This window comes from Melospiza melodia, chromosome 3 (genome assembly GCF_035770615.1).
Source record: "Melospiza melodia melodia isolate bMelMel2 chromosome 3, bMelMel2.pri, whole genome shotgun sequence".
In the NCBI taxonomy this organism is placed as follows: Eukaryota; Metazoa; Chordata; class Aves; order Passeriformes; family Passerellidae; genus Melospiza; species Melospiza melodia.
Window position 1 is genome coordinate 133,719,814 of NC_086196.1, and position 119,981 is coordinate 133,839,794.

The 119,981-nt window shown below is 41.9% G+C and overlaps 3 protein-coding genes and 1 long non-coding RNA gene across 9 annotated transcripts; 3 read left to right on the forward strand and 1 right to left on the reverse strand.

Annotated features, from left to right (window-relative positions):
- The first annotated feature begins 4,058 nt into the window (after positions 1 to 4,058).
- Positions 4,059 to 89,590, forward strand: RCAN2 (regulator of calcineurin 2). Of its 2 annotated transcripts, XM_063153115.1 has the most exons (5): positions 4,059 to 4,137; positions 11,775 to 12,001; positions 72,575 to 72,748; positions 75,350 to 75,521; positions 83,218 to 89,590. In XM_063153115.1, exons 2-5 carry the CDS (start codon positions 11,777 to 11,779, stop codon positions 83,376 to 83,378), a joined length of 732 nt encoding a protein of 243 aa, XP_063009185.1. In that variant the 5' UTR covers positions 4,059 to 4,137; positions 11,775 to 11,776; the 3' UTR covers positions 83,379 to 89,590. The 2 variants fall into 2 exon arrangements, with proteins under 2 accessions (XP_063009185.1, XP_063009186.1); XM_063153116.1 differs by lacking the exons at positions 4,059 to 4,137; positions 11,775 to 12,001 and adding an exon at positions 46,192 to 46,499.
- Positions 4,979 to 7,321, forward strand: LOC134416854 (uncharacterized). Its single transcript, XR_010027430.1, has 2 exons — positions 4,979 to 5,751; positions 7,067 to 7,321. It is a non-coding gene; the product is annotated as an uncharacterized LOC134416854 (long non-coding RNA).
- A 1,966-nt stretch (positions 89,591 to 91,556) lies between the features above and the next one.
- On the forward strand, positions 91,557 to 102,437 carry ENPP5 (ectonucleotide pyrophosphatase/phosphodiesterase family member 5). The gene is made up of 4 exons (XM_063153117.1): positions 91,557 to 91,636; positions 93,479 to 94,348; positions 97,415 to 97,591; positions 98,913 to 102,437. Exons 2-4 carry the CDS (start codon positions 93,484 to 93,486, stop codon positions 99,281 to 99,283), a joined length of 1,413 nt encoding a protein of 470 aa, XP_063009187.1. The 5' UTR covers positions 91,557 to 91,636; positions 93,479 to 93,483; the 3' UTR covers positions 99,284 to 102,437.
- A 2,658-nt stretch (positions 102,438 to 105,095) lies between these two features.
- Positions 105,096 to 113,101, reverse strand: ENPP4 (ectonucleotide pyrophosphatase/phosphodiesterase 4). Of its 5 annotated transcripts, none has more exons than XM_063153118.1 (4): positions 112,982 to 113,101; positions 110,455 to 111,319; positions 109,339 to 109,509; positions 105,096 to 106,946 (listed from the first exon to the last, which is right to left on the reverse strand). In XM_063153118.1, exons 2-4 carry the CDS (start codon positions 111,275 to 111,277, stop codon positions 106,582 to 106,584), a joined length of 1,359 nt encoding a protein of 452 aa, XP_063009188.1. In that variant the 5' UTR covers positions 111,278 to 111,319; positions 112,982 to 113,101; the 3' UTR covers positions 105,096 to 106,581. The 5 variants fall into 5 exon arrangements, with proteins under 5 accessions (XP_063009188.1, XP_063009189.1, XP_063009192.1 ...); XM_063153119.1 differs by having other exon boundaries at positions 112,961 to 113,085; XM_063153122.1 differs by lacking the exon at positions 112,982 to 113,101 and adding an exon at positions 112,832 to 112,943.
- Positions 113,102 to 119,981: the final 6,880 nt, after the last annotated feature.

The window sequence follows — 119,981 nt, forward strand, 5'->3', positions numbered from 1 at the left end:
AAAGGGAAACTGAATGTTGAAAATCAGTAGTTTCCCCCTTAGATGATGAGGAGACCCCCAGAGTCACAGGACTCTTTAGCCCAGATGCTCAGAGTTATTCCAAGTCCCTTGGCCAGACAGCTCTTGTCTATTCCAGACCCAGCAAAATTCAACAGTCATTTTAGCAGAATCAAAGTTTCAAAATAGTGTTTTCTTGTAAAATTAGACAGGCTAGAGAGGATGGTGATAAAGTCTCCCAGTGAAAACAGAGAAAACCACATAAAATTTAAAAAGGGAGAGCTGAAGGAAAATCCAATTAAAGGCTAGAAAGTAATCACAGAATAGTTTGGAAGGAACCTATAAGATCATCTTGTTCCAACCCCTGCCATGGGCAGGGACACCTTCCACTAGACCAGGTTACTCCAGTCTGGCCTTGAACACTTCCAGGGATGGAGAATCCACAGCTTCTCTGAGCAGCCTGTGCCAAGGCTTCTACAGCTTCACAGGGAAGAATTTCTTCCTAATGTCTAATCTAAACCTGCCCTCTTCCTTCATCTCAAGTCAATCCACCTTGTCCTCTGATGATGGTGAGAAGGTATAAACATTAAATTTACTGCCTCTGAAACAAAGGAACACTTGAACAGGGGTAAGACTTGAAATAGTTTTCACACAGTGAAGAACTATCCTGTCACAGCACATTGTGGAAAGCAAAACTATAAATGGGCTCAAAAAGAGTCAAAAACTCCCAGAGAACAGGACCACTGGCAGGTACTATGTGGAGTAACTTGTATTCAACCATGAATTCCAGAAATCCCTACCTCCCTAGCTGCTGGAATATTAGAAGGTAAACAGGAGAACATAGAGCCTATTTTTACACTGATTTACTAAGCATCCAGTCTTGGCTGCTGGAGACAAAAGACAAAGCTAGATGGATCCAACTGTGTTTTTAATGTTCTAAAAAAGTAACAGAAACAATCGAGATTATAATGCTGACAGAGTCAACATTAATTTTACTTGCTTTATCCCTTCTAATCTCCAGACTCAGCCATTTGCAAGAAATCATAATCCATATCTGGCCAAAGAATTTGGGATTATCCCAGTAAGCAGAAATGTAAAAGATGAAGCAATAACTTCTTGAGCATCTACAGATTTTCAGGCATTACTTATTTGTTTCTTCTAAAAAAGGGAAATTTGTCACCAGAACATCTGCAAGGGCTGCAGGCCTTGGCCAGGGTTTGTATTCTGGTGATCAGAAATCAAGGTAACGCTGTCAGGGGGCAAAACCTTTTGGTTCCAGTGCTTCAGTAATGTTGCAACTCTCAGTGTCTGCTTCAGCACACTTGAGAGGCCACTTCTGCTTACAGATTAAATCTGGAGATGGGAAGCAGGTGCAGGCTGAAGATAATGAGCAGCTCAGGGTTTGGAGGAGACGGGCTAAGCCTGTGCTCTGGGATATCAGTAACAAACTCCCACTCAGTTCTGTGGGATGAGCTCACAGCTCTGCTTGTGGATCCTGCAAGCAGCAGCTGTTTTATCACCTCCTTTGGTATCCTTTCCAGAATTACAGCTTCCTCCAGGTTTTGGCACCCTGCAACTGCTTGGGCTGTGGGAAGATGGCCACAGCCTTCAAGGGGCACAGGGTGCATGGCCTGAAGGGTGGGACTCCACAAAGGACCTTCTCTCAATTGCTCTTGTCCTATTATTTTTGCAACAGCATTTTTCCATGTCTAAATAATATATTGTTGTGTGACCTTTCCTAACAGAAATCTTTAATGCTTATAACACGGGATACTAAAATCCTGCAACTGCTGCCATTCTTACAATTATCTGCTTTGAAGGACATTTCACTGCAATCAGGGGAATTTAAGGTTTTTCCCCCTTCATCTTAGCAATAGTGCCAGGATGCATATAAACCCAAAGGGCTCACCTTGGCTTTCCTGATTTTTCCTGAGCATGGGTTGGTTAACTTGCTTTCAAAACTGCAGAGATTCCTATTTTACCACAAGGAAAACATATGCTAGGGCAGCTTCATCACAATGGAAACATCCTTCCCAATATGAAAATTAATAAAAATTGAGACACAAGGTACAGTTAAGAGGATGGAGATAAGAAGACACAAGGAAATTGTATAACATAAAATGCAGGACAGAAAAAGCCCAGTGGATGCTCTTCCTACTCAGAATATTAAAATAACACATCATGCAAAGGGAACACACATAAATAGAGACAAGGAAAATATCCTATCAGGTTTAATTCCCAAAACAAAAACCAACAAGCAGATAATTTGATTCAAAACCTGATTAGTTTATATAGTGACATCTGTGGTTCCACAGCTTACTGTTCTGCATAATGCCTAAAGCAGTAAGATCATGGTCAGGGATCAATATTTTAGACACAAGGACAAATCAATGAAAATAATAATTACTATTATAAGTTACCTATTATACATTTAAAAATAAAAGTAGAACTGAAGCAGAAACTCTGAAAGGTATCAAGGCATAAATCAATCTTTAGTTAAGGGACCAGGAAGAAACTCCTCTGTTGCAAATACAGCAATCTCCAGTGCATTGCTCTTTGCTGTCTCTAGAGATGAGGTGGGATACACTATTGATTTCATTCTTCACACTATTTATTTTCTGCTATTATTGGAAAGTGCTGCTATAAATGGCACACATCTATTTATATATCTTTTAACTAATGGAGAATTATTCCTAACATAGATTTTTATAGGGTATTTAATAATTACATGGGAGTCTTCTCGTTCTTCATTACATTCTATAGATTTTCAAAGCCATCTTTACAAAAACCTATTTACGTTTCTGTAGCACCCTATTGATTAAATCCCTTTGTATTACATTCCAAAGAAAAGAGACCACAGAAAATCACTGCTAGGCTCAGATGTGCAGCTGGAAGAGAGAAAATAGCCCTTCTTTTAATAAAACATGCCTTGGGGGCATCTGAGGGCTTTCTCTTCTTTTTAAAATCATGACCAGCATCAGCCTTTTTCTATTGCAAACGTGACTTTCTTTTAGAGCCCTACAGATGCTTCTTCTGGTCTGGCATCATCTGTAGTGGGGAGATACCCCTGATTCACCTGTGAGCCTGAAGATCTGGCTGTGTCTCAGATGGAGCTCACTCCAAAGGACAGTTCGAGGGGAACCCAGTCTTGGGAGCTTCATCCTCCAAAGTAATTAAGACTCCTGCAACATCACCACAGGAGGGCCTGAGGAGCTGTCACTAAAACCATGGCGAGGTGCCCTGGCACTGTGAGGATGTCCATCCACCCCACCTCTCCCCTACCTTATCCCATCATCCCTTCTCGCTCCTGTTCTATCCCATCCCACCTCTCTCCTACCCATCTCTCCTCACTTCCATTCCATTTCATTCCTTTCCACCCCTTCCCATTCCACCCCACACCATCTCCTCCCTACCTTACCTTACCTTACTCCACCCATCCCACCCCTCGTCACTCCCATTCCAATCTATCCTTTATGTCCCTACCCCATCCCATCTCATCCCATCTCTCCCCTACCCTAAGCCATCCCATCCCATTCCACCCCACCTGACTTCACCCAATCCCACCTCACCCTCAGGGTGGGGGCACGGACACCTTGAGGGAGAGCAGCTTTGCCAGGAGAACACAACAAACACGGTCCGGTTTCTACCGCTCCGTGTGCTCGGGTGTCAGGAGCTCGCGCCCTGGCTCACCTGTGTCCCCTCACTGCCCTGTGTCCCTCTCACCTGTCGTGTGTCCCTCCCGCCTGTCCCCACACACCTGCCACTTGTCCTCGGTCATCCCTTGTCCCCACACATCCCTGCCCGGCTCGCCTGGCCCTGCTCATCTGTCCCCGTACATCCCCGTGCCCTCTCCTCTGTCTCCCGTCCCCTCACGGGCCCCGCCGGTCACCGATTCCCGGAGGGTCGCCGTGGGAGCTGGGGGCGTGGCCAGGGGTGTGGGAGGCGGGACCAGAGCACTCCTCGCGTTCTCATTGGCGGCGCCTCCTGCCTGTTTAGGCGGGGGCGTTGCTGATTGGGCCGCCCCGTCCTCCACCTTGGCGGGCGCGGCGCGGGCGGGCGCGGGGCGCTCTGAGGGAGCGTTGGGTGCGGAGTGAGGCGGACTCCGGGCGGGCAGGGAAGGGAAGGGCGAGCGAGCCGCAGGTAAGGGCACGGCCGCCTCCCCAGGGGCTCCTTCCCCGCCGGGGCCGCAGCGCTGTCCGGCAGACCTGGGTTACGCAACCGCCCCGCGGTCCTGCCCCGGCGCCGCGCTGCCCTCGGGGTTCCTTCCACCCGCGGCTCTCGGGGGATGCGCGGCGAGGCGGCGGCCGCCCCTCGGGAGGGATTGGGGCCGGGGCCGGTGTCTCCCGCGGTGGGGTGCGGAGGAGCTTGCGAGGAGGGATGGGGAAGTGGGAAGGGGTTTGCGGCCGTGCTGGGAGCAGGTTGGGGTCGCAGCGATGCAGACCCGGACCGGGCGCTTGGGCAGCTCCGGGCAGGGCAGCGCCGGGAGCCCTGAGAGAGAGAGGCTTTTCTCGGGATGCTTTAAACTTGGCTGCTGTAGCCGACGGGGAATGAAGGGGCTTTGAAGTGAAGGAAGGTTGGTTTAGGTTAGATATTAGGAATAAGTTCTTTACTGTGGGGCCGGTGAGTCACTGGCAGAGGTTGCCCAGAGAAGATGTGAATATCCCATCCCTGAACTGCCCAAGGCCAGCCTGCATGGGGCTTGGAGCAGCCTGGGATAGTGGAAGGTGTTCTTGCCCATGGCAGGAGGTTGGAACAAGATGGTTTTTAACATCCCTTCCAACCCAAACCATTCTGTGATTCCGTGATCCCAAGCCAATATCGTTTAATGCTTATGTAATAGATAGCTCTCCAAACTTGCTGGTTTGGGTTTTTTCCCCGTCACCTCTCCTATATTCTTTTGTACCTCTTTAAAATATTCTGTTCCTTTATTTCTTGAGTTTGGAGTTTAATGAAGGTTCCTAAAAACAAATGTATGATAAGCTTATACAGCTGAAAGAAATCATATTAAATGAGAATTGTAGTTTAATCAGGGGTTATACTTTACACCAGCCTCTGTCTTTAGCTTTCAAGTTTTGCCCTTGGAAATGGTTTGGTCTTTTAGCTAGTTAGAGTATGTGTAACTAGCTAAAAGACCTGTCCCTGATGAAAAGGAAAACTGCTATTCTATGAAAATACATGATTAGTGTAAAGAAACTGCTGCATTCATCTTGGCAGTGAAGCTAAATTATATGGTTGCCCATCATGCTTGTACAGATGGAAGTCTGAATACTGTGAGAATGTCAAACATTACAGAAAACTGCTAACACATCTCAGTAAATAAGGACAGAAGAAGAAGATTTTTGTGTAGATGATCATCTCTGTTAACTGTCTTTGGTACCTTTCACAGCAGGATCTCTCCTATCCTCCTTAAACTTCTGAGAAGTTGTCGGGTGTGTGATTCAGTTTGTCTGTCCCCTTCCAAGTATTGTAGCTCGTGTTCAGATTCAGTAGCTTGGTTTGTCTTTGTTTGTGTTGAAAACGTCGTCATTGCATTGGAGTAATTAATTAAATAATTTATAAATTACTTGACTGTGCTAGCAGGAAATCCTTTTAGAGGAGGAAACTTTGAAATGTTATTCCAAGTTATCGTTGTGTGTTTTCTAGGAGTGAAACCCTGTGCTGGCTCCTGCCGCAGGTAGCTCTGGGTGAGATTCCTGCACAGTTGTGAATTTCAGGTTCCAGGCTGAACGAGTGTTCCAGTGACCCCCGTGTGAGGTGACAGCTCTGGCTGAAGGCCGGTGACGCTCTAATGCTGTGTGCCCCTTATGAAACGGGCTTGCTTTAAATAGATTAGCATAGAGGCCAAGTGAAGGTGATCAGGAGGCTTGTTCTGGTTTCTTTGTGTTTGGGGAGGGTTTTCTTGGTGTTTTTTTTTTTTTTTTTTTTTTTTTTGTTTTGGTTCTTTGCATACCTTAATGTTGCCATGGTTACTGTAGTGCCCAACTGATTGAAGCTCAGCTTCTTGACTTTAAGAACAGCACAGGGAATCTTCACACCTGGCACTGGCTGCTCCAAGGTATCCCCTTCCTTTTGTGCAGTGGCACTGGAATTTTGGCTTGGTTGGGTTCACCAGTGCCTCCTGCATTGTTTTCTCCCATGCTGGAGATGCAGATGCTCAGCAAGGCAATGCCAGAGTCCCTCTGTGCTCTCAGGACACATCCCTGGTGTGGGAGGCACAGCTGAACCTTCAGTGTGATGTGCATGTCTTGGACTGCTTGAGCTGACCAGTCCTGCTTTAGAGGAATAAAACTGAATAGTCCCTTTGGATGTTAAAAGCTTCCAAAAATAGTTCCCAAGTCTCAGCTAAATTTAATGCGGCTAGAATGTCAATGGAAAGGATTAGAACATTTGGGATTTGCACCAGTTAGCATTTAGAAAAAAAAATAGAATAAAATCCTCTTCCTCATATCTGCCACTTTTGTGAGAGGAGAAGTAGAGATTGGCACTATTTTTGTGTGTGCTAACCAATCTGGAGCTCAAATGTTAATGGACTTCCCTGTACTGATAATTTTGATTCTTGTGAGGGAATTTGCCCAGGTGGGAGATCAGGGTGAAGGCTGTGGGAGGGGGTCACTGTAGTCCTTGCTGCTTTTGAGGCTGCAAAGGTTCATTAATCCTGTCATGTGAGGTCCAGTTCTGCTCTTTCTAATTAAGTAAAAAGCCTCTATTTAAGTCCATAGGAGCTTTCCACAGTGAAGAATTAGCACCATTAAAAGTAATGCTCATCTCCAGTGTTCATTGTGCAGAGTGGAATGAAATTCCAGTAAGTTACTCTGTGACCTTCCCTGATACATTTGTGCTTTCTGACAGAGCCTTTTGTGTGGGGCCAGTTGGATGCAGCAGGAGATGCAGCCCTAGGCTGACACCACTGAAATTGGTGGCTCTGCTACTGTAAAGTCAGTGGATATTTTAAGTAAAAAATTATTCTTGCAGTAAGATCTTATTCACTGGGTTTGATTTCCTCCCTCCTGCCTCTCCCCTGCCTTTGAATTATGGTAAAAATTGCTTTTTTGGGGCTTTTTTTTTTCAGTAGGAGCCAAGATGGAATCCCTACACTTCTCCTGGACCCCTTCTACAAAAACAACTGCAACTTCTCTTTCTTTGTTTTTATCTCCTGCAGATTATGGTTTCCAGGTTTGCACTCAGAGCTCAATAATACTTCTAGTTTATAGTGATTATATTTAAAGCTTCTATTTGTAATGTTTTGTTTGCTTTATTCTATTTTTAGTCATGTTGTTTGTCATGGCAAGCAGTGTTTAATAAAAAAAGTTAAGTTTCCTAGTGATTTCAAGAGATATGTGCCTGTTTCTTGATGTCCCTCAGGGATTCTTTTTAAAAACTCTAAAGACAGGGAAATGTTCACCAAGGAAATGCCTTATTAGTTTCCATAAAAACAGTGGATAAATCTGTAAATGCTCAGTGATATAGAAGACATTGGTCCATTCAGACACTTCATGTCCTCAAATTATCTTAATTCAATACAATTTCTGCTGAATTTTTGGCTCTGCAGAGGTCTGACTTCATGAGAAGATGTACATCTTTACCCTTTCATTTTTATACTAAATAAGTGTAATTTTTCAAACAGAAACTTCAGTGAGCTGCTGCTGTTTTCCAGTGAGTATAATTTTCTGCTGGCCTCTGTTAATTTCAATTAGAGGTGTACTGTGTCTAAAAATAGTGAGGTAACAGAATGAACACAGAGCCCCCGCTTGGAATCTCTGCAGAGATTTTGGTCACAGCCTCTCCAGTGCTGAGCACTGACATGACCTGTGCCAGTGGGAAGGTGTTTCTGTTTGGAGCCATCCCAAATTAGAAACTTTGCACACCTGGACCACAGGGGGAGAAATTTAAAGTAACCCACATCAGAGTGAGGTGATGGGTAGGGGCTGGGAGGGAAGTGGCTGCTGTGGTTCTCCAAGGGTTAAAAGTGCAGCACTCTTGAGCTCCTCATTCTGTGGGGTGTATTAAAGTTGGGGGTCCAAACCTTACACCAAATTCAGAAATAACATTCAGGTGGGCTTTAAATAAAGGGAATAAATGGATGTGGCAAGTGCTCAGCTGTAGCTGGAGGTTCCATGAAGTTGTTTGGCTCAGGTTTGAATCTGCCTCAGACTTTTCAGAGGAACAATCCTGACAGAGTTTGCTGTCATGATCCCAGGTAAGATTTTGGATAATTTAGCATCAATATTGGTTCTGGATAGAGCCTATATTAATGTATATATTTATTTTTTTTAATGGCATTGCCCCTTTTTTGAAACTCTGTGTGGCAACTTCTGGTATCTCAAGTATTTGTAAAATCTGATTTGGGAGGGGAGAAACAAATGCATAACTTGATTTGAATTCATTGCATTTTAAAAGGAAGGTAAGTACAGTTTACTCTTATTTGGGGTTTTTCTTTTTTTTTTTTTTTTTTTTTTTTTAATATAAAAAGGATCCTAAGGGGATGAAATTAACTCATCTTGTCAGAAGCTGTGGAAAGGAGCTTTAACATAAATGGGAATGTGATCCAGTGATTGTATTATTGTAACATAAAAGATTACTTTTAATTGGGCTTATTTGATATGGAAATCCAGTTCATGGATGGTACATGACTTAGACTTAATTGTTTTAAGAGATTTGAAATATAAATTCTTTTGTTCTAAATTAGTTAAATAATTGGAAAGAGAATTTTTTTTGTCAGAGGACTGCCTGAAGTGGCTAAATAATTTCAAAGAAACCGCAAAACCACTACCAACAATATGATAGCTGAGCCTTCAGGTTTGACAGACATAATAAAGGATATGAAGTTATGATTTTTTACATACATATATATATATATATATATGTAAATGTTTGTATGTGTAACACTACTCATAATATGGAAAAATGTAAGATTTCCATCTTATGCCTGGGGATAACTTCTGATTGAAGTCTGCTAACAAATGTTGATTCAAGTGTGTTTGTCCCCTCTGATTATCACTGAGCTCAGGCTCATGGGCAGTTTATTTCTCTTGGGGAACATGTATGTATTTTCTTGGTGAGGTTTCTGTTTTAACTGTGGTGCTGTGCTTTCCATGGTGCAGTGCATGGCAAAGGAGAACCTGTGAAACAACAGTTACCCCATACAGGTGTTCCTAACCATCCATCATAAATTGGGCAGAGGATTTAGGAATCAGGTATAAGTTAATTTGCTAGTGGAGGGAACACTAATCTGAACTCTGGGTGTATCTTAAGAGTAGAAGATGCCTCTGCAGGCACAGAGACCTGCAGGTCTGGGATAGGAGCTGGCCACAAGCCTGTGAGACAGTGACTTTCTTCAAAAGGCTTGGCCAATACCCAAGTCCCACTGGGCAAAAATGTCTCAATAATTGGCTGGAAAAAAAAAAAGAATCAAGTTTTTCCTATCCAAGAGCTCTAGCAGAGCAAGAATACTGCCACAGGATTTAAATATTTATTAATTTCTCATCCTGGCTGCTGCAGCATATGATCATTTTGTTGTTGGTTAAAAACCTGAGCTTCATGGTTATAACTTAAAATCCTGTTCTGTTTTGTTGTCTTTGTGGTTTTGCTGAATTCCTAACTTAAAAGCTTTCCTATGTAGTACTTATAATATGGCTCTCCCAGGAGAGAAAAATAAACAACTGTTTAGTGAGGAAGCCTGCAGACTTCTGACTTGTTTCTTAATTGAGATTCTTTGCTTCTCTGCACAATTAGCCTTGTTATGCCTTGGGAAAGGAGGTATGAAACTTGTTAACTTTAACATTATAATCCAGATTTCTACAACTTTAGCATGTCCAGTGTGTAACTCTCAGATGGTCAGTGTCTTCCCTGGCTGCAAATTTTTTTGTCTGTTGTGAATGAAATTCTTCCCACAGCCTGGCACCAGTCTGCTCTGCCATGTAAATTGTGTTTTGTAACACTGGGCTTGAGGTTCATTTCCATAAACCTAACGACACAAGCTAGACACAATGACAAACATGCTTAGAGATGATTGTTCTTGGAGGAGATGATTTATTAAAGCTTTTTACTAGAGAAATTACTGCATTCTGATGTGAAGTTTCTGGCTGCTATGAGGATTTCTTTCCAGTATTTCCCTGGATGTGTTTACCATGAAATGTGCAGTAACACAAAGCTTAAGTGAGTTGGTGCAAATACCAGAGGCAGTGTTGCTGTGAGGGTGAGCTCTCCTACACTAACATGTACTGCTGAACTTGTAGCCATCTCTTCTGCCAGTTGGTCAGGCTTCCTCTTTCCAATCAGAATTTAGAATTTAATTTCTAAACTGAAATTAGTTGGAGGTAGTTGTGCTAGTATTGGGCTGAGCTGCTGAAAGCAAAGTGTGTGTTTGACAGCTTGAAAACCCATCCTCAGGTTAACACAGTACTTTTGAGCATGGCTTCAGCTTGTGTACTTGAGAACTTCTGTGATTAGCCCTGAGACTCCAGCAATAACAATTACTGATATTTCCATAACCTTATGTTATGGAATGATGTGCTCTGTCATCATCCAAATCTCATTTCAGAGCAGAGGTTATATGAAAGGCACAGCCATAGCAAATTAGCTCCATAATTTAGCTTTACTGAGATTAAGTGTAATAAACCCATATGGTTTAATTTTGGACAGCAGTTCTATATAGTGTGTTTGAGCTAATATTTACAGCTATTTATAGAGAATAGCAAGTATGCAAGAGAGCAAGGGCAGAGCAGAACAGATGAGCACACTGAGTTTATGTAACTCTCTAAATGCTTGTGCTAGGAGGAAAAGCAGCTAATGATTGCATATTGTTATTGAAAGAAATAAAAAGGAATAGATTATTATCCAGTAAACTTCTAGTTAACTCACTGGGGCTCTCTAGATGCAATAAGTTGATGTCTACTAAGGACTGGTAAATAGCTGATTAAATACTAATTAACACACTGATCATTAATTAGACCTTGACTTACTCCCCTTGGCTGGCATGAAGCTTTCTCTCATCAGTAGTGATACCATTTTATGTATGGGCTCATTATGTGTGCCCATCAATTTGTGTGCTTTAAAATTACCTTTATCTAGTGATGCATTTGGGATAAAGGCTCCAAAATCAGCTCCTAAAAGTGCTGAAAATCATCTTGAGTCCACTCTTCTCTTAACTTTATTTGCTACCTGGTGTGATTAAGATGCAAAGAAATTGCTAATGGGCTTTGAAAACCAGCCTAAACTGTAGAAGAAATTGGCTGTGTTCTGTGTGGCAGAGATGCGTCTTGGTTGTACTGATTTTTGATGATGCTGTGTTCATGCTCCTTTCCATAAGGGTCTTTTATTTAGTTTTTTTTTTTTTTTCCTTGAAGCCTTGTTTAAATTGCAAAGTTATTTTCAAAGCTCTTCTTACCCTGAGCATTATGCTTCCTGAGTTGGCTGCAGACTCAGAAGCACCAGCAGCCTTCCCAGTAACAAAGATGGTTCTTTTAAAGCCAAATACAGCAGTGTTTTCTCACAGGGCAAGGGGCCCTTAAGTAATGTCTATTTGCTTGTGTTCAGAAGCTTGCACTGGTATGTTTAGGCATTTTCTGTGCTAATAAATGAAGTTAAAGCCCCAGTTTGAACCTTGGTGAGACTGGTCTCATTGCCCTGTGTCAGAGGCCAGCTGTTGCCCTGGAATTGTGTGAAATTTACGTTGTACCAACAAAGCCCCCAGACTTTAGAATCTCAGGGTTACCTTGTGGATATGAACATTTAAATACATTGTGTAACTGTGTGATGTTCTCTTCTCTGTGCTGCAGGGATGAGGGGAGATTCTTACTTCTTTGGAATGAGGGGCCTTGGCCAGTATGGCTGCATCCCAGAGGATGGAGGACAGCTCCTGCTCTACTCTATCAATGGAGACAACGGCCTCAAGAGATGTTTTGCAGAGGAAGACTTCCATGAAATAATCGATTTCAACGATCTCCCAAATTCTCTCTTTGCCTGTAATGTTCACCAGTCCGTGTTTGAGGATGAGGACAGTAAGGTACAGTGTCTGTTTCCAGATTTCCCTGTAAGAGAAACCCATGCTTTATATCTGTTTATTGCTGTCAGTGAAAGAGTTTCATCGGTTTCACGCAAAGAAACTTGATCGCAAATATGTCTTCTTTCTGAGGTGACTGCAGCATTCTGCTTTGACGTTTATTTCAAGAGCTTAAAAGCCTTTTTGTCAGCTGAGGTCAACAAAAATGTTTTTCTTTTGTTGAGATTTGCAGAATACTGAAATGAAGGTTTGTGTTTTCATGGCAACCTTGGCTGCAGGGATGGTGGGAACAGCAAAGTCAAACATGTGATGGCTGCTCCTGCTTGCTGATCATAGATCACTGAGATGAGAGGCTGCCTTTCTGTATTTTCTCACAGAATTAGAGAATCCTTAGGTTGGCAAAGACCTTTAAGATTGAATCCAACCATTAGCCCAGCACTGCCAAGCCCACCACTAAACTGTGTCCCCAAGTGCCACATGTACACATCTTTTAAACCCCTCCAGGGCTGGTGACTCAACCCCTTCTCTGGGAAGCCTGTTCCAATGCTTGACAGCCCTTTTGGTGGATAATTTTTTCCTAATATCCAGGCTAAACCTCCCCTGGCATGCCTTGAGACCTTTTTCTTATGTCTTACTGATTGCTGATTTGGATAAGAGACCACCACCTGCCTCACTCCAGCCTCCTTCCATGCACTTGTAGAGAAGAGAGATAAGGTCTGGTGTGTTTTAAGTTATCTGTAATACTGTGTTCTCACTGTCATTCACTTCAGATTTTCTAGATAAAAGCACATGAGAAACTTCATGAAAAATATTTTGAACTCTGCAATTAATCTAAAACAATGCTGAGAACAACATGGTCTTAAGATAATAATAATAACAAAAAAACAACTCTTGTAGGAAGCATTCAGTTCCTGTTTCTTAGTCTAGTGTTATGTCTGACTGAGACTGCAAGAATATAAAACTGATAGCTTGGGGCTTTATTGTCTGATGAAATGAGTCTGAGCTAATTGTTATAGGCACATCTCAAGCTACTTGAGTGTCCTGTTCAGAATTTTCAATTCAGAAACAAGCTGGCAGTGGTACAGTGGGTTTTGCCTGAAACTGCCTGAGGTACCCAGATAAAACTACAAAATCACTGGGACCAGAGCAGGCCAGAATGGACAAAGACTTTTTAGTGGGGAGATTTCCAGATAAAAGGGGAATAAAACAAGATTTCTAAGGATACAGGCTCCCTGTTAAAGGTACTGAAAGGGATGTCTGGTGAGGCTGTACAAGTGAAATTATTCAGGTTTAGTTTTTTAGGCATTTTTATCTTCTGTAATAATGTCCTGTGTATGTTTGAGTAATATAGATTAGTGCTGCAATATGAGCTTTAAAATGGGCAGTTATATGTTACAAATTCTGCACTCTAAATTGCAATTTTGAAAACCAGTTCCCTATTTTATTGAACAGGCCTTTTGCTAATAAGCATCTTGCAATTACATTCTGCCATTTTCCAAAATTTCCTCACCATCTGGTAATGAGCTTGACTAAAGTTAAGGGGTCTGAAAGTCCAGTTTTAAAGGGAGAAAACAGAAACCCACCTGGAAGTAGAGAATCTCTGTTTACCCTGCAGAGATTCTATCCCCACTTGCTCTTGAGCTTTCCCTTTTGAGAGCTGCATTCTGGTATTTAGCTGCTGGCTTAGTTAGAAAACGGAATGGCTGATTATGTAAGTATGTGGGATAGCAATCCCCAAAGACTTGCAGGACTTAGGGATGTGTCTCAAGAATAGCAGCTGGGTTGTGGAGGTGGATGTTCTGTGCCACGTGGGGCTGTGAGTGCCCTGTGCCTGCTGAGGGTTCAAGCTGTTTGCAGGTAAGTGCTTACTCCTCTAAGTCTCAATTTAACAAGATGGGATTACCCTCAGATTTCTCATTAAATCCAAGAACCTGGGGAGTTGGTGATGGTTTTTATTATTCCTGTAGGACATGGTCTTGTGTTTCCAGTTGATTAATATCCATAATCCTTTCTATTAATAACTGTTGCTGCAAGATAAGAGCACACAGGAATTCAAAATAAAAATATTGTCAAGTTGCTAAGCTAAATTTTAAAATCTCATAAATGGTGCTAACAATCATATCTTCAATTATATATTCACCCAAACTATATGTAATGGTACACTAAGCTTCTAAAAAGTATGTACTACAGTAATGGTTATATCTAAAATTATTTCATTATGGTATTCATTCTGCAGAAAGTAAAGCTTTTTGTAATGTTTTTTCAACTTTTACTCTTGACCTGCACTTTTAGGAGTACAGTGAATATATGATTGGAAGTTACAAGTTAGTAGTAAAGGAAGCCAGAGAAGCCCCTCATTGTGAATGGCTGGTTTGAATTGGTGTGGAAAGTTCTGAGTGGCTTTAGCATGGAACAGCATTAAAGTAAAGAAGTTACCCTGTCAGTTCTAAAGTTGCATTATCTGAGGTGTCCAAGGGGCTGAAATGTCAAGTTCAAACTTCTAACACACTGATATCTAAGCAATGCACTCACTGAAGACAGGTTTTAATTGGAAGACATTTAACTCCTTTGTATCAGATACAGGGTAAATTCCAGGTTGTGCTGGAATGTGGCCTTGCAGCAGCTCCTGGCAGCACGTACACCTGTGCTGGGGATAAGCTGATTTGGTTTGTTCTGAGTCCTGTGTCAGAAATACCCTCTCACCAGTGCTGTGCATCTACAATCCCTCTTAGAAAGGATTCAGTCTCCTGTCAAAAGCAATGATGGCACCTGCAGGGAGCCTGAGTTTGGATGTTCATTCTCTGAAGGTGAGGCATTCTGGCAGCTGAAGGCTGTGTCCTTTGCAGGGAAAGACACAGCTTGGGTTTTCTCCTGGCTGGCACCCTGAGGTCTCACTATGCTGAGCCTCAAGAGTTGTGGACTCTGGGATCTGAAGATGAGTTTGCCATCAGGCTTCAAGGAAGCTGGTTGGAACTGACTGCCCTGAAACACTGAAGAAAGGGGGAAATATAGATTAATGCTCCCTACAGCTGATCTTGCTTCAGTAACAGAGCATCTGGTCAAAAACTATTTCCCTACCTTCCATGCTGTGTTCCTGGAAAGAAGTGTGTGCTTGCATCAGGAGAATGCCCCAGATAACTGGGTCCATACTATGGGCATTTAAGGATTTGTGCAGGATGTTTTGGCAGCTTGCTACAGCTGAGGGGAGGTGGCTTTGCCTATCTCCACTCCCATCATGGACAGCCTTCCTCCTATGGAAAATGAAACTGTACCTTCTTTACAGTGTGCTCAAAATACAGAGCTTTTTAGTTCCTAAAATCCAGCAAAGGTGTGGAGAAGATTATCCAACAGGATAATCTGTTGCTAAGCTGGGATCACATTTGGTTGTGCCCCTGTCACTGTCCTGTGTTCTGATCATTTGGTAGGGGCAGATTAATTTGGTGTTTTGGACTGTACAGCACTGACTTGGTTGGGTCATGGAAATCTTATTGTAAAGAAGCAAAAAATAAAATTACACCTTAACCCTGGGTTTTGTCACATTGATGGGACTATTTATGTGTGAGCAAGAGTTGGCAAAATTGAGACTTACTTTTGGCTGGTAGTGTGACTGAATGGGAGGTGCTGCTCCTTTTAGCTTTCCTGATAAAGCAAGTGTGTTGGTGAGCCAAAGGCCATGGCTCTGATAACTCCTGAGGGTGGGCATTTGAGTGTTTCAGGAATTAATTGCTACCCTTAAACTCTGCTGGTAACTCTTTTGTTGTGCTTTTGTTATGCATGTATCCCTGTTTGTAAAACCAGCCTTTCTGTTCTGTGACTCCAGCTTCCTTCAGGCTGGGGCTGGTAAACACACTGTCAAAGTGAAGCATCTTTGTCTCTTAGGATGGTTTCTTCAGATGCTGTAGTGCCTCAGGAGACACTTAGACAAAGCTAATAATATTCATTATTAGAATATGTTTTCATGAGGGAAGGATGTGTTTCCTCAAGCATTTTAGAAGCTGCATGCTCCTTTTTTTACCATTCTTTTGGCTGAAATTGGAAGGAGAACCAGTTAAACTTGATGGTTTTATTTCAGATAAAGAATGATTCATCAGTTTCTGAGCATTTTAGTTATGGTGAAAGTGCCTAGGCAGTGATAGCCAAAGTCCACCAAGTGCTTTTTCTTGCCAATGTAATCTAAGCAAATAGGAGATATATTGTTATTTCTGCTTGAGAAAATACTGATCAAATATTTCCAGTTCTGGAATTTCCAGCATGAGGAAGATGTAGACATACTGGAGGGAGGTCACAGAGATAAAGAGATGGGAGTCTGTCTGCTCTGAAGAAAGGCCAAGGGAGCTGTGCCTGTTGAGCTGGAGCAGGCTCGGGTGGATCTGAGCAGTGTGTGTGAACCCCTGAAGGCAGGGTGCAAACAGGGCTCATCCAGACTCTCTTCAGGGGTGCCAAGTGCCAGCAGCAGAGGCCATGGGCATCAGCTGAAACGCAGGAGGTTCCTTCTGAACATCAGGAAACGTTTCTTACAGTGCTACCACAGGGTGCCCAGGGAGGTGGTGCAGTCTCTCTCTCCCCCCATGGAGATAATTTGTGCTGTCTGGACATGGTCCTGGGGAGCTGAGCTCAAGCTGACCCTGCTTGAGCCAGGGGTGTGTTGGAAAGGTTGACCCTCAGAGGTCCTTTTCAACCTGCTCCAATCTGTGATTCTGTGAGCACTTCTTGAAGTGTCTACTAGTTCTTCTGATGCAGAGGGCCAGTGTGGGAATGCAAGATGGGGAGTGAAGGTGATTAAAAATGCATTTTCTGAACCATGAGCTTAATGGAGGTGGGGTGGGGCAGGAAGGAGAAAAGTCAAACTAACAAGCCAATGGAAAAGATAATCCTATTTTAATAGAAGGACTTTACTATGAAAACAATTACTATTTTCATGAGGGATTCTTTCACATTACAACTTTATTTACATATATTGGATGATTGCTTGCTCTTACTGCAGAAGCCTCTGTTAAACTTCCTCTGACTTTATTTTTTAAGATGCATTATTGAACTTGGATCCTGAAAAATATTTCATGCTCCCTCAGGTGGCTGCTGAAATATTTGTCCAAGAGTGATGCTTTAAGAACTCTTTGTAGCCTTACTTGTAAAGGCTTTTTTCCCTTTGAACTTGCATTCAGATTTCTCAACAAGGTCCATTTTTATGCTGCTATTTTTATTTTTAAGATTCAGTGAAAGACACTGGACTGCTCACTGGTGTGCTGTGTTGTCTTGAACTTTTATATGTTAATTCTGGAACTGAAAGTTCCTGCTGATGCTTTGACTGAAGCAGATAATTGAAATGTGTCCGTTCAGTGCTCCTTTTAAACAAAGTGGAGCCAGTGTGTCTGCTGCCATGTGTGAAATGTTTCTCCAGTTCCCTTTTCATACAGGCTAATTCAAGATGATGCTCTGGGAGGCTCAAGGCAGGATGTGTGTCTGCAGGGGAATGAAAATCTGTTCCTTTTGACTTGAGTTTTAAGCATCTAGATTGTGAAGTCAGAATCTCTTTGTTCATATTACGTCACTGAAGCCTCTAGGTGTTGAGTCATCATTATATTTAGAGGGTGGCACACTTCTTTTTAGTCTAATATTAGTATTCAAGCCTGGACCCAGTGGAAGGTCACCCTAGCAAAGATGAAGTCAGGCTCCAAGGCTGGAAAGGAATGCAGGCTTCACTTTGCCTTCCTCGTACACTTGCTGTTGCTTTGTTTTACTTTCAGTTTTTCTACCTTTTAAGGTTGGTGTTGGTTGATATGATAACATTATCAGAAGCTGCTGCTTGAAGCAGACTGTGCCTCATGCAGTGGAATCCACCTACTTTTCTTTGTCCAGTTTATAAATGGGATGAGTGTTATTCCCTGTCATTCTGTGAAAATGGAAGTGTTTCTTTACTATGCTCTGTCTGTGCATCCAATAAAATGAAAATAAAGAGAGCTTGCAAAGAGTGGCTGCAGGAGCAGTGTCCTTCATGAATCACAGCTGCCCCCTGGGAATCCTATTTTGCACTTTTCCCTGGGTGCTTGTTTTCAGACAGCCAAGCACTGCTTTTTTTGTATGCACTTTTGGAAGCACTAAAATAAAGCTTTAGGAGGCTGTTCTTGCATTAAGAAATATGCACTCTGAAGTTAATTTTCTATTGTACTTTTTTTCTGTAACTAATTTCAAAAACTTTTCCTATGAACCATCTCTGAGCAATACAGTGTTTTGTCTGAAAACACCTGTGACCTTCCATGCTCTGCATCTGATATTCCATCTGGCTGCTGGAGTGGTAAGCCTGATTTTTTCAGCCTCATTATGCACATTCTCTCTCCAGCTGAAAGAAACTGTTGATATTTAGCCTTAAAATGGCCTTAAACCAAAGGGAGGGTAGGTTGACATTAGATATTAAGAAGAAATTCTTTACTGTGAGTGTTGAGACCCTGGCACAGGTTGCTGAGAGATGTGAATATCCCATCCCTGGAAGTGTTCAAGGCCAGCTTGGTTGGAGCTTGCAGCATCCTTGTCTAGTGGAAGGGGTCCCTGCCCATGGCAGGGACTGGGAATAGATCATCTTTTTAGATCCCTTCCAACTCAAGTTATTCTACAATTCTGCATTTGTCCTTCATAAACTTCCCCTTTACCCCATGGTGTAGCTGCTGGACCTTGTAATCCAGCTCTGTGTTGGCACCTGGAATGGGATGTGGTGTCACAGCTCCTCCCTGTAGCTGCTGTTCCTGTGCTTTGCCCACAGGTCAGGTGTGAGTTCTGTTGAGGAGCTCCATAAGAAAAGCAGTAACTTCATGAAGGTGGATGTCCTGTGGCATGTGAACTCTAAACATGACTGGCAGTGAGATCCACAAAGCATCTCAGTGTCTGGAACTCCTTAGGTCTCAAGCCACAGTAACCATAAGGAGCTGAGGTTTTACTGGAGAAGGGGAAGTAGGGAAGTTCACCTTCACTGACATTTGGGATCTGTTGAGTATTCATTGTGGTTCAGAGGCAGAAAATGAGTTAATTTTGATTGGTGTGTTTTGCATATTCAGAATGTCAATGCATATTTATAAGGAGATGATTTAAGGCTGTTCTTGTAGCTCTTAACAAGACAACTTGCATTTATGTATGTATATAGGATCTGATGGTAATTTCCTCTGAGGTGATCTGCAGAATTTCCAAAGGAGCTGTAAGGACTTGTCAGTGTAGTTTAGGCATTCCTTCCATCTTCTCTTGGGTTGTTCTGGAGATGATGCTGTTAGCATGCAGGAATTACTCATCTCTGAATATTCCTCAATTACATCAATATTCTGCTCTGAAAATGTGGTTTGGTGTTTCTGTGGTGCTGCTGGTGTTGTCTTCTCTTTAAACAAAAAAACTCCTCAACCAACCAAGAAGTTAGTAACAAGTATTTCTGGGTCTGAAAGGCCTCTGTCTGTCATGTGGATGCTGTGTAATAATTGTTCCAGTCCTTGAGGTTACTTTCCCATCCATGCACAGTGTTCTTGGTAGCACAAATGCCCCTGTTTCAGTGGGAGAACGTGCCTGGCAAAAAACCAACTGGGTTAAAGGTAGGCCAGTATTCCTTGCAGCTGAAATCTGAAGTAGTGCTTCAAAGCATTTAACTATACTAGTTGTTTGTAAATTACAAAAATAACCTGATTAATGTTCTTTCCAGAACACACAAGACAGCAGTTACTGTCTGCTTTTTAAATTTGGAAATGAACTTTTTTTCCTTAAGAGCAACTATGGAAAAATTCTTCCAGTGTTGGCTTTCCGTGGCTGTGTTCTACTCTGCAGTCTAGAGGGAATGTGTTATCTCAAACCAGGATGGGTGGGAAATCTTTCCTGGGAAAGGACCATTCAGGGTATTTCCTTTTTTTCTTTTCTTTTTTTTTGGAATATAATTTTCTTAGTAGTTCTACTAAAATACAGACTTTTGAATAATGAGACATTTTAACAAAGATGTTGCTAAATCTATGCTAAGGTTTCTGAGGGCCTTCAGTTAGGACATGAGTAAACAGGCTCTGGGAGCCACAGGGAATTGCAAAGTCTTGTGTGTAAGTCAGTAAAAAAATCATCCTCTTAATTACTCCTTTCTCCAGCACAATGGTCACTGTAGGATTAACTGTGGGTAGGTCTGATTTAGATATTCCTAAACACTGTACAAATTTAGGTTAAGATTCCACTTGGCAGTTGTCTGTCTCCTGTAATAGGTTGAACTAAATTCCTGGACTCAAATGCCTTTTGATCTTTGAGGAAGTTGGATCTGGCCTGGAACACTGAGGCTGCTGTGGCTTTCTCTGAGCTCCACCAGGGTTAGCTGGAACGGGGGTTCAGCCAGGGACTTCTGCTGACTGAGTTTTGGTGTTGGTTGAGTTTTCCTTCTGATTTATCCTTCTGATAACTCCTTCTGAGTTAGCCTTCTTGAAAATACTGGAGTTTGACTGCATGGGCACAGAATATTGAGCCTTTCGTCTCCAGGATGTTAGCAGGATATGTTGTTTTCTGGGATGATAAAATTTATTGTAACTGGGGATACTTGCTGTTCTTGAGCAGTGTTACTCCTGTTTGGGTTTTTTCCCCTTTTCTTTTCTTGCCTGGCAATCTAAGTCATGGCATGTTTTTATAAAGCAATAAAAGCCAAGATGATAAGATAGCAGGTCACACTTGGAATAAAGCACAGCCATGAACTCTGCAGGAACTTCCTTGGGCCTCATTGAACACATTGTATGTTAAAGGAAGAAGTCAACCCTTCTGTATCTGCTGACATGAGCAAGAGCTACAGCTCCCAAAGGGAAAAGCTGCCTTTATGTAATTTATAGAAGAGTCTTGGTTTGTCCCACTAAGTAGTTCTTATCAGCAAATACCTGCTAATAATCAAACACAGTTTTGCCCTTCTCTCTCCAGCAAACTGTCACTCTGAAATCAACAAAAATCTTGTTTTTCTAGCTGATAGTAATCAAAAAGTGCAGTAAAGCCATTCTAATGTGGTTAGGGCAACAGCTGTTCTTTATTTTAATAGCATCAGAGGTCCTAATCCAACCACAAGTTCTGATATCAGTTTTCTGGCCCAAGGAAAAGGCTGCTAAGTGAAGGTCAGCCTTCATTAACAGTGCACAAAGACACTGCATTTACAGAAGCAACCTTATAGTTTAATCACATTCAAAACAGTAAATTTACAACTGTAATTTTCACTTATTTAAGGGAATTTCTCAAATATTTCATTCAAAATATGTGTTAACACTGTGCAAGAGTTAAATGCAATTAATAAACTAATGGTTAATAGAGGTGGATAAAACAATACTGCTTGGAGAGGAATATTATGTTAGAAAATGAGGGGTATGGGGAGGTGGTGTGAGAAAATACAGGATGGGGAAGGGAGAGATGGCAGCTTTAAGATTGTGGCATTAATTAAGAATATGCAGCAGATTTGAGCACAAAGGTCAAATCTGATCATAGTTGATCAAGGTGATACCAATTATCATTTAGTTCTGTGTATTTGAAAACATGTTTTCTTCTGTGCCAGATGAATTCCTGATACTTTTCCAGCTGATGGAAATTTTAGCATTTGCTGCAGTAGTGCAAAAATTTCTCCATGATTTTCTCTGGTACAATCCCAGAGCAACAAGATCTGCTGATACCATTCCACCAGTGAGGATTTTGCTCAAATTCTCAGTCTCCTGTGTAGTGTGTGTGAATGTACTTTTTAAAATTGTCTTGGTTTAATGTGATTACTTTTAGGTTGTTTTCTTCTAATTCGATTCCATTTTCTGGATGCTCTACCCTGCCAAAGTTACATAACTTTTGTACTGGGCTTTGAAACTTAATCCAGAGGCAGAGGCATTGCAGATATGATAGATGTAAAGTGTTTGTCTCAGAGGGATAAGAGAAGCCTTCCATGTGATAGGGACTGATGAGCTGGAAGTTAAGATGACAGTAAAATGGGGAGAAAAATTCAATATCTCTGGCAAGAGAATAATGAAACAACTCTTGTGCTGCAGCAGGGTGGACTCAAATCTCTGTGTGTTGGCTTTACCTGGCCTTGTGGTGAGCTAAAAAAGCATAAAGACATTGTAAGACTGCAGCATGCAGAATATAGAAATGTTCCATTTCATTTTACTGGAACCAGCACTGGGGAGAAATCAGATGGTTTCATCCCTGTGTTTCCAGTGTGTGGCTGCCTTACAAGGGAAGAACAAGCTGAGAACTTCAGAAGATGCTGAGGAAATGAGGTGCCAGCCCTCAGTGGGGGGGGAAGATATCCCCTGACTCCACATCAGACTGACATGTACCATGGGCTGACTTACAAAAGCCATGATGAAGTCAAGAAACCCATGCTTCTTTCATTTTTATTCTTCATTACTCTTTTGGAAAAAACTCATTGTTTTTTCTATTTCTTCTTCTAAGCTTTTGGTGATAGTTTTTTTTTTTTTCCTTTGTTTTGTTTTGTTTTGTTTATTGTTGAGCAGCTGGATTTTGTGGTATCCCTGACTGAAAGCAAAGCCAGTTCATTCAGACTGAAGTACCAGCAGTCTTGAAGAGAAGGGAGTGGGTATTTCACATGGCTGAGGTTGTGTTGCATTGAGCCACAGGGCCATCTGAATCAGCCTTCTGCCAGTTTGGGGACTGAAGTTATTTTTACATGGTTTTCTTTGAGTTCCTGGGACAGGGCCATGTACAGACTGAGAGCACTGACAGAGCCCAGAGGCTGCCTCCCGTGTGATATCAAACATTTCTAATGTACGTCAACAAGCTGGCACTGCTTGCTTTCACTTTTTTGTCTTTGCAAAGCTTCTGTGTGGATTCTCCCAGGAATGTTTCCTTAACAAGCAGAGACCCAATTTGGGATCTATAATATTAGATACTTAAATGAGCAACTTCTGGACCCATTCAGTTCTTACATATGGTGATCCTGTTCCTCTGAATAAACGTGCAGAGCTGCTTCAAACTGTTGGACTTGAGGGATTTGGTCACAGACACTTCCAAATTCCTTTAAAGTCTGCTGCTGCCAACAGGAGCTGTGGAAATACATCACTGAATTCTGTTATGTTGTCCTTCCTTTCTGGAAATCCCTTTATCTTTTGCATCTTTAACTACAAATCTTCCTTTCGGGTATTTCTTTACCTGCTGTCCATTCTACCTGCTGTGTGCTCTGTGATGCAGCTGCTCCTGTGATTTGCTCACAGTTAAGAGGGAGAAACACAAAGCCCAAATGGTATCAAAGTGTTTCTTAGGAATATAATCTGTCTTCCTGTTTTTATATTCTAATTTCAAATGATTTAAATGAAAAAGCTTGTATCTTTTAATAAGTATTTCCCAAAGAAATTGTTTTGTTGTTTTAATCAATCGCTCTTACAATTCTGAATGGAAGTTTTTCTGACTCCCTGCTGGTTTTTGACCTATATATAGCAGACACAGTTTGTCCTGTGCATGTATTTAGATTTTAAGAATTTTTTTTGGTGGAGCTGTCATGTAGTGAAGCACAGTTCTGATTATCTATTCAGAACCTTGCTGCATCCCAGTCTTTCTGTTGATCTGAAATATATGATGTGATTGATGCCGTGTGGCGACAGCACAAGCAGCTGCTTAAAATAGCTGGTCCAAGCTACGTGTCTGAATTCCATGTGTTTACCTCAGGCCTAAGAATTAAATCCTTATCTGATATTTGTCAGTCTTGAAACAGAAAGAGATGGATGTACACCTTATCAGTAGCCTGAGTGAAGATGAGATTTTTCCATGTCTTCCATTCTCAGCACAACCCTGTATTTTTCCAGCCTGTTCTTTCTCTAACTAACAGGAGGAAGAAGAAAAAAAAGTGTTGCAGAGAGATCTGCATTTGGTATGAGAATTAGTTTTGTGTAAAAACCAACTACTTTCTAGTGGTATAACTAAAGGGCTGAAGGGATGGTGGAGTCTGAATGAGAACAATAACAAGCACTGGATTTTCAGAGAATTCTTTATAAGGTGAAAATCATTTGAATACAGTGACTTTTTTAGAATTTTATGTGGTTTACATGCGGCAAATATGCAGTATAGGGTTTCTGGGTAGTCCAGTCTCCTTGAAATATTTAGTACCTGTCTTGCTTTTTCTTTACATTGTCAGTTAATGCCCTCTCTACCTTATTTTGTTATTGAGGACCTTCAGCTACCCTTTATCCACATTCTTGTAGCATAAGGACCGCTGTTAACCCCAGACCCAAAAAACATGAGTTGTTTTTTTTTTTGTGATACTGATTTTTAAGAGAATTTTAGGTTATTTTTAATGCCTTCTGGCTTTTGACCTAAGTTGCCTAATTTGATTGCATCAACCCGTATGTTGTTTTTTTCCTTTTTTATTTTTTGAGGTTGTATCTTAGGTGTATGTTTGGCAAGGTGAAAGGGAGCATTTGCAATTGGCATTCTTGCACAGAAACTGATGTAAACTGGGGTAAAAACACTGATACTGTGGAGTTTGAGATTAAAATTATGAAAGTGAAAAGCACCATTCCACTTCTTGCTGATGTCTGAATATCATGCAGCAAGTCACCTTGGTAGTGAAGGTGAACTTCATTTATACACACTTAGAGCATTTACAGGGTATAAGGGAAAATCCTGGCTGGTACAGAGAGAAATGCCAGGTTTTTGTGAAAAAGCCAGCCCATGAGTGTGAGCTGAGGGCCATCCGGGTGTGTGTGCTCTGGTTCATGGGTGCCATCTGCTGACTCGTCCCTGCACCACACAGCACTTGCTGTTGGAAGAGGGTAAGATAATATATGCTAAGGAATGGAGTTTTAAATACCCCACCATTGGAATATTAAATACAAAATGCACTTTTTAATCCTTGCTAGTTTTGTGGAGTTAGGACAACAGTGTTCACCCTAAATGTGTTTTGGTTTCATTTCAACCATGCAAAATAGTTTTACAGAGGAATTATTATTACTATCAGATTTCTTTTGCAGTGTTTTTTCCAGTGGTGGACCTAGATCTTAATTGCCTGATTGTATTGTGGCTCAGCACCTGAACTCAGCTTCTAGCATTTTATCTTCAACATTTTTGAAGTCTTTTCTTATTCTATGCATTTATTCCATCTGTGGTATCCTGTATATAGGTAGGGAGTCAGACTGAAATAATTTGTGTTGTGCTTGCTTGGAAACCTGCTAAAATAGGTTCTGTTGTCCTTTGTGACCATACCAGCAGCACTACCAGGTAAAGTGGTGGAAATAGGTGATTACACCTGATTTAGTAACAAAGCTGAGAGAAGGGGCAAACTGGAGGAGAACAGTTTAGCTAAATCCTAGAGTAGTTTAGAGCCCACTGATTAATTGGTTTTAAAGGCAACTTCTCTTTTGTCTTGCTTGTCATAGTTTTCTTTAAAACCTAAAATAGATTAATTGCTTTGAGTCACTCAACTGAATGTTGGTGAGCATCCACTGAGAAGGAATTCAATCCTAATAAATATGGCATATGTAATGCTGTTGTCATGGGCTGCTGTAAATCAAATCTCGTTCTGGCAAGAGCTCCATAAGTATAATGTGAGATTCCAGCTAATCCTCAGTCATGGATCAGCTTTGCTCTCTGTGCTGTGGGGAGGAGCCATAACCAAATGATTATTGGTCTATTTAGGGCTTGGGACCCAAATTGTGTACAGGTTTATCTTTCTCTCCTGATGAGGACACCATCACAATTCCACCTACTGCAGCTGGATGTTGTTGGGATAAATGCAGTCACAGAGTCCTTATGTTGGGAAAGATCTCTGGGTTCATGGAGTCCAACCATGGGCACCTCTAATCCATGTCCCCAAATGCCACATCTGCCTTCCTTTTGAGCCCTTCCAGAGAAGGTGATTTCACCAGTTCCCTGGGCAGCCTGTTCCAATACCTGGCAACCCTTCCAGTGAAGAAATGTTTCCTAATATCCAATCCAAACCTTTTCTGGAGCAACTTGAGGCCATTTTCATTCATCCTTTTGTTTCTTACCCAGGAGAAGAGACCACCTGAATACAGCACTTGTACAGGGCAAACGTATCCCAGGAATGATTTAAGGCACTTAAGCCTGGCTCTTACAGGGAGACCCTCATAATTTTTTTTTTTCTTTTTTGTAAAGTAGAGGAGGAGAAGTACTGTTGCATTAAGAAGATTAAAATCTGATCCATGTTTATGCATATTTATTGTCTTATTTGGCAAAACCCTATTGAAGTATAGGATTATTTGAAAGCAAGGTAATGCATAAGATGGATAAAGTTTCATCCTGGTTTAGATGAATGGGATCAGCTGAAATATGTAGTAGTAAATTATTTAAATACATTTACAGTGTTTTTTTGAGCTAAATGAGAAGATTGAGTACTTGTGCTTTTCATAGCACAGCCTTGCTAAGGAGGCTGTTTTTGGCAAAAAATAACTTGATAAAAAGCTCTACTTTTAACTTTGAATCTTCTAATTTAAGAATATATGGCTTGTGCCTTCTCCACTTGACTGCTAAGGGGTGGGGAGAAATCTTTGGTATTCTTATCTTTGTGTGGGAGGTAGAATGTCCTCCAGATATGCAGAGAAATACTTAGCAGAGCTAATTGGTGCCTAATGGGTACAGTCACTGTCTAATATGAAAAGGTAGTTAATGAATGGACTGAAGAGAATGCTTCCTGAAATATTTGAATACATCAGTAATTTTAAATGCATAAAACATAAGGAAAAGAAGGAAAAAAAAGTTCAAGTCCTGTGATGAGGACTGATCTCTTTGATGTGGTTATTGGTTATCTTAACTGAGTTAGGACTGTGATGCTTGTTAGTTCAGCACCTAATATAATGTCCTAGACTCTAGAGGAATAAACACAACCAAAATGAATAATGTAACACTAGAGATGCCAGGAACAGTTTTTTTTAGGTAGATATGACTCATGTCCCTCTAATACCTTAAGTAATCTTGGTGATATCATGTCATTTATGCAACTTGGACTTTTCAATTAGTCCTAAGTCAGAACATTTAATTATGAACTTCCTGCTCTAAGGTAATAACAAAAAATGCTTCTGCTGTGTGTAGAAAAAAAATAGCATAATATGTTTGCATGAACTGAGTGTGACTATTACTTTTTTCTGTATTTTGAATATATAAGAGCAGATATTAAACCTACCTACCAGATGAATTTATTTTGCTGTTTGTTTTTCTGTGTTGTATGTGCATATGCACATAGTGTGTGTACAACCTTCAGGAAGATAATTCTGATATGGAAGCTCACTGATTTTCTTGGACTAGTAGAACAGCCAGGTAATTTTAAGAACAGCAGTAGGAAGTCTGCTCACCAGATTTCAAACAAATGTGTTACTGGAGCAGTTTAAGCAGCTCAGACTGGGCACAAGAAATTTTTTAGGTAGAGAGACAACTCGTCACTGTAAGAGTTACTGTTTTTGCAAAACAGTTTTCTCAAACTGCAGTTCAACCCTGTATACATCTTATTTCTCTTCTCAGTAGTGGAAGATCCTATAGACTAGCCAGGTAAAGGATGGCTTTATATGCTCAGAAGTCATTGTGATGAATTATATTGTAATTGAAAGTTTGGGTAAATGTAGTGAGGTATTTAAAATGTGCTGAAAGTGATATTTAAGTGGCAGTCAAGGAGGAGTTGACAGAGATTTGTCAGACAAAAGAGAGACCCTTCTCTAAGCTCTTGGCAATACAAAGTATATTGTATTATTTGACTTTGAATTTAACTTCTCTCTCTACTTCAGGCTTTTTGAGTCTACAAGTAGCAGATCTCCTTGCATTTCCTTATGTACATTATAATTAAAAATCTGTAATGAGGAGGTCTGAAACCAACACACTCCTTTTTGAGTCTGAGAGTGGTAACATGTCCCTGAGTAGAATGGGAAGTATTTTATTTGGTGCATCTGTGTGTCAGGCTAAGATATGCTTTTTCCTCATTGGGAGTGTTTGTTCCCCAAATTACTATTGCTGTCCTGAGCAGTTAGGTTCCTGCATTATGTCTTCACAGGATCACAGAGACATGGGTTGGAAGGGATCTCTGGATAGGTCCAGAGGCTGGGTAGGTCCAGCCTCTACCTCCAAGTTTAGGACTGTTGCCAGCTCTAGTTGAGGTCAACTCTGACTTTTTCATCAGCTCTTGAAAACCTCTGTGCAGCTCCACAGCCTCTCTGGGGAGATGACGTCTGTATTATCCTTCAAGTGAATTTTTTTCAGCACATTTGCAATTTGCCTTGTTGCCCAAAGAGCTTAGGAAGATACTGAGCAGCCTGATACTGACCCTTGTGATATTCACCCGTTATTTTTTGTCAAATGGATGTTGAGCACTTGATAATTAGTGTCCCAGCCTGTCAGTTCAGCAAGTTCTCAACTCATTTTAGCAGTCTGCTCATGCAGCCCATACTTCCTCAGCTCACAAACGAGATCATTGGGTCAGCATTTAGATGTTGGTCTTAGTCAAAGCTCTTTAAAGTGCTTAAGAAACAGGTGATATTTGCATAATATCTGAATGCTTAGTATTAGTGTATTATTTCTTCTGTTTGTGGTTTGGTTTTTGTTTTTGGTTTTTTTTTGTTTTTTTTTTTGGGGGGGGGGGTGTTTTTTTTTGTTTTTTTTTTTTTTAATGTCTGAGAGTGATTTACAGAGCTCAGTTTGCCTTCTATGAGCTACTGGACCTTGAAACCTGAGCTGCTGAACAGCCAAAGAGATGTTTCTTCCTTGGAAGCAGCTGAGCCCTGGGAAAAGCTTCCAGAGCAGGAAGTAGCTGGGGAGAAGAAAGGAGAAGAGGAAGAGACCTGCAGTGTAACAGTTTTGGTAAGACAGGAGCACAGACTGCAGAGGGACTTCCCAGGGAATCAGAGAACATGTTGAGTTTCCTGCAGTGCAGGAAGCCACTTTATTGCTGGATGGAAAGCCCCCCAACAGGGCAGCCCTTCTATCTCTGAGGATGCAGCAGACAGGGCTAAATTTGCTTCCAGCTGTGTTTCATTTCTATTTTTCTATTTTCTCACTGTGAGGCTTCTGTATTTTAACATGTTAAGATTCCAGTCTTCAGTCCCAGGTAACTGCCTCGTGTGCTGTGTCAGCAGGAGCAGAGCCAGCAGCTGAAGGGTTGATTTATTTTAGTTACTGGTGAAGCAGCATCTGGGATAGCATGTCCTGTGCTGGGCTTCTGTACACAAATAAAAGGTGTAGACAAGCTGGAGAGGGGTTCTGAAGGGGTGCATATAATGAGGACAGCCTGTGTGTGGGGCTGGGCTTGTTCAGCCTAAAGGAGAAGAATAAGACTCTGGAGGGACCTAATTGTCCTCTGCCACCAAGTGAGTGTGGAGAAGAGACAGCCAGACTTTTCTTGCATGTGCACCATGAGAGGAGAGAAGGCAGCAAATGAACCCTGTCAGAATTTCTCACCTCAAAACTTACAAGGAAAAACCAGTTTTCACAATGGGTAAGCACTGAATTGAGCTGCTAAGGGAGGCTGAGGAACCTCCATCCTTGGAAGATTTTCTTGGACTGAACAAGGCCCTGAGCAATCTCATTTGATCTTGCAGCTCTCTGTGCCTTGAGTAGGAGGTTGTACCAGATGACCTCCAGAGGTCTCTTCCAAGGTAGATTATTCTGCTGGCCTATAACACATATGTTTACATGGCAGATAATTGGAGTATCCTGGAAAGTAATGTGGGTTTAGGTACATGTCTGGTTTTTTGTTCTTTGACTTTTGAAGGTCATTCAGCAAAGTCAGTCATTTCTTTGTGCTGTGTTTTTTCTTAGGGTTTTGTAAAGCATTTAATCCTTCCATGTGAGGACTGACACCTGCTGAAGAAATCTCATTTCACTGAGTCTGGTGTCAGCCTTTTTCATATCTGATTGGCAAATGTAGAGTTTCTTTGTGTATAACCTGCCATAGATGGAGTGTGGGTGGTTGCAGGCATCTTATAATATGTCCAAATAAAAGCAGAATCCTGCTTTTATTTGGACATACTCCTGGCCCTTCTGTGCATTGTTGTTACTGCAAATCAGAAGTTTTCATACTCAGTGTTCTTTCCTGCATGACTGGGGAGAAGTGGAAATTAGATCAGCATTCTGACACCAAGCTTATCTTTCTTGCATTGATTACATTTAATTTTTTTCCACATAGTGGCCAAATACCCTGTGCTGAAGTTCTTACTTCCTGACAACCTCTGCTAAAGGAAGCTGTCTCTGGGCTGAGATCTTGCCAGAGTGGGTTTGTTGTATTTGTGTGTGGATGTGGTATTTCAGAATACTTTTTAACCTAATTTGTGTTCTCTGGAGTGAGCATGCCTGGAATGCCTCTTCCACTTCAGTTTTGTTCCAAGAAATCCAATTTGCACACTCAGCCTGAGCAGTGGTGTGGAACAAAGTGTGATAGGTGAGGGTTGTCAGGAGGTTTGCTTCAAAAGCACAATCCTGGTCTGAACTAAATGCAAATATAGTTGCACCTATACAATACTGTTGTGTGTGTGAAATGTATGGTAGTTGAGATTTTTCTTACCTGATTATGGAGACTTAAAATTTATTCCTGGGGCTATATATTGCATGAGCCTTAGTGATGTAAACTCTCTCAAACATTTTAAAAGAAAAATACATTTTTGATAATGAGTGACTACCACGTTGCCATGGATTGTATTCTGATCTTTACAAGTCTGTGTTGTGAAGCTACTGAACAGCCATCTGTGGTTGTACCAGGGTGTGCTTAGCTGGAGAGGGACAATGAAGAGCAGAGGAAACAGAGGGGCAAATAATGGAAAAAATGTTAAATGTAGGGTTTGTTTCATTCCTTAAATTATAGTGTGAAATGTTAAATATGTGGCAAGTCATGCCTGATGAACCTGATGATAGTCTGTGCTGAAGTGATGACCTCAATGGATGAGGGCAGAGCAGTAGATACTCTCTATCCTGATTTTAGGTCTTTTGGCACTGCCCCTGTACCATCCCCATGCACAAACTACTGAAGTAGGTACTGAATGAGTACACAGGAGGTGTAGTGGGTCTAGTGCTGGCCAAATGCCAGTGCACCCACTAGAATTATTTACTCATTTTCTGCTGCAAGATAAGGATTGGGAGGAGAGCAAAGCAGGCTCAAAACTTTAAAGGGTATAAAGAAAACTTTATTAACAGAACTAAAAGAAAAATAATAAGAAATCAGAATAAACTGTCAGAATACTTCTCCTCCCCCCAACGCCTCTTCCTTTCTTCTTTGATAACATAAAGAGACAAAATTTGGTATTTTCAGTCAGTTTACCATTTCTAAAATAATTTTTCTGAAGTTCACTTAGGGAGAGGAGTCTCCCTTGCCATGCCATGGAGTCTTTTCCACAAGAACCAGTTCTCTCGTGGTTTAAATTTTCACAAATAGCAACCACCTGGAAATCTGCAATCATGATGTCTCTCCCATGCTTTGGTATCTTCCCACAGCTATCACTATGGGTCATTTCAGCTTATTGGGGTGCAGTTTTACTGATGAACTGCTCTAGTATAGAAACAAAAGTCCTCTTCTTTTATCTCTGGGAACAGAGGTTTTCTTCTTTTATCCCTGGGGCAAGGTTTCTCATCTCTCTCAGTTCAAGCTTCTCATTGGATCACAGCTACTTCAGCACCTGCTTGCTTCATCACTGGTACCTCTGCTCATGGCTGTGGTTAGAACACTACAGCCCCTCAGTGCATTCCGTGAGTTACAGGGAAAAAATATCTGATGGATCAATTCTGTCCTCACCATAGCCTTACAAGGGAATCTCAGCCCAAGACTAAGGCATCTCCTCATTTGTCTCCCATCTGGGATTTGACTCCTTCACTGACCTTGGTGCCTCCATGTTGTTTTCTTTATGTGTCTTCACCCTTTCCATTTCTCCCACTCGAGAGAAAGGCAGGAAGCAAGAGAGTTTTTCCTGGGGTTTGTTTGTCTTTAAATGTGATTCCACAAAGGTGTATTCAGCTCTCTTAAGTGGTTGAACAGGGTGTCAAGTTACAAAACTTGCCAGCTGATTGGTTCTGTCAGGTTCAAAGGAAGCTGCCAAGGTCCTTACATGGAACCACTTCTGTAGCTCGTGGATTTTTTTCCTTAACTAAAAACTAAACTACATTAAACCACAACAGGACGATTGAAAAGTGGCTTAGCTGCTGAGATAAAAGGGTTGAGATCAGCAGCACAAAGTCCAGCTGGAGGTCAGACATTGGTGGTGCATCCCTAGGATTGCTGCTAGGGCCAGTGCTGAGTGTAAGCATCTCCTGTAGAAGGGTGAATAAGCTGAATCCACATTCTTTTCAATGGTGTTCAGTGAAAAGAAATACACTGGACACAAACTGAAAAAAAGGAAAATTAATTTAAACATTAGAAAAAATTACAATAAAGCCTTCTTTTTATGGTAAGATGATCAAGTGTTAGCACAGTTTGCCTCGATAGACTCTGAACTTAGTCTTTGGAAATATTCAAATCCTGACTGGGCATGACCCTGAGCAACCTGCTCTGGTTTGACCCTGCACAGAGCAGGGTGTTGGACTAAATGATCTCCAGACTTGCCCTTCAGCTGCAGCTATTCCCTGATTCTTACTCATCTTCCTTCCCTAATAAAAAAGTCACAGCTTCATGCAACACATTTCTATAAAAGCTCTTTATAAAGCAGAATTTTCTGGTACATTCATGGTACATTCAGGACTGTTGATGTGCTGGTATCAGACTACTCCTGGTTCCTATTTGCCCTCACATTGAAGACCACTTAACTTTAAATGATCAATTGCTCATACCAATTTACCACTCTTTAGAATAATTTCATCACAGACTTTATTACACAAATTTGGGCACTTTCTTGACTGACACTTGTTGAAGTTTTTACCCAAATTAAAATCAAACTTGGTGGAAGTAAAATACCTTCTAGCATGTTCTTAGTTTAGGTTATAACAAGCTCCTGTTAGATCTGGGTTTGAGACTGCATTCCCAGTTTAATGGTAGACATAACCCAGTTTGTGCTTCACTGGCTCTTTTGGTGGGAGTCTTCTTTGAGTTGTCCTGGATCATTGCTTTTTTTTTGCTGACTTGAGTCATCAGTATAAAAGCTGGAGTTGATTCAGCTTCCCATTTCTTACCTGGCTGCTTACATCCACTTGGCCTGGTTTAGTGTTCATTTATGTGTGCTTTGCTGGCAGTGTAAGGACTCGAATGACTTCAACCAAACACTTGTTCCTTTTCTGATGCCTTTTTTGTTCTTTTATGCTGAGTGTGTCGCAAACACCTCTGCTGTAGTTCCAGGTGGCAGGCCCAAACAATCAATCAAACTTTATCTGTACTCAGCAAACTTCAAGAACTGTTCTTTCCCTGGTTCTGTGGCTGCAGGAATGTGTTTGACCAGCAGAGCCTCTGAGCTAAGCTGACCATGCACTTGGGTATCGCGACTCCCACGCTTTCTCCCAGGCTATTTCATTATTCAGCATTGCTGTTAAGCATATTCCCTGTGAATCATTGTGCCCATGATTCTGATGTATTGGAAGATGTAAAATGGTGTGAGATAGGAATGTGCTCAGGGTTCTTTTTTCCCTTCTCCAACGCAATCGCTCTTACGCATTCATGCTGCTGTTTTACATTTCCATTTCAAATTTATCGCCTTCTTTGCTCTGCATTTATTCCCTCCCACACTTAAAAATCCTTCAAATCACTCCTCTCTTTTTCTTTCCCACAGCAGTGCCAATCATCCTGTCCTGTTAACATTCCCACAGACATCTTGGAGCTTGTTCTTCAATCACAGGAGTTATTCACTTCCTATGCCACAGTCATCTTTCCTCTCTCACTCTCCTTACATTGTGCTGAAGTGTGGTGAAGTGACATAATCACTTCTCTTTCTTTACCTGGAAGTGTTCTTCTCCTGAAACCTGGGAAAGCAATGGGTTTTTCCAAATGCAAATCATGTTATCCTATGTGGGTTGTTGGTCCTGGTCAGTTTTTGGTCCAAGTCTTGATCTTTCATGCTTTGAAGACTTAGAGCCATTGGTGGATTTGTGAGTGCTGACCTGTTCATGAGTTGTCATGGGTCATGCGTGGGTTGTCATGAACGTGACAGATTAAATTGCTGCTAAAAATACAATTCAATAGGACATATTCACAACCTTCCCATGGATTGGTACTTCTGCTGTTGGCACTGAAGGGAGTGTTCTCTTCTGCACTTTGTTCTGCACCAATCCTGCATTCTCTGCATTAGCAATTTTCTGTTTGAAATTATTTATTATACGTGATCCCCCCCTTCATTTATCTGAGATAAACCATACTAGACAAAAATCTATTAAAAATTCTCTTCAAAAAGAGTCCAACTTTAAACTTCTGCTGCTTCATTTTAGCATGCGGTTGTATGAATTGCAATGATCTCTTTCAAACACCTTCCAAACATCTGTTGAATTAGTGCAGGCTTGTGCTCACCTACCACATTTCTGCCTGTATTTAAGAAAGCTGTGTTTATGTTTGTCCAGTCGTGGGGTTTTATGAGTTGGTGACAACCCCAGGTTGAAATTTAGGGTTGTCCTAACCCCCTGCTTTTGATTTGAGGTGAAAGTTTCAGACGCTTATTATTAGAATTTGTAAACAATGCACTAAAGCAAGAAAGCACCCAAATAGCGAGATCCCAAAATTATTTAAGAGACAAGGTTAAATGGTTAGAAAACTTTATTCTGCAAAAACAGGATGTAGAGGGAACACAGGAGTCTCTTTTTTCTAGTTCAGCCACTTTGAGTGGCTTTCCAGATTGCAGCAGATTCCGTACATTGATAAATGGAGGTCTGAGATAGTGGAAAGAAAGAAGCTTGGGTTTGCTTCTCTGTTATCTGCCATTTTGAAGACTAAAATCTCTGTCTGGGATCTGTTTGTTCTTTTCCTTTGAATTTAAAACTGCATGGACTTCAGGCCACTTTTATTTATGTAAGTTCTGCAGTGTTCTGTTACTTAACAAATTCTTGTTGTAAATACCAGTGACTTTGGCTTCCCATTCACCAAAGGAAGTAATACTTCAATTCCAGACAAAGCAAATTCTGTACAACTGAATTCTCCATCGTTATTACACATAAAGAATTATGGACAGAAAATTATTGCATATTAAAAAAATATTCTATTATTGCTGCATGCAGCTGTCCTGTGGATTATACAATCACTGTTTGAGAATAATGACTTTTAAACAATAGAAAAAATACCTTTGTGTTATTTTTCTGCCTGTTAAAATTTTGCTTTGAAAAAATGTTCCTTTCATCACCTTTTTCTCCAGAGGTACTGCTAAAATATTTCTTAACCTGTAATTCTGCCTACATTTTAGGAACTGCTGTTGGTTTTGAGCATTAAGCTTGCATAAATGTTTTACTTCAGAAATTTGTATAGTAGTAAATAATCCAGCAAAAATAATTATTTTGTGTTTATCCTGATAAATGGAAGAATTTAATTGGCAAATTGAAATACAGCAGTTGTAACTGGGGAATGGCTCAAAGGCATTAGAGGAAAAGTTAAAGATGTGGGCCATTAAAATTTAACTAATTTTTTTCTAGACTTAAATTGATGTTTAAAAAAATCCTAGCAGTGCCTTGAAGAGTCTCTGTGGCATGATTTTGTATTGGCAACTACTCTGTCTTCCAGAAAAGCTTTTGTAATCTGTACTTTCAAAATGCCCCATTCCTGGAAATAGCCAAGGTCAGATTCGACAGATTGCTCATTGCAGGGGGGTTGGAGAAGATGACCTTTAAAGGTCCCTCCTATGATCCTGTGATATTTAGTAGCTTTTGAACATTTATTTTACAGCTTTGTAACTAACTCTGCGTGTAAGTGGATGTTAATATAGAAACCTGTCTGTCTGTCATCCCCCTTTGCTTTACAGAAACAAGGCAGCAAGTTGGGGCTGGCTTTAGGGATGCCAGGATATGTGTCTTTATCAGTGAGCGTGGTTTCAGTCCCTGTGGGTTTGTGTTGCTGCCAGGGTGGGCTCAGTGTGAGCCCCTGTGGCTGCACAGTGCCCCTGCTCTGTGACCACTGCACTCCCTTGGCTTGTAGCCTTGGCAGGCTGATGGGAGGCTTCTGGTGCTGAGCAAGGGGCTTTTTGTGTGCAAATTTCATATATTATGTCTATCACTGCAGTGAATGTCATGCCTTGAAGGCATCTTAGTACAGTCTAACACAGCAGACTGCCCTGAGACAATCTGAAACTTGCTATGTGAATTGTTTTATTGGGAAATTGGGTTCTTTTAAAAATCTGATCACTGTATATGGCCTGGTCCCTGTCCCTTCAGAAATTTGGCTGCCTTGTGTGTGTATGTAAAATACTTTGTAAATGGCAACCAGACATTGCCATCACATTTTAAGATTTATAAGGACATTGACATAACAGAAATCAGTAGCTCTTTCACTTGCTCTGTCCAAAAGATAAGGCACTATTTTCTTTGTTTAAGTTGTAATTCAGTTGCCTTCAAGGAATGTCTCTTGGTTCATGGCTGTCTGCAGTTGGCTCCTTGTGTCCCAGAAACACAAACGTGCTTGAGACACACTGAGATTTGTTCCTAATCTAAATTCCTGCTTCAGCTGCAGGGCTTATCCTTGCCATGAGAAGGGGTTGCTATCACTGGATATCATCCAATGTTAGAACTCTCTTTAGCATGCTTTAATGTTGTCAAGAGTTGTGACCTTCCTGTGTTACACACATTTTGGAGCGTGAATTTCGTGTTGTTTGACTTGATGAAATCATGGAATGAAACAAAGCAGTTCCAAGTGTTCCTTTGAGGGAGCAGGTGGTACAGCCAAGGTGCCTCTTGCTGTGTGTTGTAAAATCTGAGCCTAAATTTATCTCTGTGGCCTGAGAAAATTGTAATATAGTTGGTGGGATCTCCAGTGAGCTGAAGTAGGATTTTGCTTGTCCATCTGAAGTTGAAGGATGAATATGAAGTTCTGACTGTAAAATCTCAGTTTATGACTAAAATGCATAGATACTACCTTAGAAATTCATAATAAATTACAAATTAATACTTGAATCTTTTTTGTCTTTTCAACAATGAAGAAGCAATCAGCTCTCTATAGTAAGCTCTGCTTGCTGCAAGGAAAAAGAAAGTGTTCAAACAAATTCGTATTTTGTGGTAAACATTAGTATGGAACACCTCACATCAAAGAGCGCAAGGTGGAGAGGACTGGAGTTTTTTAGTCAGATACTTTTTCCCCCTTAACTGAGATACTCTGCACTGTATAAAAATGAGGCTATTGAATTAACTCTTTCATGGTTGAAATTTTTGAGTGCTTCAGTGCTTCATTGTCCATTCATAGCTTATTTGCATTGTTCTAATTTAATTGAATGAAGAGAAAATTAAGTGGTCTAAGCTAGGTGATAAGCTTTTAATTGGAGTTGTACCCATAATTCTGTGAATTGATTCATGTGACCAGAATGGAATAATACTATGAAATTGTGTTAATAGAGTGCAAAAATAATTAGCAAATATAAGATAAATCACCAATAAATATTCTCAGGTAATTTAATGAGCTTACTTGTGAAGAAGTACAAACAACTAAATATGCATTACTTGGTGCTTAGGTGAAGGCAGCTGTGATAAGGTTGTGAGCAAAAGTCAGAGCAGAATTAACTGGGCATAAGTGGTCATGAATAGGAATGCAGAACTGAGTAGGAGGTAAAGTCACTGTGTACTAACAGATAATCTGAACTACCATTTATGTTGAAGACTTCCCTCATTTGGATGTTTAAATCTGTGTTGGACAATGTGATAGATGGACTGGGCTGCAGAGTACAACTCCCAGCAGATTATCAGGTCTGCATCTGTGTATCTGGACATGCACAAGTCAAAGGCAGTTGCTGTGGGACTAAAGTTATGACTTCATAAAAGTTTTACTTTACAGTTTCTGAGTTCCAGTGATTATATGGGGTTTTGACCTTTGCATTTGGAATGTTTTAATACAGTTTAAAAAAACCCCAACAGATTGAACAGGTCCATTAGGCTCTAGAAAGTATTGATTGATAAAGCGTGGCTGGGAGTGGAGGCAACTAAAAGATCTTAAACATGATCAACAATACCAGCACAGATGTGGGACTGTTGCATGCTGCTGGGTCTCAAAGCCAAGCTTAGAGTATTCCTGAAAGACTGACTTACCTGGAGTAACTGCAGGTGTGGTTTAGGAATCAGTGCTAGGTCCCAAATGTGTGCAGCCACTTAATGTGAAATCTGCAGATAATTAACCAGCATATTCCTAAAGTTCAACAAGTTCATAAGCTGGGTTTGCATAGGTGTGAAGTCACCAGAAGATTATAAGAAGCTATGGAAGAATAAAAAACTAGAGGATGAGAAAGTCTTGTTTCTAAGAAAACAAGAAACTTCACAGAACTTCACAGAAGTAGTTATTTCTGATTTCTCTGGTTTTGATAGGGGCTTCAGATTAAAACTGAAGTACTTAAAGTAAAATGAACAAAAACCCCCAAAAACAACCAAACAACCTACAAATAAACCCTACTCTAAGGTAACAGCTGAAGTTGCTGTAGGTTAGTTGGAGCCAATATTTATGTTCTCCCCCTTCTGCCTTTGGCTTTCCTAATCCTTTTATCCTTTTCTACTTTCCTATCAAAAGTAGAATGAGTTGGAATTTTTGTATGGAAATGTTCTGCTGCTGGAAGATGCTTTGGTTTGGGGAGTATCATGCATCTGGGTTTCTTGTTTGAAGCTCCATGTTTCAGAAGGAAGCTGTCTGTTTAAATATAGATCAGTTGCTTTGAAATAAGATCAATTTTCTGTCACTCACTTGTACTTTAATGTATTTGCTATTTAATTATTGTCAATTTAATATTGACAATGCAGTGTCAAGCTCTTTTATATTAGAGAGTGGACCAACATTCTAGAATAACTAAATGGTTTGGAACTGTTTTAAATACCTTCTGAAACCACACTGATATATATATATGAAATGCCTGTATAGGAACTAGTTCTGCTTCAATTTTTAAATTGTTTTATTTTGTTGATATCTCTTTAGAGCTGTATCACACAAAAATATGGAGATACTGAGTAAACTGAGAGTTCAAAACATAGGAACAGAACTGATTCTGGTCCTTTTCTGGGCTGGGTCAGTGGAAGACTCTTTCCTGAGTTCTAGTTAGGAAGATAAGTTTGGGTTTTAGGGAGGGGAAGAGGGGGAAACTAAATCTGATCTGTCTTCAAATAAGATACAGGCTCTGAAATGGCCCATCGTGGTCTCTTTCTTCTGTTTGTGAAATCAGTCTTGTAAGGAGAAACTAGGATAAATCTATTTTATAAATACATTACAAGTGCACTAATATCTTAGAATTACTCAGGTTTCTTTCTTTTTTTCTTATTCACTTTAGAGCCACTGGAATCTTTATACCTGACATTTAGGTCTCATTGTATCTAATCTCCGTCTGTCTTTCGAACATAAATAAAACAATAATAGCAGAGGATTTATGGAAATAGAAAATAGAGTCACTTGTAATGAAGACAAGAAGCACTATTTGTATATGGCAAATTTTAAGTATCAACACCTTGTTTTTGTCTGCAGTTTAATCTGTGGATTACTAGAAGAGACTGTTTGTTTTAAAGTGTTGCAGTAAAATAAATCCCACCCTATAATATCAGGATAAAATAGCAATTACGTAAGAAATCTATTATTCATTGCTTCATGATTTGCTGTCTGACTGCATGCTGTTTGTCAGTGGGCTTTTTTCTCTCTCTCCTTTTTTTCCCCCCTTTGAACTGGGCTGCTTTTGCTGGCTTGGCAGTAAAGGCTGTTTTCTCTCAGCACTGCCTTTAAATCTCTCACCTGCGTGTCCTGTGCAGAGCTGCAGTTGAGAGATAAGGTTGGTCTCTCTCACAGCAGTGAGCATTGGTATTCCAGGCTCTTCTTTCAAGGGCATTTTGCTGTGATGAAGCATCTGAAATGACAAGGAAAACATACAGGCATGTTAAATACCCTTGCTACTCTGAGACAAGTAAAGGTAAATGGAAATTATTTTAAAATACATTTTGAAGCTGTTAACAGAGCTTGTGGATAACAGCAAATCACAGTTTTAGGCAGGAGCATTACAGACCAATTCCAACTGGCATCATCCATTAAATAACAAATAGTAATGGAGAGTCCTTTTCCTGCCCAGATTACACTTAAAATCTAAATAAAACACAAAGCTCTGAGCCATTCTGAATGTGTGTTCCTGCATGCTCTTCACCCAAGGTCACAAAGGTAGTTCTTGTGAAGAATTGAATCCATTTCTTCAGTGTGTTATTCCTGTGACAGCCCCTGAGCACCTCCATCTTCCCACTGGGAACTGGGGGAGATACTTGGGATTTCAGTTTCCTGCAGCTGTCAGAGCACTGGCCTGGCATCCTCTGTGTGTGTGAATCTTGTACAGAATCCTTATGGGACCTGAGTTTAATTCTGTTTTCAAGTACTGCAAGAATAAACATATGTAAGAACTTCACCTGTTTTGTAGTCTTCAGTCATTATAACTTTTATAAAATTAAAGACAGAATAAAAATCTGTTTTACATGTGCTCATTAATATTGGGTGCATTAATAGAGCAGGTATCACCATTCCTATCTTGCTGTTGGAGAAACTGAGGAACAGTGATAACTTTATGTGTAGGATTCAGTTATAGATTAGCACTTAAATTACAGCATCACTTCATACATCTGTACATATGTGCTAGATGCTTATGTTTCTGTTGTAGTTGCTGGAAATCTCATTAGCAGTCAGAGGCTGGAGAGAAATTCAGTCCATGCTAAACTACACAGCAAGTGATTGATCAGCAAAATCCCACTCTAATAGTCCGTGGAGTACGTTGAACAGGGAGTGTGTTGAACAGTTGCCCAAATAATAAGTGCTAATTTAAATATCTTAAAGAATCTCTTGGGGCCTCTGGCTGATGGTTCAGAGGAGGGTGATTTCCAGAGGTCCTGGATCATGTCTGTCAAGCCTGTATGTGTGTCTTGGATACCCTTAGGTATCTCCCATTGCATTAGCTATCCATGCTGGAGCAATGAAATTAATTCCCAAATCTGTTGCTTATACTGGCAATGTGTGTACCAGCATGTGGGGATCTATGTTTAGTTCTCTTAATTTGAAACCTGTGCAATTTATCAATGATCTTGTGTAGCTAGGCTGCAAATAAATTGAGCTTACACTGCAGAGTTATGATCTTCTTCTGTTGCCAGGGATTCATGTGTGTGTTATGTATTCTGTAGGTGGTCATGGGTTCACCAGATGAATCAAGGATGTCTTGACTCCTGAACTGCAGCAGTTTATTTTACCAGAGAGAGAGAGGATTGCAATTTGGGACCATAACAGTTGTTTTCCTGTGTGGATCTGGCACAGAAAAGGATTTGTAACCATTCTGAGTTGACAGAAGACACACGCACAGATTTCCACCCCCTCACACCTCCCTGAATTTACTTGGAAGCGAAGGACTATGAATGGTACAGCCACGTTAAAATAATTGAGCAGCTCTGACTCACAGTTGCAGCTTGTGTGGAGCTAAATGAGACAGCAGAGTGATGCTGCCTGACTGACACAGTTGTTTATGCAGTCACTGAAGTGTTCTCCCACCGTGTGCAGGCCTTTGAGTTGTTTGGTATTATCTTTATTAAAGAGGGAGAAATCCTTCATAATGCTGATGATTTGTTTTATTTTCTTGGATGCCCTCAGATCCCGAGACCTAGAAACATGACTGACAGAAAATTATTGCCTACAGAAAAGCAAAATATCACTTAAAATGCAGAAAAGCTGCCTTTCATGAAAGCAAAGCCAGCCAAGGCATTTTCTAAAATCAAAAGTCTCTGCATGTAAGAGGAACTTACTGATTTAGGATTATTCTAAATTGAACTTTTATTTGTCTGGTCAAGATTCTGTGTCTTTAAAAATGTTCATAGGAATGATTATTTATTATGAGAAGAGAAGTGGTGAATTGGAGTCCTTTTTTTTGCCACAATTGATGCCAGTTTAAGATTTGTAGAAACTTTAGCTTGGGGGTCAGACTCATTGTGGGAAAATCAGTGGGTTTGTAGCTGTTGGATCATTCAGTGTTCCTTATTCACTGCAAATGACAGCTAAATATTCTCTTTAAAATATACACTTCCAAGCAGTTTGATGGCTATTCAGTCTGCTGGTGTGTTCCTCTGGCTGGATTTGTCTGGTGCTTCCATTGTTTTGGAGGTAATTGACCTTAGCACAAGCCAATGCTCACTGCATTTAAAAAAAAAAAATTCTTTCTATGGGTGAGCTGAACCCTGCCCAGTCTTCAGTGTTCTGTTTTCTTTATGTCCTTGTGAAACACCTCTTTGAAGGAGCTAACTTTGCCCCTGAAGAATGTTTGTGGTTGGCCTTTTTATCTTCTGCTGTAGACAAGGAAATTGGAAGAACCGTCTTCTTTTTCTGGATTTTTTTTCCAGGGCCGTCTTACATTTCTAAATGTTTATGTGGTTTTGAAAGTATTTATAATTTATATTCCCGTTAAAAATGAGATTATATTTGTAAAAGTATGTTCCTACTGACAGGTAGGAGCATGGTTTAAATGCTGTTTACTTGTGTAGTAGGCTGAACGAGATCGATAGAGATGCACATCATTAAAAGCACTTCAATCAGCCATAATGTGAATCCATTCCCAGTGTTCCATTCAGCCCTCAATGGGTCATTGATGGAGGCCTCCTTTTTATTTTTCTGGATTTGTACATTGACCTAGAAAGGTTTGCACCTGCAAGCAGAGCTGCTGCAGAAATAACCCCTCTAGTAGCAGTGATAACAAGCACAAGCTTCAGCCATAGAGCAGAACAGTCAGGATCTGAATTTGGCTGCTGGGTTTGGTTACCACGTGGCTGATGTTACTGCGAGGTCCAGAGCCAGTGAAGTTGCCCTGAGGCTAAATCAGTTGTAGTTTGCTTGCAAAAGGAGGGTCAAGATTTTGCAGCAGTTGTTTTAATGACTTGAGAGTTGAGCTTGAAAATCTTAAATCTGTGGTGCTGCTCATGTGTGTTAAGCTGAGGCACAGCTGGAACTACAGGAGGAAAACAACTCCTCACACAAGAGTAAAGGCTGTGCTGTTCCAGGAGCTGTCCAGATCCAGAGTGGAAGATTCCTGGCTGGAATGGCATGGCTTTTATTTTCCTTCTGGTTGAGGAAATGAAAATATAAAAGCTGATGAAAATACGAGACCTGATCTTTAAGTGTTAATCATCAGAGTCTAGTGATGCTATGGGGTTACTGTGGTGCTTGTGAAGGAACAATGGAATATTGCTCTGAGTTCTAGAACCTGTCTGATGTCTATCTGTGTAACTGTGAAAATTTGGTATTTCCATGCTCAGCCTGATTGTACAAATGAGCCTCAGCTGCTCCCAAATTCAGCCCCCTGAGATATTCACAGTAGTGAGTAGTGCCCCTTGAATTCCATGCAAAACTGTTGCTATGGACAAACATTAAAACAAACTAAGAAGCTTTTGAGTAACTGTTCAAAACTCTCCACTTTCTGTTCTCAGAATTTATGGTCATGGTCTTAAACCCCATATAAAATTGGTGAGGGATGGCAGTAGAGTTACATACTGGTACCAGTTTGTGATCTAGAGAACCTTCTGTACAATGCTGAAGTGCAAGTCTATCTATATCAATTTCTGTTTACTAAATATAATATTTAAAATATTCATGAAACATGGCTTCATTTTTTCTTGGGAGTATGGAGAACTGCAATTAACAAGACCATCTAGAGACAGAGTTAAGAAATTTTTTTAAAGAAATTGAAATACTTTTTTTCTTTAAATTTGGATGAAAAGCAAGTCTCCTGAACTGGAGAAATAAGTCAATATTAACCAATTTTAAAGTATTCAATAATAAATTTTTCATTAACATTAGGTGAGACTACAAGGAATTGTGGAGTGCCCTGAAAAAAAACCATTCACACAGTAATATGTCTTGATTTCAAATGAGAAATGAGCAGAAGCAAATAGAATATGACATATATTCAAAGATATTAGCTGGGGTACTCAAAAGCTTTATAGGGTTCTTCTGTTAGGTAATCTTTGTTTTCAAGAGGCAAAACCAACTAGGTTATCTTTGTAAAGAGCTCACTAAAATACCCTAGTGGGCTAGAGTGATTTTTAAGGGGAAAAATTAGGTTATACTTTGGAATAGGCAAGAAAAAGCAAGAAATGAAAGAAATTGTGATCTCAGTAAGGTTGCCATATTCAGATGAAGTGGAAAAATTGCAGTGATTCTCTTTTGAAAGGAGATTAACAGTGGATGTGCAGGAATAATCATGAAGTGGAACAGATCAGTTTGCACATCAGGTGCCAGTTTTCATAAGAACATTCAGGCTATTGAAATTGATAGGTGGAAGTTTTTAAAGAAGAAAGGAAGAAAATAATTGCAGAACTATCCGGTGTAGCTCTATAATGTAAGATAATTTTTCCATCACTGCTGTGGAACCACACTCAGGCCAGGCATCACCCTCACTCTGGATGCCTTTATGGACCTCAGCGACCATCATCATCTGGTTCTTGATCTTTTCCTTTCCCAAATGCTTGTTTTGTTTTCATCCTGTTGGTCCATCACTGTTATAACTTCCATAAGACTCAGACACATGACTCATCTTTGCTTTCAATGTTTCCTTCCAGCTCTTTGGTAGCACTTACTGGCTTCTCGCTTTTCTGATGCTCTGATTTTTCCCTTGCTGTCTGCCTGCAACTTCAATCAGGCCTTCATGGCTTTTTTTCTCTTCTAGCACATACATATTATATTCAGATATACAAATAAAAGGTCCTATAAACACTCCCAAAAATGTTAACTTCGAAATATTTCTAAAAAGTGGTTTCCTGTGGTTTATGAAAAATCTTGACAGTGATAAGTGACCAGTGCACAAAGGAATTGATAATTGTGACAAACAATATTGATTCATTTTTTGCCTTCTGCTGCCCTATCCATTTCTGTTGGTCTCTATAGTCTGGGTTTGTAAAATATTTAGTGCTGGGATAGGATTTTGTCCTGGCTGTGGATCTTAGTTTGTGATTACTGCTGGGGAGGTTGCTATAAATGCAAGTTGAAAAGTGGGAAAATAATTTAATAGAACTTGAAAAAGAATACTCTGGTAAGAGATACTGGCTTATCTGTCTCAGTATCTAGTGTCACTGCCCTGTCACAGTGAAGAATTTGCTCCTAACACCTAATGTTAGTATAATTAGGAGTTTATCTGTGGGTGAAGTGGAAGTAAGCAGAGCAGTCTCTTACACTGAGCCATAAGCAGCTCCTAGGTTCATTCCAGTAGTTAAATATTTAATTCTCCTTATTAATCTGACATATCCATAAATGCCAATTCTAGGCCTACAACAATTAATAGTAATTTATGTCTCACGAGAATGAAATGGTAGAGGAAAAATAATGGTGCCAATCTGGGATAAAGATCATTTTAGAAGTCCCAGACATGTAGATATTTTATTTCTATCATTAAAAAAATGATAAAACTTGCAAAGAATAAACTGATCACTGAGTCAGCAGGTGTAAAGCATCTTCACTTCTACTTGTTTCTTTTGTTGAATTCTGTTCTATTTGTGAAGGGTTAACCCTTAGGATGGATGGTGTAAAGTTTGCCCAGTGTGAAGTCCTAATTTCAAGGAAATTTTCATGTTCTGTTCTTTGAAAGGGTATTGACTTCCACATCACACACAGACATGCCTCTGATCTTCCTGGGGATGAGTCACAGTGCAACGTGGATGCGAAGCACTGGCATCAAATTTGCAGTGTGTTGATTGCTGCTGGTGACAGGACAAGATGTTCTCTAATCCCGTGTGTGGGGTTGTAGAGTGTGCTTTATTAAAAAAGAGGACTTTGAGCTATTAAAACCAGAGGGCTGAGATTTTGTTGATTTGAGGGTTTTTTTATTAGTGCTCTGCCGTAGATTTTCAAGTACAGTGAAGTCACAAATGTTACCTTGAGATTAGTGGCTTTAAATGCTGGGTTAATTTACACACAGAGCGGAGCTTTCAGTGTCAGGCGATCTCTTTTATTTTTTTATTTTTTTGCCACCATAAGCACTCAGCTGAAACAACAGCTATGACTCAGTTGACAGTGAACGCTGCTTGAATTGATTTAGTCCGAGTTCAGATTTAGCACATAATCATGTTCAATTTGATCCACTGTGCTGCCTAGAGATAAAAGGGTTGAAAAAATAGATTTAGCTTATGTCAGTCTTTGTGGTGATGTCATTGCCATGAGCGATGGAATAGCGCTGTTACTATGCTGTGCCTGCTCAGTTGGTGGGTGTACGGGGGACAGGCAACCAGCAACTCACTTTAAGTGCACAGAGCTCGTGTTGGAGGCTTGCAGGCATTGCCAGCGCTGAAACTGAATCTTGGACTGTTCAATTGCAGTACTGAAGATTTTTTTTTAATTCTTTTGTTGTTTTCTTGCATCGTTTGTGACTCTGAGCTTGCCTAACTCAGTGTACAAAGGCGGGGGATGCCAGCGCGTAGCATGGACTGTGATGTTTCCACTCTGGTTGCCTGTGGGGTTGATGTGGAGGTTTTTGCCAGCCAAGAGGTTAAGGTATGCGCCTGCAATCCTTTTGTTGCTTCTTAGAAAAGCCTTTGGGAGCAATAAGCATTTGTATGTAGCAATTGACAATAAGGGGGCAGATGAGATTCTGCTGCGGTAGTAAAAGAAACGCAGTTTAAAAAATCTGTTAATTAAGGGAGAGAAATATGGGAAAGGAAATGTGTCTGCTTTTTACTGTGTTTTGATAAGCTGAAAGAATAGCCTGGTGTTTACTCTTTAATGATGTAAGAAATGGGTTATATAACTGACATCTGTGCATATGCATGTTTCATATTCATATAAAAATCTTTCATTGTTAATTTTGTCAAGTTATTTTTAGTCCAGTGTCACTTTTTAGATCAGCCTTGCCATAAATGTTATTTATTGATGTTGATAACCTTCAGATATCTTTACTCAGTTGAACAGTAGCTGTTTCTTTCCTTCACATTCAAATCAAATATGCAAACATAAATTTTTTGTGAAGGGCTAAAAGTTTGTAGTAAGTATCTTTGTGCATCTGCAGTGTAACAGAACACAAAAAGTTATGCATCTTGCATATCATATGCATACCTGAAAAACAATGCTTAAATCTAAGGCTTGATATTCAGGGCTTATAGTCTCTTAATTAGACAACTGCTGTAGAAAAGTCATTGTGTGTAATTGCTTACTGTTGAAATCAATTATCTTTTCCATTTATTCTCATATTATTGCAAGAAAATCACTGCAAATTAAGTTTGAAAGAGGAATTCTAAGTATTTCACAGATCATCTGAAAGAGCTCACATATGTAATACAGTGATATTCAGCAGTTTATAAAGGACAAAGGTACGGACAAAATTAGTTTCTAATCTGATGGTTCTTAGTATTGAAGGACTGGAATAGGGTAAAAAGGATTTGCAAATTGGAGGTCAAATTTTGAGCCTCTGCTCTGTTTCGTTCTGAGTCAAACATTGAAGCCACTGGAAATAAAACTGCTTTGATTTGCAAGGAGCTCTGATGATTTTTATTTGCCTGTTAGCCTGTTAGTCTGTGAGACCATTTATACTTTATACACATGCTTTTGTGTTGGCATCAAGAGATTCTTCTTAATTCAAGAAACTTTTTCTTAACAGTTTAATAGTGAATTTAGAGATGAAAAAGTGAGTAATTCAGAGGAATTATTCAGGTGAGGAGTCTTGCCTGCACTGGGACTTGTTTCTTGTATTATTTTGAAGTAGTAAAATGAAATGCTTATCTGCTTATTCGTTTTTCTTTTATTTTCTTTTTTTTTTTCCTCTTTTTTTTTTTCACTTGAGAGCATTTTGTTTTAACATGTAGGATTTACACCTGCATTGATATGATCTTGTACCTTGGTCTTTTTGTGTCTGGTCCATCTTAGATGTAAGACCACGCAAGAAATTAAAGTAGTAGTGAGCTTCTTGTATCCTCATGCTGCTCATATGTCAGTAGCAGTGCAAAAGCAAAATTCTGACTAACATAAATCAGCAGAAAGCATTCCATGACTTAGCTAAGATTTAGATTAGCCTGATTTAAGCTGCAGCATCTATAAAGTGTGGGCCAGGAGTATGAGATAAGAGAACAAAAGGGTTACAGAGACATTACAGGAATTGTAACCCTTTTGTGTTACTTGGACTTTCTGTATCTTATTTGCTTTGGTTGAAATTGCCCTGTTTTGCTTTTTTTTCCCCCTTATGTTAGAATTAAAATGTTGATTGCAAAGACTTTGGGTATATTTACAGTGGGGACTGCACTGCAGACTGCACTGCAGCTTAGAAACGCAAAGTCTGCTTGGAAGTTGCCTGGGTGAGCAGCTTGTGCTCCATGACCCACAGCTCACTGCAGCTCCTTTCCAATGGGTTTGTCCCCAAATTCTCCTCTGGAGGCTGTGGCCAGCTCTGTGCTCATCCCCAGGCTCCCCATGCAGCAGCCTGCAGTGTGGGCATCCTCCTTGTGAAAGTTTCACTGCTGCTGATAATTTAAAGCTGGAGATACTTACTGCTCTTTGCTCACTTCCAGGAGAATTGCAGGGAAAAATACAGTATGACTTTTTTTTTTTTTCTTCTTTTCTTTTTGTATGCAAAAGGGTTCACTTCAAAGTAAGATTTTTTGCTGAAAGTGTGGTCGCAGCATAGAAAAGTTTATGTTGACTTTGATAGGATGAGGAACAGATTTAGGGTTAAAAAGGAAGGAGGCTGTTGCTGAGAAGAGATGGGTGTGGAAGTTGAAGAGCAAAAGCAAGTGCAGAATTCCTGTCTTCTCCACCCTCCACCCATCCTGTTAGTAGCCCTCTGCCCAGCCCTTTTGTTGGTCAGCCTGAAGGCACAGGTGGCATTGACAACTGAAGTCCAGGCTATTGTCACTTCTCCAGTAGAAGGGTTTATTGCAGGGGATCTTCTCCCTGTGTGAAGGGAATGAGGGAATGTTCCCTCAGTGGTAGAACAGATCCTGAAGATCTTAGAATACGTGTGGTGCTTGGTGAGATTTGCTAAGATGAGCTGTTAGTCCTGTAGAATAGTTCTCTGATGTCAGTAAGGGTTGTGTTCAGGATTTAGGATATGCTTACAGCATATCTCACTTTTATTTCGGTTCAGGTTTAGAACTGACATGAGGCTTGGGAGAAGGATGCTGGTGTTACTGAGCCATTGTTCTCCCAGCAGGTTTGGGAGGAGGATGCTGGTGTTACTGAGCCATTGTTCTCCCAGGAGGTTTGGGAGGAGGATGCTGGTGTTACTGAGCCATTGTTCTCCCAGCAGGTTTGGGAGGAGGATGCTGGTGTTACTGAGCCATTGTTCTCCCAGGAGGTTTGGGAGGAGGATGCTGGTGTTACTGAGCCATTGTTCTCCCAGCAGGTTTGGGAGGAGGATGCTGGTGTTACTGAGCCATTGTTCTCCCAGGAGGTTTGGGAGGAGGATGCTGGTGTTACTGAGCCATTGTTCTCCCTGGAGGTTTGGGAGGAGGATGCTGGTGTTACTGAGCCATTGTTCTCCCAGGAGGTTTGGGAGGAGGATGCTGGTGTTACTGAGCCATTGTTTTCCCTGGAGGTTTGGGAGAAGGATGCTGGCAACGCGGAGCTGTTGCTCTGCACTTTGCAGCATGTGTTGGCCACAGCTGCAGGCTAGGGGAGTGAGGAGCTTGCCAGGACTGCAGTAGCAGAGCTTGGAGTGTTGGGGCTCTGGAGCAGCAGTTCCCACAGCAGGTGGCCATGGGGACTCCTGGAAGTTGCCACTTCTCAAGAGCATCGGTCCCTCAGAGCTGCAGAATTCTCATACAAAGCTGGCTTTGGGCACAGAACTTGGAGCAGAGGGAGTTCTCCAGCTTATTGCTGCTTTTCCACCTCTGGAGACCTTATTCTGTAGCCATTATGCTCTTAGCATCTGGCAGTCAGGCTTGGAAACACTCTGCTTCCATTTGGCCTCTGCAGCAGGGGAGCAGTTATTTAGTGCTGAAGGCAAAGCTTTTTGGTTGCTGCATTTGGGGCTGCTCATGCTTTTGATGAACAGAGGCTTGTATGGGTACCTTGGCAGTGACAGCTGGCCCCATAGCACTGACACCACAAACCATCCAACAAGCCCTTCACTTCTGATCAGCTGCTGCTTTGAGTTGGCTTTTTTAATCCAGAAATTGGGTCAGGCTAATCAACATGCTACTGACTGTAGATCAGGAACGAGAAGAGTTGAGAAGGCAACCAGAGAAATCACAAAGTGCAGTTCTGCTTTGAAGTTCACCTGGATAATTAAGATTCTTTCAGTGCCTCTAGATGATAATTTCATGTAATGATCTTTGTTACATAAGCAATTAGTTAATGAATATCTTGTTTATTTCTAATAGAGGAATCCCAGATATCACTGAAACAGTGGAAGAGAATTTAAACTTGTGTTTCTTACTCTGAGCAATGTGGTTTTATATGATTAATTCTGCATATTCTCTTCTCATTTTTGTTCACACAGACCATTCCATTCAGAAGCAAGGTAGGACTGGGGTGACTTGGCATTACTGTAAGACAGAAGAAACACTAATGGTCCAGATGGAGCACATCCTGAAGGCAGTAATGTAATGTGGATGGGGCCATTATCTTAACACAGGGAAAAAACTCAATGTGTACATGAGCCAGGCAGCAAAGAGCATAGTAGGAATAGTTTCACTGTTTGGACTGTTGGAGGATTAATCCCCATTGGAACAGGATCTCTGTCAATCTGTGAACTCATTACTCAGTTCAGATGCTCCAGTGGGTACCCTGCTAATGGGAATTGTTTGGGATGGATGGGTTGGAGGTTCAGTCACTGTCCTGCAGCTGCCTATCAGAGGTTTAGCAGTCTAAACTTCTGAGGTCTAAAGGGCAGAAGCACACAAGATGCTTGTGGTTTTTGCTCTCCACTTCAATTCTCCTCTTGTCTAAGTGGCTCATTCACAAAGATGTTCTGAGGTTTAAAGTTTAAGTGCTCTAAGGCCAGAGTCAAGTGAAGAAAACTGGAGAAAGGGGAGAAGTGTTGCTGCCCCCTGGATGGTGCCAGCTGTCCAGTGGCAGCACGCATGACTTGCTGGGAGAGTTTCTGGGTTTCTGCCTTTACATCCTTCTCCTTAGCCATGTGAGCTTGATCCGTGGGAAGAGTCTGTTGCAGTCATAAGACTTCACAGACGGGCTCTAAGGAGGGAACCAAACAACAGCATGACTGCCAAAAATACCCTGATGGCTCAAAGGCCTGCTCTGTACCTTCTCTTGGTATTTTCCATAGTTGGTAGTTCTTTCTAATTGCAAATAAGGTTGAGTCTGGGAAATCTGCATGATCCAAGAGTTCTGCTGGAGAAATAGACTTGTGTGTCTTTTGATCTCTGCTTACTGTCTGTGTTGATCTGGAGCAAGTAATGGAGAGGAGCTTTCCAAATGCTGCTATTTGCAGGACACTGAGCCTGCACTTGCAGGACACTGAAACAGCACTTTCCAAGTGCTGTTTGCAGGACACTGAGCCTGCTCTTGGCTTCAGGATCAGCACAGAGAGACTCTGACAGCAAAGCTGGGGCTTGTGCAGCCAGTGCTGCTGCACACTGAGGTGCTCCCAGTTCCAGTCACAGGCTGGGCTTTGTCTGTGTCCTTCTAACACCCTTATGGGAAGCCAGCTGGACTCTTTAGGGAAGTTCCCAAAGAAATGATAGAATGGTAAGACTTCTAAAGTGCTCTTCAGCACTCCCAATGTGCTCTTCAGGCTGATCTTCACTTATTTGTACTTGCTTTTCCCCTGCCTCAGAAGAAGGGGGTGCTGCTCTTTCACCAGAGGTTGGTGGCAGCTGCAGGTGTTTACACACCTCTGAATATGGCAAAGCTTCTGCTTCTCCTTCTTCACCCTTTTAATCTAACAGGGAATGGCACAGCAAGTCAGAGAGCTTTGTATTGTCTCTGATCCTCCTTTCTGTTGGAAGTCACATGAAGATATTTCCCTTTCATAAGGATAGCTAGACAATGAGTAATTTGTCAAATGAAAATAAATAGCAACTAGAATGTGTTGGTAGAAGGTGCAGAATTAATCCAAGGCAGGTAGTAAGGTAAGATGGAGCTTAGAGGATTCTACTGACAAATGGCCCAGCCTGTATGAGGAGCACTGAAGAGATGGTGATTTTCTTAAGCAGATTTGAAGAATTAATCAGTGCAGCTGTGGATTGATGTACCTGTAATATGGAGACATGTGTGATACTGATTTTTCATTAAATAATTATTTAAATTATTAAAATTTTAGAATAAAATTAAAATTCTCAGAAGAACCTAGAGAGATAAAGTATTCAAGTTCTTTCTCTTCTTCTCAAAAAAAAAAAATATCAAGGGCACAATATCTTCAGGTCTGCAGTGATCCAGTCTCATTTTCCTCTGAAGGTGCTGTAAATGTGCACTCTTTTGTCTCAAATTTTACTGATGCTGTTTGCTGCTGCTTAGCATGACTAAGATTTGATACTGAGCAGCGTTGCAGGTTCTGAGGCAGAGGTCTGCACCAACCTTTTATGTATCTTTAGTAATTTTTTAGTAATTTATAGCAATTTTTTTTTTTTTTTTTTTTTTTTTTTTTTTTTTTTTTTTTTTTTTTTGCTAATTGACTAATGTACATGCTTTGTGGTTGGAGAGATCTTCCTTTAATATTTTCTAGGGGTGATTCTACCAGAGGCCTTAAATAATCTACTCACTTTTGATTATTCAAGTGCTAAACAGCCTGTTTGCTTTGGAAGATGCTGCCTAATCATATGCTAGAGTGCAAACAACCGTGACAGTGTGGTCTTGAGCAGAGAATTCTTCCTTGGCAAAAAGACACAGAGGAAATTGTAGCACAGTTTGTCAAACACTTGGCTGACACACAGGTTGCCAGGGACCAGAAACTGCCCAAGCCAAGCTCCAGTCAGTGGCCGCTGCTGGAAGACTGTGTGTTCTCCATGCACATATTTACAGTGGCACCAGCACTGAGTGCATGAGCCTCTCCTGAAGATTTCCCCCTCTAATATGATTTTCAATAAGCAACTTCTCCTTCTAAAGGCCAAAAGAATTAAAATTTCCCCCAGGGGGAAATTTACTGGCAATGCCTGTAAAAAGCGCGTGCAGCCGTGGAGTTTGGCTCCAGCCTGTGTTTTCCATCTGGGATTCTGGTTGATTTCTGCTTTGTCCATGTCCATTCCTCGAAGCACAGACTGCCTTCTCACAACATCAGTGTCCTTGTGATGCCTTTAACTGTCCCCACATGGAATTTCTGTGGATGCTGAATTAAGGAGAAGCCTTTGGTTGTAGCAGTTGTGATGGAGCAAAGAGCTCTGCTGTCCTTGCAGGGTGGGAAAACACCTGGATGGGTCTGTGTAGAGCAAGATGCTGCAGCAGCATCTCCATGGCACCTTCTCTTCTGTACACCTGCAGTTGCTGGAAAACCTCAGTGATGTTATAGGTAAAAAGTTCCAAGTGTTCTCATTTGCACATGGAAAACTAAGGAACCAGGAACTAAGTTCTCTGACTAGGAAACTGGATTTGGCATGCAGAGATGGTGTAATGAATAATTCTTGTTTTTATTAATCATGTTCTGTAGATGTTCAGTCTCAAATGTCATTGAGCTCTAGGCATTTTCCAGAGACCAAGGGGTTGTGCTGAGTTAGAGCTGATTTTGGTTGGTTTTTGGTGGGGTTTTTTGTGCTTTGTTTTTTTTGGGGGTGTGTGTGTTTGTTTGTTTTCTTGTTTTTAATTAGCCCAAACTTGCTGCTTTTCAGAATCTGCATTAAATTCTGGCAGACAGAAAGACTGACTTTATTTTACAGGATGGATTCATATTGATCAAGAGCATGGAAGAGCCTCCAGTTTTGCAGCACCAGGTAGTTCCACCTGTTGAAATAATAGTCCCTGAGCTGAGAAACCCAATGAACCCATTGAGCTCTGAGCAGCAACAACAAGCAGCTGTGCAGGGGAATTTCTGCAGCACAATTTGTCACTTGCAGAAGAATCTCTCTGCTTCATCTGTTGCAGTTAGGGATATGTTTGCTGTTAAAAGGTGGAGGCATCCAGAGGGCTGAATCATGCAGCAGCTGCACAGGCACAGAGAAGCCTCTTTGCTGAAATCTTGTCCTTTTATTCATGTAGGTCAGATGTGCTGGTGTGAGGCAGATGAACAAATAATGGTAAAAAACCTGCTAATCCTCTCAATAAAATATGTTCCATATATGGAGAAGATAAGATGATTGTTTTATTTGCTGTATTAATTTTACTCAAACATTGCCATCCTCAAGTTTCATCATCCTTTGCTGTGTATCTTTGTGCCTGGTGACAAGGTTCATTCAGTTTTGGCTACTTGTCCACATTTCTTAGAGAAAACCTTTAACTAAACCACCAAGAACAAAAATTTTTGAATTGTCTGAAGAATTACACCTGTACTGACAAATTTGGTCCTGGCCTCAGTGTTACCAAACAAACAGGTGCACATTAACCACAAAGCAAATGTTGGTTGTGGTGGTGTATATTTTGTTTTGTTTGGAGGATTATTGTTTTATTTCTTACTACTGATAGAAAAACAAAACCAAAAGCAACCAGCAGAAATAGCCTTTCTCCCTCAGAGGACATTTTTTTTAGAGATGCAAGTGTCTCTAAGGGGCAGATCATAGGTGGAACTGTTCTGAGATGAGGGAGGAGGAAATCAGTTGTTATTCAAAATGTGGCCAAAATGAGGAAGGGGTGCATGGGGATTGAGAGGAGGGAAGTCACTCTGGTGAAGTTCCTCTGTTGGGAAGGACCAAGAGTGGGGAAAGCTCCTGTGGAGGCTGGGGCAGGTTGTGGCAGGTGGCAGCAGACCTGGTGTCTGTGGGGGTGACAGCAGCAGGGGAGTTGGGATGGAAGGAGAGCTCATGAAAACATGAGTAATAATGAAAGACCAAGGTGAGAACAGGTGAGTTTGCCTTCTTGTGCTGTAGTGGAATGATTTAAGGGCAGAAGATGATACAAGATGCTGGAAAAACCCATTGGTAGTCTAAAAAAAGGAGGATTTTATGACAAAGCTTTCATCAAGCACGTGTTAAGCATCATTGAAACCTTAGTTAAATTAATCTTGACAGCTTTCTGCTTTACTTCATCTTCCACAGGCTTCCATCCCACCTCCAGGTAACAAAATCCCTGTGTGAATGGGTACTCTGGGCTGCTGCCACTCTGCTTTCAGCTCCTTCCTCAGAACTTTTTGCTGTTAAATGTCTCACAAGGAATTAAATGATTGAACATAACTAGACTAAGCTACATATGCACGCACGGGACAGAAAATAATTTGGAAACCTTAAAAAAAAATTCTCTTTCTATATATTCTGTTCCCACCTCCTCTGTCTTTCTGCTTCATCCTCCTGGAATGCAAGAAGGAATTTTGTGTTTTCCCTTGTTTTTGTTCATTGTGGTAGATGATACTAGAAACAAATAACAGTAATTTTTAAACTGTTGGAAATAACCAACCAGTAGGTGAAACAGTAAGACAGATATCAAATTATGAGACTGTTCTGGTTGCAGTTTTTTAGCAAATGGAGGTAGGTAATTTTATTTGGTTTTCAGGTTTGATTTTAGCAATTGAAGAAATTAATAATGGTAAGTACTGTTGGTGAAAATTATTTTGAAGTTAGCTTTTGAAATAAAGACTGAAGTCAGAGGAAAATAATTTTTCTGAAAAGTCATTTTCAGTGAGCTTATGGAGCTGATAAATAGTGTCTCCTAAGAAGATTATCTGAGAGACCAAGAACATGAGAATTAGCAGCTAAGGAGGCACTTTTGAATGCATAATGGAGATTATCCTGATGCAAAGGACAGATGGGACATACAATGAGAGACTGTTAGGGCTACATCAGATTCTCCTTTTGCTTTAGAGCAGTTTAAAGATTTAATTATAATGTGAAAATCAAGTGTGCAAAATCACTAAATAGGTTTCCATTATCAGAGGTTTTAAGTAAGAACAAAGGAAGTCTTGTGATATATAAAAATTAAGGGGAAAACAATATGTAAATCCATTAATAGCAAGATACATAATGTGGGGACGGTTATGGTGTGACTGATTTCATTTATGTTATATGATAACACAGATAATCACCTAAATAATTAGAGAAAGCAACCCTAGTAGTGGCCACAGCAAAAAAACTGCTAAAAATGCAGGAGTAAGACAGATATTTAAGTGTACAGGAGCTGTAAAAATCTACCTAGGTATGCTTAAGGATGCAGCTGAAATAATTTTTTACTATTTGAAATTATCTTTTATGAATTCATAGGTTACAAAGAGACTGGTGAGGATGAGAGATAAAAAAAAATAACATTTGTGTTTAAAAGGGAGAGAGGAGAAAGATCTGAACAATTACAGATATTTTTACCTGACTCAGATTTTGGAAATAATTTGGAAGTACTTTGGAAGTAACTAGGCCTGGGTTGTGTAGACCAAGTCATATCAAATCAATGTGCCTTCCTTGTTTGACAGGGCAATGGGATAAGTGGGATAAAGGAGATGTGGAGTGTAGATATTTTGACTAAAGCTTTCACACTGTTCAAGTCATTTCCATAAGTAATCTACACTCCAAATATAATTTCCATAAGGTGGGTGCATATTTGTTTACAGAATGTCAAAACCAGAACAAGTTCATTCTCAAATGGTGAAGCCGTTTAAGTGGATGAGCTCACATGTTCCTTCCTGAAAACAGGTTGAGAATAATGGCAGTAGTCAAAAGGGAAAAGCCTCAAAAAAAGTGTGAATGACACTGTCTTGGTAGGGCAGGGTCAAAATTCTGAACAGCCCTTGTTTAAACAAGAGGATGAAATCTAGTGCAAGAAGAAATAAATCAGTCACAGCTGTATAAAGACATTCTCATGACTAAACAGTTGTGTGATGCAAATCTCTTGAGTTCTAGTGAGCAGCAGTGGATAATTAGCAGCAGTATCACACTTCTGTCAGCAAAACAAATGTGGAATCACTGAAAGGACTGGGTTAGAAGGGACCTTCAAATATCATCTGGTTCCACCCCTGCCCTGGGCAAGGACACCTTCCACTATCCCAGGTTGCTCCAAGCCCCATCCAGCCTGGCCTTGAGCACTTCCAGGGAAGAATTTCTACCTTAAATCCAATCTTAACCTGCCCTCTTTAGTTTAAACTCATTGCTTCTTTTCCATCATACAGGCCCTGGTAAAAGTCTGTCTCTATCTTTCTTATAAGTATCTCTCCATCTTAGCTTTTTTTAAGTATCCCAAGGCTGCCATAAACCTCAGAACTCCTAAAAGCCTTTTTTTCTCCAGCCCCAACTCTCTCAGCCTTTCCTCACAGGAGAGATGCTTCTGCCCAGGTTTGCTGTTGCAGCTGTGCTGTTTGTCTCTGGTGAGACTGGTTAGAATTTTTAAATGCACATTTTCTTGTCTAGAAAGGAGATTTCATGTTGCTACCTTGTTTACAGAGCCTAAGAAGAAAACCACTGAGGTGTGAAAAGTAGTACCTTTATCTTTAGAAATAGCTGATTCCATGAGAGGAACTGCAGGCTGTGTGACCAGCCAGCTTTCTGCAGGCTGCTGCCAGTCCTTGAACCACAATTTGAGAGTTGTTGAGCTAAAAAAAATTCTTATTAATCAAGACAGCTGGGAGCAAAGCCAAATGCTGGGCCATAGCAGAAATGAACATGCTGCTTATGTTAGACAAAAGTAAATTATTAGTGTACTTAAAATTTTAGAGGCTTGGAAGCTGATGTGGTTTTGCCTGTTTTTTTTTTTTTTTTTTTTTAATAAGTGAATAAAGGGGAAAGATGTTTAGCTATCTGCTTCATGCTTTTGTAGCAAATTATTAGACTGACACTGTTGAAAAACTGTAGTGATGTAAGCAGGCTGCTTGCAACCTTAACTCCCAAAGTGGTGATATTTTTTGGCAAGGAGTATACATACAGTATTCTACTGGATGGCATACAGTAATAATCACAAAACAAGAGTTTACTCAATGCATACTACATCCTAGAATACAGTATAGAATATTTTTTCATGTCATTCAGTGTAAAATTGCTACTTATAGTTTCATAGTTTATGCGTTGTGTAGTGAAATAGAAGCAGAGCAAAGGAGTAGGAATTCCATAAAGAAAAGATCTTGGATAAGGGGAATTTACTTTGGGAATAAGTAGTTGGTATAAGAATGGTAAAATGATGGTGTAATGGGAGTGTACACTTGTTTGTAAAATGAGGTGTGGATGATAATGCTGCAGGTTGGTACCTATTTAATTACTCTGTTTTAGAATCCTAAAATTACCAAATCACAGCCTGGTTTGAATTGCAACAGACCTTAAAGATTATCCACTCCCACCTCCTGCCATGGTAGGGACACTTCCACAGACCTGCTTGCTCCAAGCCCTGTCCCACCTGGTCTTGAACATGCCCGGGGATGGGGCAGCCACAGCATCTCTGGGCAACCTGTGCCAGGGCCTCACCACCCTCACCAAGAAGAATTTCTTCCTGATACTCAATCTAAACCCGAGCTCTTTCAGTTGAGGCCACTTATTTATATGAAGGTACCCTCATTGGTTTATTCCCCACTAATGTTTCCCATTAAATTTGAAGTTTATATGTAGCAAATCCAGTTCTATTGTGTTTCTGGTTTGAGTATCCCTTGGAAAAAGTCTGGTCTATGCTAAGCATGAATATATTCACTTTTAATTGATAATTTGCCCTTCTTAATTTAATACTAATATCTCATACTGATTAAATACACATTTTCAATTTCAATTCAAAAGTGTAAATTCTGTTTTTGGGGCTACAGCTGGTGCTGCTTCTGCAGTGCAGTGATTGCAGCTGGATGCAGGCACAGTCCATGCATCAAGCTGAGTTGAGTGGTCAGGGACACCCTCTGAACTCTGAAGGTGAAACCTCCACAGGGAACAGGTGGCTTCCCTTTATTTTGACCAACTGCTTCCACCACATTTGGCATCCCACTTCTTCTCCTGTAATTTAGAATCTATTTGCTCCAAAAAATCTCCTTGACCTCAAAGCCAGACTCCTTGAGCCTGCACTGTGTCATGGGAGGCTTAGGTGGGATTCCCCAGGGGGGATTGGGCACTGAGGGGGCTCCCCATGGAATGGTCACAGCCCCAGGCTGACAGAGCTCAAGGAGTGTTTGGAAAACACTCTCAGGCACAGGGTGGGATTGTTGGGGTGTCCTGTGCAGGGCCCAGAGTTGGACTTTGGTCATCCTTGTGGGTCCCTTCCAGCTCTGGGTGTTCTCTGGTTCTGCACGTTTGTGTCCAGCATTCCAGACTGGCACAAGGGCATTTGCAGGGTAAATGCAACACAGAGCCAGTGTGAAACAGTGCCACAGGGCAAGAAACTATGGGATACTGATTATTTTTGTGTCCTACTTATTTGTAAAAAACTTGTTCATAGAAAGGAAAAAAATCTCCATTTGTTACCACTCTGCTTGCCAGTCTCAGGGCTTGTTCCTTCTCCCCGTTTGCTCTGGATCTGTGTACAGCAGCTTCAGTTTCATAATCCCAGTCCAGTATCTTTTTATTATCATGCTGTTACTGATATATTTTTCACATCAGGAAATGAAAATGATTTTGATGAAGAGCAGTGCTAGTTTTAGCTCTAAGGTAGGATTAGTCTACTTTCCAATTCTTGTTTCTAAACAGAATTCATGCCAACTGGAAATTTTCCAGTTGGTTGAAAAATGACATGGGAGCAGTTTGGTCAGGAATATTTGCTTTTTCACCCTGGGGTTCCTTCTGTCTGCCTAATAAAGCAATTATATCACTGTAAGACTGAAATTCCCTGTTCTGTCTGGAAGTGGATGGTACTAGTGGCTGTTGAGTCAGATGGAAAGCTCTGCTTATTTTTCTACCCTTCTGTACCCAGTACAGAACCTGTATCTGTCATCTCAGCCTTTTTGCCTGCTGGAATCTGCTTACTAAATCCACACAAATCCTCTTACCTAGCCTGCACAAGCCCAGTTTTCTGATGTGTGCAAAATTCTTGATGTCATGAAGTACTGTAACACTGTAAAGTTCTAGAGGCTAATGAAGTATTGTGGTGTATACTGGAAATTAAAATATGCTGTTGAAATATTTTTTAATAGGCAGGTAAAGCATTGTGTGGTGTTCCCTTGGTATTCCAGCATCTGTGCAGATTGAGATCCTGGCATCCTCTAAAAACTGGGACCTCTGATGGGGAAGAAAACAGCCTCTCCAAGTGTAAAAATGTTTCAAGCAATTTTTTTCCCCACTGAAGTTTATTCAAACTGGAAAGCATCTTTAGTTTTTTTGTAGGTCAGTGCTGAACTGGGGTTTCCAGTGACAATCTAGAAGCAGCATGGAGGGAGGAGTGTATCATCTCTGTTTATGCAGATGCTTTCCATTCATTTTCTGCCATGATCTGCAAAATCAAATTCACAGTTAAACTTTTCAGACTGATAACAGCATTAAGAAGAATTATACCCAGCAGATTACAGCTCATTTGAGCCTCCTCTGAGGGCACCAAATCAGTGGATGTGGGAGAATGAAAAACTTACAGTCTTTTATAACTCTTTCGATGCAATGTGTGAACATTAACATTTTAATCTGTGGAAGTTCTGCTATTTGAAATCAGGAAGAACACACTGTTATCTTTAGTTATTCCTTTTTCTGAACTGAAATTTTATATATATATATACATACATATTTATTTATTTATACTGCTGTCTTTATATTTTAGCACAGTTCCTGTTATGAGGAAAGTCTATCCTATGTAATAACAAAAAAAAAAAAAAAGAAAAATAAATCTGTTCAAATAAATGCTTCAAGTACAATTGTTCTCTTATAAACAATTAGTGAAGGAAGGACTACAAGGAGCAAATTAGGTTACAAAGAAAATATGCATAAAGAATTGATGATGAACATGGATTTTCATTGGCAAGCTACAGAAGGAGATATGCTCCCTTCCTCTGAGCATGTGGCCTCCTCTGGACCTGCTCCATCAGGTCCATCTCCTCTTTGCAGTGGGGTCCTCAATGCTGGATGCAGAAGAGGGGCAGAATCTCCTCCCTCACCTCCTGCACTCCTTGTCTTTGGTCCGGCCAAAAATATAGATGATATATATGAATGTGATGTCAATATCCCCCAATTTATCACATTTGTAAACAGGACATTTCTTGCTCTTCCAGCTCACTGATTATATTTTCTTTAGTTTTCTTTTTACAACTTCCTTGCACGTTTATCTCTGATATTTCTGTTTATCCCATTAATTCAGAAACACCATTTACATGTAGTTGATGTAGGTTTGCTAAAGGCTCCACTCAGCCACTTGACTGGAGGCAAAGTATTCCCATCCTTGGTTTGTGTTCCCTGTACAAAGAGCCTCCAGTCTCGGAGGCTGCAGCTCCCAGGAGCTGCTCAGAGTACAGACAACAGACCTGCTCGAGTAATTTGCAAATGAAGTGTAAGACAGGGAATGACAGATGGTTGGGACAGACTGGGAAGAGCAAGGAACAGTCAAACAGCACAAACAGAGCCTTAGACAGTGGTCACAGTGCTGCTGGTTGTGACTGGGGGCGTCACTGACTGTGGGCTGCAGAGGATGATGATGATGAGAGGATGTGCATTGGTGGGTCAGGAGTTCCCCTTGAACCTTTTTTCATCAGTTAAGTAACATTTGTGGAGCTGCATGATATTAGAGTCTATTCTGCTCTCCTACTTTTTTTTTTTTTTTTTTTTTGCTTCATAGTCACTTTCAAAATTGTCAGTGTCCTTTCCAAATCCAGACAAGTTGAAATTGTATTTTTAGTCCTATTCGTGCAGTTTGCAGTGTTAGAGGAGAGGAGAGGGAGAAAGCATTCCCCATGACTGATGAGAACAGCTGAAATGCTATAAATGTTGATCACTGTAGGCAAAACAGTAAATCAGGAATGGGCAATGCAAGCATTTTATTAGTTTAAACTGTCCCATGGCTTGTTCTTGTTTATTTTTCTAGTTTAACTGGGTTGACAGTGTCAGGGAATAAGTAGTGTGCATTTTATGGTTGTTTTACAACATTGCATCTCCAAGACTATAAATAAGACGCAGTTTCTCAGCTCTTGGTGGTGCCTTTATTGTAGTTCATCCTCGCATTTAGCATTTTGCACACTGATATCCTGATTCTGCATCACACCCACAGAGGTGTCCCCTGACACTTCCACAGCCTCAGTAACAGTTTTTTAAGAGGCTGAGGTTTCTGTACTCCAGTTGGGGATTGTGTAAAAATAAAGTGATTCAGAGTGAGTTAGGAAAACTCTGGTTCTACTCCCATGGTTTCCCATGAGCCTGTGGTTTCCCCCTGTGGCTGTGGGTCCATCCTGGCCTCAGTGTCACCACATGAACAGGACAGTGGGGTGGCCTCAGGAGGCTGGAGGACATGAAATTGCAGATGCCAAAGATCAATGAAAATTGGGGTCATAATAAGATGGATATTTCTGCAGCTTTTCTTACAGTATCAAAGTTTATACAGTTAATAGGAAGAAATTCTTTGGTGTGAGGGTGGTGAGGTCCAGGCACAGGTTGTCCTCAGAAGCTGTGGCTGCCCCATCCCTGGAAGTGTCAAAGGCCAGGTGGGAGAGGGCTTGGAGCAATCTGGTTTAGTGCAAGGTGTCCCTGCCCATGGGTTTGGAACTAGGTGAGCTTTAAGGTCCCTTCCAACTCATACCATTCTGTAGTTCTATGAATATTAATAATTTTCACACAATAAATAATTTCAGTCCTAGATTTGTGCACAGGTTTGACTACCAGTCCCTTATTTATTATTTTCTCTAGCACTTCAGTTTGGTTGTGGAGTTGTTTTATTCTTCTCCTGGAGTGCCAGCTAACTATTTTTATGAGAGATACAGGCTTGTGTCTACATTAGCATTTTGAGTCTGAGCTGGGCATTCTCATGAGGCAACTTTCCTGTTGCTCTTCATTAACTGTGCTTTTTGTTCACATCACAGAGCAGTTCATGAACTGGATGCCTTTCAGATGAAATTCATATAGAAGATGCACTCTAGTAGCATGCCTGATCTGCTCCAACTGCTAATGGGCATTCAGTCTGTGGCACCTGATCAGAAAGTCAGCACCAACTGTTTTGCTGCAGAGATCTGCTCCTGGAACATTCCTTATTAACATAAATGTAGCAGCTTTTGGTAAAAACTAATTAAGGTTGTTTTTCTTCCTTATTTTGTGTCCTAAATTAAGATAATAAGAACTTTAGAAACATATACACAGTAATTTGTTCTTTTGCTACCAATTAATTGTTGGGCTTAACAACAGGAACAAAACAAAAGCAATAGCTGGTATTGTACTGTGAACATTCTTAAATCCAATGCAGATGAGTCCCTTGGAGTTCACTACATACATTATCTACTCAGTTATTGTTTGAAATCTTAAAGCAAACAGAAATAGGCAGTTCTTTCAGGACAGTCTGAATATTTTTTTCATGTCTTTGTTCTTAGCATTATTTTTACCATTCTCAAGCCAAAATATTAGGCTGCTATTTGGAAAACAAATGCATTAAATCTTCCACAAATCTGTTCAGGCTTTGATTTTTTTTCCCACAGACAAATATAATGCAAAAGAGAAAAATAAAAGGCAACTATTATGTGATGTTGCACAGTGATGGTAGCCAGCACTGGAATCAAATGTAGCTTTTCAGGGAACAAAGAATGATGTTTCTACAGAACACTCCCCAGCACTGGGGTTGAAACTAATGGATCTGGTCATAGAATGTGCACTTTGCCAGCTGGTTTGAAAGAGCACTTCCAGCATTTCAGGGAGCTCATACAGCATCTGGAACTGGAGTACTTCAAATATGGTGTGCTCAGAAAAGCTGTGGCTGATGATACAGTAAAATAACAGTGTTCCTATAAAGAAGAAATGTAAAGTGTGGATTTTTCTTTTAGCTCAATCGTTGGGTGTGAAATTGAATTGAGAACTCTCCAAACTATATTAAATCAGCCCCTTGGCATTGCCACAGGAACAATTTATTTCATCTTGAAGGAGCCTTTGGTTTCCAGATCAGTGGAGCTAAGCAGGAGGAATGTGCGTCACATTGAGGTAAACAGGGATGTGAGCTGGTTAAAAACAGAAAAGGCAACGCAGCAGAATTCTGTGCCCCTGACATTTGTCAGCCTCTTCCGAAATGTGAATGCATTCCCATTAAGCTTTGGGGCAGATATTATCTCTGTACCTTTTGTTGTGCTGATGAGCTGGAAGAGGAAGGAAAATTTATTTGGTTCAGCTGATTTTTCAAGAGGGACATGTCTGTTGTTCTGTTCACCAGGATGTTTGCAGTGCTCTCATGCCGTGGTGGGCACGTGATGCAGGAGGGCTGTGAGGGATGGATGCCTCCCCCTGCCAGCATGAGGTGGGACCAGCAAACTTCTTCCAGCTCCTGACCTACTTTTGCCACCAGGGCTCTTTGAGAGATTATGAGTTACAAATGTCTCTACAACATAGTGTAATGTCTGTTAGACTTTCTCAAAGTCCCTCTCTGGACCAAGACACTGGATCTGTAAACAGTAAACATTACATCAAATATTTCTGCTGTCAGAATGATTTTGGCACAACGTGGAGGGCAGAACACTCAACGCATCCTTTAGGATCTAAAAGTTCTATGCAGATGCCTGTGAAGAGCCCCAGTGTGTAGGGATAACAGAGCAGGATGTGTGAGCCATGGGCCAGGGCTGTGTTTTGTTGCCAGTGTGCTCCTGTTTGGGGTTGCTTCACTGCGCATTGCAGGGCAAGGAGGCCACTGAGCATCACTTCTGAAATACAAACTGTGCATTCTTTACATAGTAAAGCCTAAAGATATTAGGCTCCCCTTTAAAAGGATCGCATTAGTGCAGGCAAATCAACATTTATTTTACTGGAGAGAGCAAGATTTAATGCTTTTTGTAATGCCCCCCATCTTGAAGCCCAGCCTTAAAATTTGTTTTGGTTTACTGTTTTATTTAATCTCTGACTCACAATTTACCTGACCTTCACCTCTTGAAAACGGGAGAAAGCCAAGCATAGAACAACAAACTGAATGGACTGGGGTAGCAAACTGGATTGGTTTGTTCATGTACTGAGAGAATTGTTCAATTTTGGGATATGCTAATTACTGCCATGTTTCATGTAAATAAACCCAAGCTCTTTCTAGCCCTATCTTAATGCTCTAATCCAACTTCATGAAGAATTGAGCAGGGCTGTGCACTGAGTTCCAAGGTAAGGGACACATTTTAGACAATACAGTAACCAGAAGGTCATTGCAGAGTACTTTGTGATTCTGATTATCTGACAAAATATCCACTGTTGCCTGGTTTTCCCCCCTTTCAAAATGAAGAAATGTCCTTTTAAAATGTACCCTGGTGAATGACAGGTGGAAAGACACGTTTCCACTCCTGTTGCCAGCTGAGAGATTTCCTTTGGTAACAGAAGAAACTTTCTGCAAACCAACATTCAGACAGTAATACTCAGGGTAAATATTCAAATAACGCCTTCCCCCACTTGTAAAGAGGGAGTAGGAAGATCCCACACTCTCAGCTACAGCTACCTACGGTGAAAGGTGAAATAAAAATCTACAACCTGGAGACCTTTGCCTTAAGGGGCTGTCTAAATGGTAAATTTGTGCTTTATTCTCCTACCATTACTTAAAGGCAACAGGACAAGCCCATAGGAATTCTCTATTTATCATCACTGGTTTAAAACATTTGCCTCTATTTATAGCACTCCTGGAATTTTAGCTGAGAGTCAATAGTGGTTTTTCATATGCACTATCAGGATTTCCCAATGAATTTCATCTTTTTAGAAGCAGAGAATTTGAAGAGGCTGTTGCTTACACTGGCTACTTGTGGGAGTTCTTGCTTTTAAGGAATTTCCAAGTGTGAGTTGTATCAAGCTGTTTCCTTGTTTTGTGTGGATCGTTAAACAATTGTTAAAAGTATTTCAGATGAACCCAGTTATTTTAAGTTTTCATTAGACAAATCAGGATCCCTTTTTGTTTTCCTCTAGTCTTTCCTCTCCTTTGGTCTTTGAGAACCACAGAAATGCATAGTGCTCTTCTCTAATCTTTCCTTCTTACCCTTTTCATCAAAGCAATTTGGCTTTTTTCTATTTCTGGGCCAGTGGCATTTTGATATGTTACTGTTCTAGTGCTAAGTAACTGCCTCAATTTAAGTCTAAATCTTTTAACAGGCAGTCTTTGTTTAATACCAGCACTGTTGGTTATTTTAATTCTGCTAATCTCTTTCCCTTTACATTATTTATTGATTTCCGTACAGACAGATGCAGCAGGAAACACCTCCTACTTTGGGTTCTGTTTCCCAAGGAGAGATCCCAGAATCCCAGAACAGTTTGACCTGGAAGGGACCATCCCTTTCCAGCCTCTGCCATGGGCAGGGACACCTTCCACTACACCAGGTTGCTCAGGTTCCTGTCCAGCCTGGCCTTGAACACTTCCAGGCATGGATATCATCTACCTTCACCTCCTGTGAAGGTAGATATCAAGGATATCATCTACCATCACCTTCTCTGATCATCCTTGCAGTCTTTTGTTGCTCTTCCATCTTGCCTCCATCTTCCTTGAGGATGAGAAGGGCCACACACAATATCCAGGCTAGGTCATTACAATACCCTTCACGTGGCATTGACATGTCTCAATGCTGAAATCACTTCAGCTCATATTTTCTAGCCTTCTGTTTTAGTATTTTTGTTAAAGGTGTGTCACTTTAGTGACGCCTTTATCCCTCTAGAAGTAACTGGTGTACCCATCCTCTTTGGTATAAACAGGGAATTAATCTGTTCTTAGATTGTTTTTTCTACAAGACTCCTCGGTGCACAACTTCCACAGTTTTACCAGATTCTGTCTCTTTTCTTGTGCCTCATGAGAGCTGTGTAGGATTGCAACCAACATGGCTTGTCTGGAAACAGAATGCATTCAACTCTGAGATAGGAGTTTATGTCTTACAGGGATATTTATATCCACTACAGAACTAATTTCAGGAAAAACTAATTTCATAATTGTGAATTATATCCCTTTCCCTATTGTGGTTAGTTCCTTGGAGTATCTTTTACATGAATGAATGTGAAAAATTAAAATAGGAAAAATACTTTCTTTATTTGCTTGCAAAACTCTAGGAAAAGCATTTGGCTAAAGTTCTAAATCATGACCATATCCTAAATCAAATGTGTAGCAAGGGTGATAATGAGTGTAAACACACTGAATAATAAAATGTAATTTGGGTTCTGAGTTCTAGGGCTCTAATCCAAAGCTTGCTGATGTCTGTGGAAAGGCTTCCATTGATTTGAATTAGGCCTTGGCTTTTGTCCTGAATGAACACAATACCAGTGGAGCTATTCATGAAAGAAATGTTTGGAAATAAATCACAGGAACTTGCTGTGTCAGAACCCAATTCACTTGCTAATTATGGCTGTCATGTTTTACAATGCTCATTGTGTTGATACTTTGTCATAGTCCCTCACATGAACTAACCAAATTCAATCTTAAAAAAATAATTTGCTGCCACTGCTGTAATTGGAACGTTGTTTCTGGATCATTACTCTGATGTTTGAAACCTTCTTTAACTTCTAGACTAAACCTATTTATGCCAATTGTTTCCATTCATTTTATGCCAATGTAGTCTTCTAGATTTACACCATACAGTGTGATTTGTCCTTGCTCTGAACAGTGCTGGTAAATTACTGATGACTGTCCTATCTCCTCTCAGGCTTTGTTTTGTTTTGCTAAATAAGCCAAGCATTTAAATTTCTTATTTAGTAAGTTGTTAATTCATAGAATTATGGAATGGTTAAAGATGGAAAAGACCTGTAAGATCATCAAATTCAACCATTAACCCAGCACTGCTGTGATGACCACTAATCCGTGTCCCCAGGTGCCACGTTCACCTGCCTTTTGAGCATTCCCAGGGATGGTGATTCCACCAATTGCCTGAGCAATCTGTTCCAATGCCTGTCAACCTTTTCAGTGAAGACATTGTTCTTAATGTCCAGCCTAAACCTCCCCTGGCTCAGCTTGAGGCCGTGTCCTCTTGTCCTGTCCTTGTTCCCTGGGAGCAGAGCCCGATCCCCCCTGGCTGTCCCCTCCTGTCAGGAGCTGTGCAGAGCCACAAGGTCCCCCCTGAGCCTCCTTTTCTCCAGGCTGAGCCCCTTTCCAGCTCCCTCAGCTGCTCCTCCTCAGACATGTGCTCCAGAGCCTTCCCCAGCTTTGTTGTCCTTCTCTGGACTCATTCCAGCACCTCCCTGTAACCTTTATCTGGATCTATTCCCATTAATCTGCTTAGGATACAGGCAACAAACCCTGCATTTTTAATGAGCTGCTCTAGTGCTCCATACAATGCTGTTAATACTCTCCTTGCTTTACTGGAAATACTTTTCCAAATGTACCCAGCATCTTGTTTGCCTCCCTATGGCTGCATTTCACTGATCTGTCACCATGTGACTTGCAGGGTCTTGGTCCCAGATGAGCTCCCATTTAGTGCTAGAAATAGTTTTGATTCAAGAAGGGCATAGGTTTGCCCTTGTCCTCAGAGGCTTTTAGCTCCTGTCTGTCACTCCAGTGCTCATTTCTTCCTTGCATGCTGCTCTGTTTGTTCTCAGCATTGGCTGTCCTAAATGATAACCATCAAGCTGGAGTAATCAGCAGCTTTAATTAGTATGGTCCTACTTTGTGCTAATTTCATTAATTTAGAAAACAAACAGAAAATAAGTTTGGAAACTGCTAGAGGCACTGAGTGATATGGGAGCTGACAGAAGGTGACAGGAAAGAACTGGGGAAAGGTGCCCAGTGTTGGGCAAAGGAATGATGAGGTGAAGAGAGGGCACGAGGCCTGGCAGGGAGAAGTGGGAACTTGGTGAAGTGAAGGTTGCTCACATCTTACAGAGCATTAATTTGGCCTCATTGAGACATACTTGGGATGGATGAAGACACTCCAAAATCCCAGAAATAAATGTGTAACTCATGACTTTCTACATTTTGACTTTTTAAGAATAGCAACACTGCTGCTTAACTTTGGATGTTTCCTTTTTTTCCCCACAAGTTTCAAAGTGCTCTGAAAGTTCAAAGACTTACTTTCTGAAAGCATTTAAAAGTACTGAATCCTAAAAGCACTTTAAAAGTTTCGAATTGAGAGGATTATGAGTCTTGAATAATTTATCCACAAAACTTGAAAGGGAAAGAATTTGCTTAGGTCTTTATAATGTATATGATAAATTTTCTTATAGATTGGAATGACTCTGAAAGACTTTTATCCAGATAAGTGCATTCAGCAGATATTAGAAGTCACAGGCAATAGCAATTAAGGCACAAGGCTTTTCCTGGGAATTGATATCAAGCTCGGAGGAGTGGGGATGGCTCAAAATGCAGCTGAGGGCCATTAACTTCACTTGATGATTAATGACCTCTGCTGAGGTCATTATTATTATCAGCTGAAAACGTAAAAAAATCCCGATGTATGAATCTTTTTAATGGGAGTTGCAGTTTCAGTCAGTGCAGTGGAAGTGCCCCCACTGTGGACAGACTGCCCTTTAATAATATCAAATGCAGGGCTTGATTTCCCTCCTCCCCACAGCGTTTTCAGGAGCGTTAATCAAGGCTGGGTCTCTAAAGCTGTGCCAGTATAAAACTGGAAAGCAAGCAGAATAAAGTCTATAGTGCTTTAAAGTTCTCCCAGAGTGGCAACAGCATCCAGGACTTAATCAGCTTTTTTGCAGTTCTCCATTTATCCCTTTCGGTGCCTAATCAGAGTGAGTCTCAGTGTAGCCCAGGAATGTGCCCAGCACATTCCTTGTGCTCACTGTTCTTGGACCCACGTTTGAAATTGTGTCTGCCCTAATGTTGTGTTAGGTCCCTCACCAAGATCTGGGCTCTGGCTTGTGTTACAAAGGGGGCAGACACACAGCCCTGATTGCTGAATACAGACAGGGAGCATCTCTTTGTTAATAAACAGTCAGTAGGAACAGATACTTCCCAGTGCCCACACAAGTCCATGCATGGTTCCTTCCACTCTTGGTGAAACTGTTTTTTTATATGATGAATTTTATTGCTGACTTTTAGAAGAACTGAGAGCTACTACTGGGAAATGTTCACCTTGCTGCTAATTTTTGACTTATGAGACTTCTGTTATAATGTCTTGATCATTCTATACATACATACATACCTACATACATATATACATACATACACACACACATATATATATATATATATATATAAAAATTATCTTTCTATCTCTCACAGAGTCACAGAGTAGTTTAGGTTAAAGACTTTTAGGATTAACTGTTAAATCAGCACTTCCAAGTCCCTCACTAATATGTATTTAAATTTCTTTATTTAATTTAAAAAATGTACTGAAGAGGTCTGAAGTAGGTAATAAAGCCAACATGAAGACATAAGCTTTAATTAGCCATGTTTCTGAATGCTGTGTGAGTCCTGCTTTACACAGACACTGGGCCCCTGTCCCTTTCTCTCCCTTCCCCCAGCCCTTTTTCCGTGGTCATTGTGAAAGTTGTAGCATCAAAATTCCAATCAGGACAGGACTGAGATGACTGCTGCTTTTGGCTGACCTTTATACAAATGCCACTGGATGTAGGCTTCTGCTCAGGAAAATGGAATTTTTCAAAAATATAAGCAAAGCAGATGAAAAGCATAACTGAGGTGTAACAATTTGGACATTGGGTGATAAGACTAGACCTGCTTGTACAAACCTATGCACTTCAACTGTTTTGGGGATTGCTGCATGCCTTTAGTCAGCCTCTGCCAAAACACAGAGCTCTCGCCTCCCTTTTTTCTTTTTCTTTTTTCATTCCTCCAAAGTATCTCCTGCAGTGAAAGGAGGAGGTGAGTGAGGTCAGGCAGAATGAAATGAAAATCATGAAAGCTTAATAGACCATAGGGAGGTTCCTTTGAAAGGGTGCCAGCATGGAATATCAGTTATGGGGAGGAAGACCACAGAGCTGGCAGTGAATGAAAGGAGATCGGGCACATGCGCCGTAGTGTCACAGCCCTGGCTGTGGAACTGGGCTGCTCCCCTGTTAACTCCTTATAAATGTCCCACTCTGACAGTAGTGACTCCCACAGTGCTGTTAGTGCTCCCTGATGCAGCTGCACTGTGCTTCTGGATGAATTTTTCTGAGAAGTTCTGAATTCTTTGTTTTGCTGGTAAGCTCAATAGATGAGAACTGAAGTATTGATGAGATTACACAAATTGCATTTTCTTTGTCTTCTGTAGTCTGTACCAGTTATCTACTGTAAGGGAAAAGAAATTGTTTTTCTGGATGAGAAGCAAAGAAGTCTTTTAAAACATGTAAGAACTTGCAGAGATAGCAAGAAAACAGAATCCTGAAATGGTTTGAATTGTAAAGAACCTTAATCTCATTCCAATTCCCCTCCATGGGGAGGGACACCTTCCACTAGAACAGCTCACTCAAAGCCCCATCCAACCTTGCCTTGAACATTTGAGGCATCCACATCAGGTTATTGTCAATATACATTAGGTTATTATACAAACCCTGACATAACAGCCCTTGGTGTATATGAAATGGTGTGGCAAATCATCTTACCAGTGATTTTTTTTTCAGAATAAAACACTCCTACAAGCAGGGGCTTTGGTCTGGCTGATTCTCCATCTTACAAAACTTCAGGTCTTGACTGCAGTAGCTAAAATGCTCCGATTTGATGTGTGACTCACTGGATAGCAGTCTGAAATCTGAGTAAACATGAAGGCTGGACTAAATAATAAGTGCCCCCTTTCAGCTTTGGCATTTTATGAATCTGTGCTTGTGTGAATGAAAAGACCTGTGCAAGTGTCAGAATTGATTTAAGGACTTTGGGTTTATTTGATGATGTGGAACTTAGTCCTCTGTGTGCTCACAGCTTGCAGAGAAATCATGGAGTCTGAGCTTCCAAGGCTGCCAAAGTGCCTTGAATTTCTTGTTTATCTCCAAGTCCATGGGTGTGCTGAACTTCAGACCTTCCTTTTACAATGCTAAAATATCCCTATTTTGTTGTGAGCTTTTGAACATATTTCTACAGCTAAACATTTTGAAGCCTGAAGTTTCTCTTTCAGACAGATCACTGTTTTCAGTTGTCCAGTTTGTTACCAGATGCTGCAGGACCTCTCAAAGAACAAGTGTGTATTCTCTTAAGTATCTAAATGACAAAACATCCAGAAAAACATATCATGCAATACAAAATGACCCTGCAGTGCTGATGTGGATGTAAGCCTCAGCTGCAGCCTTTGTCTGCTGACTCCACTGTAATTCAGCACAATGGCTGCCTCTGTGCAGATGAGCCCGCTGCTGTCTGGTGTTTTCAGTCATGTGCCCTTTCAGCTTCATTTCATGTCACTGTCATAGGTTTGCTCAACTTTTAAGAGAAGTTCAATAGCTGCTGGGTTCTCAGTTTGAAGACCTCTTCCCCTAAACCCTTTGCAGAGTTCAGCACCAGACCACTGCTTTCCTTAATTTCTTTTCACAGAGCCTTTATTTGTCTGTGGACACCTGTCCCCAAAGGCCACAGGCTGAAACCTCCTCCTAAAACAACTGTCGAGTTTCAGATTGTTGTTTGACTCAGACTGATGTGACAGAGCACAAAGTGAATCTTCAGCATTATTTCTTTTTGCTTTGCAGGAGAAATTTGAAGGTTTGTTCCGTGTCTATGATGACTGCGTGACATTCCAGCTGTTCAAAAGCTTCAGGCGTGTGCGGATAAATTTCAGCAGTCCCAAATCAGCTGCTCGTGCCAGAATAGAGCTGCATGAAACACAGTTCAGAGGGAAGAAGTTAAAGTTGTATTTTGCACAGGTAATGAAATCTGGAATCTGTTTCTGTGTTACTGCACAATATTTCTTTAAAAGCTATGCACTTACACTGATTAAAAGTAATAAAGGTTTCTCCCATGCCCAGTCTCTCTGATAGAAGATTGCTTAAACCTGCTTGTGTTGACTGAGCTTTTCTGCCCTGAGGGTCTGCAGTAAATTTAGTCCACTTAGGACTAAAGTTGCTCATTCAACACACAGAATTATGTATCTCAGAGGTGATTTACAACACTGGGTGTTGTCTGTGGGTAACTCTCTTAACTAACCACAAGAAAGTGCTAATGTAAAGAATCCAAGTGAATAAAAAAGGTGGGGCTGGATTACACATTTGGCTGCCACCCTGAGCCACAGTCGGGCTTCCTCCTGCCTTTTTTGGCTTTTCCTTTCTGAATACATGAATTACAAATACTGAATTCTCTAAAAGGAGTTTATTGAGTCCAAGTCAAAGGAAGAAGGTAGGGGAAGAAAAACACTCCCAGCCTGGGCTGTAGGTGATTATATCCATCTATTGGAACTGTCAGGTGGGTGTTTAGTTCTCCTTGGCCAAGGGAGAAAGAACATAGATCTCCCACAGCAGGCTGGGCCCCAGCCAGGATAAAGTTGAAGGAGGTTGAGAACCCAACCACCACCTCTTCTGAATGCAGTTTAATAAATTGATGTGGTCACTGTGGCTTGTGAGATAACCACTGGTGTTTATAAGTAATGTAGGTGTGCTTTGAGCTGCCAGCTTGGCCCTTCAGAGGTCTGAGGATAAGGGCTGGCTCACTTCAAGGTATCAAACAAACACACAGTGTTGAATTATGAGCCTCTTCCTCCTGGTCAGAATAGGAGCTGATTTGAGCCTAGGCAGGAGCAGAACCACAGGAAGATGGGAAGCTACAGCTGTGAAAAAAAACAATGTGCTTAACGAGTTAGATGAGCTCAGAAGATCTTACAGCTGGATTTAGGTGTTAAGAATCTGCCTCAATCCTATTTTCTATGCCCTGATCTCCTAAATCTAGCTCTGAATTTTCTGAAAGGTTTCAAAACCTGCAGTTTTTTTAGGCAGAACTGAGAATTGTTTCATTCTAATTGTCCATTCAGGAGGCTAATTGGAAACTTGAGATAACAACAAAAAGAAAAATGTGCACAACAGTGATTAGTCTCCCTATCTAAGCTGATTTCCTGCAGAGCCATTCTGATACCTGCACTATGCTCTCCAGTACACTGAGTCTTACAAGAGCTTATTAGTCGTGTTCAGGGAGTGAAGATGTGGCAGCAGCAGTGTCTGGAGCAGTGTCTGGCCTCAGCCAGGCTGAATAACCACTTCCAGACCTACAAGTTCTGGGGAACATGGAGTTGAGTGATTCAGACTGGTTCTTTGCAAACCCCATGTTTGCTGTCCTGGAAATAGAGTTTATTGTGCTTGAGCTGGTTGTAACCTTGCTTAGGTATGGCTGCACTACAATTAATTTATATCAAGGCTTCTTTAACATACTAGAAAAGAGCAGGAATTAAAGTAGATAATTCAATATGGATATAATATAAGGGCACTCCGTTGCAAATGACTAAGGAACATCATAGATTGCTTTTTCACTTCAACTAAAGAAATAAAATCTGTAGAAACCTTTCTGAAGTTACTTACAAGGCCTTGGTGCAGGCGTTACTTGTGTGATGTCACTTTTTATTTAGGCATTTAGACCAGATCACAACAGTGCCTTTACAGCCTCAGAAATCTCTGAGCTAGCAGCTGGGGCTACCAAAGCTTTGCATTTATCCTGAAAGAGTTTACACAAGAGGCACAGACATTGTAGCTTTGCTGATGTCACAGCCCCACACTGTGCATTTACTGCAGAGGCACCATCTGTAAGGCTGAGATGAAATTCAGCTCCAGGCCTTCTCTTCTGAGACTGGTGCTGAAACCCTGCCTGGGTGGCATTTGGGGTGAGAAGGGTATGATTTGAGCAGTCATTCCTTTTAGCCATCCTGTGGGGGTGAGAAGCTGGACAATGTGCCCTGGCACCCCAAATATCCTGGGCTGCATCACCCACATGTGACCAGCAGGCTGAGAGACATGACTCTGATCTGGTGAGATCCCACCTGGGGTCCTGGGTCCAGCACTGGGGTCCCAGATGCAGGAAGGGCATGGACCTGTTGGAATCAGGCCAGAGGAAGCCACAAAGATGCTCAGAGGGCAGGAGCCCTCTGCTGTGGAGACAGGCTGAGAACTGGGGGTGTTCACCCTGGAGAAGAGAAGGCTCCAAGGGAACCTCACTGTGGCTTTTCAGTACTTACAAGAAAGGTGGGAATGGACCTTTTAGCAGGGCCTGTTGCAATAGGGCACGGGGAAAATAGTTTAAACTAAAAGAAGGTTGTTTTAGGCTGGATGCAAGGAATACATCTTTTACAGTAGGAGTGGTGAAACACTGGCTCACGTTTCCCTGAGGAGTTCTGGATGCCTTATGCATAGAAATATTCAAGGCCAGGCTGGATGGGGCTCTGAGCAAGGCAGGAGGGTTGGAGGAGATGACCTTTAAAGGTCCTTTCCAACTCAAAGCGTTGTGTGATTCTTTCCTGTACTAAACAGTGTCTTTGTTATGCCTTAAAGATTCAAACCTCTGAGACAGATGGAGACAAGCTTCATTTGGCACCACCACAGCCTGCAAAACAGTTTCTCATCTCGCCTCCAGCCTCCCCACCTGTAGGGTGGCAACCAATAGATGATGCAACACCTGTCATCAACTATGACCTCCTTTATGCAGTTTCTAAGCTTGGACCAGGTAAGCTTGTGGTCCTTGGGTGAAAACGTGGCAGGAAAAGCAGACAAGAAATTCCAGTGTAGATAATAACTGTAGAGGGAGTTGGCATAGAGCTGGAAGTTGCATTAAAATTTGGATTTCAGTTGATGGATGTCACCTGGTTCTTTCCTTCAGAATGAGTTTTGCCATGTGTAGGCACAGAATTGTGTGTTATCTGCAGCTTGTGAGAGCTGATCAAAGCTTTGCTTACACCATTTATTGTGCTGGGGTTTGTGCCTAGATGACACAGCTGATGGTTTAGGTGGGGACTGGACAAATGTTTGGCTGTGGATGTGAGGAGTTTTTGCTGTACACGACATCTGCTCAGTTCTGCATTCCAAGGTGCAGATTTCTCACTTGAAAAAGTGCACATTCACTGGAGTGGAGAATCTCTCACATTGTTCATTGAGAGAGAACTACTGTTCCCCAGTCCCGGTGGGATTGCTCTGTTAGGAATGCTCATTTCCTGCTGAAAACCAATGCAGGAGGAATAGGATAAGTTGTAGGCTCCCTTAGCACAAGATAAATGTCAATGGATAATGCATCCAGGCTTTCTTCTGTCTTCCCATCTTCAGCTAACGCCAGGAGTTGAAGCTAGCTGGGATTTTCAAGCAATGCTTTCCGTGGAAAATGCACATCTGATAAAACCAAAACTTTATATAGGAAAGGGTTACTTTTGATTTAATTAAGTCATCTTTACAAATAGGTTCCTCTCAAAGCTGTTAAAGCATCTTGGTTTAGAATTTTCAAAATGAGAAAGGTTCCAGTTTCAGGTCCAAGCAGTATCATTTACAAATTAATCTAATTTACATTCATAAGCCACAAGGAAAAAATAGCCTATTAAATTATCTTCATACCGAAATAAAATATTTCATATCCAATCTAATAACAATTGTGGGGGTGAGCTCATGAAAATTTAGCAGTTTATTTTTGAAATTCTTGTGGGATGAGAGAATTGTTTTCTCCCCAGCTGTACTGGGAATGCTGCTTGCTCGCTCTGAGAGCAGCTTCTAATTGCAGACATCTAATCATTGGGGCTTTTGTGCAACTGCACCAAAGGAGCTCAGAGCTGGAGTGCATGGGGAGCAGAAGGATGTTTCATGATTCACAAGGTTTGCAGGATTATCTCCTGTCTTTTTCAGATGGGATCTCTCACAAGAGGAAAATATACATCAGGAGATTCCTATGGTTTGTAGGCAGTAGAAGAAAGCAGTCAGGGGGAAGACTTCATACGATATTGCATATTATTATTTCCAGGAGGGATACTTTGCTTCTAAAATGCTGAATAAAAGAAAAACCAAAAACCTCCTTTTTTTTTTTTCCCCTTTGATGCAGCAGTGTTATAAATGGAAACATGTAAACGAATTCCCGAGCTAGCTGGGTAATAAATCAATTCCTGTTCCGGAGCAGTGGAATGTGAAATATCACTCATTGTCCCACACTCTGGGACAGCTTTGCGTGAAGGTCAAATTCACCCGGATTTAAGGAGCCTGCAGGGAGCAATATGAAAAGCCATTGTGTGCTCTCTTCTTTCTATTTTTAGCACTTGTTAGAGGGATCAATTTTAGTTAACTGCAGCGGCGGGTTTAAAATAGTGTTGCTGTTCTCAGTTGTGCATTTACTATGTTTAGAATTTCATTGAAAAACAAATCCCATTAACACTCGTTTCTCAGTATTGCAGCAGTAAAACACTGCTGGACATCAAACAGCATTGGTAGCCTCAGAGAAGAGATTTTTTTTCATTGAGAAGCACAATTTAAAAATGTAACTATGGCATATCAGCTGTCGAAAAATACTCACTGGGCACAGTTGTTTACAGAGCTGAGAGTGTAGAATCTGACTTCCATGTCTTTAACTTGTGAGGAATCTTTGCTGTATTAAATGCAGTGATTTGTTATAATAAACATCTGAGGACCAGGAAAACTCCTTAGTGCTTCTAAATAGTGAACACTGTCTTTGTATGCCCTCAGCATAAGATGAGTTTTATTGTCCTACTTCACTGGAAATGCAAGATGTACACCTGGACACAGACCCATGCTCCTTTCCCATTCCCTGAATCCAGGTCACCTCCTGCCACAGTATGGTGCCATAATCATCATAGCCATAAAATTAGACACCAAAATAGTCCCTGGTTGCAAAATGTTGGGAGATCTGCTCCAGAGTGTAAGGAGTATGCTGGAAGCGAGGTAGCAGATTTGCTGTGTGCCAGCAGTTTTGGACAGGTGTTTTAGCTGCAGCAGTGACAGGCTGGCATCTTGGGGGTCTGATGGAACAGATTTCTTTCTGTGCTCAAAAGGAAGCTGGTTTTGACCCCTTCACATGGAATTGAGATCAGTGAGGGTGCATTTACTCCTTAGGGAAGGTCGTGGCATATTTAATTAAGTTCCTGGATGATTGATGTATATTCTCACTTTCTACAGATGCAGAAATTAGGCTTTAAATGAGGCATGAACAGAGTGCTGTAGATCAGTCAGAGCCAGGAACCATGACTGTGCCTGGTGCTGACCACCAGCCTACAATCTTTTCAATATATTGCAAATAAAGGAGTGCAATTGTTAATCAGTTTGATGGAAAACACTTCCACTGTCAAGACAACTTCCTGTAGTTCGATATGTTGATGAAGATGTGCAGACATCAGGGCCTGGACTACAGAACAGCCTGGCAGGTTGCAAGCATTCCTGTAGGAAAAAGCTAGCTCCAGGTTAGGCCAGGTGAGGATACAACCTGGACCTGACAGGCAAACAATCAACCAACCACCCCACGTTGCAGACATATTTTATGTGAGAAACCTTTGCAAAGTGGATGGAGAGGGAGTCTCCAGGTCCAGCATGTGTCTACAGCAGAGCTGCTCCTCTCAAAGGACAGGCAGCTGTTTGCCATTTATTCGTGCAGTGATTTGCTAACTATCCTCTTGGCACTAGAATATGCTCCTTCTTTTCTGGAAAGCAGTCCCTCCCTGTCCCTGTCCACTCCCCAGCCTGCCTGTATCTGCTCTCCTTCCCCCACTGCCTCATTCTGCACAACAGATTGCCCTGTATCCCCTCATTTCTAACTCTGCACTCCAGAGTGCCTTTCCTCAGGATCCCAGGTGCCACCCTGACTTCCCCTTGCCAGCCTCAGCCCCTGCTCTGCCCTAGGTTTGGCTCACCCTTCCCTAGGGAAGGGGAAAACAGATGAGAGCAGGACCCTGCCCAGGAAATGCCATACAGAGGGATTTCAAACCATCTCACAAGGCAGATTTTCTGTGCCCAAGTGTTTTCAAACTCTTGTTTGTCATCACTGTGTCAAAGGAAATACTAAATACTTCATATGACTCCCAGGGAGGATTAAAAGGGGATGGAGGGGCAAACAAATGGTGATAGATAAAACTTTTCATCTCTGTCTTCCTCTCCCTGCTGTTCTGTGCGTACTTTTGCCCTTCCCTTCTCTTACCAGGGGCATAGTACAAGAGAGCTGTACCCTGCCCCTGGTAAGAGAAAACTTTCCCTCTGGTTGGAAGAGGAGGGTGCCCAGCTCCTACAACATCAGTAATGGGCTTCCAGGGAACAGCTCCTCCACTTTGCTATGGCAGATTCATGCTGTAGAGGTGTTTTATGGAGGTGTTTTGTGGGATGGGCTGTAGCTCTTCTGTCACAAACATGCACCCATACAAAGGACCTCCTGTTATTTGCATCCTGTTATTTGTAAAGCACTTGGATGAAGGGACTGTAAGTGGAAGGTATTTTCATGATGCTTATGCTGCATTTACATGAAATGGGCAGCTGTGAACTCATTAACCTTTGTTCATGAGTCTGAATTGGGGATGAAGTAGCTACACATTATCATTAGCATTTTTACATTATTCTTTATGTATGTGAGCCTGATCTTTGCTGGACAAAAGGGCCCTGTTAGACAGGAACTGCACCATCAAGGAAAGGTCACAGTATTGACTCACAGAGGGATAGAAAATCCTATACCATTATTTTTAATTCTGAAATATCATAAGTTACTTCTGTGCTCATCTGTCTTGCATCACCCAAGGCTGTGGGTTTACTCCTGGCTCATGAGGTCACAAAAAGTAGGGCCCAGTGACATAAAAGCAGCTGTTCTCATTGTTAAGGGAGAAAACTTCAAATTCTTACTGTTTTTCTTATGCAAAGCAAATGGTTAGAGAGGAACATCACTGCTGTTTTCAGGGGCTTATCAGTAAGTTTTATTGACAAATCAATATAGTGGATGTGCCACAGCTGAATTCTTCCTGAAGCGCAGAGTGTATTTGATAAATTTTATGATAATTTTTTTTAGTAAATTTATGTGAGTTGCCACTGTTAGCTTATATAAAGGTTTAGATTTATTATTACAGGATAGAGATAGGCCAAAGACAGCTGGAGGAGAAAGACCCCTGTCCCCAAGAATCCTTTGGCTAAGCTAGCCTGTAAGAATTCTCCAGCCAAGCAGGAGAAGCAGGAGCATGGATCAGTGTAGGGCCTGGGAACACAGAGAAGGCCATGTCAGAGACAGATGAAGGAGGTCACTGGACAAGTGCTTGGGTGGCAGTACAGAAATAGAAGAATCTTACCTATGTTAATTCAACTTGCTACTCATAGCTTGGGAGAACCTAGGTCTTGTCACTCCAGTGACTCAACCATTGCTTCAGTAGCTGAACTGCTGCAGGCTTAGCTCATTAATTTTTATTCTTTTTATGCTGCAAATGGTGTTTAAGAGAAAAGAAAAAAAAAAGAAACAGGGAAGCAGCAGAAGGGAAGGGCTAATCTGGCTGTACCTATTGGATTTTTTTGTTCTTATCACCTTAGTGTTTTTCTGCAAACAGTGGGACTTTGGAACAAGATATGGCTGTACAAAAGTCCCAGAGTTATTGCTGTCCTGTTCCTAACTCAGTCATGAAAAGGTTTTGTGCTGTTTGCTTACAGAACAGAGTCTGCAGCTCATTTATGCTCAGAAATAACTTTATGCCTTAAAAACCTAATTCATGAGTGCATCACATTTTTGTTTGCAAAGTGACATTAATTGCTGCTGCAGTTCCTTGTGCCAGAGGCATCTGAATATTTTTCCTTGCGTCTGGACTTTATTCACTGTTCTTTTTCAGCAGAAGGAGTGAGTCCTTCTGGGAGGGATTTGAGCAGTAAAAGAGTGTGGCATTTGAAGTGGCATTATTACCTTTTGGGAGGGCAGTGGGTGTGATTTGCTGGGCGGTGCTGCTGTAGGAGGAGGGCACTGCAGAGGGGCTGCCCGCGGTGACAGTGACCAACACAGCCCTTGGTGACAGTGACCAACCCAGCCCTTGGTGACAGTGACCAACACAGCCCTCAGTGACAGTGACCAACGCTGCCTGCGGTGACAGTGACCAACACAGCCCTCGGTGACAGTGACCAACACAGCCCTCGGTGACAGTGACCAACGCTGCCTGTGGTGACAGTGACCAATGCAGCCCTTGGTGACAGTGACCAACACAGCCCTCGGTGACAGTGACCAACGCTGCCCGCGGTGACAGTGACCAACGCAGCCCGCGGTGACAGTGACCAACGCTGCCCTCGGTGACAGTGACCAATGCTGCCCTCAGTGACAGTGACCAACGTAGCCCATGGTGACAGTGACCAATGCAGCCCTTGGTGACAGTGACCAACACAGCCCTCGGTGACAGTGACCAACACAGCCCTTGGTGACAGTGACCAACGCTGCCTGCGGTGACAGTGACCAACGCAGCCCGCGGTGACAGTGACCAACGCTGCCTGCAGTGACAGTGACCAACACAGCCCTTGGTGACAGTGACCAATGCAGCCCTTGGTGACAGTGACCAACGCAGCCCTCAGTGACAGTGACCAACACAGCCCTTGGTGACAGTGACCAACGCTGCCTGCAGTGACAGTGACCAACGCTGCCTGCGGTGACAGTGACCAACACAGCCCTTGGTGACAGTGACCAACGCAGCCCTCAGTGACAGTGACCAACGCTGCCCGCGGTGACAGTGACCAACACAGCCCTTGGTGACAGTGACCAACGCTGCCTGCGGTGACAGTGACCAACGCGGTCCTGGTGCTGCCTGGCGGCATTGACGTCAGCCCAGAGCTGAGAAATTAGCTGAGGCCCGCAGGGAAAATGGGCACAGAAAAACCATATAATTCCTCAATGCAGCACAACCAAGCTATTTCTCTTTTTATATTTTAGCCTATCAGCAAGACCTGTAATGCTTTGCTCTATTTGGATTCAGAGGAAAGGTTGCCAAAAATAGAGCAGTTAAATGTCAACATTAATGGTATCACAGCAGTAAAATATTTCTCACAGCAAGATGCCTGGCTTATAGCTATTATTCACTAGTTGCCTTCTTGTTTTTACGCAAAAATACAGTGTGTCCTCTAGTCTCAAGCCACCCAAGCTTATTTGGACCAGGAATTTGTCAGCACAAACAGCATGGGAGCACAGTCCCAGAACTGTATGTGCTAATGCAGAGCCAAACCTAAAACCCCCTCTTCACATGAATTACTCAGCCACAAAGTGTCAGACAAATAAAACTCCAAATTAGTGCCACAAGCAAGCCATAAGTGCTTTGAGGCAGGGACTGCTGTTTGCTTCCATGGTACAACATGTGGCACTGCTGGCTTCTGCCAGTGATGCAGCATTTAGGAGCCACTCTGCCACAAACAGAGGCCAGCTGGGTTTGCTGGGGCCTCACCTCCCTCATCTCAGAAGATTTTGCAGGCAAAGTTGGTTTTTTTAAAGTCTTAAATTCATTTATAGCAATTTAATTACCAGTGCCTATTTGTATGCCATGTAAAATCCAGAATACATGTAGTGCCAGCAGGCTGAATTCAGGACTCAAAGCCCTATGTCTGATCCTTTGTTTGCCTATGGACTTTTGTAGGTAACCACCAAAGCCCATATGGGTCTCTTAGTAGTTGGACTCCGTGATCCTTGTGGGTCCCTTCCAATTCAAAGTATTTTCTGTGGAAAAAAAAAGCCATGTTCATCTTCCTCAGAGGAGTACTGTGTTGAGACTTAAATAAGGAATGTAGATAGTTAGAAAATATATGTACTGTTTAGGCATTCAGCCTTCTCTAGTGAGCATTTATAGGCTGCTCTGTAATCTCATCTGTAGAGACAAAATTTGTTACAGCCCTAGCTAAAGAGCTTTGGAACTCAAAATCTGTCTGCAGCAGAGATATGGGAGAATTTATTTCTGGAGAAATTAGATTAAGTGTTGAAATCTGTCTGAGAGCAACAACTGGGCTTTAAATGGGACTGAAGGAAAGCCACAGCAAAAATAAAGAATAACCCCAACCTAACAGGTGTGAAATAACTTCAGACCACAGGTTGGATAGGTTGGGTTCCAGTTCATTTTTTAACCATGAAATTTTGTTTTCTTTCTCCTTCCTCTGCCTACTTTGGGGGTTTATTTCAGTGCCATTGGCCACCAATATTAGTACCAAAACCCATTACAGACACAAGGATGTGTGTATTTTATGATGCCTTACAGACCTGGGATCAAACTGCCTCCAGGGGCAGGATTCCCAGGATGTGTTGTGGCAGCTGACAGAGTCCAGCCGTGCTGGTGCTCTCCTGTATTTAGCACACACCCAGCTCCCTACCCGGGTGTGGAGTGTTCTGCAGTCCAGGAGTGCCACGGGCTGTGTTGCTACTCAGATTGCCATCGTTTGATGTGATTGCTTTTCTCTGCTTCCAGGAGAGAAATACGAGCTGCACGCAGGAACAGAGTCTACTCCCAGTGTGGTAGTGCACGTTTGTGACAGCGACATGGAAGAAGATGAGGACCCAAAGAATTCTCCAAAGCCAAAAATCATTCAAACTCGACGCCCTGGTGTGCCGCCGCCTGTATCTAACTGAGCCTCTCCGGCAGAAGCAGCACTTCTCTCTCCTCCAGCACAGCTCTTGGTTTTTGTTTGCTTTGTTCTGTTGAAAGGCAGCCTTTGCCTTCTGAGCACCGGGACATTAAGGTCATTGAAGCCCCTTCACAATAATCAAGCCTCTGTAACAAAAGGGCTAGGAAAAAGATCTTTGTACCTGTAACCATATCACACACCAACTGATAGATCTAGCTGGAAAGGACAAAAGGCTGAGGAAACAAGGGTTGGTTTCAGTCTGAGGATCTTTTCACAGCTGTAATTTGCATACTGAAACACCACTACCAGAGATCGTTTGGGTGGGAATTAGGCCAATATCAGTCTTGATATTCAAACTCCCAGGATTGCTACTGCCCTTCATCCAGCAGCCGGCTCCTCTGCCCTCCTTACTTCCCAACAGTCTTTTTCCCTTTTTCCTTTTTTTTTAAGGGGGGTAGGTGGCTTGTTTTTACTCTCCTAGCAGCTTGGTGGCCTTTGCACCCCCCTGGAATTTTCTGTAAGGAATACCATCTTTGCAACATTTTCAGAAACAACAGAAAAGAACCCTCTTCCAGCAATAGCTGTAGAGAATGGTGGTCTGAAATGGTGGCAGGGATGTGAGATGGAGCTCTCTGGGCTGAGGGGAGAGGCAGCAGCTGCTGGGGGGGTCTGGTCAGTTCCTCTCTCTGGAGAGAAGGGAGCCAGAATATCAGTAGGGATTGTCAATTCGTCTTCTACCAAGGGATGAGTGGTGCTTCTCTTCGGGTCTGAGGGAGAGGAGGTGACTGACTGCTCATGTAAGATGGGATTCCTTACTCTCTGTCATAGCTGAACGTTCCAGTAACATTACAGGCTGAATGCTTTCCTAGTGGTGTGGTGAATAGCCCTGAAATTGTCAGTAATTACTTGCACATCTCTAATATTCAGCCCTTTTCCCTTCCCGTGTCCTGTGCTTCAAAACCGTTTTTGAGCTGTATGCAGTTTGGGTTTGTGGAGGTGAGCAGAGGTTAGTTGATTTTTTTTTTTTCTTTTTTAGGCCAAAGAAAACAGGACCATAATTACACACTTGAAATTAGACTGCATGCAACTGAATCCCCTTTTTTCACCCCATCCTGCATGTTTCTTTCACTTGCAATATATACTGGGTTACAAAAACTGTTCTGTGTTTGCATCATGGCTGACAGCAGACAGGTCCCTGATTCCCTGTCTGGCAGACCTTCCATGATGATTTATTTTTTTAAGGCATACTTGTCATTTGGAGAACATATTTTCTAGACATTTGAGCTCATATTTTGCATATATTTAAGCATGCGCTTAATTTATGCACATGAGTAGTTCCACTGAAATGAATACTGCAGAAACTGAGTGTATGTGTAAGGTATGGTGGGATTTTTAAGCTAATTAGCTGCAGCTGTACTCCCCAAAGTGACTAAAAAATGGCACAGCGAGCCTCTATGGTTTAAAATCCTTTACAGCTTAAAATAAGTAAGTACATCTTGGAAGCTTATTCTAGGATCTGAAAAGTCAGCTTAGGTTCTGCAATCAAGATTTTTGTCATAAAACCTAAAGATCTGGTTTCTGAGGGAGAGTTCCATCACACCCTTAATTAGCAGCAATGCTACAAAGCTTCAGCAGAGTCAGGTCCCCTTTGCAGGGTCTTGGCTTGGCAGCACTTCCAGGACAACAGGCGTGTTGCTCTGCCAGTGAGGACAGGAGATGGCATTCCCAGCCTGCAAGGTGAGGACATCTGGGAATGAGGACTTGTCATTCTCACATAGTTCAGCCTCTGACCACCACAGCCCCTCCTGGTATTTCTTTATGCAGTTCTTTATTTCCATAATGTGATAATTGTTACTGCATTATGGGCATTGTTGTGTGCTGTTACACTGATGGAATACTACTCATTAAATACAGCAGAGACTGAACAGAAAATGGGGCTTTACTATCTTCATGATATAGGTGTGAAGTTTTCTTAAAGTAACTCCTTAGAGGTGCCACGTCAATTATTTTCCCAGTGATACATTTAAAATTGATTTAAGGAAACAAATTGTTAGTCACAGCCTAGGAATGTATCCTGTTTAAAACACCATTTTAGGCCACAAAGGATATTCCAGCAGTAACACCACTGGCTTTTTGAGAACACACCCAGCACTGATGTCCATAGGGTTTAGTTTAGCCCAGTAAGATGATCAGATATCATTGCTAATGGATTTTTTTACAGGCAAGACTGTAGGAGGCCAAGTCTTGTCCTTGTATCCATGTCCTCAAACTTTGGAGAGACATGGTTCTGAACTAAGTACTTTGGCCTCAAATGATATAAAACTACACTGCAAATTAAAGCACTGGACCTTAAATGTTCTTTCCTCAAAGTGCATTTTCAAACAGATTTAAAACGAGGCCTCATTCAGTGAGTACTCCGTGCTTTGGAAAGCTGTGTGGTGCTACCCAGGAGGCAGCAGGACATGGCTCATTGCTTGGAGCATTGAAATAGAAACACAATTACAAACCTGAAAATTCAAAGCAGTCTCTATGGTCAAAGCTTATATATCACCTGTATGTGATAAAATAATGATCATTTTCCTAAAAAAAAAAAAAAAAGGAAGTGTTTCATGTATTATTGGAATAATATCCGTATTATCAAACTATAAGCATTTGTGACTCATGAGAGAAGCTAGTGTTTTACTAAAGGCTGGTTCTTGCCTGACATGGAAAGAATGCTTCTTCCAAAAAATGCTGACTATCTGGAAAGGGAGTTGTTGTCCTGTTCAGTAAATCACAGGCAGAGCCCCTACTAATTTGAGTGGGAATTTGCTTTTCTGAGGTCAGCCACTCTGATTTGCACTTCGCACAGGGCTCCTGCTGGAGCCCTGGAAGAATGGAGCCTCAGTGTTACACTGTGACTCCTGAGGCACAGTGGCACAGCCTACCTCCTTTTAATTTCCTCCCCAAAGCAGGAACTGGAGGGAGCAGCTGGAGGTGATGCCCTAGGGCCTCTGAAGGGTGGACATGGCTCCTGCTGCTCTTTGGAAATTAAAAGAAGAAAATCAGGGGAGTACAGCTGCTGCTTCTGTTGCCTGCTGCCTACTTGTCCTTTCTGACCTCTTCAGAAATGAAACTGACATTTTAATGACTTCCTCACTACAGTTTAAAGCATGAAAACATTTCCAGTGCATGGAGAAAGAGTGTTTTAGAATCTGCTCTTTTGGAACAAAACAAGTAATTTTTGTGGCCTTGATTTTTGTAATTAAGACAAGTGTGCAAACTCCCCCCTTCCTAACATACACAGACACACTCCAGTAAACTTTGTTTTCAGCCAAGAAAATATGGCAAGAGCATCCCTTCCTCAACCATAGCAAGACCACAGCCATAGCCACGGTAAAGTGTTTCAGGTTGTAAAAAATTCTCCCCATGCATAAATTTTGTAGCACTAATTTGATTCTAAATTGGCTGAGAAGGGTGGGTTGTTTTTTTTTTGGTCTTTCCCCCTGCTCTGTCCCATTCAGCAACACTGTAAAAGCTTTCAGCAAAAATACAGATTGTTGTTTATATTGAGGAATGGACTGAACTCCTGGAAGGATGCAATTCCAGTGGTTTGTCTGAGCACTGTCACAGATGCCATGAGCTTTTCCATTGTATTGTACATAACTTTTGAAATATTCTATTTAGTCATATTTTATAGGAGTATTAAAAGGCTACTGGCTAATTAATCACTTTTACACTTGTATAATTCAGAGCTTAGTTTAAAATAATAAATATGGCAAACAGTATTTTTGTGTTCTGCTTGCACTGGTGTTTGGAAAAGCAACATTCAAAGAGTTAAACTGTATCAATAAACTGAGTAGTGTGGTGTATACCCCTGCTAGAACTGAAAATGCTTAAACGTGTGACATAGGCCAAACTGTTTCAGTAGCAATTAAGGGGGAAGCAGCCTTCTTGTTGGCAGGCTATGCCATGTTCCATTTTAAGCTGCTGCAGTTTCACAGTCATGTGAACTTGCTCTGGCTTGCTGTGGATTTGGCTCAGTGTACACAAAAAAAGCTGCAGTGCAGTCCCTGGTGAGCAAAAGCCCAACACGTCCCAGCCCCCTGATGTGGTTCTCACTGTGCTTTTATAATCATGGGTGATGCTGTGGCCATGAGTGCTTGGACAAGGAACATGGCATCCAGCTGCCAGCCAGGCTGGGGTCAGAGGTCTGTCAGCATTCATTTTTATAAAAATTTAAACTAATTGTTGTCTCTTGCATCAGTTTGTGCTGGGTCTTGCAAAAGACTGGAAACTGGGAGATGAGTTTGCTGATAACTGTCCTGTGAAATTCTGATATTGAATTGCTCAAATCTGGATTTGAAAAAATGATTTGTTTTTCTGTGTGCCTGGCACACAGAAATCTTCATTTCTCAAAGGATGATTGTTCATCATTCTGAAAATTAGATCCACTTAAGGAGCCTCAATGGAGAAGTAAAATCTGAGCTCTTTAATTCCTTTGAAAAGGACAGGCCTTAACCTCTGTGTTTTAATCAGAAAAACAAGTAATAGTGAACTTCTTCTGGGGTTCTTACCACCTCTTTTAGAGGTGAAAGGCAGGAAGCCTGGTTTATTCTTCACTTTGAGCACCAGAAGAGCTTCCCCCACCACCGTGAGTTTCTTCATCCACCCAACTGAAATGCTGTGTTTGTGACATGCTGGCTGTGGCTCCTCCTCCGTGCCTGGCACTGGACACAGCACTGGGAAATGAGATTCAGGGCTTCAGCTGGGGATGGCAGAGAGCTGTGTCCCAGAGGACCAGACTGATCACAGTCACAGCACTTTCAGATCCTCTGAAAAATATTCACTGAATTTATTTTTGGTCCTTCTTTAGTGGCAAACACCTCAGCACTCAACTTTTGCAGTTTCAGGCTTTCTCTCACATACTAGTGCGAACGAAATACTTTTGCATGTCCTTGATTCCCTTTTGCCTAAGAGATCACTTTTAATTCTGGTTTATCAAAAAACAAAACCAGCTATGGATTAAAGCCAGACCCTCATTTATGCTCAGCATCATGCAATGCTCTTGACTAGTGAGTTACACTAGCAAAAACCCCAAACACTGCTTTTCCTGGTTTAACCCATCTTCTGGGGGAGTACAGCACATTTCAATATTCCAGGCTCCTCTTAAAAAGAGATGTTTTTATAACAGTAGCTGTGCTCTTTTTTTTTTGAATACATGTAGACTGCAGCATTCAAGGGTAAAAGGACAAAGGAGGAAGTGTTGTAAAAGCTCTTTCCCACAGGTCTATTTGAAGTGTGGAGTATATTTGCTTTGACTTGGAGGGGAGAGAAGCCAGCACTGTTAGAGGCAGAACAGGAGCAGCACTCTGGATGGAATGGCAGGAACCAAGAAAGTCCCTACTGCAGAGATGCTCAGAAAGCTTAAATAAACCAGCCTGAATTGTCTCTCCCCTTCTGTCAGTTTGTTCAGTAACTACACAGATTCTGGGGCTGCAGCAAGAGTCACCTTAATATAGGATTGTGTCCTGATGCTGCAGCTACAAAGCTTAAATAGGGACTTTTTTTAGGGAGGTTCTTGCTGGAGTAAGGCTGGGAAAGCTGTGAAGTGTGAGCAGCCTTGAAGTTAATGAAAAATTAAGATATTCAGAACCTTAAAACAGACTTCAGGATGCAGAGTCATGTACCTGAGAGCTGTACTAAGAGCCCATTTGAATCAGGGGCTCACTCACAACATTAAGAGTATCCAGCAAGAAAGATTAAACCTCTCTATTGTTCTCACCAGAAAATCAGCCTTCTTTTAACAAATTATTGTAACTGATCATATATCTAGTGCGAGAAAGTTGTGTCTACATTAGTGTCACACAGATGTGTTCTCTTCACTGTTGGGTTAATGAAGGTAAATGTTTTGAATCCATTTTAGAGCAGAGTTCTTGTACAGAAACTTCTGACAGAAATGCCATCTGTAAGGACTGGTGGATCCTTAAGTGTCAGTTTGGCAAGTTGTCCTACTGTGGGTAGCTGCAGAAATATTTAGTGTATGTTGTTGTAGATTTAAAAGCATTGCTCATGGTTTCATTCGAGTGTCTGCATTTCTGACACGGATGTGACATATCTGTATATATTATAAATCAATACTATTTTTAACCACATATTTTGTACAAATATTCACATTAGCGCTGTACTTCAATGAAAATCTATTATGGTATTAAACATTTTGGTGGAATTAGCAAACTCCTTGTCCGTGCTTTACTTTCATTTTACATCAGTGTTAAGCAGCTGAGCCATTTCTGGCATCCAAGGCAAATATTAAAATTTCCAGCTATTCATGTTGTTCCTTAAATCCAGGTGCACCTGTACCCTCTAGTGACTGATCCCAGCCACTGCAGAGGCAGCTCCCAACGCTTCTAGATCCCAGAAAATCAAACCTGAAACAACAGTTAATGTGAGCACAGTGTTTTCTAGCTAACGAGTAACAACGTGAGACAGCACATTGCTGTTGAGGGACACCCAGCAAGAGATTTCAATACACACAGGTGCAGTTTTATAACAACTTTCCTTTTTTCCATTTCTCCAAAGTTTCTGGTGGGGTTCACAGCCAGGAATCCCATAGTGGACTTTGTCCTACAGGAGCAGAACAGCGACATCCATGCAGGTTCTACCAGGCACAGCAGCAATGTGATTCTCTGGGCTTGGACTAACTCAGCCTCACACCTGTAACAGGACAGCAGTAATGAAGGAGGGGGGAAAAAGACATTAAGAAAACAATTAGAAGAGCCTTCTTCCCTAGTACAATCCCTGGTGGTATGGTGAAAGGGAGAAAGGTATCACATATATGTATATAGATATACATATAAAAATAGAAATTTAGAAATATAAATATATACATAAATATTTATTTATTTAGTAGATAGGCAGTGCTTGTGTGCAACAATTCTATGATTCTGTGTTCCCACGCACTAGTAAGAAGAGAGTTTTGTACACTGCCATGAATTGGGGTGGGGTTTGTGTACATACACAGGACACAGACTTTGGACTCATACATAACACAGATCCTCAACTAGGAAAGGTGGAAACCTAGCTTGGATTTTTGTCCAGTTCAGCAGGTTAGATTCTAGTGAGATGGGGAAGGATAAATTCATTTTCATTCCAGGACATAGCTGTGAGGCTGGACATCAAAAGGTGGGGAAAAGCATCTTCCAGGAAGCAAATGGAAAATTTAGAGCTTCAGAACACAAGAGGAGAAAAAAGGTTGATAGAAAAACAGCAATTTTAAAATTATTATTATTTCTAACTGAAGAAGCACTTCCAGATATCCAAAGAATGAATTTTACTCTTTGTTTTCCAGTCAGCAGAGCCAGCCCTGCCCAAGCTCTATGACATGTAGCAACGCCCTTACAACCCTTGGGACATCTGTGCCTGGGCTGTACCAGGGAACACCACCCGAGGTCACCTCACCTGTGACCCGGGGTGCTGGGGACAGCAGCTGGACATGGCCCAGCTGTGCCCAGGTGGGCAAGAAGGCCAAAGGCGCCTGGGCTGTACCAGCCATGGTGTGGCAGCAGGGCCAGGGCAGTGACTGTGACTGTCCCCTGCCCTGGGCACTGCTGAGGCCACCTCCAGGGCTGTGTTCAGTTCTGGGCCCCTCAGTTCCAGAGGGACATTGAGGGGCTGGAGCGTGTGCAGGGAAGGGAACAGAGCTGGGGAAGGCTCTGGAGCACAGGTCTGAGGAGGAGCAGCTGAGGGAGCTGGAAAGGGGCTCAGCCTGGAGAAAAGGAGGCTCAGGGGGGACCTTGTGGCTCTGCACAGCTCCCGACAGGAGGGGACAGCCAGGGGGGATCGGGCTCTGCTCCCAGGGAACAAGGACAGGACAAGAGGACACGGCCTCAAGCTGAGCCAGAGGAGGTTTCGGCTGGACATTAAGAACAATGTCTTCACAGAAATGATGATTCGGCACTGGAACAGGCTGCCGAGGAAGGCCGTGGAGTCACCGTCCCTGGAGGCGTTCAAGGAAAGACTGGACACGGCCCTGAGGGCCGCGGTTCAGCTGACGCGGTGGTGCTCGGCCACAGGCTGGATCTGTGCTCTCAGAGCTCTCTCCCGACCCAAAAGACGCCGTGCCTCCGCAATTCCGCAATTAATTCCGTAATTCCGTGTCCCCCTCCCGCCGGGCCCACCCCGCGCCGTTCCGCCCCGCACGCTCTGAGTGACGGCGCCGGGGCCGCTCCCGGGCGGGGCGGGGCCGGGCCGGGCCGGAGCCGCTGCTCCGCGGCCCCTCAGGTAACGGCGGCGGCTCCGGGGCTCGGGGGGTGCGCGGCCTCCTCCGGCCCGGGCTGGTGGGTGTGTGGGCGCTGCGTGTGGGGAATGGCGGCCTGGGCTCGGCATTCGCGTGGGCTGGGCTCCGGCGGCCGCCGAGCGGGGCCCGGGGCGCTTCTCTGTCTGTCTTGTCCGTCCGTGTGTGCGTGTGGCAGCTCCTGCCCTTGGCAGTGCGGTGGGTTCGTCCCCACGGAGCCCCTCGGGTCCCCAGAGTTTTGTGGTGCCGAGCTCTGCAGAGACCCGGGTCAGGGGATGTGCTTAGGCTGTATCTGCAGAAGAGCAGTATGAGAAGGCCTTGGAAAAAACCCAAACCAGCTGTCATTTATTATTTATGGAGAGCATGCAGTGAAGGAATTAGAATAAAAGAATTATAGATCATGATGAGTTCATTAGTAGTGTAAAATTCAGAAGTAGAGACTTGATTTCACTTCAATCTATACATGTCCCTCCCCAGAAGGGGAATTTATGGGCTATGTCTAATTTGGCAGCTGGGATTCTGATGAACACAACGTTGTGTTGTCCCTTCGTCCTTCAGGTTCAGCTGGAAGAAATCCCCCGTCAGGTGGATTTGAGGTAATCTGTAGCCTTTGTGTCTGTGTTGTTTGCTGAAAGGGAAATTAGGACATTCTCTGGAATGTCAGATTGTTCTTAGCAGAACTCCAGGCCTGGATTTCAGTTTTGAAAGACACACAGGTTTGGTGTAACATTTTACTGCCTGCAAGTTGCAGAATCCTATAATCACAGAGTAGGTTGGGTTGGAAGGGATCTTAAAGCTCATCTCATTCCAACCCCCTGCCATGGACAGGGACACCTTTCACGAGCCCAGGTTGTTCCAAGCCCTGTCCAACCTGGCCTCAGACAATTCCAGAGATGGGGCGGCCACAGATCCCATTCCATTGTTGCAGTGGTATTCAGATGCTTGTTATAACATAACTTCTTATATTCACTAGGATATTTATGTACTCTGAGTATTAAGATGGGTTTATTGGTTGCATATTCACTGTTTTTCAGCTGAATTTCAGAGGTGATTGAGTCCCAGAGGATTGCTGAAAAATGGGAACCTAAAGGGAACTGTAACGAAATTGATACCAGCCATATGCAGGATTGGATTGAGCAATATCTGGTCTTGTGGTTAAATGATGCTGTTGAACAAGAAGTGAGAAATATTAGCATGAAATTTTAGGTCAGTTACAGACAGGGAAGTTCTGTGTGAGGGTTCTTACATGGATCTTGCTTTGAATAATTATCTGAGTTTTAAACGAGAAATTGTTTGAGAAGAACAGGAGGAAACTGGGACAAGGGAGCACAAGCCAATACAAAGTGAAATTATGTGTCATATTGTGTCAGATAAGGACATAATAAGGACTTAGATGAGGAATGCCTGTCATAGCTTGGAGGAGTCAAAATCCTTGAGTTTTATGATCAGAATTAGAATCACAGAATGGTTTGTGTTGGAAGGGACCTTAATTGTCATCTTGTCCCAAGTCCCTGGCATGGACAGGGACACCTTCCACCAGACCAGGTTGCTCAGAGCTCTGTCCAGCCTGGCCTTGAGCACTTCCATGGATGGGGCAGCCACAGCTTCTCTGGATGTGTTCCAGGGTCTCACCCCCCTCACAGTAAAAAATCTCTTCCTGAAATCTAATCTGACCCTGCCTTCTGGCAGTTTGAAGCATTCCCCCTTGTCCTGTCACTTCATGCTTTTGTAAAATGTATTTTAGAGTATATAAATACATAAGGAATATTTTAGCCACTCATTGTTAAAACTAAGTTACAACTTTGACAACTTCTGCCTCTGCTCAACAGATGCCATGTTGCCTCAGAGGAGGGGACAGATGCCTTCCAGAGCAGCCATGAGCAGTTACTGGAAAGTGCTGGGGATTTTCCTGCTCTCTGTTCCGAGCGCGCCGTGTCTCCAGGCAGTGCAGCCCGGGGTGCTGCTGGTGTCCTTCGATGGCTTTCGCTGGGATTACATCTACAGGGTGCCCACCCCCAACTTCCACCATGCCATGGAGAGCGGGGTGCACGTCAGGCAGGTGACAAACGTGTTCATCACCAAGACCTACCCCAACCACTACACCCTGGTGACAGGGCTCTATGCTGAGAGCCACGGCATCGTGGCCAACGAGATGTATGACCCTGTCCTGAACGAAACCTTCTCCCTGAACAAAATGAACACCCACAACTCCAAGTTCTGGGAAGAGGCCAGTCCAATATGGGTGACAAACCAGAGGGAAGGACACAAATCTGGTGCTGCTATGTGGCCTGGAACAGATGTGAAGATACATGGAGTCTTGCCTACACATTACATGCCCTACAATGAATCTGTTCCCTTTGAAGACAGGGTAGCGAAGCTCATCAAGTGGTTTACATCAGAAGACCCCATCAACTTTGGTCTCCTGTACTGGGAACAGCCTGATGAGTCTGGACACTTTCTGGGCCCAGAGAGCCCACTTATGGGAGCAGTAATCCGTGACATTGACACAAAGCTGGGATATCTCATTTCTGAACTGAAGAAAGCAAATCTGTGGGGTGTGATCAATGTCATAGTCACGAGTGATCACGGAATGTCACAGTCGTCCTCAGAAAGGCTCATTGAGCTTGATCAGTACGTGAGCAGAGAGCTCTATGCAGTCATCGACCACTCCCCTGCAGTTGCCATTTTGCCAAAAGAAGGTAGGAGCTACAGCAGTAACCTTCCTGAGGAGGTGCTTGAGTACCCAAACTTCACAGACTGAGTTGGTGGTAGCAGCACTGATGGCAGTAGGACATCAGCCTTGAACAAGGAGTACTTGCAGGACCCCTTTGTTCTTTTTGTGGGCTCTGCCAAAAGCCTGGGTGAACTTTCAGAAAATAAAAGGGAGCAAATCTGTTTGCTGTTGGCTAATATTGCCAAGGATCCTTTAGTCCTTGTGAGAAGTAAGATAGTCTAATGGCATTATCAAGGCTGAATGGTGCTCTAGATAGATAACACCTGAATGTTACATATCTTGCCTTTCATCAAGATGCTGAAGCCATAGTGGAAGAATTATATTTCTAACTCAAACAGTAAACTGAGAACAGATGGGGAAGTTTGATAAAAAGAAAGCCTCTGTTGGCTATTTGATTGGCTGCCAGCTATTGTAGTTCACTGAGTTTTTTTCCCCATCACGCTGAACAGCCAGCCAGTTACATTTATACCATTTTTATTTAGATAAAGGTGGGCAAGAACAATGTTGGAATCAAAATCTGAAATCTGGTTCCAGTCACTGAAGGGTTGCTGAGGTGTCAGGTGTATGTTTAGTGTCACTAATGCATCTGCTTTTTATTTTGATGGTCAAGTACTCTAAACTACTTGGTGCAAAAGTGTAAACCTGGAAAATAACACCCCTACCCACACAAAAAAGTGCTAATTTGGAAGCTGAATTTCAAGGTGACCTTCTGAAAAGGTGTTTTTTAAGAATTCTGTAACATTTGCATGAGTAATGGATATATAGTACTCTGTATTTAATGCCTAAGCAGGGAGAGTATTTTCAGAATTAAGTGACCTGTAAGTCACTTAATTAAAGCATGAACAAATGTGTGTTGTCATTTTTAACGTGAAGAATAGTCCATATTCAAGTGTGAATATGTCCAAACTGAGGTCTCTGCTGCCTGAGCAGTCAGGCCCTGTAGCTGGATGCTGTTTCTTCCTGTGGGGATAAAAGAGCCAAGTTTGGAAGTTTCATCCCCACAGAGGTTGCCCAGGATGTTCTCATTGGCAAATAAAGAAGCTGTAAAAGTAAACTTCAGTGCTGACATCTCCTTAATGCAGTAAAGGAGAACTTTAAGATGTTTAACTTGATTCTCCTGTCTGCTAAATGCTGAAAAGAAACAGCATCTCTGCTGCAATTAGATGACAGAACAGTAAAAAAGCCATTTCAGTGGATTTCAGGAACAGCTTGGATTTGATTTTGCCCAGAGATTCAGGTATTTATTACACTACCAATAAACAAGAATTAGTTTTGAGCACAGCTAAAATTCTTTCCTTCAGTGGTACCAGATGTGATTTTTATTATAAAACAATGAGTGTCACTGTCAGTTCAGGTATGAGCTAATATGTGCTTAAGTACATAACACTGATTCTTCACCTGCTATTCAATTGTCTTTCTTAAACCAAGGGAATGGTAAAACTTAGTGAGATTGAGGAAGAGTTTGAATGCTTAAAAATGCAGCAATTTCTTTTAACTGTTTGGCTATTGCTTCCCCAAGAGATGGATTAAAGCCATTATTTAGCCATGCTGGTGCATTAGTGTGTGTGGAGAACTAGATGTTCACAAAGAAGCTGTACCACTGCTGGTGATGCTGGCCTTTTTCTTGCATTTAATATAAATATATTAATTTAGATCATTGGGGTAAAATCAAATTTGCTGTATCTGGGGCTTCTCCTCCCTGCCAGCCCATACAGAAAGCTGGCAGAGCAAAATTCACTTTATTACTAATATAGTCCTAGAAATGCTGCATTAGAGCCCCTCTTCTTGTGGCTGTAACTGATACCTTCACTTTTGCTGTCTCATCTTGACCTTTGTTTTGTTTCTTAATTTAGTGATTTTTTTGTGCCAGTTTGACATAAGAAACAATAATGTGTTTCCTTCAGAATATATAAATTAATGTGTATTCCTTCAGAATTTCTGTACTGGATTCTAGGAACTGAGGGGGAAAAGGAAGATGGTTTCTTTAGAAACATTGGCCACTTTGTCCCAGATTTTTGTCCCTGATATCCATTCAGAACTCCATGGATGCTGGAATGGCAGTCTGAAAGGGGCCTGCCGACACACAGTGCATTCAGCTGCATGTGTCACACAAACACTTACCCAAGTCAGAGAGCTGAGGATTTGGTGTGTCACAGGAGTCTGCTGTGTGCACTCCATGGCTCTCAATAGCAATCTGGCCTTCAGTGGAGGCAGGGAATGAAGAAATTTGGTCAGATGTCAATTCCTGCACTTGCTTTTGTGTTCCTGGCTGTTTGTTCTGGTTCCTCCATTCTGTGCACTGGTGTAACAGCCAGCTTGACCAACTGGTTGTGGCTCTTCAGTGGCTTTTATTGGAAAGGCAAGCTCAGAAACTGGAAGTAAGCAAATAAAGAATTGGGGGTGGGAAATGCCTATTTATTCAGTGTCAGTAGAGCTCTTGAGTGTGTGTGCTCACTGTGACTAGGGAAGGTAAAGGAGCAGGCACTGGGAATGCAGAGGAGTAGCTCATGCTGTTGGCTGTTACTGAATAATAAAGGAAAGCAACAAACTGCTTTAAAATAGATGAAAAGTGTCACTTGTTGTCACAGCCAGCTAGGTGACAGAATTTGGCCTGAATGCAGCCATTACCTCACAAACAGGTTTAGGAGGTGTCTTCTTGCTTTCAGGCATTGCACAAAGCTAGGAAGGTTTGGTTCCTTTTCCAGGAGACAACTGAATGCTTCCTAACTAATTCCTGTGAGAAGCTTACATTCTGATAACTGTGAAATGAGGGATTTTTCTAAAATTAGCCAGGCAGTTATTGCTTGGGAACAAGCTGTGAAGTCTGGTGCTGAGGGGGATCTTACTGTGACTGAGGCTCTGGGTTTCTCACAGGAACTTCTGTGCACACACTGTTGTCTCTTACAGTTACAATTCACTTGTGGGAAAGTACATTTTGCCCTCTTCTTTCAGCTGTATTTGAACTACTGATGAGTTCAGCAAACACTGATATGTTTAATTTTTGTCTTTTGTCTCTTTTGTTTGTTTGAAGGCAAACTGGATGAAGTATATGAAGCTTTGGCCAACGCTCATCCCAACATGACTGTGTATAAAAAGGAGCAGATTCCAGATAGATTTCATTACAAACACAACCGTAAAATCCAGCCCATCTTAGCAGTGGCTGACAAAGGATGGGAAATTGTCCAGAACAAGACTGATGGTTTTCTACGTAAGTATTCTGGCTTTATAGTGTTCTGCTGTATCTTCCCAGCAGGGACCTTATGTGGTACTTTATCTCCTAGCATAGCAACCAATGTTCATTTTTTATTTTTTTTTAAGGCTGGGAAGGAAAACTAAAGTGTGGGAAATTTATATTTTTTTTCCCTGATGGGATGGGAAGCACCTACTGTTAGAGGAGGAGGATCTGCACTTACTGTTTCTTTAAACATGAAACTTGCTGAGATAAGATCAATCACACGTGTTTTAGTGGCCCCATACTTGAGGTCTTTCAGGATGTAGCAAACCAACAAGCACTTCCTGAGAGATTAAAAAGGAAAGTTGCAACTTAATATGTTGAATAGAGAGTGAATAGGGTTGTTTTATCATGTTTTAGTTATTTACTGGAGAAGGCTTGGGTTGGAAGATACAAGAACATTTTCTGAATGTTCTCAGCTTGTCTGGATCCTACTACACTTGGAGTAATCTCATTCTATTGCTACAAAGAGTCTTTGGATATTGTGTTACTGCACACTGGTGATTTTCATTTGCCTTGGAGGAAAAAATGCATTCTAGGTGATTAGGAGGAATAAAACCCCCAACACTTTGAAGCTCCTCGCCTTCCAGTTTTGAGATTTATTATAGGTAGCATGGAGGCAGTGAACTGTAACTTCTTGGTAACCTAAAATACAGGTGTTACATGCTCAGTTCTTGCATTTCTAATTGAGAACCTTTTGAACTTTGCTGCTGGTTGTGAACCTGAAGTGTGTTATCAGCAAGACTGAACAAGATTTTCAGTAGCTGCTGAAAGCACCTTCTTGTGCCTGTGTGTTTGACATTTTCCCAGTTTTTAATGCCCCTGTCAGGAGTGGGTACTGGACATCCACCACTGAGTTCTTCCTTGTTGAAGAGTTGATGGTGCACAAAATTGGACAAAATTTCAAAGTGTCTCCTTGGAATCACATGGACAGTCTGACTCTACATGTGTGGTTTTTTCTCTAAGAGATCTGGACCAGTTGCAAAGTTGGTATTTTTTCCTTGAGGAAAATCAGGGAAGTGTGGGTGTACACAGTGTGCCATTGACAATGCTGTTAGTGCCATATGAGCTCACTTTTTTCCTCCCTCTTTCTTAAACAGTGCTCTCTGTTGTGGGTTTTTAGGTATTTTCTCTTTGTAATTCTGAGATTTAGTATTTGCTAGGAGACATTTGTGCTGTCAAAACAACCCTCTCTAAGGATGCTGTGCCTTTTCTACATTCTGCTAATTCTAGGGAAATGTTCAATGCCTGTTCTGCAACTTGGGAATATTGACCTTTATCTATCTTTTATTTCTAGTTGGTAATCATGGATATGACAACACTGTACCAGAAATGCATCCCATTTTTTTGGCAGTTGGGCCTGCTTTCAGAAAGAATGCCACCAAACAATTCATGAATGCTACAGACTTGTACCCCTTACTGTGCCACCTGCTGGGCATCAGCCCACTGCCCAACAATGGTTCCTTCAGTGCTGTGGAGGATATACTTGCTGAGAAAGTTCCTGGAGGCCGTGGTGCAGATTCCTACTCCACTGTGGTAGGAGTCTTCCTGGGCAGCTTGCTTGTTTTTGTTTTTACTGCAGTTTTTGTTAAGCATTTTGTCCTTGCCCAAGCAAATTCCATGCAAATCCGACACACTGAAGCTGCCCAGCCACTGCTGCAAGATTAATAACAGCTGGGATTATTTCCTCTTTGAGGCTTAAAATAAGCCTATACAAAGAAAATAAACAATGGAGGGGGATTAGCATGAATATGTGGAGTGAAAGGAGATGGATGCTGATCCATTGCAAGCAGGGATGGAGGGAGAGCACATTCCTGTTTCACACTGCAGCCACTTCAACTTCCAGGGCTTGAAGATATCCTGGGTAAACCTGGGAAGCTGTGTGTGTATGTAGACCTGTAGTGACAATAGACCTCAAGTACCTTATTATGGCTATTTTTAGGGAAATAACATCAACTGGGGTGCACCTCACAGACTATTAAAGGTGATTTCATTTCTCACCCTCTTTTTTGTTATGTTCTTTGAGGGGTTTTTTGAATCTCTTTGATTTTAACAAGTCACTGAATGGTACTAAACTTCTTTGTTAGTATTTTCCTTCCCTGCCCAAGGAAGCTTTTGCACAGATCACCATTACAGATAACTTGGTGGGTTAAATCCTGCAGGAAAGAACATGATTATTCAGCTAGGTCATGCAGTGCTAGGTGTCTAAGTTTAGATTTACATATATTTCTTCAAATTACTGTGTTTAATGCAGCTCCAAAATACAAATCTTAAATGGCATTGCCTTTAGCAATCAGCATTAAACTGCTTGATGCTTAATGTTTTAAAAATTTATTTAAGTAAATAAAGGTTTTTGCCACTTTAGATATGATTTCAGGTAAATGTAGGTCTTTACTTTTTTAAATTTCCTGTGCACTGCACTAAATTTTGTAGGAGCTCCATGCAGCTGGCAGGATAAAGACATGTACAAGCACCACACCTGTATATCCAAATGGAGTCTCTTGTATTTCTGTGGTACTAAGGAAGGTGAATAAGTTAAGGAGCAAGGTTGCTCAGGCTGGTTTCAGAATGTTGTCAGGCTTGTCCCTGGTCTGCTACTGGAGATTCTGAGTTTGACTTGTGACTTGTGTTTTATCTGCTCTGTCTGGGTAGGCCCTGGAATGGGATGATCAGGATTACACATGCAGTTTAAGGGGCAGCTGGATAAATCTTAAGCCATAAATGTTCTCAAATCTGAAAAAGCACACTTTATTAATTAAAAAAAGGTGTAAGACCGGAGTTTAATTTTCCAGAGGAAAACCTCTGTCAGGGAAAAATATTAATTCTGAGTCAACAAAGGTACATATTCTCACTGTGTGTGGCAATAAATCTTCTTGCTAGTGTAGCTGTGAGGTTTTTTGTGAGCTCACTTAAATGGTGAGAATCTGCTGACTAAATTTTGTATGAAAAACGTTCTGAAGTGAGAAAAGTTGTCTATTGTCAGACTCCTCCTCTTCTCCCTGTGAGATGACAGAGTATTTCTCAGCATTTTGTTGCTGAGTACGATGCCTGAAGGAGAAAGAAGCTTTCAAAATTAGTGCAGAAGTAGCAGACTGAGTATTTTTAATTCAGTTTATGTCTGTATGCACAGCCCCCAGCAGAGGGCAAGGATGGGAACTCCTGGGCTTTGGATGTGCTCTGCCAAACCAAGGGCACGACAGCCAGTTCTGCAAGGGAGGGCTGGGGTACAAAACTGCTCTTGCTGGGCTGAGTTCCAGACTTAATGAAGATCTGTTGTGGTTATCTGTGATGGCAGGGACACCTGCTTAGCACCAAGCTGTCCTGCAGACAGCTGTGGGCATTTCCAGAGGCCACATTTGGGTGCAGGGAATGCTTCAGAGGGAAGGCAATGAAATAGCCCAACTTAAGGGTTGTGCTGAAAGTTCAGCTGTAATTGTAGCTTTAGGAAGGCAGGAAAAATGCAGCTCTGCTGGAAGACAGCCCTTGATTTGGGGGGTGTATGTGATAATCCTGTGAACTCCAGCTGACTCAGTGCTGTGAACTGCCTTGTTTTCCTGCATTGCCATTTTCTTAAGGAAACACTGAAGGAAAAGGTCTGTGGGGCTGATTCTTGGTGCAGCTGGCCCTTGGCTGTGCCTGAAATTGAATTTACTGGCACAGGTAAAACTGAGTGCTGCAGGGGCTCCAGCTGAACCACAATACCAGTAACATGTTCACAGCAGTTTTCAGAGATCAGGGAAGTCTGAGCACAAAACCCAAACCTCTGAGTTGTTACTGATCCCTTCCCTACCCACCTCCCAAAAAGTGGATGGCACACAACAAACTGATGCACTGAGTCCACCTTTTCTTGCCCATTTGCAGCTTAAAAATGAGTTATAGCACAATGGTATTGTGTGTTTAAAGGAAGATCTTCAGACTTTGATAAGGCAATAACAGTGACAATTGTCATAACAATGCCATAACCCTCACCTCTTGCTTCTGCTTTGGAACATGTTGCTTTAGCAGAAATTCTTCTCATTGCAGTAATTTCATAGCAGTGATCATGGCAGATGTAACAATAACTGGGTTGTAATCTCAGAGCTTTTCCTTAAGCCCCACTTTAATTGTGGCAAGTGTAGTTCTATCATCAGCCAAAGTGACCCTTGATTTTAAGGAGAGGGCAAAGTTTGTCAGTGTTCATCAGTCATTTGGGACTTAGATCTACCTGCCCAGATATGCAGCAAGGACAGAGCAGTAGGCTTCCCCCAACAAAGGGTTTGGTAACAATAATGCCAGAATAGGCTGAGGACACAAATGTGAGAATTGTTGATGTCATTGTTCTGTATTGCACTGTGAGGCCTTTCTTTGAGGAGGGCAAAATAAAACTTTGTAAAAAAATGAAGGGAATCTTGTAGCATTTGGGTATTTCAGATTAGGGTCAAACATTTCCTTTATTCTTAGGTGTATTTGCAGGTACCTCTTGGGTAGTTCCTTGTTAGGACATTTGCCCACTGGGTGTCAGTTAATGAAATTGAAAGCACAGATGATGCCACTGGAGAAAAGCAGTGACTTTTCTCTGATGTGACATTTTTTCAGACACCTTTTTGGATGGGGGGATGTGGGATTTGGTTTCTGTGTATCTGATACTTTCTATGATGCACAAACAAGTTTATTGGAATTTGAGTACACTGTGTACTGCTTGTAACTTAAACTTGGAAACCAAGAATGATGCATGATGTATTTATTACTGACCTGTGGAGCATACAGATGTCAAATGTTTTCTTTGTTTCTTCTTGTTTGGAAATGCTGAAGTTAAAATACATCTTTGCTATAATGCTGTCAAGCATGGAGTGCTGGCTTCATTGAAAACACTTCTGGAAAACAAAATTGAACTGGGGGGAGATGACTGGGGAAGAATAGTTTCAACTTGTATGCATCTCAAATATTCCTTGGACTTTGCAAAGTGTATGCCTTTGCTAAAAATAACTGGAAGTGTGATAGAAGTTTGGAATTTTAGGTCACACTTCTTATGTAACAGACTTCTTGTTTCCCACCTTGCTGCCATATATGGAAAAAACAGCTATGGCTTACCAATAGTGGGAATCCAGTTTCTTTTACTAAAAAAATAAAATCTTCCAGACTTTCTTGGTCGAGAGCTGCAGTAGTACTGCTACAAGAAATGCAGTCTCAAAATTAAAAAAAAAAAAAGCAGAAAAATCAGATTCATTAAATCACTTAGGTTGGAAAAGTCCAACCACTAACCCAGAACTGCCAAGTCTGTTATAAGATGAAATGTTGCACATATTGACTTTTCACACTATCATAGAATACTTTGGGTTGGAGGGGACCTTAAAGATCAGCTCATTTCAACCCCCCTGCTCCCCTGACCTCTGTCACAAGTGTGAACAGCACAGTCTTGACCTGCATGTGGGAGAAGGACAAATGTGCCGTGGTTGGGTCCTGTTGTTCTGTAAAATGGAAATTTAACAGGCCTACTTCCCAATTTCCTTCCCTGCTTAAATAATGCCATGGATGCTGTGTTGGCCATATCTGTGCTGCTGTTTAAACCTTTCATGGCATGTTTGCCCTACAGTAAAGGTGATATAGCATTTATTAGATAGTAAACTACAAAAATTGTTGCAAGCACATGAAAATTATAAATTCAATAGTGGTACCAGCCTTTCCATAATGAAATCCTTATCTGAATCCTATTAACAAACCTCTATTACTGGGTTTTTTTTTGCAATAAAAGATGCTACCATGCATGTTACAGCAAACATCTGTCCCTGTGGTCTGGTCCTTGGAGGTACACAAGGTTGGTTTATTTGTTTATTTTCACAGGCAGTGTGTAGGCAGGGAGTTACTGAAAGCAGTGTTTCAGAGCTATAGTCAGGTGCAATCAGCTCAATTCTGGAATTGTTTCTGTGATGCCAATGCCCAAAAAGCACAGAACCCCAGAGGGGTTTGTTTTAGGGCTGCTGTACCCAGTGTGGAGTGTCCCTGTGTGGAGGCAGTCAGTGTAATGAAACATCTGCTTTCAGTGCTGGAAGTGTCACTAAATGTCCCCTATTCCCCTCTAAACTGCAAAGCCAGCTAAGGCTTAGGAACTTCCCTTGAATTAACCTGCCCTGTGTGACCATTGCTGAGCTGTGTCTATTTAGCAAGTCATGAAATGTTGTCACAAACTACTGTCCCTTTATCACAGCCTTGAGGAAGCACAAGCCACAGCTTTGCTGTTCTTGTTCTGAACTGGCTGCCCAGAAGGAAATCAGCCACTGGCTTTCATGAGAAATACTTCACACAAACCAGAATGAGGCAGTGGAAATGTTTTGTCATGTTTAAGGCTCTGTTGTTAAAAATAATCATCCTTAAATAAGTCAATTGCATGTCTTAAAGACAGGAGGATATTTTTTCTAGATTTTTACATTATGTAGGTGAAACTGGATGTACAAGAGCTACTGTGAAACCCTTGGTGCCAGAAGAACACTCAGCACCTTTACAGACCACACCACATCTTTGAAAATTAAAATAATCAACAGTGCAACTGGAATATAGTTTATCTTACTTAACACTAAAATGTCCTCTTTAAACCCTTTCCACAGTAGCACTTTCTCATCTTCCTGCTAAAGGGAGAAGGAAAAGAGGGTGATAAGGATTTCCACCAGACACAGCCACTCACTGGTGTCACAGCAGCTCAGTGCCTGTAGCAGTTCCCATCAGAAGGGGCTGCCTTAGAGACAGAAGGAGAAATGCATTTAGACTTTGATTTCCCAGCTGTAGCAACATTCCTGTTTCAGGTCAGAGTTCTGCCATCCTGCTCCAGTCAGCATTTACAGCTCTGGTCACCAAAGCCTTGCTGTAGCTTTTCCACCTGCCTGGGAGGGGTGCACAGAGGAACTGAGCACATCAACCACTCTGTGTGACAGCTGCTGGGGGGACGGAACAGAGTGGAGAAAATACTGTCCTGATCAGTTTTAGCTTCTAGAAAAGAACCCCAAACTCACAGGATGTTTGCCAGAAAGGTAAAGTCAGTCAAGCCTTTCCAAACACAGGTGATGCAAAGCATCTCCAGTTATTCTGACTGACCCTCTGAGGATCCCACTCAGGATTAGCAGAATTACCAGAACCTAACAAAACTCTATCCAACATAGGAATTCAAGCATCCTCCCTTTTACAGCATATCTAAGCCTAGGTTCTAGGCATAGACACATTCCCTGCAGCACATTCCCTTTGTAGTTACTCATTAACCTGACCTCTTGGTGCATGTAATTAATTTATTTAAATATGGCAGGATGAGGAAGTGACTCTGTATTCAGTCCAGCTACTGCTCTAGAATATCAACAGGCTAAAATCCAATACCCTGTCAGTAACAGCACAGATTTTTCAAGGGGCCTGAGCCTTTTTCAATTAATCTGAATTCTTTCAAGTTCAGATTAATTCAGAGTAAAGCATTAGTAAGTAATAATTAGTAGTTATAAAAAAAAAAAACAAGCACAAGTGGTTAGGTTTTGGATTGTGTTTTTAATCAAGTACAATGGAATCCCTAGAGAGGAAGACACACATTACTAAAACTTCCACACGTTTGTAAAACTCAAGTTTATTTTTTCCAGTGGGCAGTTCATAGTAACCCCTTCCCTCCAAAGTTCCTGCTCCCTCCCTGCTGGATCAGTAAAAGGCTGTGGCCAACACCAAACTGCAATGAATCTGAAGCTGTGAAAGAGAAACCCCATTGCTACCAGGTATCTCTGTCACTTTATTTTTTAAAGCCATCAGACTTGTAGGAGAAGGACCTGATAACTGTAGTTCTCTTTCTGGGTTAGCAATAACAACTTTATCTCACTGAAAGATAAGGTACCATTTAAGGCTTTCTCAATCAAACTAATTTTTTATAGCAAGTTACTAGATGACCATTAACAAAGAATCAAGAGTTTCAATTAAGAGAACAGTTAGCTCTGGTCTTCAGCAAGAATTTGCATCTATGTACCTCAAGCATTATTGAGAATTTATTTTTAAATTAAGATCTGCTAACTTCCTCCTTTTAATTTCCAGGGTGTAAAATATAAGTTTGAAATCCTTGCCTGGTGACATGCACATCAAACTTTCAGTTGTTGCTTTTTGGCACAACAGCCTTCAAGAGACAATTATGAGCTGGTACACAGGGCAGAACCACCTTTATCTCCAGACGACCTTCAGCAGAATTTACTCCTGAGAAATTCTTGATAGGGTTCAGGAGCAGTGATTTAACTACAGCTGATGAAACTGGGTAATTCAAAGACTCCCAGGTTAAACTGACTTTCTTGAGATAAGGCAGTAGTGCCATCCCAGCTGGACCTGTGGATCTAAGTCATCCAGAGACATACCCAGAAATGCCAGAGCCATGTGTCCAGGCTTGTAAGTGCTGAACCACATAGTTTATTGCTCAAATACAAGAGATATGCACCAGTTCTTTAATCACTGACTTATGTTTTCTTTCTCAGAAATTTCTTGTCACATTGCTGACTTAGGGTAGAAACAGAAGTCTTGGATCTTCCCTTTCCCCAGATTTAAGGGCAGATCAGAATATACTCTCTAAACAATACTAACTCCTAACTCTCAATAAAGTTTTTCTTTCCAACACAGCTGCAAGAATAATAAAAGTAGTCAATATTAATTTAATACAAAAAAGCAATTATCATTTACAAATATTAAAATTCACTTTGTCTATTCTGGCTAGTCACACTCTGGAGTCTCCTTCTGAAAGTGTTCAGAGGCTTGAATGAAAAACTAAGCATCCTTATTTTGTTAAGCATCTCTTCCAGTGAAAAGCCACCTGTTCACCATTTGGTTATGAAAATATTTTTATATTACACTAGTCACACAAATCAGCAGGGCCTGGCTGTACAGTATTTTACACAGATAAAGTGCATAAACAAAGAATGCCATCCAGTGCAAATTGAAACTGTTCTCCTGAAATGCCAAGGCAGGAAGCGAGGCTCGGCTCCCTCGCGCTATCCAATCAAAGGATCATCGTCGTCGCTCTGCAGCTGGAGCCGGGCGAAGGGCCGCGAGGGAGCCACTCTGTTCTTGGAGATGATGATGATGCAGGTGAAGGTGCTCAGCACCATGAACACCCCGATGACGATCCCAATGGCCTCAGGCACGCTGATGCACCACTGGTCGGCCAGCAGGCACTTGCTGTTGGCGAAGGTGCCGTTGTGGGGCCGCGGGGCCAGCCCCAGCACGTGGCACATCATGGGGTAGATGTCCACGTTGGCCAGGCTGCCGTGGCTGGAGCCGCGCCGGAAGGCCGGGCCGCGCGCCACCAGAAACGGGTGCATGCTGGGCAGGGCGTTGTCGTAGCCGTGGTCACCCACTGCAGCGGGGCAGAGCACACAGTCACTGTCACAGCCTCTGCTGCACGGCCACTGCTCCCCTACCCAGCTCCCCCAAAGCACGTTTCCATACTGGCCTTTCCCCAGCGTGCTCACCAAAGGTTAATGCACAACATAAAAGCAGCTTTGGATCAACCGCAGAAGGAAGACAGAGTTCCTTCCCTCTTCCCCCAAACCCCATAAGTCTTTTTCCATACTGGCCTTTCCCCATGGCTCTCCCTCCTATTAATCTCTTTTCCTTTCAGTGCTTAACATTTCCAGTGTTTCCCTTGCCATTCTTCATGCCAGAGTTGAAAAGGAGGTTGCCATTCCACAATGAGTCAGTAGACAGAATGCAAATTTTTACTCCTCAGATTTTGGAAAGTCATCTCTCCTTGCAGAGTGGACACTTTAATTACTTATTAAAAATCAGGCACCTTTCCCTTGATAGTGCTCAGTTTGAGCATATTAAATACCCTCAATTCATGCTTATCAGATAGAGTACTTCAGCTGAAGGGACACCCAGAGAGTCAAAACCAAAAGACAATGGATCAATGTGCCTCTGGCAGGCACACAGCAAAACCTTTGTGGCTAAAAGGTCAGGAGAACTTGGACATCTGGTAGGTTTTCAAGACTATAAACAGCTAAAGAGCAGCCATTGTCAAATTTCCTAACAGCATTCCTGAAAAACCTGTCCAAGGTGCCACAAGTCTCTCAGCACAGTATTTGAGTAACTGTATTTGACTCCATTTCTTAGTAACAGCGGAGGAATATCCCTGAGAACTGTTTCCTTGCATCCCTGAAGCTTCTGATGCAAAACATCCAGATTCCAACTGATTATATCACACTCACCACTTCAGTGAGCTTCCTCTAGCCCTTTTTAATGTTTTCCACCATTCTGTTTGTTACCACATCTTGTTTGTTTTGACTCATGTTTCTAGATTGTTTTCCCTGCTTTTTACTACTTGTTTGTTCTGAATAGAGCTACTCCAGTGAAGTTCCCATTTTTTCACCTCTGAAGTAGGATTCTGGTGTGAGGAGTTACTGGCACACTTGGCAATCACTCTGCTGCCACTTTGTCCATGAAGACAACCTTGAACAGGCTTTTAGGCTAAAACCTCCCCTGCCTGATTCTGGGAAGCCTTCACAAATAAAACTGATTTGAAAAGAGATTTACTTCAATTGATACAATGCTGTTCCTTATAAATATTCACTTTCTAACTATTTTTAGGTACATGAAATTGAATCTAAGCAGAAACAAGAAAAAGAGAACTCTGATCAGAGAACACCTGTGCTACATGTTGCCAAATTGAAGATAATTGTAGCAAATCTGTGGGGAAATTAAAATGTAAACGCATCCTGCATTAAAAAGTAGTACTTCTGTACAAATACTGAAAAAATCTGAACTTAATTCTGCAAAGGGCAGACAGTAAGATCAGCCAAATGGTGCAACCAGGATTTCACACAACTCAACACCCTGTGTCTAAGAGCAGTTGTACAGGGAAGTATCCAGGAGGGATATCCCTGACCCTACCAGCCAGCCTAAGCTGTTGGCTGCTCAAACTTCCCAGAAGTTGGTATCCTGTATTTAATTTTTATTAATGGAATTTCCTACCAAGAATCTGTCTAACCACATTCTGAACATATATATACACACACACACACTCTGAGCCTTCATCTGCAACCAGAATTACAAGTTGAATTTTCATACTATTAAAACAAGGAAATCTATCTGGAATTTCTTCTTTGAGATACACTTTCATGTGACTGTTGCATTTTTTTCTATAAATTATCCATGCCTCTTGTCTGCCAAAAAAAACCCTGGGTGTGGAACACCTGGAAATATAAACACACACATACAAAAACATATATATGTATGTGTAATTTGACATTCTAGCAGGAAGAAAGTGCACAGCATAGCAAGACACTGAGAAGTGACACCTGTTGAGTTTTGTCTTTCAAACATGCTGCTGTGTTCCTACTATTTTTAGTATTTCCTGCCATTTACTTTCATTCCCTAGAACATGTACTGTAATAGTAAATGTTGTGTGTTGTATACTTTGATTTGTGCACCCCTACATATGTATTTTATATACAATAAAAAGTGAAACCACACTCCAGGGAAAGCTTGAGACAGACTGCTAACCTGCCTAAAATAACTCAGACTATTAAGCTGAACATGTCAAAGTGTTTTAGTCAAAAGAATATTCCCCATCTCCTCCTCATCTGTTAAACACTCCAGGCTCAGGCTGAGAACCTTCTAGAAAATGCTGCATTATTCCTAAACCTGCACAGTGCTAGGACTCCCCTTGCTAAATGAGAACCACCCTGCAGCTGGCTGGAACAGAAACAAGGCAGTTTACCCACACAAACCACAGAGGAACACACACTTACACTTGGAAAGGGACTCGTTCTGTACGATTGTCCAGCCTTCATCTGCAACCAGGATTATGGGCTGGATTCTCTTGTGATGGCAATAATGGAATCTCTCTGGAATTTCTTCTTTCAGGTAAACCCTCATATGACTGTTGCAATTTTTGAGTAAGTTATACACATCTTCTTTGTCTGCCAAGGAAAATATCGCACGTGAAACAGCTGGAAATTAACTCCTGTTTACTACAATTATCTGTCATTAAACCTAAGATCCATTATTTCAAAATAATTATTAATAATTTTTAAAAAACACAAAGAAAAGGAATTTTTTTGCATCCCTTATGAAATGCTGCAATGGTTCAGGTGAATTCCAAAATTTGCTTTCATTTTAAATCAGACTCCTCCCAGATGTGGGTTTGGGGGTTTGGACCTACAACTCAACTCATCATCTGGGCTTGAAAGGCAAAATTGAAGCAGAGAAATCAAGAGAAAGCAGTAACCCCCTCAAGTAGACGATATTTTATCCCATGCAGTAATTTTTTTTGTTTTGTTTTTACTGTAGGAATCACTTTGTTCATTAGTCTGGCCACAGAGAGGCCAGCAATGTCGTGATTTCAGACATGCCTGCTGGGGACTACTCTGAGACACAAAAATGGAATTCATGGTACAAAAATGGAATTTATGGTACAAAATCTTAGGTGTGAGTCCCCAAAACAGAAGTGGTAAAATGATCAAAGTTGGGAATAGATGCTTGGAAATCTACACAGTGACGTTTTTTATTCTGAATAAACACATGGGTTTATTTCATGCTCACTGTGAATCACAGCTGCATAGACTAAGTGAGCAGGCAAACTAAGTACCTACCTACTTTCTCAACCACCTGATAAGGATCATCCTTATCAGCCACAGCAATTTGACAAGAAACTCTCCTTGTCCCACTGACTGCCAAAATCAACTTGCAAATAAATTAAACCATCATTCTTTAGCTTACTCCTTATGCCAAAGTTTTGCAACACGAACTCTATAGGTTTTGCAAAAAATTAGAACAGCCTAGCATACTGTGTACTTTTTAGAGGCAAGACAAACAAGATTTAATTCTCAGTATATGCCTTAAAAAATCCCCAAAGCCAAACATACTCTGCCTTGGCAGCACTGCAGCAACAGGAGTTCTGTCTATCAGGGTGTAGTTATTGCGCCCGAGGCATTTGTCCAGGACAATCAGCTTCTCTGCAGAGCAGGAGGCCATTCCATGGTCACTTGTTATGATGACATTTACAGTGTCCCACAGGCCTGATGCCTTCAGCTTGTCCATAAGGAAACCAATGTGATTATCCACTTCTTCCAACACTCTCTGCATGTTCTGGGTGTCACTTGGGCCATACTTGTGCCCACTTGCATCCGGTTCTTCCCAGTAGAGCACAGCAAAATTGACCACTGGGTCAGAGCTGTTCAGCCACTCCACAATTCTCTCCACTCTCTCCTCAAACTTCACTGAGAAGTTGTACTTCATAAAGAAATGAGGGGTTGTGTTGTTGATTTTTACATCACTACCAGGCCACATTGCAGCAGCACTGGCTCCCTTTCCCTGTTGTTGGTTTGTTACCCAAATTGGAACTGCATCATTCCACCAGAAGGGATCTGAATCGTTGAACTGTGAAAAATTTTTCTTGGCATCTGCATCGTACATGTCATTAGCCACAATGCCATGGCTCTCCTCATATAAACCTGTCACTATGGTGTAATGGTTTGGGAAGGTCTTGGTGATGAAAGTATTCTTGACTTCTCTTACAAGCACACCATCCTCAATGAATTCCTGGAGATGAGGAAGTTTGTAGGTTTCCAAGTAGTCAGCCCTGAAGCCATCAAAGGACACAAGGAGCAGCTTGGGTACCGAGTCAGCAGCTGAGTGAGCACAACAGAGGAGGATTCCAGCAAAAAACAACATCAACACCAAGCCCATTGTGGGGACTTTGAAGAGCTTCCAGCAGGTAATCAGATGCACCTGAAAAATTTAAACAGACAAGGATGTAACCAAAACAATTCTACTGTGACCAGTTTAACTAGCTATACATTATATACACCTTCCTTCCAGAGGGTAATTTCAAAACACCCAGTCTAAACCACCACTCGAGTCAACACTGGATTTCCCTACTGACTTCAGAGGTTTCTCAAATATTGTCAATTTTTCATATATTAAAACAAATGTGCAGTGAGATTTTTTCCACTGAAGACTAAAAGAAAGGAAGAATTGTTTTCTTTTGATCAGTTACTCCATTGTTGTGTGTGTCCTATTCCAATTCTACATTCCAAGGCAGAAAATCAGTATTTTTCCTCATGTTCAAGCACAGGCACAAGCACTTGAACAGCTCCAGACCCACATTTAAGAGTCCTCTGCAGCCCTAAATCCTTATTACACATCACTGTTCACATCAGAGGTCTTTTTCCGACTATAATTTTAGTTCTCCTTTTTCATCTCACTTTTCCTTTTATGGTTTCCACCCTCTAGAGTTGCTGGAAGACTTTTCAGCCTTTCAACAGTCCCATTTATTCATTGCTCACTCCATACACAGAACTACCAGGAGTAACTTCTCCTTTTCTTCTAAGCTGTTCTACATCTACCGTAACAGCATTTAAACCTGTCCTTCTTACACCACACTTTTCCCTCTATAAAAAAACCCAAAATTAATAACCTTAGGTACAAGGTGTTTCTCAGCAAGGAATTAATGATTATGAGTGCCAGGTACAATCTGTATGCTTTGACCCTCTCTTAATGTACTATGTGTGACTTAAGCACTTTGTTTAGGAAGCTACAGAACGATGCTCTCAGTCTTTAAAAAAGAGGAAGTGAAGCTCCAGGTTTCACAAAATCTTTTGCAAATACAGTGCCTTGTTAGCCCCATTCCAGCAATTTTTCCCTTTACATTTCTTTTATCCTTTAACCTCCTTTCTGTGCAGACAAACTGTGATTCTAGGGGGCACAGCAGCTGCCTTCCCAGCATTTTTAACATCAATCCTTCCCACAAGCTCCTTAAAGCGGAGGGTTATTTTAAAGGCATAAGGAGCTTTAATGTTAGCTGCAGCTTTAGCAGTGACGGGAATCCAAAGCACGGGAAGCCACCCCCTGCCCCGGTCTCCAACAGTTAAATTGTCTGCAGAAGATACAAAAGTTACAAGGATTGCCAAAAACAGCGTTAAGGCATCCCTTAGCACAGAGAACTTGGAGGACACACGCCTTTCAAAGAATTAAAAGGAGAAAAGAAACGGGAAGCGCAAGGCAGCGGCGAGATCACCCCTCCGATGCTGTCAGGTGCTTTAGAAAGCAGAACCAGAGTTTTCCACAGCGCAGCAGAGGCAAACCCGCGGGTTCCCCTGGAAATGCTCCGCAGCTGCTCAGCACTGCTGTTTGTATACACAAGTGGCATATTCTAACCAAAAACTAACTCTGCCCCAGGCAAACCCAGCAAAGCAAGCCAGCTGTGAAATACCACCGACACCAGTCCACCTGCTCCCGGACCTCCCGACCAGGTTTTGGAGTGGCTCGGCTCGGTCAGAACGGAGGTTATTCCGTCTGCAAAGCGCCCACACGCGGCACCGCCGACCAACCGGGCCCTCCGGGTCGGTTTCCCCCGCGCCTGTCCCTCACCCGCACTCGGACCGGGCTCACCGTCCCCACAGCCTTCCGCCGCGGGACACTCCGGTCCCCGCCGGGGCCCCACCGTGAGGTCCCGCAGAGCTCCGGCTCTGCTCGGGCCGGAACGCGCGGGCGGCACCGGAGGTGACCGGGGGCAGCGGGGGTGGGGGTTCAGCGCCTGCGCACCCGCCTCCCGCGCAGCCCCAACCGGCAACTGACGGGCCTTGAGGGGGGGGCGCGGGAGCCCGTCGGTGAGCGCGGCCTCCGCCCGCTGTGATTGGCTGCGGGCCCGCTGGCGGGAGATCCGATTGGCTGCGGCGTGGGGGGCGTGGCGCTGGGATGAACGGCGTGGTGGGGGGGGGAGCGGGAAGTGAGAGGGGTTGTGAGGGCTATGGGAGGGATGGTGCGCGTTGTGGGAGCAGCGGGGAATTCCTGTGACTTAATCTCACATAGTCAGTCATATGGAAAAGAGCTCTGAGATTGTCGAGTCCAACCTATGGCCGATGACCACTTTGTCAACTAGACCATGTCTCTCAGTGCCGCGTCCAGTCTTTCCTTAAACACCTCCAGGGACAGTGACTCCACGGCAGCCCCATTCTAATGTCTAACTGTTGGATCCTTTTTGTGAAGAAATAATTCTTAATGTCCAACTAAAACCTCCCGTGGTGCAGCTTGAGACTATAACCGTCCTGTCCTTGTTCCCTGGGAGCAGAGCCCGACCCCCCCTGGCTGTCCCCTCCTGCCAGGGAGTTGTGCAGAGCCACAAGGTCCCCCCTGAGCCTCCTTTTCTCCAGGCTGAGCCCCTTTCCAGCTCCCTCAGCTGCTCCTCCTCAGACCTGTGCTCCAGAGCCTTCCCCAGCTCCGCTCCCTTTCCTGCACACGCTCCAGCCCCTCAATGTCCTTCCCGAACTGAGGGGCCAGAACTGGGCCCAGCCCTGGAGGTGACCTCAGCAGTGCCCAGGGCAGGGGACAGTCACTGCCCTGGCCCTGCTGCCACCCACCGGGATGAAGGGGCAGAGCTCAGGGGAGCCATGGGAGCTGTGGGATGAACCCTCCCAAGCAGAGCAATGCGGTGTTTCCAGGGAGCTCAGGGATTTGTCAGGAATGTGTTGTACCCCCGGAGCGGGATGCAGCTCACTTTGGGGCTGTTGGCTGCCTTTCCCATTGTTGCAGAAGGGCACCGTGAGGTGAGGCTGCGATGGGACACGTCCTTGGGAGTGTCCCGGTGTTTTCCCAGCACGCCCATAATTTGCCTCCCGCCTCCTTTGCAGGTGCCCGGCGGCCCCAGGCTGTCACCTTTCCGAGGCAGTGCTGCTTGTCAGCATGACGCCTCCATGACTCCGTCTCCCTTTTGGTCACACAGCTCTGTAAGCTGGCTGTTCATATTCTTTCATGCACATTGCCTTTTTGTGGTCTCTTGTGGAAAAAAAAATAATAAATTGTTTACCCTAAAACTCAGAATACAGGCAGGAAATGGTCAGGTGTTGCTGAATGTACTCCGAGTGCCACTGCAGCAGTGTGTACTACAATGAGTTGAGATTTGTTTTGGGTCCTGGTGTAAGTTTGCTACATAAATTAAAACAAATAGTTTACATTCCCATGGTTTTCCTTTTTATTATGAGAAGGCATTAGTAATTCTGCAAAACCTGTTAAGTTACTGGTGCTGAAAAACAATGAGACCAGCTCTGTGTAAATAGAGGAATGAAGCATCCTTTAATAACACAGAGCACAAATCATCACTATTTTAAATTTCATCCTAAAAAAACTGAGAAACAGACATGCTTATGGCTTCATAACTGATTGAAATGGATCTGAATCTCATTCTGTGTACCCTGCTAGATGTTTATTCTGCAGGTGGTGTAGATTTCAGTTTGTTTCTTCCTAATGGCTTTCACATATGTATGAGTTAAGCAGGTTTTGCTACCTGTGTGTGCCAGCTGTGGAGTGGCTCTAAAATGTGGTACAATAGGCTGAATAAAGTGACACACCCCTGATTCACCTTGATTTATGGAATGTAGCAGGTGTGGCAAAACACAGGCCTATAAAAGAGGGAAAAAACATCTCCATCTCTTCAGCGGTTATGTGTCAAGTTCAAATCAAGGTCCTTGTGTTTTTTTTTTCTCTGGGTCTCTTTTTGATTGCCCAAATTCAGCTTTGTGAGTATGCACATGACAGCTGATCATGTGGAGGAGGGATATGTCCTTTATAAGTTACTTTGTTGTATTGCCTTAAATTTTTTTTTTTTTTTACACAGAGCAAGCTAGAGCTGCAGGGAATGTATAACAGACGAGGTGCAATATTTTGACCAATTTTGTTAAGTTACTATTGAGTTCTTGTTAAAAACTTTATGTATAGATGCAGGCAACTTTTAAGCACCGAGGCTCTTCTGCCAGCCTACTTTTGCAGCATACTCACTCAGCTATTCAGTCCTGAAAGGTATGAGTAATCTCTTGTTTACTCTTGCTCACATGCTTTGAAAACCATTTGCAGTGTTCACTTATTCACGAGCCCAGCCTAATGTGTTGTGCCCAGTTTGACACATCACACAGGCAGCACACCACAGCAGCTCTGAACTCTGAGCTGGTCTGGCCAATATGTATCTAATGTGTTTATTACAGCTCTTGGTTCCATTTACAGTGTTTGCCTACAAGAAATGGCTGAGTTACACGTGTACTGACATTAAGAGGAGTAAAACTGAGCCATACTGAGATGTTTGCCTTTCTTCACCTGGATCTCTCTGTTGTATTTTAGCCCATGTTTGCCTTTAGAGGCTGCATTTCAAAGCACTGGATGCTGCCAGAGCTGTCCAGATTTAGTGCTGGAGTACAATTGAGCATTTGCAGCTCAAAAACCATTAGCCAATGACAGGAAGAAAAGAGCAGGCAACCTCAAAATATTCTCAGGGGTTGCTAGGTTTAGTACAACACTTAGATGAGAAACCATGCCCCTAGTTGGCAGTGTTGTAGAGGTGAAGCAACTGAATTTACTTGGATTAATGAAATTTGGGGTTAACTTGGATTAATTTAATTTGGATTTTTCAGCCTGGAGAAGAGAAGGCTTAAGGGTGACCTAACTCTGGCCTTCCATCACCTGAAGGATGCCTGCAAGAAAGATGGAGAGGGACTTTTTACAAGAGCATGGAGTGACAAGACAAGGGGAAATGGCTTCAAACTAAAAGAGAGCAGGTTAAGATTGGATATTAGGAAAAAAGTCCTCCCTGTGAGGGTGGTGAGGCCCTGGCACAGGTTGCCCAGAGAAGCTGTGGGTGCCCTATCCCTGGAAGTGTCCAAGGCCAGGTTGGAAGGGGCTTGGAGCAACCTGGGCATAGTGGAAGATATCCCTGCGCTGTATTGCAGGGATATCTTTCCTGAACAAGAACTATTTCCTATATTTCCAGTTTTATTCTCAATTTTATCCATGTGATGGAGACCTCTGTCGCCATTTTTCCATTTTTGCTCAGTAGTTTTTTTAATCTGCCATTTAACCTGTAATTTACTGTGTTTTGATGCATCTTTATACAATTGAGATGAAAAAAAATAGATGCTTCATGAAACCATAAAAAGAGCTGGGTGAGTAACAGCTGTTAAACTTTATTAGACCTTAAGCTTTTAGTGCCCATTTAATCCAAAGCATTTCCTGTATATGGAGGCTATAAAGAAAAAGGGCTCTTAACCTTTCTGTTTCTCAAACTATGTGGAAGGAGATCCCCAAGGCTGTGTGACAGGGTGATACAGAGAACTGTAGTGTCTCTGCCTTCTTTATTTCAGTTACCAGAGCCTCCACTGCAAACAGGCTTGAAACTGGGTTGCTGAGCTTTTCAAGGGTGCTTAGTTTCAGAGATAAACAAGGCTGTTGAAATTATGCCAGATTTTAAAGGCAAACAAAAATGTTTTTCTTGGAGCAGTTAGGCAGATAAATGTTGGTATTTCTTAGGCTCTCAGGTATTCCAATGAGGTTTCTAAACACAGACTTAAAGACCAAATCAATAAAGTTTTACAAAATGAACTGGAAGACCAAAAATAAAGGGCTTTGAAACATCAAAATCTGGAACAAGAAGGTGCTGCAGCAGGTAAAGCAGTTTTTCAAATGTATGTTGACAATGACTCCTGGTATTTCTAACAACTAAAAGCTGTTGATAACACAAGAATTGAGTGTCCTGTGCAAAGTGGTTTTCTATCGTTTGTCTGGTTCCAAGTGGAGAAATGTCTGTCATATGCAGAGTGAAATTTATGGGTGTGTTGGCTTTAAATATGCCTTTTATGCAGCCAGCAGCCAAGGAAATCTGGGTGAAGGTGAATCACTATTACTACAGTGGGGTCCTGGATTCGTGAACCAGCCCCTCAAGACTGCAGAATCCAGGTCAGTTTAGCAGAACAACAGATGGATTTCTGGATGCCTGCTTCAAGGATGTGCTGACTCCTGTGTGAAATGTGTCATCCTGAACATTTTCCAAACCACTGTCTTCTGAAATAATTCTTTGGTGTATTTGTTTTCCTTACTGCAGTACAAATAGAATACAGATAAAGGAACAAAATGTGGGATAAAGTCTTGTCCTCATGCTGTTTAGTGCAGGATTGGCAGTGGATAGAGGATTACTGTTGATGAACTGTGTAGAGATGAGGTGTTGCCAGCAACACAAGTAAAAGCTGAGGCTGGAAATGGTGCAGGAGTTTGTTTGTGGTTGATTTCCTCCAAGTATTGAGTGCAGCCAGGAGTGAAAACAAAGTGGTATGAATTTATTGCAAGTCCCCTTGTAGTATGTCTGTAAACCATGACCAGTCTGTCTCCTTGAGCCCACAGTGTAGTTTTGATAATGTCCGTGAACTACATGTTGCAAAGCTTCGGAAATTTTGGATATTTATGAAGGAAAAAGGGTGTTGTTTTTTTCTTTCTGTAAAACCAATATCCTGAATGGCCAGGAACATTCATGATTTTGCATTGAGTGCAGTTAAGTGCAAATGAAGGGTCTGATCCTCTGGGATGCTAAGATCCCTCAGAAACTGGGGGACAGTAAACTTTGTTTACCATCATTCAGTTTGAGGTTCAGCTGTTTCCAAGAACTCTGAGTGTTTTAACCATTCAGGATTTATTTTTTTTTTTTGCATCTCTTTGTCTGGAAAAAGATACTTTGGAGCAAGAAACTGAAGGGCCTTAATTTCTTTAGTTTATGTGGAATGATTTACAGGCTTTTTGCCTAAATTGTGCAAGTATCTTCTTTGAGAACAAATAAAACTGAAGGACTCTTTAATTAAACCGTTAAAACTATAGGAATATCCAACTGGAAATGACCAGAGAAATTCCTGTAAAAGCAGGTTGCTATTTCCAAACAGGGAACCACTGAAGATACTTGTGGCACTGATGGATGGGTTGAAGTTTACAATATTATGGAATGTCTAGAGTATATGCAAATTATTGCTTCAATAAAGGTGTGGCCAGATAGAAGTCTTCAGAATCTGTACTAAATAGTGTCATGTGAGGTTTTGCCTCTGATTCTTAATCTCTGAGAATATGTGAGGTGTTCTCTTTAGGGATCTGATATTCTTGTTACTCTTTGTTCTTTCCACCCTTCTTTTCCACTCTGGAGGAGAGGGATAACTGACTCTAGCAATGCAGGAATTTCTTTACAAGTCAGTCAGTCAGTCTTCTGCTTTCATTTTAAAATAAGTGCAAGGTGGAGGAGCAGATTTCTGTTGGGGATTCAGGGTGAACTGCTGAAGTTTCAGTAGTAGCTTCAGCAGTCTGAGTGTGCCATTGCCCTTATCCTTCAGATAAATCAAGCTGCTCTAAGCAAACAACTTAAATACCAGTAAATGTCTGTGTGTGTTTGAGCTGCTGAACTGAGCTCTGTGTGTCTCTGCAGAGTGAACCAGGCAGTGATTTGGGTTCCTAGACTCAGTTTTTATGTACATTTGTGGGCTTCTAAATGTAGATAAATACCAGCCTTGCTGTCTAAACAGACACGTCTGTTGTAGGGAGCGCTGATAACTGGGCTGTATTAAAGACCATCTTCAAATACTTTTGATATAATTATTTCCATCTTTTTCTATATGTACCTTGAAGTGCTCATCAGTGTCCACTGGACTGTAGAAAGAATCAGTGATTTGCTTATTCCAGGTGCTGAACACTAACAAAACTGTAACTTGTGTCTAAGTATGCTAACTGGACTGTAGTCATGTTGATTCTGGTATGTCTTCCTTTAAAAAGAATAAAGTTGAAGTAAAATCAGAAATTCAGTCATAAAGTAAAAAACAAGCTTCTCTTGAAAGTGAGGAGTTCTATTGCTCATGTTCTTTGTCCTTTTATGAACTTTTCTGCTTATGGTTTTTGTACTTCTTTATGTTTCTGCAGAGCTGGTGACCAGCATTACCAGTGTCTCATGTGGGTCCAGATAGTCAGTGACACAAGCTGGATTACAGAATTAGCAGCAGAAAGTATTGTGTTACTAACTTCCACAATAACTCAACATCTTCTAGATTTGGGAGCAGAGGAATTTAGGGAATGGATGAAATTGATGATCTCTGTTTTGTAATCTTGCATTCTCATGGCTTTAGGGTGGGACTCTTATTCAGAGGGGTTTAGTTTTGCTGAGACCTTTTTTTTGCTCTCCTGTCTCATACAACCTCTTCCCTCTCACTTCTGTGCAGGAGAGAATTCCCATTTCACTGGACACTTAATGATCATTTTCATTGCTCTTGGAGGGTGGGAGAGGAAAGAAGAACTTGGATAACTCACAATAAAGAAACCCACAGACTGTACTTATTTTTAAATAATACCGTATGCTCTTACTCCTTGTTTTACTTGTGATATTTTAAACCCTCCAGCAGGTGCTGCTGCATCCTGCAAATGTTGTCTTCGTGGAGGGGAAAAAAAAAAAGTCATGGACTGGCCTACAATTGGACTTTGTTCTTTGTGTCATGCATATTTCTGTGTTCTTTTTTTCCCCTCAAACTGTTTGCCAGGTAAGTTATTAAGGAGAGAGTTTTTATGATCCCAGCGAGTTTAATCCTGCAAGAACTCTGTAAGAAGGGGTTGA

Coding starts and splice junctions, on each gene's coding strand:
- ENPP4 (XM_063153118.1), bottom strand. CDS start 111,277: ATGGGCTTGGTGTTGATGTTGTTTTTTGCTGGAATCCTCCTCTGTTGT. Junction 109,510..110,454: donor TGCAGTGCTGCCAAGGCAGA/GTATGTTTGGCT, acceptor TTTCCTTGGCAG/ACAAAGAAGATGTGTATAAC. Junction 106,947..109,338: donor GAACGAGTCCCTTTCCAAGT/GTAAGTGTGTGT, acceptor GCCCCGCTGCAG/TGGGTGACCACGGCTACGAC.
- RCAN2 (XM_063153115.1), top strand. CDS start 11,777: ATGAGGGGAGATTCTTACTTCTTTGGAATGAGGGGCCTTGGCCAGTAT. Junction 72,749..75,349: donor TAAAGTTGTATTTTGCACAG/GTAATGAAATCT, acceptor TATGCCTTAAAG/ATTCAAACCTCTGAGACAGA. Junction 75,522..83,217: donor AGTTTCTAAGCTTGGACCAG/GTAAGCTTGTGG, acceptor CTCTGCTTCCAG/GAGAGAAATACGAGCTGCAC.
- ENPP5 (XM_063153117.1), top strand. CDS start 93,484: ATGTTGCCTCAGAGGAGGGGACAGATGCCTTCCAGAGCAGCCATGAGC. Junction 94,349..97,414: donor TGCCATTTTGCCAAAAGAAG/GTAGGAGCTACA, acceptor GTTTGTTTGAAG/GCAAACTGGATGAAGTATAT. Junction 97,592..98,912: donor CAAGACTGATGGTTTTCTAC/GTAAGTATTCTG, acceptor TTTTATTTCTAG/TTGGTAATCATGGATATGAC.